At 29.8% G+C, this 144,179-nt stretch overlaps 3 protein-coding genes across 3 annotated transcripts; 1 reads left to right on the forward strand and 2 right to left on the reverse strand.

Moving 5' to 3' along the window:
* Positions 1–2,658: 2,658 nt before the first annotated feature.
* On the reverse strand, positions 2,659–22,856 carry LOC107440318 (cyclin-D1-binding protein 1 homolog). Its single transcript, XM_016053213.4, has 9 exons — positions 22,479–22,856; positions 21,465–21,524; positions 18,172–18,333; positions 16,907–16,994; positions 12,086–12,150; positions 7,707–7,783; positions 4,471–4,791; positions 2,888–2,934; positions 2,659–2,816 (listed from the first exon to the last, which is right to left on the reverse strand). The coding sequence occupies exons 1-9, from the start codon at positions 22,564–22,566 to the stop codon at positions 2,711–2,713; spliced, it is 1,014 nt and encodes a 337-aa protein (XP_015908699.3). The 5' UTR covers positions 22,567–22,856; the 3' UTR covers positions 2,659–2,710.
* Positions 22,857–22,877: 21 nt separating this feature from the next.
* Sac1 (phosphatidylinositol-3-phosphatase SAC1) lies at positions 22,878–84,077 on the forward strand. The gene is made up of 19 exons (XM_016053212.5): positions 22,878–23,066; positions 26,366–26,460; positions 27,745–27,822; positions 29,509–29,636; positions 32,120–32,269; positions 37,136–37,195; positions 40,648–40,681; positions 42,001–42,188; positions 44,917–45,000; positions 45,087–45,155; positions 48,184–48,263; positions 51,417–51,515; positions 59,024–59,162; positions 62,514–62,583; positions 63,545–63,617; positions 66,122–66,215; positions 73,665–73,766; positions 76,646–76,706; positions 83,737–84,077. Exons 1-19 carry the CDS (start codon positions 23,032–23,034, stop codon positions 83,880–83,882), a joined length of 1,785 nt encoding a protein of 594 aa, XP_015908698.3. The 5' UTR covers positions 22,878–23,031; the 3' UTR covers positions 83,883–84,077.
* Positions 84,078–91,979: 7,902 nt separating this feature from the next.
* On the reverse strand, positions 91,980–92,624 carry LOC147816886 (thioester-containing protein 1 allele S1-like). Its single transcript, XM_087152363.1, has 2 exons — positions 92,468–92,624; positions 91,980–92,305 (listed from the first exon to the last, which is right to left on the reverse strand). The coding sequence occupies exons 1-2, from the start codon at positions 92,583–92,585 to the stop codon at positions 92,106–92,108; spliced, it is 318 nt and encodes a 105-aa protein (XP_087008489.1). The 5' UTR covers positions 92,586–92,624; the 3' UTR covers positions 91,980–92,105.
* Between the last annotated feature and the right edge of the window lie 51,555 nt (positions 92,625–144,179).

The raw sequence follows: 144,179 nt of genomic DNA on the forward strand, positions 1-144,179 counted from the left end.
TGTGCGTGAAATCGGAGAAAACAGCTAATATAAGTAAAAATGCGGAAGGGTTAGCAGCTAGGACGTAGTTTGAATTTTCAGTTTATCTTTGAAAATCGTAAATAAATATAATTATTTTACTTCAATGACTGAATTTTAAAAAAAAAGCGGGATATTTATTAAAAAAACGAAACTTTTAGAGAATCGGAGTTTTTGGTAAAAAGGTTGAAATTCGAGAGACAAAAAGAATCTCATCCCTGTATGAAGATCAACCAGTTTTATCCCAAGGAAATGATTTTTAGAGAAACTTCAGAGGGTGGAATAAAGACTTCAGTAATTTCGCTCCGTGGAAAATTAAATTCCTCATAAAATATTTTAACTTGTGCAAAAAAAAAATTTCAGCGGAAATCAGCGGGAAAAATGGAAAAATCTGAAAAAAAGCGGAAATCCGCGGATCCGCGGAAGAATCTCATCCCTGCACCTCAGCTATTCATTTTTGGATAATAAGGTAAAACAATTAAATTGTTAAAGTTTGCACTTAATAATATTAGAAGTTTCTAGTAATCGATTCAAGGTAAATTACTATTAGAACAAACTTCAGAAGTGCAGTAAACAAGGCAACTATCTTCTGGTTACGGGAATGGAATGAAACAGTAATTTATCACAATTACGAGTGATAAGAAGGTTTAAGAAAGGTAAACACTTATTATTTTCCTGTTCAAATGCGAAATGTATGCAAGGATCTATAATATTGAAAACACAATTTATGTCAGTTTTGTCCAATAAATGTGAAGCAATTGTAGACATATAAAAAAGAAAATCAAAATAGACACTTGAGAAAGAGAAATATCTAAGCCATCCACCATTCGATGAAAGTGGGCTGCTCTAAACAAATGATTTACTAGTTATAATAGAACTGAAACATGTCCCTTTTCATTTGTACTTGATTTAGTCTACAAAGTATATCCTTTTTTTGTGTTCTAATGTAACCAGGGTTCGTGATTTTTTTGATTTTTTTAAAAAAAATCAAAAGAATCAGATTTTTTTGATTTAAATCAGATTTTTTTTGATTTAAATCAGATTTTTTTGATTCTTATTCATATACACTGTGAGAACTTTAATTTATGATTAAAAATATTATAAATGTTTAATCAAATTAACTTAATATTAAAACTATATTGTAACAATATTTTAGAAGCTCTAACTAAAATAATTTTTCATTATAAAACATGGCTTTGAATGCAAAGCAACCATTTTGAAACAAATGCATGATTAAAATTTAAAGACTAGATGAAATAGAGAATTTAAAGAATACTTCAGGTGTGTCTGGGTTTTTCTGAGAGGTAACTATTTTGTGAAAATAAAAAATTACATTAAAAAATCAACACAAATATAGTAAAAATATGGATTTATCATTTCTTACGAGACACAAAAATAAAATTTTAAGAAAAAGTATTTCGTGTGATTATTCTATCATTTTTCCTAAAGTTGAATTTGTAAAGGTACCGTTAACCGTAGTAAATTTGGCTTGGACAGACCCCTGTATTTTAACTATTAAAACAAAGTTTCAGTTAACAAATCACAACTTTAATTTAAAATTGCGATTTCTCTTTTTTTTCTCTTGATTTTTAAAATAACAAAATAAATGTAGCAGACTGTGTTTATAAATGTAGTCATTCATCTTTATCAAAAAATAAATAAATATTTAATCTATATATTTTTATATTAAAATATTCATTTCTAATTCTATGTCAAAATAGATAAGTTAAGCTTAAAAAAAATTGGAAAATCTATGTACTCATTGGAATTTTTTTTCACAAAATTTCTTTATAGAAAATCAGATAATGTAAAAGATACTGTAAACACATTATGAGAAAAAAATACCAGTTAATAACCCAACCCTACTGCATCAAATAGACTTTGAAAGGGAAGAATGACACTATATTAGGAAAAAAACATCTGAATTCATCTGCCCTTTTTTTTCTTTCTGTTTTTGGCATATTAGGGTAATTTTTTTTTAATAGAACCTGAAGCTTCAGAAATATGCATTTTCCACTAATAAAATATGATGTAGATTTTAATTCACGCTTTTTCATTCAAAAGGTAGAATTTTAATTAACATTATTTGTATTATTTTTTGAAAAAAATTCATGTTTATTAATTACTTTCTACAGCTATGCAAGTCTATATTAAGACAGCATTAAATGTTTACTTTAATCTGTACTCTCAATCTCAAGAATCAAAACATTTTTAAAAATGTAATTTCAAATGTGTTGGAATTTAACACACACCAAGAAAGTAATTTCGTTAACTAAAATTAATTACTGCAGCAATTTATTTAAATTAAATTTTAATACTAAGAAAAGAAAATAATAAAAGTATCAAAAATTTAAAACACTGTTTTTTGACTTCTAAAATCAATATATATAGATAAAAAAATTGATTTAAATCAATGATTTTTTTAAAAAAATCATTTGATTTAAATCATGATTTAAATCGTGATTTTAATCAAGCTGATTTAAATCAACGAACCCTGAATGTAACTAATATTTTTCTATAGGTTAAACACCTTAACAGAGTAGGGTACAAATTGTCGCACATAAAGAGGAGTTTCAAAGTTTTTTTTCTCCAAAAGAAACTTCTTTAATAGAAATGATATTAAGAATAAAAAGTGAACTCTTCCATAAATAACATTTTTAATGAATAACAAATATTTACATTAGTTTTTGGATCAATCAGCGAGAACCATATCACTGATTCTAACCCAATTATGGTCAATAGCTCTTCCCAGAAATTCAATCCACACATCATCTGCTATGGAATAAAAATGGCAACTCCTGAAAGGATTTTATGAATTAGATAAATGTATTTTAACAATACAATTTCAAAAAGTTTTCTTTTAACTTACTTGGCAAATGATAAGATTTCTTTAGAATTATCTCTAATCATTAATGCCTAAAAAATTAAAGAATATCTATAAGTAATAAATAAAACAATTTTCATTTGAGAAACTTAATAGTAAGCAGGGACACGGAAATGGGCCCCTATAACATGTCATACTGTTTAAAATCAAACTTCACATACATAAAATAAAGCATTTTTAAGATAACTTTTAACTAATTTAAGGCGACTTTCAGAATGTTTTTAGAAATTATGAAGGGATTTTTTTGAAATTCTCATTGTACATTTATATTGTTAAAAACAACTTATATACAAAATTTCAACAAAAATATTTTAAAATTTAAGAAATTAAAATCTTGACTGCCCAGGTGCGCCCATGCGTCTAAAGACGGTACTGCATTTGAGATGGCTCAGAAAATTTACAAGTGTCGTAATTGCAGACTTTAAAAAAAGCCTTACCACTCAGTTTAAAAAAAGCAAGTAGTTCTTATAATTTATGTGCAAATAAGTCTTGGCGTCAATTACAATCCAATAAAAAATTTATTATAAACCTTTTGTATTGTATTGCTTTCAAAAAAGGAAACATTTTAAAACATATGCTTGAGCTAAAAGACGAAGCTCTGCTATTTCTGAATGAACACCTACAATCTAAAAAAAAGATGTTATTTAAAAATAGATTCCATGATTTCAAGTGCTTAATAAAAGTAGCTTATTTGTGCAATATATTTGCTACAATTCAATGAGTTGAATTTAAATTAGCAAGGCTTTGATTTCAAAGTAGCGGAAAAAGTCGCTGCAATGATTTAAAAAAAAATCTGTAGAAACGACTTTCTAATAAAAATTTTAAATCTTTTGAAACATTATGTAAATTTTTTGTAACAGGGTGCGTAGCCACATTTTTCAACAAAAAATAAGAACCTTTCAAGTTCTATTTAAGCATTAAAAAAATATTTTAAGCACTAAATACATTAAAAAAATGTAGAATAATTTTCAAAGACTTTACATGATAAAACAACTAGTTTCTGACAAAGAAATCTTTTTTTGATTATACTAGCCATTATAATAAGATCGAGAGGTTTTTTGATTCGATATCAGAGGGTGGAAAATGAAGCCTGAAATTGAGAATGTCTCGCAAAATACAGCATAGTTGCACCCTATGTGAGTACAAGAATCTCATCGAACTAAGCTCTAGACCCACATGCTGACTCGTAAGTATTTCATCAGACATGTAAAATGATTGGCCCATGGATTGTGGCTGAATGAATTAAAAAAACGTTTAGCAATGTGAAAAGCACGCACTTGGATAATATGTGGCGAAAACCGACATGGTAAAGAATAAATATCTCATACTTGAAAAAGGGAAAATTAAGCACTTTTTAAAAACAGGTAATGAAAAAAGCAACTTCAAGGGCTTTTAAAAAACGAAAATCAAAAATAAACACCTTTAAGCACTTTTTAAAACCGCTACACACCATGTTTTATTACAGATGCAATGAACTGTTTATCATCAAGAAACGAAAAGTAATTGCAAAAGCAAAGAGGGGAGGAGATTCACCCTGGTGATACACATAAAGATAAAATAAGGCTTACGTGTTGCCGAACAACAGAATGATTCATTGGAGGGTAAAGAGACAAGACCAAGTCATCAGCAATTAAGCTGCTTGATTTAATAATATCGGCAACTAAATCGAGTTCATCAATACAATTTTGAGTATTTCCATTCCCCCTCTGAGATATAGCTTTTTGAACTTTCTTTATGCATGCTTTGGCAGCCTTCACGAGACCCGAACATGGAAAGAGCACATTTCTGTCAGAGTCTGTCCACGATGGATTGATTGGAACCCTCAAACCATTCAAAGGTGTCAGAAGAGTCAAATCAACACCATTATTCGATTCTTCTTCTTCTATTGCCTGCAGAAAAAAATAACATTTTAAATTTCACATTTAAAACTAAAATTTTGAAACAGATTTAGGGTATCTGCTACATTTTAGATTTTAAAATCCATGACTAATTCCAAGAATCTTTCAAAACTTAACGAAGTTACTATTTTCTCCGACAAAAACGCAAGAATAAATTTAAAAAAGCTTTATAACAACATTAATTGAAATGATAGGTATAACCAAAACAGTTATACTCTGCATCTTCATATTTATAGATTTTAAATTTAAAAAAACAGAGTAAAGAAAGAGTAGAAGCAACAAAATAGCTGAAAAAAATACAAAAGCAAATAATATTTTTTCATTTTTTTCAGCAGAATTATATTCTAAAGATTCTTTTCTTGTTCATTGGAAAAGAAAAAATACTCCTGATTTTTCTGTTCTCATTTCAGAATAAAAAGAATTCGCCAATGACTGGCTAGCTTCAGCTAGAATTTGAAATTGATAAAAAAATAAATACTAACAAAAATTCTGAAATCACAGTAGTTTAAGAGGTAATTGCTCTTAGAAATGATATTTTTTCTTTCTTTTTTTGAAAGAACACCACAATTTTAAAAGAACATGACAAAACATTTTATATTTTAATAAAATATGACTGTGAGTGGGTATTTTGCAACAAATTCAGATATTCAGAACACCAACAAATGGGAGGGGTGTGGGGATACTATTTTAAAAATTAGATTTTTCGGCAAATTAAATCCATAATTTTTTTTAAAAAATAGATAAAATCATGAAATTTCATGGCAAATTTTGTTCAATACAGAAATTCATGACTTTCCAGGACCTTGTAGATTACGAAATTAAAACAATCAACATTTTTGTTCCATTTATTTATTTTGATGTCAATCAAATCTGATTTTAAGAATACAAGCGACTGCACTATTGAACCAAACAAATAATTATGAGCAAATTTCAATGAAACTTGATTATTTATCTAGTAATGATGTTTTTCTAGGAAAAATTGTGACTATGAATGCAGTCAATCTTTGCTATAAAATATGAAATATACTATGAGTTAAATGCTTGTAACAATAATTTAATGTAAATTAATAATGCATGAAAGTTTTAATAAAATCTAATTTAAATACTATGAGTACTGCTAAACCTATTAATAACTTTACAAGCAATATATAATAATAGAACTTTTAAAATGATTTGTTGTAATGCAAACCATATGTTACACATTTTTTTTATAAAAATTCGAATCTGTGCTAAAAAATGCTGTCCTTTTATCCTATATATCATGGAAATGATCAATTGTAATTGTCCACATATTGTAAATAGAAGCGAAATTATTTATTTTACATCAGTAGAAAAAATTAAAAAATTTTATTGAAAAACTAAATACTGCTATATTTTAGATTTTCAAATTCATGATTTTCCATGAATTTTTCATGTCTTAACGATATTATTTTCTTCGACAAAAACGCAACAATAAATTTAAAAAAGCATTATAATAACATTAATTGAAATGATAGGTATAAGCAAAACTGTTATACTCTGCATCTTCATATTTATAGATTTTAAATTTAAAAAACAGGGTAAAGAAAGAGTTGAAACAATAAAATAGCTGAAAAAAATACAAAAGCAAATATTTTTTTCCTTTTTTTCGGCAGAATTATATTCTAAAGATACTTTTCTTGTTCATCAGAAAAGAAAGAAATACACCTGATTTTTCTGTTTTCATTTCGGAATAAAAAAAATTCGCCAATGCTTCAATTCGTTTGCTTCAACTAGAATTTTAAATTGATAAAATTAAAAAAGAAAAAGAATAAAATTTTTTAGATCACAGAAGTTTGAAAGATAATTCGCTCTAGAAATGATGTTATTTCTTTCAGTTTTTGAAAGAACACCATAATTTTTAAAGAACATGATAAAGTTATTTTATATTCTAATAAAATATGACTGAGTGGTGATTTTAGGAATTAAGATATTTGGAACTGGATAAAATTGGGGGGGGGGGAATTCATTTCAAAAATTAGATTTCTCGGAAACCTAAATCCATGACTTTACATGATGAAATTGGGGAGGGGGGGGGATTCATTTTAAAAATGAGATGTTTCGATCATTTTAAAAATTAGATATTTCGGAGATATTTTACTAAAATTAGAATAATCGCTTAAAAGTATTTTTTCAAAATAGGTATATCCGGCTTTTGAGATCAATTTTGACCATAAATATGCATTATATAGTATGCACAAAATTAATTGGAGTATGAGACAATTACAACAACTAATAGTCTGCATTGAAGTAATAAAATACCGATTTTTCTATACATTGAATTATTTTTTATCTCTCATAGGACCTTCTATGGGCCGAAACGAATGCTGCCCCCTAAAATTATTCCTCATATGGCATACATCCCACTAGTTTATTTCAAAATTGGCGAGTCACACTTCCCTAGTCTCCCTTGTAAGAATAATCATTGATAATGATTAATGAGAAAAATAATAACTCAGTATGGAAATTGTTTAAATCAGTATTAGTTTTATTAATAAATTTAAGCTGCTATACATTATAAATAGATTTTTTTTAAGACGGTAAAAAAAATAAAAATATTAAGAATTATTTCTCGGTAAATTGAAAGACAAATTATAGAGAATAATACCTTCAGAAGATTGTTGATTAAAAAATATAATTGATAATTTTAGATTTCTCTCTGGTAGTGTTAAAATCTTTCCAAACTGCCCAGCATGCAGGCTTTCCCCCAACATATCCTGGACTGAACAAGAGGGACATTCTAGAAAACCCACTTTTGGTGGTCATGAATTTTATGGACATTGTTTAGTCCTGCTAACTTTGGGAAGATTCCTCTCTCTCCCTATTACAGTGTAGTACTTCCAGCAAAAAGGTAAATAAATAAAAAGAAATAACTAAAGGAGATTTACATTCATGAGTTCTTGAGAAGCATCTTGAACCATATCATGCTGCTCTCTACATAATTTTATCACTGCCTCAATGTTATCTGAAAATAATAAATGTATGTCAGAATTTACACAAAAGTGTTTCTATATATCATTTATTCAAATGAATGACATAAAAAAATTATGCTAAGAGGATGGAAATTTCTCTTCAGTTACAATGTTTCATACAATAATACATTACAGTGTAAAGTCGCGTATCCGGAATCGGTGGGACTTCCAGAAGTCCGTATAATAGATTTTTCCGTATAATACACCCCCAAGGTAAACAAAGCTTAAAATGAATTAATAAACGATCTGAATCTAAGAAGCAAAAAATAAATAAACACTATTTTAAGGGGAATAATGTTTTAGCATTAAAATATCTAATCAATCAAATATAAAATATTAGAAAAAAAATATTATTGCTGAAAATATGGAAAACGAAAAAAATTTAACAGTTACGAAAATATTAATCCGCCATTTTGAACTAGAACGATTCAAGCAGGAAGGGGAAATTCTAGGAACAAAGCTTAAAATGATCTAAATCTAAGAAGCAAAAAATAAATAAACATTATTTTTAAGGGGAATAATGTTTTAGTATTAACATGAAATATTAGAAAAAAAATATTATTTCTTAAAATATAGAAAACTAAAAAAAATTGACATATGAAAATAATAATCCGCCATTTTTAACTAGAATGATTCAAGCAAGAAAGGGAAATTCCCGTAATTCATTAATGTGGGTAGATGGAGGAGAAAAATTCATTTCCTCCTTATTTGTGAAAGAAAATGAGTGTAAAGAGGAGATCATTTAAGTTGAGGGTAGGGAAGTAACAAATTATTGTTTTCTCTCCTATCATTGGCTATCAATCAAGCATAAAGGCGGGACACGCTGATCGGGTTCTCTTTATTTATTTTTTTTTATGACTGAAAGAATCTGCTAAAGAAAGAATGTTACCCCTTTTTCCCCCCGCCTCTTAATATTACATGGTATGGGTAAGAACGAATGTTTTGTTTCTCAAGGACGTGTATCCTTTTAGACCTATTCAAATTTTCCATTCGGACTCCCCCCCCACCTTAACGCTTGCCCCGTTTACCCTTTTCCACAGTATTTCTTCTTTCAATAAAAAGATTCCAGGAAATGCCTCTTTTACTAGCCACCTGCATGGGAAAGGAGGGGGGAGGGGGACTCAGTTGCGGTCTTTTGAAAACAAATCTCCCTCTTTTTCCTACATTCCAAGGGAGGAGCGTCACTAACGGTCACTCAATGGACTTGGTAGAACTTCACTTCCCCTTTCTGGTGATTTATGGGTTCGATGCATGAATCAGAGGTTCAGTGCAAGCTAGAAAAAAAGAAAATGTGTCAAAAGATTTTTTTTTTTTTTTTTTAAGGAAAGGGGAAGATGGAGAGATGTTTGTTTATTTTGATTGTTAAAAAGTGTCCGGGAAATCGACCCTTCCGGGAAAGGGACGTCCGGATATGGGACGTTACACTGTATTACTATTGACAACAGAATGACTCCTGAATTAAAAAACTGACTCTATCTGGTGAATAGGTCTGTCTATGGGCTGAGAAAATTGATTAAATCTAGGTTTCTTTCTAGAAAAACAAAGTTCTTTATCTACAAAACTCTTGTTAGGCCAGTCTTGACATACGCTTTTGAAGCTTGGACCATGACAAAACTGGAGGAAAAGTGTATCACAATATTTGAGAGAAAGAATTTGTGGAATATACTCTGTGGTGTAAATGAAAGCGGGAGAGGAGAAATAACTGGAGAGGGAGATTTAACTTTGAACTGTACAAGATTTATAAACAACTCGATATTATTAAATACATAAAAATAAATGGAATGAATTGGATGGCCCACGTGATTCGAAAGAGTGATGACAATACAATTAAGAAGAAGCTGCCTTTTAGACCCACTGGAACAAGAAAGCGGGGAATGCCGCATTCGAGATGGGCCGACTCGGCCTGATTTTTTAAAAAAATTAATGAAAAAAATTGGAGATCAAATATACATCGGAAGTTCTCATGGAGAAATCTTCGGAGGAAGGCATTGGCCCACATTGGGCTGTCTGGCCAACTATGATAATGATGATGAAAATATTTCACGAATGCTTAACTTTTAAATGCCTGCTTTTGCCCATTTGTATAAAGAAAGTATCATTAGACTGACAAATTATTGCTAAATGTTTTAAATCAGTAGGTCTTTAATGCCCTGTGGCAGAATTTTTTCTGGCTTTCTGCAACAAAACTCTCTAGCACTAATTTCTTTCAATAATAACAAAGATGTATAATACTAATTTAAAGTAACAAAAACACTGTGGTTGAGAAAAAAAGAAAGGAAAAAAAAACTATAATTTTATTATTATTAAAAAATAATATTTATTAATTATAAAATAATTATTTATAATTAAAAAAATTATAATTATTTCCGTTATCACACTTGTAAATCATTATCACATTTACAAATATTCATGAAATCCAGAGCAGTAATTACCGAAAAACAGATCGATGACAAAATTTTGTGAACCGGATCCTTTAAAAAGTTACTCAAATGCGTGCTTCGTTTCAAGATTTGATTGTTGTAATAAATAATATTAAAAAAAAATTCAGTTTATTAGATTTTAAAGACTATGTGGTGGAAATCAAAGCAATAACAGCCAAAGGAAAAAAAACCCCACAAAATCATAACCTTAAAAAATAAATACTCAAATGCGCAATCAAATTTCCCATATCGTCTGAAATGTATCTGGATATTTAAAAAGCATGTGAAAATCTATATCAATAACTGCCTAAAACAAAATTGAAACACTAAATGGATTTACGGTGCTATTGGTGTAAATTTAGAACATCAAAAAGTGACAATTTATCTGCTGGATTCACATTTTAAATGTAAATCTCTGCAGAAAATCAAAAATTTTTACTTCCAAAGAGAAAAATCTTTCTGTTTGAGCTGTGTAACGTACTGCGACAAAGATGCGAAGTCACTGCATTTCTGCTATGTGGGATTAAGGACATAAATAAAAACAAATTTTGTGTATCTCAAGCATTGGAGCAAGTGAATATTGGGAAAGAGAAGTATTTCTGTAAAAAGAACTTTCCAGCAGATAAACTATAAAATAGAATACAAATGTGTGCAGATTTACAAGCATGCACATAAAAACAAATATGTATATTTCAGTCAAGAGAAACAATATGAATTTGCTGTTTCTCAATATCTACTTCAGCTCAATCAAAAATTTTTTTACTTCTTTTACAAAGATGCATTTAATACTAACTATTGATTATTTTTATTTTTTTTAAAATGTAAGCTGTAAATAAACTCATATATATGCAAAAAAAAGGTTAGCCCGGAAAAAACTTCTTGAAAAGGCCAAGGCCCACCCTGGGCTGTCGAGCCACTGATGATGATGATGAAGTATGGCTGCATCCATATTTTCTGTTCTGTTGCCAGCATATCCTCCCCTACAAGTCAACAGGTTTGGACAATTCATAGCATACTCTGGTGGTGAATAAGCAGTTTGTTTCTTATTATATTTGAATTATCAGTCAATGGCACTGTTTTATAATTTCTGTTGTTTCAATGTTTTGGTAATATTTTCCCAAGATTTTGAAGCCACGAGGAAGGACGTATTGATTTCCTAGCTAAAAGATCACATTGAATGCTTTTTCATATTTCTCCATTCATATATTTAGACTGCCCAATCTAACCTTCATACAATAAACTACGAAAAGAAAGGTGTTGTGATATATATGTAGATCATATAGTTTCAGTTCCATTAAATTTGGTGAGTTTTGTTCCTGCCCCATAGATCAGTTCATCCTTATTTCCCGTTTAAGAGTTCAGTTTTAGTCATAAAAAAAAAAAACAATTATAAATGCACATGTATAATATAGAAATACATTCCTTCTAACATAAATTTTGTAATGAAAAATATTGATTTTCCATTAGCTGTCAATCCAGGATTGCCAGTCAAATTTGGAATTCCCTGTATATTAAGAGGGAACATCTTGTATGTGAGCTATATTGGGCTAACTGTATGTATTAATTTTGATTGCTGGAACATATTTAAATAATGCTATAGTAAATGAAATAATTTAGTATAGCTCAAATATAATCATTAAATATTACATAGATTGAGCTGCTTTGAGTGGTCAAAATTTTTTAAAAGACGAAAACAAGAAATATAATTCCCAGCATTTCTCCAGTTTGTAAAGAAAAAAAATTTTTTCTCTGTATTTTTCCTGTTATTTTATGTGATTTTTAATATCCCTGTATTTTCCAGGTTTTCCCTGTGGAGTGGCAACCCCGCATTGTTTACATTAAAGGCGTCCTCTAAAATAAATAAAGTTAGTTTACTTTTAGGAAGACTTTCAACAGCTTCACAATCAGCCCAAACATTACCAACATTTTGTAAATGACCGCTACAAAAGAAAAAAATAAATATATATATATAAAGAGCAATTAGAAAAATATGAAGAGAACAAAAACACAATAGGGTAAGTTGAATGCAATGTTTGTTTGGTTTACAGTAAGTAAATGTATAGAACAGGGTTGGCACTCAAATCTGGAAAAAAAATTCCCTGTACACAATACAATTAAGAGGAAACAGCTTGTGTGAGCTATATTGACCTAACTGCATTTATTAGTTTTAATTGCTGAAAAAACTTAGAGAAAAAAAAATGAGGAACAGCTACACATACTTAAATAATGCTATAGTAAATGAAATAGTTCAGTATAGCTCAAATATCATCCTAACATATTCCAGAGATTCCACTTTGAATGGTCACTACTTTCAAAAAACGAAAATAAGAAATATAATTCTCTGTATTTTTCCAGTTTGTAAGGAAAAACTTAAAATTCTCTGTTATTTTAGGTGATTTTTAAAGTCCCTGCGTTTACCAGGCTTTCCCCATTCTCAGTGGCAGCCCTGGTATATAATTATTTTAATATTTTTGATAGATCTTAAAATATATTTTTTGACAAAGAAAAAAAGTTCAAAACATAATGGAAATCAAAAAAGTATAGTTTTACTTTACTTTCAAAATACATATATATTCCTCTTCACTGTAAATTAATCTGAGCATAAGGTCACTATCATTTCCAACTATTAATAAATATATTATAAATAGATTTATTATAGAATAATGAGCTGGTATCATGAAAGGGAAAAATAACTTTCACTAGTATTTTATAGGTTATACAAATTTTTTAATATAAAAATTACGAACACAAAAGAAAAACTTCTTTGGCATTTATCATAATTTATTAATATTTTATAAAATAGCTATGGGGAAACTTCAAAAATTATGTTTTAATAGATTTGCTCATATGTCTCTAACAGCAATACTGAAACACTCTAAGTGGAAAGACGTTTTCATTGAAAATGTGGGGAACAGAGATTTCCCTAAAAATAAAAGAGGACATCAAAAACAGGGACAATTTTCAATTCTAAAAGATAGAGGGTCCTTCAAAACACTTAAATAAATATGGAAAAAAATATTTTAGATTAATTTAGCCTAAAAATAATTTGCAGTAGTCATGACAATTCCTGTTTCTTTCTCTTAAAATAAATAAAAGAAAATTTTTTCTGAAAGAGAAAATGGGTACAACAAATTTACAAAAAAGACAAAGAGGATGAATTCTAAAAGGGTACACAGGGTGGGCCACATTTCTAAGAAAACTGTTGTGTGGGGGTAGTAATTATCGACAACCTTCATCTATCAAACAATACCCCAAGACCGAATCCAGTTAACATGTCTTATATACTAGTAAATTGTTGTTTAAATATTCATTACACCATAATGCTCCTCCACCAGAATTTCATCAGTTATAGTATTTGATAACAATACCACTTGTTGCTATATTAGGAAAGACTGGGAGAGCTGTGTTAAGTTCAACCAGACTTTGAGCACCTGTGGGGAGAGCTGTATTAAGTTGAACGAGTTTTGAGCGTCGTGAGAGCTGCAATAAGTTCAGAGTTGTGTGTCTCTCCCGTGTTGCTATTAGCAGTCGAGTGCGTGCAGGTGAGTAAATGAGACAGAGAGTCCGAGGAGGACAAAACGCAATCACAAATAACAAGTTATCTGCTCAGTGTGGACCATTCATCAAAGTGAGCGTAACTTTCGATGAAGGTGAGTTCAAATCATGCCCACAGGTGTCACGATTGTAACGAAAGTAATTAAGGACCAACCTTCATCTACCGAGAGATTGAGTCTTATCAGGGTTGCCAGAAATACTACATATTTTTAAGCGCTGTCTACAGTAGTAATTTTGAAGTCTAAATAATATTAAAAGGATAAAATACTATTAAATGGATAATAATACTATTAAAAGGATAAAATGAAAGGATATATTACTAAGAATAAAATAATTTTAAAATAGAAAAACAATTATCTTTTCACTTTTGTGCACTTAAAACTTCAGGTAAATGCGCAATAACAAAGATTTAAATCAGCAACTTTGTCTAATAAAAATTGTGTGTATCATAAATGATTAATAATTAATAAATTTGTAGAAAATCTAACTCAAATGAAAAAGAAATCCTATACTTTATTTCATATTCTACGTAAAAAAAAAGGTAAAATCTATTTTAGCAATGCTTTGGGTGCACAAAAAGCAAGTTATATTATATTAAGGGTGCAGAACCTGTGACCTGCAGGCCATATGCAGCCGCTGACTACTGAAATGTGAACTGAATACATACATATATATATATTTACATAACGGCAGGCACTGAACTTTTTGTTCTTTGCCATAGAAGATGCCGGCATTGTTACTCATTTAGCGTTACCCAGTGGGCACCTGTGAACCAAAGTCACGGAGGCGAGCAACGTTACCCCCGCTATACTGCCACATAGGGTGGGCCACATTCACACAACAGAAGACAACACACAGAGAGAAACATTCATGCCCAGAGCGGGATTCGAACCCGCGGCCATTGGCTCCGCAGTCAGACACGTTAACCACTCGGCCAGCATACATATATATATATATACATATATATATATATATATATATATATATATATATATATATATATATATATTTATATATATATATATATCAGGGTGCATAGAAAAATCTTTCAACAAAAATAAACACCTTTTAATTAATTTTTAGCACTATATACATCAATAAAATGCAAAATAATTTTTCAAAGACTTTTTCTTTTGACAAATAACTCTTTTCTTGATTACATTAGCCATTAAAAAATGATCTGGAGATTTTTCGGTTAAATTTCAGAGGGTAGAAAAATGAAGCTTGAAATTGAGAATATCTAACAAAATGCAGCAGAGTTAGTTGCACACGGGAGTGCAATAATCTCATCAAACCCAGCTCACTATACACACATGCGGACTCGCAAGAATTTCATAAAATATGTAAAATGATGGGCGCTTTCATACGCTACCAGATCGACCGTACGCCAAAATGGATTGCTTTTGATTGAATTGTGAAAACATTGAATAGAGCAATGTGAAAAGTACGATTTTGCATAATGTGTGGTTAAAATTGTCATGGTAAAGAAAAAAAAATCTCATTTTGGAAAAGGGAAAATTAAGCACAACTAATGAAAAAAGCACCTTTAAGCGATTTTAGAAAAGGAAAATCTAAAATAAGCACCTTTAAGCACTTTTTAAAAACGTTACACACTATGTATATATATATATATAGTTTATTATAATAATTGAAAAATTCTTCATGCTCTCAGAATCAAATTTTTTTTTAAATATTCACACCAAAATCTAGAGAAAAAAAAATATATACTATCAACATTGGCATGAGTTCACCAAGTTCAGAAAAAACTTAATTGAACAATTCATCGGTGATATCAGATCAAGGTTGGCAAGTTTCTGCCTAGGTGGTTAAAACCACTAGTAGAAACCAGTTAAAACTGACATGGCTGAAACCCTTTTCTGCCACATTTGTGGCAGAAATTCAGAAAATGACATAAAAGTACTGAGATTGCCATACAATGGATAATTCATAGAGAAAACAATTAAATGTTAAGCAAAGTACAATTTGTTTACAAAATTTCAAAATCAAATATTACATTGTTTGCACTCTGCAGTAATCTATAACGAAAGACAAGTTTTGATGCAGTTTCTAAACTTAAACAATTTCTCAATTTGCTATGTACGAACGAGAAATTTGAGAAGATTCTCTCAAGTCCAGCAGAACTAGCAGGCATTGCCATCAAGGAACAAGCAAGATTTGTAAAACTTTCATCTACTGCATATTTTTTAAAACTGGACCACTATGTAGCAGCTGGGGCAGAATCAACATACAGCAAAGATTAAAACTGTTACTGTTATAATAGTAATGGGGTATAATATGAAAAAAACACAACTACTTCGATTTAGTAGGAACAACGTATGATGCAATTCTAAACGAATGGAATTTAGTTGTTGTTTATTTAGTTATTCTTATTAGTAGTTGTTGTTATTTGTCTTAGTTGTTGTGGTTTATTTAGTTGTATTTAGTTTCAATAACTTTTCTTTATAATGCAATAAAATCTGGCGAGCAGCTATTTAAATGATCGAACACTTCGTTTGTTTATTTGTGGCTTGAAGTTAGGCTCGCAGAAAATGCCGTTCATGGGTTAAATTTAGTAGGAACAACACAACCTGTGACGTAGGCTATATTATACCCAATTGGATTGTTGTCATGCAAATTATGTTTCGAAAAGAAAAAAACTATTTGAAATCAGCTCCATTCAGTTATGTTAAGAGTTAAATGATAATAATTACTGAATTTCAGAGTTTAATATAATAAACTAAAATCTAGTATTTATATTGATTATCACATTACTTTATTCTTTATTTTATATAGATATTTGATATACTGCACTCTTTATATTTAATATAAAAAAAACAATATATATTTGCAAACAATGAATTAAAAAGTTTGTTACAGTTACATGGAGTTACATTTTTCAGTTTACTTAAACAAAATGTCATTAAGCAATTACTAGAACTAACATAGACGTTTTTTTTTAGTTTCTGCCAGTTTTTACCGGTTATAACCAGTTTCTGCCAGCAAAAAGCCAACCTTGTATCAGATTCTCCAGTAACTCAACATTTAAAGTTTGTGTCATTTTTTTTAAGTCATTATAAAGTTAAGATATAAGAAGAAGAATTTACAAAAATTACATAATGGGTAAAAATGATATGACAATACCTTTGGTTAATAATTGCTGAACACAGGTTTTTCATACCATTTAAAATGCTTGAAACATGTAAATGAATTTCTTTGTGTAAAGTTTTACCTGAAAATATAATATATACAATTGAATCATTAAAAATACTTTTATCTTTTTAAATGACACACATGCATAGATAAGAACTATGAGAGAATTGTATTTAGAGACATTGATAATTTCTATGAACCTTATTGTGACAGTATTTTCATTTACACCAGTGTCTTTAACCAACCTGAGCAAAATTAAGCAATTGAAACACTGTTTGGGTGACAGAAAGAAAATGTTGTCCTTTGAAAATAAAGATTAGTTTAATATTTTTTTGATCTTTTGAATAAAATAATTCACCCGATTTTTATTCAGTTAAAGAAGAGACATTTTTATGAGTTGTTTTATTTGTTATTTATGAGAAAACAGTGATAGATGGACTTACATTTTATTAAAATCCTGTACAATATTTTAAGACATTTAATAATTTAGATATCTGTGTGTTCAAATATGTTGCAACCACTACAACCTATATTAATTTTATGTATTATTTACTAAATTGTCATTCATTATTATTTTTATTATTTACATATTGTGATTTTGAAAACTTGTAACTTTGATACAAATAATTTGGTTCAGTAAATTATTATATTTTTTTCAGCATACTAAAACAGCACTATTCTTTAATTTGATTTCTTCCAAAGAAAATTCTTCAGTTTAAATAACATTCAATGAAGTTCAAAATTTTTTAGAAACACTTATATGAAATTCAACGCTTAAATAACATCTACATTATTAATATACAATACAATATCCATCATTCTTGTTACATTAAGAGAACATATTTGCAGAATTCATTGCATTCAATGTGTTTTTATATATTTGATTTAAACTTCTATTTTTTGTATAACACATTGGCCATAGGTATTTTCGTAATTTAGCACTTTTAATATTCATATTCGTCATAAGGATGATATAAGAGGATACCATTACAAGACAAAAAACATGTAGAAAAAAATTTACTTTCAAACTCATTATTTTGAGCATCGTTGAAACCAAGACTAGGTGTTAATGCATAAAAGCTGTTAATTAATTCACAATTCAAGAGAGATTTTTAAAAAATAAAACTTTCAAAGCATTTGAGTATTTTTTCAGCACATAAGAAATAATTATGAACATTTATGAAAAATTTGCAAAAGTAAACAAGAATTCGACAAAAGAGTTGAATCCTAAATTTAGATAAACCAATGCAACAAACCTCTAGAAACCGGAAGTTTGAAGAAAACCGAAAGGAGAGCCAGACAGGCATTTTCAACTTTATTTACGAGACACTGACATTCTTCAATTGACGTAACTCCACCTGAATCAAAAGCCACACAGAATTTAGTGGCCTCGTGGGAAACCAAATTTGTTGCTGCAGCTGAAGAAATAAAAAAAACAAAATTTATAAATGATAATACATTGCATAGAAAGAGTACAACAGAAATAATCAAAATTACATAGATCAATTTTTAGCAATTAAATACATTGAAGATGAAATCAATATTTATAATTCACAAAACAAATAAATTCTTTAATTTAAAAGAAAAAGTGTAACTCATTGAAGAAACCAATGATTGCACTAAGAAACAATGGATCTTTTGAACTTCAGTGTTTCTGGATACTGTTTACAAAGAAGCTTCTTTAAAATATGAATTCTCTCAATATTCACATTATTCTATCTATCGATAGACAAAATAAATATTTGATTAATCAAAATGGAACTGTTCAAAGATCTGTATTAAGAAAAGAAAATTATGATACTTAAAATTAATTTAACTTTCTTCTTCAGCAAGTAATAAAGCAGAAAAAAAAGATTTTTTTTTGCTTTACATAAAGTTTAATCGAATTTTAAATATAGATAAAAAAAAATTATAGATTAAAATACTAATTTTTTTTTTTTTTTTTTTTTTTTTAAAGTTTAGTTTCACAATTTCTTTCATAGTTGGAGTATTACCTTTCCTAGTTTCAGGCATCGCACAATCTGGGAAAATATAAAAAATTGATAGAAATTTTTTTCTTCACAAAACTATTGAAAATTTTGTAGTTTTAATTTTTTATAGTATTATAACGTATCAGGGTTGCCACTCAAACCCGTAAAAAAAAAATCCTGTGTTTGCGCTGTACGTATTATATACAATGTATCAAGAAAGAGGAAACACAAACGCTGTGCTCTTGTGTGAGCTATATTAGGCTAACAGTACTAGTTTTAATTGATGGAAAGACTAAGAGTAGAAAAGGTTAATATATTAAGAGGAAACTAAGAGTAAATATATAAAGAGGAAACACAACAATTACTGTGTTCTTGTATTCTTATTATCATAAAGGTAGAGATTTATTATATGTGTATACCAGTTTTCAGCTAGCTAAAATACTCTTTTGACAATAAAGTATCACCTTTGCATACAGTAACAGTTATGTCTTTTACTTTATCGAAAACATTGCAGTTTATCCATTTGGTTTCCTTTTCAGTTATACAACACATCATTTCTAGTTGTTTTAATCTATATTTTCTAAACATAATTGAACCTTTCTTTAATAAATATTTTCAACCTTGTAAGCTGATTAATCGCTTTCCTTACAAATTTTTTTGGAGGGAAAAAAAAAATTTAAAAAATCAACTCATTTTTTTGTTTCATTAATAAATACAAGGAACTAAAACAAAACATAATAAACAAGTTCTAAGTTGAAATTTTTATTTTCTTATGAGCAAAAAATATTTAATTTACCAACAGTTTACTATCCCAAATTATCTCGGGCATATGAAAAAAGTTAAATATGAGTCTTTGCATATGTTCACATCGTCATCATGTGAAAAATCATCTGCATTACTTTCACTTTTGTTCGAGAACACCATTTTTTTTAACTCTTTTTACTATGTAAATTCATCCATCATTGTATATACAATTGTACAAGTTCACAAATTGCAAACCTCCCAACAAAAATTGGCAAACTTCCAATTACAGCAGATTATTATTATTTTTTGCTATAAAACACAAGTGTTTGCTCTCTTCGATTAGAAATACAATACAAAGCATCTATATCCTTTTCAATTTTACTTCATTATTTCCTTCAGAACTGTTAGAAACCTATGGATGGTATAAATGCAAACAACAACAATCTCTACCTGCTCCGGTTAGAAAGTATAAAGCTGGTTACTACAGCCTTATTCTGCAAGGCGATATTTTCAAACAGATGTTGTTTTGAATAAGAGAAAGAAATTATATAATCCCTGAGCTCAAATCTGATGTATTTCACGAGATATTAAGTTACTTGGGTGAGTTGGAAGTGAAAATTTGTTTTAGTTATTTAGAGATATATTGTTAAAAAAAGTGATATGGTTGCAAGATTTTGAAATAATTTGTTTTTTTTTTGGCAGTTCTGGTTTGGCCTCTTTTTAACCCCTTAACTGCCGCGGGCGTATATATACGTCTCAGCCAGACGATGCGTTAACTGCCGCAGGCGTATATATACGCTTTCCCGAAGTACGATGCTTTGCATTGCGCTGCTATAAATAGAACTACACCCCCTACTTCAGAATGCAGTAAAATGGCCTTGAAAGTGTTTGCTTTGCGAATGTATTACTAATTTCGGAGGAGGGGGAATGGGAAAAGGATGTTATGGAAAAGTGATATCGTATTATTTGAGTAAGAGTGTATTTATTTGAGTAAGGTCGGGTTTATTTTTTTTTTCGCTTTTGTTTTCCGTATGTATTTGGTGCTTTTTGTTCTTTCCATCAACGTCTTCAAAGAAAAATGCATCGCGAAAATGTGCTGTTTGTTCAAGAAAAAAAATTCGGCGTGATTCCCGCTATCAGTGCGATGAATTAGATGTTGGTTTATGTGTCCAACCATGTTTCAGAATTTATCATACAACATCTTTTATATTGTATTTTATTATTTAATTTAAATTTTGTATTTTCTTTCTTTCCTTTTTCTTGTCTTGTAAAATTAAACTGTTTTTAAATTGCAAAGAGTGCATCATTTTCCCCCACCAGTGCACTTGAGCTGTGCTAAGAAAGTGCACTTGAGCGAAAAACGGTGGCACTGGGGAGTGAATCACGTTAATTTTACTCGGCAGTTAAGGGGTTAATAGCTTATTACTGTTTGGCCTTTGGTGCAAGACAAGCACACCATCGTATGTTAGTATATTGTTGGAGCAGTGAAATTACGTTCATTTTGAAAATGATCATTTAGGTTTCATTTCGATATATTGTTATAGTGTTTTATAACAATTCGTTTTTTTCAAATGACAATTCTTACATCTTGAAATGACAGGTCTTCAAGTGAAGATTCTCCTAACGATTCTTTTTTAAAACACAAATAATAAATCAGTTAACAAATACAAGAAATACTACTCAAGAGATACAATGATCACATTGTGAGGCTTCAAAACACACCAAAAACAGTAACACGGAAGTATAGGCAGTCCAGAGCTTCCAGCACTCCCTAGTGTAGTAAACACCATTCATATTTAATTTAACATAATAAAAATTATAATTTTTTTATGTACCAAAGTTTGCCCAAAATGTTTCATTTTCAAAGTCAGTGCAGTCACGAACAGGGAGGTCACCTGAAATAAAAAATGATTGTTGAGAAATATATGCCATTAAAAATATCCATAATTCATTATACCTTTTTTATGAATTTCATTAGAAAAAAGTAAGAAAAGAGGTTAAAATTCACTAAATGGTGCCTTCTTTCAAAACCTCCTTCACCTGATTTTTACTGGATTTTTCTAATATAATTTTTTACTGGTAAATACTTGTTAGCTTCAATTGATGTAACCTAATAGAATAGCCTGGTTCTTCGACTTGGAATGAATTTTTAAATATACAACATAGATACACTAAGGTACTATGTCAGTAGTATTTTTGATATCCATGAAAAGACTATTCAAAATCAAAAAGAATATTTTTGCTTTTTTGGTAGCAGCAATTTTAAGGAGGCCACTCTGAAGACAAAATAGGCTCGATAATTGAATTAATTTTTAATTTAAAATTAATTTTTTTCTATTTAAACATACATGTGAAAAAAAAGAAGGCTGCATACACAAAGCCCCATATTTTAAAATTATTATTATTTTATTTTATTTAATATAGAAAACATTGTTTTCTACTCCCTTTTTTTTTAAAAAAAAGGTCACAGAGATCTCTACATTTTTAGGTAGAGCCACAAAATTAAAGCAAAGATATCCGGAAATCATTAAAAAAATTTATTTAGACATTTATAGATTATTATTTAAGCAGGGGCACAACACTTCTCTTTTCTAAGGGTGATTAAAGTTGCGTACTTAAAGTGTATCAATAGTATACCGTGCAGCAATATGAAGGGGGGAAAAATTTATTTGTTTTCAGAAAATAAATTTGAAAGAAAAATTAAAAATATTACTTTCCAGGCAATCTTTATAGAGATAACTGAATGCTACAAAATCTTTTTCAGAAATTCATCTAGAGACAATATGATAATTATGTGGTAATCATGCTAAAATAATATACGCTAGCATAAAAATTAAATTAATAAAAACCTGTTAATTGGTCACAAGCGATATTAAGAGTTCCTTGAAGATTTTGTACAATGTTTTTGACATCAGTAGATATTCCTCCATCTGCCATTACAAAGTAAATCAAGTAAGAACTAATTAATGTACAGATTTATTAAAAAAAATATTATTCAGCAATGAGAGCAAAACAAAGATTGTGTTGCAGTATTATAATTTCTTATCCTATTTAATTTTGTCACGAACCTTGTTATAAAATACATTCACAATGAAATTTCTGTAAACAAAACAAAGAACGCTTCCCACTGTCTATTTCCTTAAAATTAAGGCTTCTTTTTTTAGTGAAAGGATAAAAAAATAAAATATTTTAATGTATCAATAGAGATTTATTTCAATTTTGGTGTCTATTTTTGAGAAAAATAGGTAGTCGGAAACGTTATCAAGTAATTTTTTTCTTGTCGCCCCATAAATTCTCTGATCTCTAATTGAAATGTGCAAGCTTTACGATTAGTCTATAATAAATTTAAAGTATCGTAGTGTATTCTAAATAGTCGATTTTGTATTCATTAAAGAGAATAATATGAATCTAGGAACTGTTCATCACAATCTTATCCTGTACGTAAACATTTTTTTAATTTGTTTTCCCTATAAGTCAGATTAAAGCAAAAACTTTTAGAAAATATATTATATTTTCAAAAGAAATAGCTATTATATATTTTTTGCATTAATAGTCATCAAAAAGTTTTATGTTCGTTCCCAATAATTTTAGTTTTTACAGCAATGTGAAAAATAATTATAATCCGGAAAAATGGAAATTTTCCTCATTGCAAGTCGCCTAAGTATGTAAGGAACTTCCGTAACTTTACTTAACTTGAAATTTTTACTTTTCTAAGCAAATAAAAATTAGATAAAGTTTTTTAAGAAAATTAAATAATGGAAATTGAAAAAAAAAATCTTTTTTTTTTTTGAATTTCCTTGAAATTAAACTAATTTTTTTCTTTAAATTCTATTCCTTTCTAACATTCACATTAAATAATAAGGAAGTAAATATTTTTGTTTTGCTATTTTAATTATTTTATTAAACTGTTATTTGAAAAATGTTAAGGTATTCTATATGAGGAAAGTAAATTAAATGTTAACAATCGTGACTACATTTGTGAAAATATTTTAATATAAATATATTTTTGAAAAAAAAAGTGTAACAGTTTTAAATTAACTGGTGTTTTAAGGAGTTAAAATAGGTAAAGCTCGTGTTAATTTAAAAAATTTTTGTATTAATTTAGTATGCAGTACTAACCTTTCAGTTCCATATAGTTTCCTAAGTTAAAAGATTTTAATCTATTTGAAGACAGAAATTTTCTTCTCCTATGACTCTCGACATGACAGAAGTGTTGCCATAGGTTCTGCTGGACAACTGAGGGGTTATCAGCCATGGAAGAGGGGGAACAGGTGTGCCAACTGTATTTCGTTTCCCATATAAATTTATGTGTTGACTGACTCATGGTAGAGTAGGGAGAGGGGTAAAAAGAGATCATCAGGGTACCAACTTGTTCCAGGAGGGTGGATATGCTCTGAATGTTTTAAAATATTTTTTAAATAAAGATAGCACAAAAATATGCTCTTATGTATTGATTATTTACATGAAATGAAGTGATGTGACATAATAAATAAAATTAAACAAATTGAGATAAATTTATATTTGCTACGTGGTTTATGGCTTTATAAAAATCAACATTGATCTGTTCCATTTAGCTGAGTTGGCTTAAGTTTGAAACAGATAAAAATTAGCAAATGGCTTACCAGCTCCCCTTCAATGATGAATATATGTTAATTAGGGTGACCCGGGGTAATTCACGATCACTCTGTTACTGGGGTAAATAATGATCACCTAAGTTATATTTTTAAAAAAAAATTATTTTTTTTTAATTTGAGACATGGGCAAGAATGCTTGTACACTTTACTAAAGTATAACTACATTTACTTAATAATAGCTTTTTGTTTTAGCTAACAAAATAAGTATCTTTTAAACTGCTTTCTGTATTTTCAATTTCAAAGATGGGTTTCAAAATGTGCACATTTCTGCAAAGATCCTTCTCTTAATAATAAATATTTTGAGTTACTTTATATTTCTTTGATATAAAAATAGTGTAAACTTTTGTTTAATTGTTTCACATCTACTGTAAACATTATAATTGATTATAGAAAACTGTATCAAATGTTGCCCCCTACAGATGGGGTAATTATTGATCACTGGGGTAATTATTGATCACTGGGGTAATTCCTGATCACTGTCATTTCTTATAAATAGTATATAAAATAGCTAATTGTCTTATCTTAAATAACAGTTCATATTTATTAAGTGGAACAACTATAAAATATATTTTAACTGTCATCGCAAGATTTTCTTTTTTACGGTATACAAGACTGTATTCTGATTTGTACCATTTCTGGTTTGTCATACCTTGCTTCTATCTTAATTTTATGTGTGTACATTGTTAGAATAATTTTTAAGTTTATAAATTAGCTTAGTATAAATATGGTGAGAAATTATTAGCCTAAAAAGGATACTAAGCTTCTAGAAAGCAAAATTAGTGAATTTCTTTTAATGATTGAAAATGAAAATTTCAATGTGAGAGCTGCTGCCAGAGCTGTTGAGTTGACATACCTTACTTTACACTTTCACTTAATGAAGTTAAAAAATCCTGCAAAAGTAACCCATGTGGGAACTCTCTTATATTTCAGCAGAACATGAGAATGAGTTGGTTGATTGCCTAAAATGTATGGCGTGATGCAAAGATTTTTGGAAAATTTAAAGTGTTAATCTTTCTTCTTGCTTTTAAATAAATAGTTTTATTAGCTGCTTAAACATATCTTTTTGGTTTATTTGTTTGATCTTGATGTCTTATTTGTTAATTACCATTATATAATTATTTTTAAACAGCCTCTTTACAATAAAAACTGGTGATCAGTAATTACCTCAGAAGTGATCAAGAATTATCCCAGAAATGATCAAGAGAAGGGGTAATTCCTGATCACTAAAAATTTAAAATCTTTTAAATTCTAATTAGATTTTCAAACAAAAGGAGGCATAGGACTCATCTCATATAGCCTCAAACTTCCAGTAAATATTAAAATTCTATCTTGTACAGTTTTTTCACAAAATAGATGTTTACATTTTTTGATCAGGAATTACCCCAGGTCACCCTAAGTGTTTTTGTTCTCAAAATTCTAATTTGTTTTACTTTATCACTACTGTAAAAATTATTCATATTTTCTGTAATTTTTATCTGATTTTATATTAATAACTCTTAATTTTGATATTTGTGAAATATAAAAATGTCTTATGTTAACTGTGATAAAATAAACATGATTTTTTAAATGTAATGATAAAATTTGATTTTTTTAAAAATTAGTTTCCGAACTTTTTTATTTTGTGACTTACTTTGTTTCATCATAAATGTTTTATTTTAAAGAGAACAAATATTACAAACTAGAAATAATATTTCCAACTAGTCTATTCTTTCAGTTACTCAGTCATTTGAATCAGTTTGTAACGTCTGTTGCTTATTTTAATATTCTCTTTTTGTATATTTTGTTTGGTATAAAATTGATTTTTTTTTGTGCTGTATCATTTAGGTATTTTGTGAAATTGCTTATATATGATAGTAAAATAAACCTATGTTAATACATGGACGGGGTTAATTCAGGTTATTTTTAATTTTTGTCTTGTGTTGAAACATGTTTTATATCTTCATATTTTGATCAAATTGAATACATCTTATTTTCAAGTTTTGTTGCTAAGGCATGGTAATAGAATTGTTTTTACTGTGAAAAGATTATTCTTTACATTGATTTAAATCAAGTGCCTTTTACTGAATGCGCTGTAAAATTTTCTTTTTTTTTTTTTTTTTTAGCTATGTGACTCCTGAAAAGTTTTTTATTGAACCTGTTGGAGATTTTGATGAACTTTTGATTATTGATAGAACATCCAGAGAAATCAGTCTTCAACGTAAGATACATTCTCAAAATAATATTTTATTTTATGCTTGAAATTAATTTCATAAATTTTATTGGAATCAAAAATAATTATAAATTTACTGAGTTATGTTAAGTTTCTTTTTTTTCTATATAAAATATTTTTGTTAGATATTTTGCTTTTCTATATTCATAGTCTCTGTAAATCATAAATGGCATTACCATAATAATTATTCATTGAATGTTGCGTCATCCTCATAATGGACCAAGTGTATATTCATAGTTGTCAGCTAAGAAACATAGTCAACAACGCATTGAACCTGCATCTGATCTTACCACCAACAAATTTCTCATGGCGTTAAAGCGATTTGTAGAGGACTTCTATGCTATCCACTTTTCATGCAGCAACTGTTATGGGAAACACCTGAAACTTAACAATGGGATAATTAATAAATTCAGTAAGCGTGGGAATGCTTTTAATAGGAAATCTTAAACAATGTATGCGAAAAGTGCTTGGACAAGTACTGCTTGAGAGAGGAAAAGCCTGTCCTTTTCAAAATAGAAGCTGTACGTCAAATAAAAGTTTCCATTGTAAATGATTTATTTTAAAAGCATATTTAACTGGTAGAGAAATATAACTCACAAACAGAATGAGCAACAAAAAGAAAGAATACAAAATAATAAATCGGCATCTGGTGCGAACCGGATGCGGAATTCATATAGATCAGCCATCGCTGAGGTTCTCTCGGTTCACCTCATTGGAAGTCGAACGCTCTATCCCCTGAGCCATCACGACTCCATCTAAATTACTATATTTTAGCCTCTTAATCAAGTTTCACCTTGAAATACATGTAGTTCAGCTGAAAGGGCCGAATCTTCAAAGGTGGAAAATTATGCAGACGCATCATTACTTCTGTTTTGGACCTAATCTGTGTATTTTTTTTTCTTCGTTCTATATCATGTAAAGGGGATCTTATTGGTTGCAATACCATGATTTACAACTGTAAGCTGAATTTTATTTTATGACTTGCTTTGTCATACTTTTGACTTCATCACTATTTTATCAGAATTTCAGTTGCACATATAGTCCAGCAATTTTATTTCTCCTGCATATATATTGTAGCTTTATTAGGAGAGGATTAGCTAAAATTCCTTATTATTTGATTTTCTTATAAGAACCTTCTACTATTTTATCAACCATATTTCTGGCATTTTTTAAAAAGAAATTTTGATTTTTTTTTCCTTTCTTTTTGTAGTAAAATAAATTTATGTGCGAAATGGAATCTAACTTCATCTTATGTATTAATATTTTTTATAGGAAATCAAGGTCAAATTAATCCAAGTGCAACAAGTCAATCAATCTATGGCATTTTAGGGACCATTCATCTTATTGGAGGTAAAAAAGGATTTTCCCCTTCATATCTGTTTTAATATGTTTTATACTTCTATGATTAATTAGTCAAGAAATTAAAGTAAAGGTGAGGTTCCCAACTAACAGAAAAGTTTTTTTTGTTAATAAATATTCCTATTTTTCAAACGAAATGAGGTAATTTAATTTTTTCATGGCTTAAATTATTATTGGGAAGGAATTCAGATGTGTTAAAACAAGTATTTTTGCATTTCAGTGGCCACTAAATGTAATGTAAAACATTTTTAAACTAAAAGTTTACTGATTAAAACCTTAAGTAGTTTGAGAAGTCAAATTAAATGCAGAAATTTTATTTAAGTTAATTACACATAATGTTTTTAGTTGTTTTTTTTTTTAAACATTATTTTAATGTATTTTATATTATAATAATAGTTTATAAAATAAATGACCAGACATCAGTGTAACTCTTTCTGCAACGACAAAAAGCAGTGCAATTGTATTCAATTATCAAAATAATATAATTCTCAATAATAATATAATTATCAAATAAAATAATGTATTAAAAAATTCATAAAAGTTTAGGAAACAGTCTTCGATGGTATGAACTTTGTGCGAAAAAAAAAAGAAAGATCTCACCCTGAATAACTTTCCTTCTAATGATTGGATTTTCCTGTACTAAGTGTCAATCTTAATGGTTCGTGGCTGTGACCTCAAATATGCTAATTATTTTGTGCTAACTATTAATTGAGTTTAGAAATCAGTCACAAAAATGTACTTACTCCGAATAAACACATATACATATATGGATTCTTCACCTACAAAATAAAGGAGATAGCCGCAATCTGGGTCAATATGGTCCTCATAGTTTGGTCAGGAGAGTGATCCAAAGTTTGGACCCCTTAATGTTAATTTCACTTTTTGTGTCTCTAGTCATATTTTTAAAACTAATTGAGCATTAAAAAAGAAAAAAAACTGCGTCCACTGATAAAACTTGTTTACCTAGAATACAAAAAAATGTTTTTTAATAATTATTTAATATTTTTTATTATTTAGTTTAATTGAGGATAAAAATATTTTTAATTATGAGGTATAAAATTTTTATTTTCTATACACTATTAATAAATAAACCTTTCCGAGCAATCACAGAACATTATTTCAATTTTTTATTTTTTTTAATGATCTGAACTTTGTTGCTTAGCAATAGTAAAATTAAATATTCCTCTCTTGAATTAGAGTATGGGTCATCTTAAAATATTCATTTCTAGCAGCGACTTTACTTGGCTGCTTTATGTGACTATCGCCATATACATATAACTTATTAGCCCCTCATTTTATCCAATCTTTCAAAATCTTTGAGGGTCAGGAATTCAAATATGTTTATTGAGAGAATTACATGACTTATTATTCATATTCGAGTTTATTCACTTAGTATGTGAAAATCCAATCATTAGAACAAAAGTTATTCAGGGAGATTATTTTTTTTATTTACTATTATTTTTTGCTCATTGCACAGCTGCGAATAAAATTCCTTCCTCTAAGTTATTTATCATGCATTTCTGTATCCTCATCATTCTTAGTGTGCTTTATTATTGTCATGCTATTTTTAGCCTTCCAATTAATCTATTTTTTTCCCATGAGTAATTAATATGGTATGTGAATTTAATTAATGCATATTTTTTAATACCTCATATTAATTGAATGAAATGTAATTAGGTCCTTATTTGATTGTGATCACAAAAAAAAGTCTTGTGGGTAGTATCTATGGTCAATCTGTATGGAGACTTGAAGATGCTGAAATCATTCCCTATTCTCGAGCTCTTTTGCACCTCACTGATGAACAAGTAAGAATCCTTTAAGAAACTTTTATGAAAATAAATTTGCAAGAAGTAAGAGTATGGTAAATAGAGTGAATTTATCCTCTTAGAACAGCCTTTGCCACCTAAGTGGCTAAAAAGGGAAAAATTTAGATTAGGGCGGAAAATAACCAAAATATTAAATTGCGGTTCATTTTTAAAAATATAAATATAATTACAGGCTTAAAAAATCATTGATTACTGATTTTAAAAATTTAAATTCTTCAAACCCCTTGTGTCTTTTTTATGGAACCCTAGGGTTCTACTGGGAACTGCTAATCTAGCCAATAAGTTTCTAAAAGTTTTCAAATAATTCTTTTCAAAAATTTTATGTTTGTGTAGTGTATCTACCACTACTAGTATATAAGACATGTTAACTCAATTCTATGGTGGGGTGCCTTTTCATAGATGACGGTTGACATGGTCGATAATTACTCACTCCCCACATTGGTGATCCGGACGTGATGTGAAAGAGCCTACCTTGGCAGGAACGCCCACTACGATTTAAACACGCCTACTTCGATAGATGCTCCACAATGAAGTTAACTTGCTACTTGTGGCTGACATTATACACTTCCTCGTGCTGTTGCTGCTCAGTTTCAATCACACACACCATATTCACTCGACTGCTAATGGCAACACAGGAGCGACCACGACAGTGAACTTAATACAGCTCTCACGACCAGTATTCAAAAAGTATGGTGATCTTCATGCAGCTCTCCCGACTACCCACAAAACAGCAATGAATCGACTAGTGGTATCAGCTCATCAAATTCTATCACAGATAAAATTCTGGTGGGGGAGTACTGTAGTGTATCTACCACTACACCAATGTAATTCCAATTCACTAGTATATAAGACATGTTAACTCGATTCTATGGTGGGGTACCATTTCATAGATGACATTGTTGAATAAAACTTTCCCCACAGTCACAGATTGTTCCACGAGAATGGACGTCTAAAAAGATTCCACTGTGAAAAATAAAAGTTTTATCAGCATCTAAGTGTATGAAACACTTACCGTCATTTACAGCATGCATAAAGAAAAGTTGTAATAAACGAGCATTTCTTTTAAATCATTTGAGAATGTTTCTTGCTCTCTCTTTTTTAAACCAAAAACTCCCTCACAATTGTTAATGCTGAATTAAAAATGTAGTATTTGGACAACTAGGGCATCCCTGTGTCAGGACTATCTGCACTCTCTACCATTAATATCTTTCTACAAGATACTTTTAACTATAACAGACATATATATGTTACTCATTTAATATAACAAAAGCGCTGTGTTTACAAAAAAAAAATTAATTTTTTTAATTGGTAATATAACAATTTTTTATTCTAATGCATAGCATTTTTAAAAAGTGCTTATTTTTGATTTACGTTTTTTAAAAGCCCATAACAGTGCTTTTTTTTATTCGGGGTTTGTAAAAAGTGCTTAATTTTCTATCTATTAGGAAGATATTTTTTCTTTGCCGTGTTGATTGTTGTTCTAAATTACAAAATCAGTTTATTAGCTAGCTAATTTTTACTGTAACTAACAATTTACTTCTAAATAAAATAATCTTTCACATATTATGCAGATTCAAGGATAGCACTAAAAATGCATAAATAATTATCTCCTGTAATGAAAGCTGTTAAAAGATTCATTGTAGATTAATTATTTTGTTTTCAATTATTATATGTTTACAATATGGGGCCATTCTTGTACATTCAACCGGGGGGGTCGAATGTATAGTGAACCTTCAAGGGTCCTTCTGTTCACTATATCCGTTCCGCAAACAATTTTAACTAATGTTCCCTCCAAACTTCCCTCTTTTATTACACGTTCTCTAAATAAATGACCCATAAAATAAAATACAAAAATGACTGAAAAATAATTAATTTCGTTTTAAAAAAATTTTATTACTTCAATTTTGTATTACTCTTCATCTTGCGTACAAAAAAGAAAAAAAATTAGTAATCTTTTGCTGATGAGCAATCCACAACATCAGATATGGAAAACTCTGATAATTTTTCCTGAATTTATGTTATTCTGCTTTTTAAACCCAGCCATTCGAGCACATAAAAGTAGTTTCAGCAAATTCATCGGTTTTTACTCTAAGCATTTGTCGATATACTGGAAGATTCTTTGAATGTTGAACCAATTCCATAATGCTAGTCAATAATGAAGCAAACAAGAAAAAATGATTGTTGCTGCATTTCATGCTATAGATGGCTTTAAAAATCGGTTATATGTATTTATTTTGAAGTCGAAATTTCAGAATTATTACAAAAAAATGAAGAAAATCAGTCAAAAGCAGGAAAAAGTTCCTAATGTACAACTTCCTCTCTCTCTTTTTTTTTTGTGTACTATATTCGGGAATTCACTATAAACAGTGTTCACTATAACAAGGTTTGACTGTATTAATTTCTACTTAATTTTAATATCTGTTTATTTATTCTAATAAATTATATATTTTTTATTATTTCAGAAAAACTTCAATAAAGTTTATCTTTCAATGGTGCAGTCTGTCTTGAAGACTCCTTATTTCTATTTTTCTTATACATACGATATCAGTCACACGCTGCAACGTTTACACAATACAAGTCCAGACTTCCTATCCATGCCTTTATTCCAAAGAGTGAGTACTTTCTTCATATGATATTCATTAACTGAATGATATGAAATAAAATTGTGATTCTGAAACATGGTTTATTCTTGAAAAAGTGATTTTTTTATTACAAAAATTTCATAAACTGCTTTGTTTCGAAACTAAAAATTCACTCCGATTTTTTTAAAAGTTATGTTTTTTTTATGCAAATCACGATTAAAATTTCTCATTATTTTTTGCATGTATTTCATTGGAAAGAATTTTAGGTGAGTTTCGTGATCTCAAAATTATAAATAATGGCTTGACTTAAATGTTAAACTGTGTTCCAGCTTCATAAGTAATTTTATTTCATGAAGGCTCAACTAGTTTACTTTTTGAACTCTTTAATTTGTAATATTTTTAGCTTTTAAAGTAATTTTGTAAGAAAATGAACTACATAAAGCTCAGGGCCTGCTTTAAACATTTGCCACCTTGCCAATGCAGTAAATTCAATAAAACAAATTGTATTTCACCGAAGATATTGGTGATGGATTTTTTATCCAGAAAAATATAGATTCCCCTCGTTCCTTAAAATAACGTCAATGCAAATCTCTTTATTTCTTCTTCATTACAGTAATTTCTGTTAGATTATGCCGTATAGCTAGTAAGAATTATATTAAGTCCAGATAATCTAAGCAAGAGAGATTATTTAAGTATAAAAAACCTCGTAACACGCTCCGGATCACGAGATATGTGACAAAACTCTTTCCTACAGCTTGTGCTAATAAAGCTGATTAAGTGGTGTAGTTTATCATCTAACTATTTTTGAAGAAAGTAAAATTTATGACAATAACATAATCAAAGTAAACTTATTCAGAACTGAAATGGTTGCTAAGATAAGAAAACTTTATCTTTATAGATTACTAATTTTCAATGAGCATTCAGTTGGCAATAAGAGCGTTGGAAGTAGTATAAAAATCCATAAATCAGAATAAAATGATTCTACAGTATTTGCTTCTTCTCTTCTCCAGAGATGCTGCACCACAACAGTAAAAAATAACCGAGATACTAAAGATAATGTTTTTAAAATGCGCATAAAGGTGCTAATCTTTTATTTTATTTTTTAAAAGCCGTTACAGGTGCCTTTTTCATTGGGTGTTTTTTAAAGAGTGCTTAATTTTCTCTTTTCGAAAAATATATATTTTTTCTTTACCGTGTCAGTTTTCGTCACTTATTCTGCAAAAGCATGCTTTCACATTTTGTTCTGTTCAACGTTTTTACAATTCATTCAACCACAATCTATTTTGGCGCACCGTCGGTCCATAGCGTATGAAAGTGCCAATCATTTTACATGTTTGTGGAAATGCTCGCGGATCCGCATGTGCATCGACTGAGCTGGGTTCGGTGAGATTCGTGTGCATCTCTGCTGCATTTTGCAAGATATTCTCAATTTCAGACTTCATTCCCCCCCTCTGAAATTGAACCAAAACATCTCTCGATCTTTTTAGGGGGGCTAATATAATCAAGAAAAGAGTTCTTTGTCAGAAACTAGTTATTTTATCATGATCATGTAAAGTCTTTGAAAATAATTTTGCATTTTGTTAATGTATGTAGTGCTTAAAAATATTTTTTGAATGCTTAAAAAGTATTTTATAAAGGTGTTTATTTTTTTGCTGAAAGATTTGACTGCTCACCCTGTTATCTTTACATTGCTTCTCTAATCTGAGAAATTATCAAATATTAAATTCCAATTTATTATTATTAAACTCAAAGATTATAGAAAATCTGCATTTTTCTTCCCCATTCATTGCCCCCCCCCCAATTGACTCTTGATTTGAATTTGCATTTTATAAAATAGTTCGATTTATAGTATATTTATAGTGTGTTAATAGTTCGATTTATAGTAAATGTGGAAGTTTTCGATAAAAAATAAATTAATCATAAAAGATTTTTCAGATTTGTCTTTGGGTAATACTTTTGATATTCAGTTAATTTTCTGGCTAATAATTTAAAGTCCTAGTGCGGGTTCTGATAGCGGGTTATGATGTGTATATATATACTGTGAAACCTCCTGTTATAGACACTCCTGCAAAACCGTCACCTCTCAATTCGTAAATATTTTTAATTCCCTGTGAATCTTCTATGAATAACTCATTATGTACATTCTCCATAAAGCAGATGCTATTTTTTTTTATTTTTATTTTAATCACGGGAGGTTTATTTTTGAAGAGGTATTACAGGGTGCGTAGCGTTTGTAAAAAGTATTTAAAGGTGCTTTTTTGGGGAATTCGTTTTTAAAAGCTTTTAAAGGTGCTTTTTTCAGCTGGCGTTTTTAAAAAGTGCTTTTTTTTTCCGAATAATACTTTTCTTCCCTTCAGTGATATCTGGTGGACCCCATGCATTTCAAGAAAAATGGGGAGTTTGCTACTTAATCATTCACGCGGACTTCATGTCATACTCACGTTATGACTTGCTCATGCGCGCACACTTGAATCCGAAACCCGAGTGCTCCAATTCAGATAGAGAATATCAGATCCTTATGAAATGTTTTCCTTTTTAATTTATTTTAATTTTGTTCTTGTTTATTTTATTTTACTTCTAACACTTTTTTTGACGTAGGGGGTAAAGGTACTTTTGTTCTGAGTTCAGGGTCAAGTTGAATTCACTCGGTGATGTGGGAAAGTACCGATTGTTTCAATTTACGCCCGTTTCTTTTTGTTTTTTTTTTAATGCTAAAACTGTTTATAAAAAGTTTTTGTTTTTCAATAATATCATTGATTGAATATGAATTTTTTGAGTGCTTGAAAATTTTTTAAAAAGTGCTTATTTTTGATTCAAAGATTTGGCTATGCACCCTGTATTAACCATTTTTCCTATCAAGTGATGGGTAGAGGGCGTAAACCTAATAATGACTGAGGACTAAGGGATCCTATTTATATGACTAACTTGAATATCTGTGTTCACAGGGAAATTATATTAATTTATCTGCATCTAGAATTATGTATTTATATCAAACTTTTTCATATAATTTTATATAGGAAAAAAAATAATTTTTAAAATTTCAATAAATATCCCTGATGATAGTTATTTCTACATTATCGAAAATATTCTAAGAAATATTTATGGCGTTTGTTATTAGTGTCCCCTTCCTGCAAACAAACAATTTTTCGGTTCAGCTTAACCGAGGTTTCACTGCCTGTGTTTGTGTGTGTATATATCAGAGATGTGCAACTCATTAATTGGCTGAAACTCCTCGGGAGTTTATGAATTTGCACCTCTGATTAATTTTAATTATTTAAAAAACTATATAAAGATTTTTCAATATAAAAAGCCTTTTCTTTTTCAATCTTGGAAAAAAAGTTCAGCTCTTTTAGAAAGTTAATTACTTTTATTTTATTACTGGCCAGCTTACTCTTTTATTTACTTATTATTTTAGTGCAAGATTAAAGTATTTTGTTATTAGTTTTATTTATGTCCAGATGCTTATAGGGAAGTGTAATTACTTGCAAATTTGTATGATAAGGATTTTTCACATGTTACTTTCAGATCTAAATACACCTTACATTTTTACATACCATTACAGTTTACAATAAAATAACAAGAACTTTCCATAATGTTATAATATTTCTAAATCCTAAACATATCAGAATTTGAATCAGATTTAATTCTGCTTTTCAATAACATGTTATACTAGTGTCATAGCAAATTTATAAGTTTCTTTTTTTTAAATTAAGCATCCTAAGTACACTTTAATATGTTCACACTAAAAATACACTTTAAAATGTTTTCATAAATTTTACTTCAAAGTATTAGAAAGTTTTATCAATTTTTGTTTAAATTCTATATATTTATTTATAAATTTTTACAAGAAACATTGAAGGAAAAAACAGTTGTTTTGATTTAAGAGATGCTCTAAATTCCAATTATTATTCTTTAAATTTCCTCTTTTTTAAAAATGTGTTGAATACCTTGCATATCAACTCTTTTGGCAGAATCGCAGCAACACGGCAACATAGTCACAGAACGTTAGAGTTCTTGCAGAAAGATTTTTCTTTTGAAAGGCAAAAAATTTTTTCTTTTCATCTGAAATTTACACTTAATATTTGAATAATGCATTAAATAATAAATTTTTGACTCACTCAAATTACGCCGATAGTATCGTAAATCGATGCAATGTTTCGATTGTATTTTCGGCAGTTATTGATATTTATTTTTGCGTGGTTTTTAAATATCCCAATATATTTCAAACAATATGGAAAATTTGAATCGTGCATATGTGTATTTATTTAAGGCAATAATTTTTCGCAGTTGTTGCTTTTGATTTCTTTACAGTTTTTAAATTAGATATTATTTATTACGACAACCTAATCTCGAAACAAAACACACATTCAAGGAGTCCGATTCATATGATCACGCTATCGATCTTTTTTTCGGCAATTACTACTACGGATATCATGATTTTAAATTATTTTTTGTATTGTGATGATTATCTACAAAATGCGAAGATGGAAATAATTTGTGCATTCCCCCCCCTCTCCCAATAAAATATAAGAATATCACCCATAATATTAGAATAAAAAATTATTACACTTTCATTTAAACAAATTATAAATTGTTTCTTTTTGTCAACACAGCGCTTTTGTTATTTTAAATGAGTAACATATATGTTTGTAATAATTAAAAGAACCTTGCAGAAAGATATTAGTGCTAGAGGAAGTTTTGTCACAGATAGCTCGAAAAAATTCTGTCTCTGGGCATATTAATATTATTTAAATTAGATTGCAATTATAAACTACTTCAGTATGTCATATTTCTTATTTAGACATATTTTCTGTTCTTTTGAAAATAGTTCACTTGGGTTGGAAACCCTGATTTAAAGTCATAAAAATGTGTATTAATTATTTATAAATATTTTAGGCAGATCAACGATTCATTTGGAATGGACATATTATGAGGGATTTCCTAGCCCAACAAGAAGTAAGTAATTTCTTTAATGGTATTTTTGTAGTTTTGCTAAGAAAAATGTAGTTAAGTATTTAAGTAATTTAGCAGTATTTAATATGAAAGTTATTTGTTATTATAAGTTGGCTCTTTAATACTTCAAAATATAAAATTTGATATTTTTTGTAAACTATTCATTTTCATCAAGTTGATTTGCTAGGAACTTTGTTTTAGAAATTAATTTAAGTTGTATTCTGAAACTGCACATCAGCTTTTCTCACAAAATCTTCATTTTTGTAGTTGCTGACATACTTTATCTGTATCTCAAATAAATATGCAAGTTTTTATATGACATTGTATTAAATAAAACTCTAACTATTTCGAATTTTAGCCTTTTATAACATGCATTTTTCAAATAAAAATGCTTGAAAAATATAGTTTTTGACAACAACATTGGTAAAAAAAATCAACTGTTCCCAGGAAAGGGATTTTCCACTTTTATTTTTTAATTCCTTCCTTAAATTCATACTTATTTTAAAAAATTCTGGTTTTCCACCAAAAATTTCAAATTTACTTACAAATTCAGCAGCTTTAAATTAAATAAGTGAATTTTTTTCCTATTTTCAGAATTTTTTTCCTATTTTTTTTATAAGTGAAGATTTCAGGGGTTCAAAATACCCATAGCACTTATTCATTAAAGCTGCAATTTAACTGCCCCCTCAAAAAGAAAACCCTGCAAAGTGAATGAAAAATATTAGGCAATCACATTTATTAAAAGTTGGCAATTTAAAAAAAGAACATTGTTACTAAATTAGTTTAAAATCTAATTATCAAATTCATATAAATGTTCAAAAACGAAATAAAAAATAGCTGCTGGAAAGAGGATTGTTAATTTATGATGTCACAAATGTGTCTACAATCATTCAAGTGTTGTAAAAAAAAATGGAATTGAAAGAAAATTGGTAAATATCCCTAAAAACAATGTCGAAACTATTCGAGAGTGCTAAAATCAGTGTGATTAGAAAGACTACCTGTGAATGAGTGGGGGGCAATTATGGTTGACAGAATTCTAGAGTTTGCACCTCAAACTTTAGTCATTTCGACTTCAGTGCCATCCTAGTTTAGAACATTGAGTTTCAGAGTTGTCTAAACAAGTTGCAAACTTGATGGAAATTGTTCAAAGTGGTCAAAATTCTATTTGGTCTAGAAGTCCATCTTTTGGTTGTGGGGAGGACACTCTCATTCCAGATGTTGATACCGCTAAAGAATTTTATTTCTACCTCACCAATTTTGGAGCCTCATCAAGAAAATGCAAGTAGGTAACAAGTGGCTCTACTGAAAACTAAAATGGTGGTTTCCTAATGACTGACTGATTACTAGTTGATACAGGTGCTGATGTTAGAGTTATTCCAAAACCTAAGTTACATTGTAAGGCTGAGCCCTCACTTCAATTTGCTGGGTCGATGCTCGACCGATGCTACTTTCGTCGTCCGGATTCCGAGTTGAAAGCGAAGATTTTATTTTCAATTTAACTACCTCGTCTGCACCTTTGACGGAATATAAGAAAATTTTGGTGGAATTTTCACCATTGACAAATTCTTGAGGTAAACAGAAACAAAACACTTCATTGAGACTAACATGTGTTTGTTATATTAGCAAAAAGGAGTGCTTTTTAATACTGTATCAATATATACAAAGCAAAATCTATGTATACAATGTAAGGAGCGCTCAAAAACAATTTAATTTATTTTTCATGTTTTCTCTATATTTTTAACTGTTATATATATCGTATCTATCTATATATATATATAGAGAGAGAGAGTAATTATGCATATGCAGTCACAGTCTGACCTCTATTTAATGCAGTCGCTTAATCCAGCTAAAATGTTCGTCGTATGGAAAATTTGTTAAATAAAAAAAAAAAAGATTTTTAAAATACTTTAACAGCACAAAACAGGTTTTAAATTCATAAACACTAAACATAATTAAAATGGCAATTGAGACACCTTTATCTTGCAGTGTTTTCACTACAGCGCGAGAATCTCACATATTTCTTTCTTTTCTCGCAATAAAAAATAATTAACGCGAGAAGTTCGCGAACTCTATTAATCAATTTCAAAATGCGCGAATTTTGGAAAAAATTTCGTCTTTAGCCATTTTGAATAAATCAGGTTTCACTTTTCTTCCTTGATCTTTCATTGTTTTGAACATCGGTCCTTGTTATCTAGCTTCCCTATTTACCAGTATTGTTCAGAACTGGTGCGAAAAGCAGAACACCCCCCCCCCCCCCGAATCCCTTTCAGAACACATTTCTCTGCAACCACGTGTTCACCGTAGGTAAGGGCTAAGGTTTCTTCATGTAAAACGTTTACATTTTTTGTGCATGAATGTAAGATGGACAAATACCTTGTTAAGGCGACATCTTCAACGGACAAATGAAAATGAAACAAATATCCGTAGAAACGGTCAAAACGAAACAAATACGGATATTTTTCAGCCAAATAAATATAATAGTTGATGAAAAAGTAGATATAGAACATTTTCCATATGATGTTGCAGCAAAAATATTCAATTAGAAGATGTTAAAAATGTATTATAATTAAAGAAATAATTTTTTCCCAAGTCTTCATGTTTTTTTTAAAATTTTTAGCAATCTCACTTAACTTCTTGAATTCTCACCCTGTTTTTGAGAAAGGGTGAGAAATTCTCTCCCATTTTTTTTTGTAATGAAAACACTGTCTTGTAAACTATTTATTTTATAAATTTTTGCTATAAAAGAAATCAGTATGGAAAGTATGAATAGAGCGAAACATTGTCCATTGTTACAGTATCATGCTACATACATTTTCAACTAAAAAGCTACATTTATGCATAAAATCATAGATGTATTTATTTTAAAGTAATTTTAAACATACAATACCACATACGTTCTTAAGTTTAATTGCTACCGATAAAATCTCTTAAGTTTTTAGTTTGAATTGCAAACAAAAAAGGAAAGGGATTTTACTGCTTTTTTTTAATAATTAAAAGGCTACGAAAATGAAGTCATTTCCCCTATAATATGCGTTAACAAGTTTAAAACTGTGGGAAAGTGGATCTTAAAGAAAAGTTCTCTAAATAGAAAATTCACTTCACTGTTTGGAAGTTATTTTACGAAGTTATTTCCAAAATATTCTTGTTTCCTCGAAGAAAATCACAAAATAGAGAAATTCGCGAAATGGAAGTTCGTTAAATAGAAGTTTAACCAAGTTTTGTTTGTTACCACTTGACCAATAAAAATCAATGTAAAATGCTATTCATTGTCACATTGTATGAAAAAAAAACCATTAATACTGTTGAAGTTAATTCTTCAATGCTTCAAATAAAAATTTATTCATATAGGTAAATATATTAATGTTAGGAATGTTAATTCTTTAATAAATCAAAAGAAAATTTTTTTTCCCTCATTGATAACTCTTTAAAATTGTGTTTCTTTTTCTGTTTTTTAGTTGCAAAATTATTGGCTACCTGTTGTACATGGCTGTATCCTTTTTAAGTATTCTGTTTGTGTAACTTAGTATGCATTTTTATTCATCTGTGAGTCTGAACTAAAAGCATGAAGTTTTTAATTTATTATTAAATTTAATTTCTAATTTGAGTGATTTTGGATTGCTCAGTGAAGTGTTTCTGATAACGGAAAACATCTTACCTGGATGTAATGAAGTAGTAAATTAAAAAAAAGGTTTAGTAATCACATTTTTTTCATCAAGTTGTTGCCTACATATGCTAAATACTCATTAAATAAACTCAACTCTTCACAGTTTGGTGAAATTCTTACGCCTTCAAAACCCTGAAATGTTAAATTTAGTCAATAATCTTCAGTTTAATAAAAATTTAATCATTTTTATTATTAAGCTATATTTGTTTCACTATAATAAAGGAAACAATATTTATTTGTACTCTATGAATTGAATGAGTGAGCAACACTTGTTTCAGTTTAGTTTTTTAAACATTCACAAGCAGACATTGACCTTAGAGGTCACTATATGATGGGAGAAACTTTTCATGATAAATTCTCTTTCACCTACTTTGGTATTTTAAAGGACAGAAGTTCAGGAAGCCTGGAAGTGTAGAGTGCTGAAAAAATGTTTTTTAAAATAATGAAGTGCAAATAAATTATTGCAGAATTATTTTCCCATTTCGTAATTCTAAGTGCCATAATTTGTTTAAAAAATTTTGTTTCAGCATATGAAACATTATAGTTCGTTTGAACTTGCTTCATGGTACATAGCGTCATTGGCATGAAATATATGAATGTTCATGGCATGAAAGCGTCTATCATTTTACATGTTTGATGAAATAATTGGGAGTCCGCTCGTGCATCGACCGAGCCAGGTTCATTGGGATTCTAGCACTCTCACATGCAACTTTGCTGTATTTTGCAAGGTATTCTTAATTTCAGGCTTCATTTTCCACCCTCTGAAATCGAACCGAAAAATCTTTAGATCTTTTCATGGTGGCTAATATAATCCAGAAAAAAGTTCATTGTCAGAAACGTCAGTTATTTGTCATTGTCAGTTATTTTATCATAATCATGTAAAGTCTTAGAAAATTATTTTGCATTTTGTTAATGTATATAGTGCTTAAAAATATTTTTGAGTGCTTAAAAGGTGCTTATTTTTGTTGAAAGATTTGGCTATGCACCCTCTGTGCTTTTTATTAAATTTTAAATTATTTAAATGGAAATGAAGGTTTCCTCTTTGGTATAGAATCTGCTTAAACTGTCTGGATAATAATTTCATAGACTGTGTCTTACATTGAAAAATAAATTTAGCTTAGTTATATTCTTTATTTGAGTTTAGTCATCACAATTAAACAGTGCACAATCAATCAGAAGTCATTTTCTTGGATTCTGGTGTCACGTAGAAGCTGTTTGCGAGCTGGCTGTCGCTTGTTTATGCGTGGCCTTAATGAGGATGGTAACCCTGCAAATTTTGTAGAAACAGAGCAAATTATTGAATGTGATGGTTGTAAAAGTTCCTTTGTACAGGTAACAAGTTTGAAGCTGTTTGAAATTGTTTCTGTCGTGTGCGTGTTTTTTAATACAAAAGTAAACATAAAAAACTTATAGAAAATTTTAGAAACAATACGAAATACAAAAGTATTGTTGAAGCCGGTATGTATGTTGTACTAGTAGCGCCATCTACATTAATTAGAAAAAAAGTTATATTTTAGTTGGTTCCATTGCATCTACAGAGATAGACCAATGCACAGTATATCAATAAACATATTAATTATAAATCCGCAATTTATTATTTTAGCTGACATTTATCTAAAATCCGATCAACATTATTTTCATGAGCTCGTAATATAATACGCAAACAAAATGAAAAATATTAATATGGTGAAGTTGAGCCGCAGCGTGGCTCGTGAAGATAGTGTTGCGCATTAAATAATGATCAACGCATCCATTGGATTATTAACGCCGGTAATATATTCTAAATTTATCCCGAAGAAGGGGTAAGTAGACTTTATAGTTATTTGAACTATTTTAGACATTAAGCATGGCAAAAGAATTAGAATTCCAAGAAGTGGAAACAAAACTGTCTTCTGTAAGAAGAGCAGTAACTAGTTATTTGAAAAAGATAGAAGATAATTTATCAGTAGAAGAAATTAATTTTGATGAATTAGCAGAAAACTTAGAGCTATAAAAAATAAAAGAAACAGAGTTAAAAAAGATAAACTCTGCAGTTGAAAATCTTCTTGAAGATGAAACTGAATTGAATAACGAACTAGATAAGGCGAACGAGTATGAAGAAAAAATTATATTATGGAAATTTCGTGATGAGAAAAAACTAAAAAGTAACATTTTTTCTAATTAATGTAGGTGGCGCTACTAGTACAACATACATACAGGCTTCAACAAGTACAGAATACAAAAGTAAACATAAACAACTTTTAAAAACAAAATTATTATTAAATAGCTGATTCTTTTGTATCAAAACAAACTCAAAGCTAATAAAGGTAAACATCATATTTTATTCATTAGAATTTAATAATCTGTTTCAGTCTGATAAATTATAAGTATTTCTTTAAACAACTTAAGCCTTATATATCTATACATAATAATAAACGCGGCTGTGTGTGTGTCTGTCTGTAATCACAATATATCGCTCCAGAAGCCTCGCCCAGGCACGAAACTCAGCACATAATTGTGTTTTGATATAATGAAGAAGTATTTTTTTTCTATTTCAAAAATTTGGATTAGTTTTTTAGTTATCAGTCATTTTGTAAGAAAATCTATGCTTTTTCGTCTTCAAAGAGCCATATTCAAAAAACTATTAAAAAATGCATATACTTTTCTCCACTCTTATAAATGTATGCTAATGTGAACCTTACAATTGAAATATTAATTTTCGACAACTTGAACCAATAATATACGAAGGAATTAATAATTTAATTGTAAGGTTCGCATTAGTTTACATTTATCAAAGTGGAGAAAAGTTTAACTTTTGTATTAAAAATGTGGCAACATATTCGATACAAAAATAGAACGCTTCGCTTTGATATATTTGTCGCTGTAAACGCAGAGCTATAAGCGATAAGCTGAGAGCTCGCCGCACTTAACTATACTCAATACTATTTGTTGCTGTTCATCTGGATATGAAGACAAAATTGTTGGACAGGAACACTTTAATTTTAATTAATACTTTGTTTCAATTAAAGCAAATATTTTGACATTTAAATTTGGCTTTTTTGCCTGGCATTTTGTGGGTACAGTTTTCAATATCTGATGTTAGAAATCAAATATCTGATCAATATGTGTTTATGTAGCCATTATTATTTTTTACAGATATCACTAAACTAATAAAACATACAGTACATAGAAGCAAATATGGGAACAGAATAAATTGCAAGAATATAAGTAGATAGGATGTTTTTTTAAATAAATAATCTCCCCTTGGCAGAATCATGGTGACGTTGATTGCTACAGAATGTTATTGAGTTCTTGCAGAAAGATTTTTCCTCTAGAAAGTTAAAATTTTTGGTTTTCTTTTCTGCAGAACTTTTCGAAACATTTTATCTTTTCTTTAACAAATTTTATTCAAAAGATGCCTTTTGAATATAATTTCAAGAATTATATTCAAAAGATGCCTTTCTGGTGCAGCAGAGTGCAAAGCAAAAAAAAAAAAAAATTGTGATTTGTTCTATTCTCATTTGAGAACCGTAAGAAAACAGAGAATAATGAAAATTTGGTTTTCTTTCCTGCAGAAATTTTCGTTATTTTTTTTTCTTTGCAATTATTACTATTGATTTCCACACAGTTTTTAAAATCCCATATTTTTTATTACAACAATTGAATCTCGAAATTAATGCGCATTGAGGAAACCTTTTTTGAAGAGTCCGATTTGCGTTATTTCACCATTGATCATTTTTTTCCCCGGTAGTTACTGCTATGGATTTCACTATTTTTAATGTGTTTTTGAATTTGATGATGACTTACAAGAAAAGAAAATAACTTGTGCATTTTCCCCTTACAAAATTTGAAAATATCGCTCACAATATTCGAATTTTAAAAAAAATATTCCATATTCAATTTAAGAAATTACATTATAATTTTTTTTTGAAGTTGACGCTTCTGTTAATTTAAATTAGTAACATGTATATTTGCTATTATTGAAAGTATCTTACAAAAAGATATTAAGGGAATTATATGTGATGTCATAAGAAATTAAAACTTATTGTTTTCTAAATAAAATCTTTTCTTCGAATTCTAGACTAGAGGCTCTATTCCTTTGTTTTGGAACCAACTTCCTAATTTGAAATACAAACCAAGACCAACCTTAAACAATTCTAATCATGTAAGGGAGATATTCTTCTGTGTTTTTTCTTCTTTATGTTTAATCATTCTATATGTTTAATTCATAATGTTTAATTTTCATTTCAGTCAGATGGTTTCCAGAGGCATTTTGATAATCAAATCTTTAACTATGGTCCACAAATAGTAGTAAACTTGGTAAGTCTTCTAAAGGTTGAAAGAGTAATAAACACCCAGATAGGAAAATAAGGTTTATTTTCACTCAGCAAAAACCTTTTAATGCAAACCTCAAAAGTTTATTATGCGGTTTATGTGTAAACCTTCTAATCTTAAAACAAAATCTGTCACGATCTGATCTATTCTGTGCACATTACCCTAATCCAAAACCTTGGAAAACAACCTTCTATATAAAGACCTTAAATCGAGGTTGTCTTAGCATGAAAAAATCCTTAAATAAAACTAGTCTTAAGGTGAAAATAATCTTAAATCTAGGTAATATTAAGGTTTCTTTTCTCAACATCTTGTGCGCTCAGCTAAAATCCACTTTGTCATGAAATTTTAATGGACAATACGATTTGATCCTATCGCTAGTGTGACGTCGTCGGCTGTGGACGTAAGTGACAATACTTTTAAAAAATAATTTTTATTCCTTATAGGATGAAAGGTCTCATTAAGGCTAAGGATCGCAAATATCTTTTTGTATTTACCAATAAATAGAAACTAGTTATTTTATCTTGATGATGTAAAGTCTTTGAAAATTATTTTACATTTTGTTAATGTATATAGTGCTTAAAAATGATTTTTGAGTACTTAAATGGTGCTTATTTTTTGTTGAAAGATATGGCTACGCACCTTGTTGCAGCATCTGAACATAATAAAAAAAAACAACTATAATTGTTTTTAAAAAATCAAAAATTTTGAACTGCACATTTGAATTTTTGACACACTAAATCTAAATGAATGTAGTTTTTCTATGGCTTTTTTTTCCGGCGACTATCTTAACGAATTTCTTAAGTTTTTTAAATCATAATCTTTTTAATATGACATAATTCTAAAGATATTAATAAGACGTAATTTTGAGATAAACTTTTATGTCAATTGATGTGATTAAAAAACCATTACATTTCTCCCATCTCTATATTTTTCCCCCAATAAATTCATTTTTTGATTAGAAAAAATTTTTTTTTTTGAAAAGTGTAAGTGTGCTATTTTTCAGTTTTGAATAAATTTTAATGTTTAGGAGAATTTAATTTTATGCCAATATATATTACTAAGGTGTCTGATTAAAAGAATTTTGTCTAAAACCCTGATGTTTATATTAAAATATCATAATTGCTGTCAAGGTATCTAAATATGTGGCCCTTTATGGCTCTTGTACAAGTTGCCCTTTATTCAAAACGTTTGTGCACCTCTATAATAAATTAAATCTAAAAATTGAACATCACATAAAATTTCCCAAACTAAGAAGTTTCTTTTTTCAAAACTTCAAATACAGCTAGGAATAATGAATGGAATGCTCACAAAGGAATCTGTTGTTAAAGATTCTTTTCTCCAAGGGCACTGCTTTGATCAGTGTCACTTAAATGGCGAGTGCTGTGAACTAACGGCTCAGTTCCAAGAACAAATGCATTATCTGCTCTTATTTGATTTGGGAAAAACTTGTTTCGACGATGAAGATCACAATGGAGAGTTTAATTTTTTTCTGTCCAATAAGTTGAACCTGTTTATCTCTAATCTCACGGGAAAAGCGAAAAATTTGAGTTAAAGAGGTTTTGAGTTATGCAAGTACTTTAAAAAATTAAATTTTATTAAGAAATTCTATTAAAAGTGCTATAATTGCTGTTAGTAGAAAAATATAGGCATTTCTTTAAAATATTTATACCACATACATCTATTTACATACATTTAACACTGGAAACAATTTTTCAAACATTTGTGACATATAACTTTATTTGTTTCGATTATTCTTTTAAAGGTTAAAAAGAACGCAAATCCTTTTTACCCATCATTTTCTTGAGATACAAGAATAGTTGATAAGAATTCTACAATTTTTTCTACCTCTTTTGCATTAACTTTTGGTTCATCAATATGACCTTTAGCTTCTTCCTCTTCAACTGATATTCCTTTGACATTATCTGTAATCTCCGCATCTTTCGATGTTCCGCATGTTGCCAGGCAGTTGTCCACTTGTGAAAAATCTTCAAAATCAATGTCAACATTAAATCCAGATTTTATTTCACTCCATTCTGGCACTGCATTTTCAGTGTCAGCAGTTTCTTCTTCTTTACTGATGCCTTCACCCTTTTGTTCATAATTTTCACAGCTATTCTTAAAACCAGGTTTTTGTAACTATTTTGGATTGTTTTTAGACACATTTCTCCATGCAAAACAGTCATTCTGATAGCATCTAACATCATTATTTTTGGGATGGAACTTTTTTCATTGAAGGCATCTACAAGCTTGTGTACCAACGGTTTTCTATAATTCACTTTAAAACTCTTAATTATCCTTTCATCCATTGGTTGCAATTTTGAGGTGAAATGGAATTTCAATTCTTAGCTTTCTTATCTATGATTAAAAGCTAATCCCTGGTGGTCACTACTCATTAACCCCTCACTTACTGCCAGAATCATTATATTCCTTTCTAGTTAAGGAAGTGCAAGGATAGTGATTGAAATTCCAAGAAACACCCCCAACCTGTTCATCCCTACTTCCTGTGGGTACAAGACATTTATCTCTGTCTACGAGTTTTACTGATAAAGAAAGTTTGGACATTTGTGTTCTATTATTAGAAATTCGAGAAACGGGGGTTTTGAAGGGAAAAAAATCTGCTTAAACATGGAAAATATATTGATTTTGGACAGTAAATGTAGGGTATCTTATAAATTTTGGGATAAAGAGGTTCGAGTTAAACAAGTTCAACTGCATTTACATACTCTTAAATGGGAGAAGTTGTTTTTATGTCGTATTAAAAAATGCAATTATTATTGTTAACTAAGGTAACATGATAAAATTCTGTTTGTTAAAATTCGTGTAATGGGTCTTGACAGGATTCATGTGTATTACCCTAATTTAAGTTATAAATAGAACTGAGAAACGCAAACACTTTTTATTTATTGCAATATAGCAAATGTGGCTGGAAACTTTTAATATTATTTATCCTCTTATAGTTGTTTTTTTAAAAGTAATTCTAAAATTGCAAGTAACAAAGAAATTTCGCTTATAGATTGATCATAAAGGCAGCGAACAGAAACTTGAGAATGCTTTAGCTGATATCATCCAGTCTAGTGGAAATTCTAATATTAAGTATGTCTTTTTATGCTTTGAAATATAAAAATTTGTTCAAATTAAATTTTGAATTGTTTTCCATCTTAAAATTGTAAGTAATTGTTTTAAACTGACATTATATCAGTACTATAAACGTATTCATGCCTGTTTGGTTTTTTAATGGGTCCATTCTGTAAAAAATTGACAAAGATTGAGAGCATCGTAACTTCTCAAAAGCAAGAACATTATAATTTGGCATAGCTTTTTTTTAGTCTTTAAAATTTTATTTGCTTTTTTTAATCTTAATTATAAAAAGAGTAACTCAGATTTCACGATTCTGAAAAGTCGAAATATGGATTTAACATAAAATCAGTTAAACAAAATGTTATTTCATGCGTAATTTATCATTTAATTTTATCCAATGGTTCTTGCAAAAAAAACACCAATGTTCAAATTATCATCATCAGATTATTAAAATTTTTCATTAGATCTATTTGAGGTTTGCAGCATGTGTTTTATTGCAGGGTTGCTACTTCACAGGGAAAACCTGGAAAATACAGGAAATTTAAAAATCAGCCGAAATAACGGAATTTTGTTTCGTATTTTTGTCTTTTTAAAAATGTGAACCTCTCAAAGTCTAGTCTATGAGATATTTAAAGATGATAGTTGAGCTATATTAAATTATTTCATTTACAATAGCATTATTTGTTTTATGTTTCTCATTTCTCTAAGATTTTCCAGCAACTAAAACCCCTAATATAGTTCACAAGAGTGCAGTGAATACGTGTTTCCTCTTAATATATTGGGTATAATACGTGCGATCAGTAACAACCCCATATTGTGCAGTTGAAACTGATACTGTTGTCTCTGTGTCGGGAAGGTCTGATATTAATTCTTAAGAGTGAAATATCTCTTCAGTGACTTACCCAACGAAAGTACTGTTGCAAGCGATCGGTTCAACTACTAAACAATTTGAACCATGTCTATGAATTCCATATTTCATTCGGTTCAGTACATTATGTAGGGTTTGTCGGCACCTCAAATATAAAACTGTGAATTGTTAGGGAAAATGAAATTTGAAAAAAAGAAAATCGGGAAAAAGCATAGTTATATCTCGAAACCGGGAATCGTCAGGAAATAAGACACCTGTCAAATTATGGGTTTTCAGTCTTCCATTTTGAACCCTAATTTGCATGATGGAGGATTAAAGAAAAATAATCAGAATTTTTTTCTGGACTGACCATTGTTCTGTGTATTTTCAAGATTCTATTATCAAGCGTTTCTGGAATGTTTTCGATCGGATATCCTTGGGGGCAGACCCACATAATATGCGCAAAAGCCATTCTCAGAAAATTTTTACTGTTACTAAAAAAATCATAATAATGCACGGTTTCTACAGTCCTTGAAAGCTGCTTAATTTTTCAGTTTTTCACTATAGTTGATAGGAACAATTTTTCAGTCTTACAAAAATATTTCAAACAAAAAGTCGTTCTTTTATCACCTAGAATGTCATTAATATATTCTTCCTTTTGCCTAGAATGATACTCTATGAGGAGAGTGAAATATTGTAAAAGAATGGAGAAGGGGGGGGGTAGAGACCTAAGTAGAAGACCCACATTTACCTTCAAGAAATTCAATTTTATTGAAACTTATAGGAACCCCTAAGTATCAGAAAAATATGTTTAAACTAGAATCAGTAATTAGAACTAAGCAGATTGTAACATGAAAATTTAAATCTACTCAATTAAAATAATCCAAAACTTTTTGTTATCAATGTCTATTAGAATAAAATTCAAACTTAGATTTCAATAATCATTTTGCTCAATTAACATTGCAACTTAATATACTGTTTTTTAAAAATTTTATTCAATTTTTGTTTGCTTTAAAATTACTTCATGTTTCTCGCTAGATTGTTAAGTAATATTAGTTAAGTAAAGATAGTTCTTAATAACAGTTTTGGCTGGAAATAATTTTATGTAAAACTCATTATAAAAGTAAATATAAAATATTTGCTGTTTAGTAATAATTCTGAAATGGTTAAGTTACATATTGTTTTCAACATGTTTTTCAAAAACTTTTTCAATATTTTTTTTTTTACAAACATCACCTGATAAGGTGATATTACCGGATTACTTTATAGTAAAAGAATATCACTTTCAGTTTTAAACTGTTAATTTGGGATAAAAAGAAAATATTAAATCATGGTAATTGTTGAGAATAATATTAAGAATAATAAAGAAATATTACAAGTAAATATCTACAAATGAGGAAAAAATAAATAATTTATCAGTATTTGTTAATTAAGAAACATTACCAATTTTCTGGCCATAGCAATGTCTTGATAACTTTGAAAAATCATTTTCGACCCTTTTATTTATATATTCCACGGAGAACTAATAAAAGAAACATATTGATTTAAAAATTATAAATGTTCACGAACATAAATGTATTTTTATTCTAAAAACTTTCAAAAAAATATTTATTACAATGTATTTTAAAAAAAATTAAATTAAGCCTAAAGGAAAAAAAGATTTAAGACGATAAAGATTTTTTTAAAGGAAATGATTTAAGATGCTTAGATATTAGTAACACCTCTATTTATTTGAAATAGGAGTTCTTTTTACATGACATAGTTAAGAAAACTACTTCATGCCTAACTCTAATTAAACTTTTTAGTATTAAATCTTCTAATATTGTGGGAAGTGTTGTTATAGACAATGTCAACCTTCATCTATGAAAAGGTACCCCACCGGAGAATCGAGTTAACGTGTCTTGTATGCAAGGGAATTGGAATTGTATTTTTGTAGTGGTAGATACACTACAATATGTAACCTTATAAATGTAACATTCTATTAATAGAAAAGAAATATTGGTGTATCTGAGTATTTAGCAAGATTGTCCGCAACTGTGATGCTGTGAAATATTAAAACTTGTTCTAATAATTTTCCCAAATTTCTTTATTTACTCTTTTTTTTTAATCTTCGAATTTTTGTGTCTGTGACCACCCTTGTCAATGATCATAAATAAACCCTTTAAATGGCAACAACACATGTTTGTCCATATTATTGATGCCGAGGGTTGTGGTTCAAGTCTAATAATTTAATGTGAATTGACTTAGAACTTAAACAATACTTGAAGTGTTAAAAAAAAGGGATCAATTCCATAAATAACAACCCAAAAATCTTTTTTAAGGTATGAATCGTTTGATTTCCACCATGAGTGTCGTAAGATGAGATGGGACAGATTGTCAATCTTGATGGATCGAGTCAGGCAGGACCTCGTTGATCAAGGGTAAATGAAATTTTTCCTTTCTTATTTTTAGAGGACTGACATTTTTTAACACTAAACATACCATAATCGGTCAAATGACCGTTTAAGAACTTTTACATCAAAAATGCGCTTATCGTTTTTGCACATTTGACTTCATGACTTTTTCTAACAATTATATACAGTTTATATTCTATTATTATTATTTTATTTTTTTTGCATTTTGTTTGTTTTGAATAATACATGTTGTATACCTACTTCTACCACAACCGATCATTTGACCCGGAGAACAATTTATTGCTTTATAAAGTTATCGGATCAGAAATTACAATGTAACGTGAGTTCAATCAGAATAACTGTAAACTCAAATTTCAGGAAAGTTACTGAAATTTTAGATTGGCATTTTTGTTTAAGAGAAAGTGACAAAAACTAAATGTTTTGGTAAGTGTCTTGTATTTTATTTTGATAGCTTTACTTCAGTTCTATCTAACTGTTAGTTTTTACCCAGAAAAATGTCAAAACAATCAAGAACAGAACAAGTTCTTAGAAGAAATAATATTAATTATTAGAATAATTATAAGAATTATAATTCTTATATATTTTTATAAGAATTATAGAAATAATAATAATTAGAAGAAATATGTTTGCGGATAATGTACAAAGGAAACATCCTGTGTATGTAAAAAAATGTGTTAAAAATTCTTATTCTTTGTGTTTGCTATGCATAAAAATTTGCAATATGCAATTTTGTTTAATTATTATAACGTTTTTTTTTTTAGTTTATTTCCTGCCGAACATCGATATTTCATGCATTTAATCAAGAAACATTAAGTCCGGTCATTTGACCGGCTATGGTAGAAATAGGTATATTTAGTGTTATGTTTAGTGTTAAAAAAAGTAATTTAGTCATTGGAATCTCAGTAGCTTAATTATTGCTTTGTATAGCCTAGGTCATTGTCTTTATTGTATATAATACTTCTTAATCATACTAGGGTTTTAATATTGGAAAAATATATATATATATATTTTTTTTTTTTACTCTTTATTGTAACTACCAATATCTTTAATTTTTATTAAATAAATTTAAATTCTTGAAATAAATTTTAAACATGTTTTGGTTGAAGAAAAAAAAAAGTTTTTGTATTTGTAAAAATTTGGAATGTAGAAAGTTTACTGAAAATAATTTAAAAAACAATCATAATTTTTTTTTAAAAAATTTGAATGAGGAAATTATTCTCCAGATTATTTTTTGACAAAAAGATGAAATCTGCCCATTGACCATTAGAAGGTTGTGGGTTGCATGCCCCCTACATACTTTAATATAGTTTATAGAGTTTTGATTATAATGATTCTTCACAACTCAAATAATGTAAAACTGAATATTGCACAACTTCAGTTAATTGAATCCCAGTTATCAGAATTACTTTGTTAAGGTTAAAAAAAATTATTAGATTGTTCTAGATTGCAAGACGGAGAACGAATCAGTTTTAATTAATCAGGTCTTCTTATAACTGTAAACGAAACTGATAGAAATTAATTTGTGCTTTTAAAATATCGAGACCCCCGTGGCAGAATTGAGGCAACATTGTGGCAGAATGTTAGAGTTTTTGCAGAAAGATTTTTTAATTGGCAACGTAAAAATTTTGGTTTTCCTTGTTGCATAATTTTTCGAAAAATGTTTGATTTTCTTTTTCTGCAAAATTTTTTTTAAAGATTCATTTCTTGGGCATCAAAAAAAGAGGAAAGAAATAATCGTGGCTTTTCTATTCTCATTTTGGATTGGAAAAAAAATTTCATAATGGCTGGCTTCAGTTAGAATTTCAAATGAATAATATACAATAAAAAATTCAGAAGTTGCAAAAGTTGAAACGATAGTTCGCTCTAGAAATTATGTTCTTTCTTTCATTTTTTTCTTTAAAGAGTTCTCTTTAATTTTTATTTTTATTTGCATTCCTCTTTTTTGAAGAGTCTTATTCGTGTGATTTTGTTGTCGATCTTTATTTTGAAGTTACTGCACGGTTTTTACGATTTTTGTAAGAAAGTACGAGTTCTTGCACTGATGTACAAATATTAATTTTTGTAATGATTTACAAAATTTGAAAGAGGAAATAATTAATTCATTTTTCGAATACAAAATGCGAGAAAGCACATTCTTATATTAGACTTAGAGGTTGGGCAGCTCTGACGAGCAGGGCACATCAACTAGAAATCTATTGTACCCAAACCCTAAATCGTGATTAGCAAGAAAGACCTATAGCTGAAATTAAGTTCATCAAGTACCTTACAGGAACGTCTTGCAGTTCCCAGGTATTGACGCAATTCTGTCCTAAATGCTCAAATCTTTGAGCAGAATAGACATCGGGGTATGTGTTGTGATGTCTCATCTTCGGGATGACAACCCCGACAAAGAGAATTGGATTCTATTCCCATTATGTGTAGGTGTCTCCTGAGGATGCAGTGACCAGTAAGAAGACCTATGATCTTCTTTAAACTGTTTCTATTAAGCTTTAAGAGCTCCTTTTGACGTACACTAGGATAGTCGCAATTCAGCTCCTTAGCTTGTCTCTGACCGTCAGCAGCGCGCCATTGCTCATGGGCAATCGTGTCGTAGAGCTTAAAAATGGATGCCCTAAATGAGGTGGGAGAAATTCCCAGCACAGGTTCAGGGCCCCAGGAAATTGCATTAAAGCCTGGGTTGCTTGTTCAGCTAGCTCATTTCCACCAATACCCATATGTCCAGGTACCCAATGCAGGGATACCTTGTTATGAGCGGACAGGTCGCAGAGGACCAAGAAGCATTCCCACACTAACAAAGAGGTGAATTTACACCTTGACAGTGATAGGAGAGCAGCCTGACTGTCAGAACAGATGTGGATAGTCGTATTTTAAAATCCCTTGTCTAATCATATCTTGCAGCACAAGATAATGGCATAGACCTCAGCCTGAAAAACCATGGCATAGTTTCCCAGGGGGAAGTGAAGTTTGGTACCGTCATTGGAGCAATAAATTCCTGCTCCTGATTTGGCACCAATTTTTGAACCATCAGTGTACCATGTTAGGCATTTGCCTTTAAGCCACCGAGGAGAATTAAACCATTCATCTCTAGTTGGAAAATGGATCTTGAGAGGCTTGTGAAAAACCAGACGATTGCACCATAAGTGATGATAGGGCTAATAATCATTGAGTATATCCAGTAAACTATTTTGAGGGATAATCCCCTGGTTCTACCAATAGCATTTCTGCAAGACCAGAAAATCTTTCTGGCCCTGTTGGTACTGTATTCAAGATGATGACCCCAATTTAGTTTGGAGTCAGAATAAACCCCGAGAAACTTGACTTTCTCCGTGAGTTCCAATTTATGGTCCAGGTAGTATACATTATCTAGATCAAGATGACTTTTTCGTGGGGAGGCTACATAGCTTATCTTGGATGGATTGACAGATAAGCCTGATTCAGAGCAACTTCTAGAAGTGCATTATTCATGATATCAGAGACTGTTTTTTCATGTTTGCCTCTGACAATAATAACACCATCATCAGCGTACCCGATACAGGGAATGCCAAGATCAGTTAACCGAACTAACAAGGAGTCCATTACCATACACCATAGGATAGGGACAAAACCCCTCTCTGGGGGCATCCCGCGGTTGCATGCACTTTCATGCTTGCACCCAATAGAGAGGAACAAACATACCTAGAGGATAGATTATTCGCTATCCACTTGGTAATTATTGAGTTTATGCCTCTGTTCCTAAGTGCATTGATAATAGTCTCAAGCGGAACTTTATCAAACGTGTGATAGATTTCTCTTATCTGTGATAGATTTCTCAAGCAGGTAGGAGAGCTCGTAAAGAGCGGTGTCTGTAGACTTGCCTGGTTGATAGGCATGCTGTGTGGAGGACAGTGGCCTTCTATGAGCACAGTGTCTCTGAAGTATCTGTCAATTAGCTTTTCGATCGCTTTCAACAGACAGGAAGTGAGGCTAATTGGTCTGAATGATTAAGCCTCAAAGTAATTTTCCTTACCTGGTTTTGGTATGAAAATCACCCTGGTATTCCTCCTAGAGTGAGGTATATACCCAAATGCTATACAGAATCAAAAAAATCCTACATGGAATAGGGGCCAATATATTCACCCCCTGAATAAGCATCATTGGTATGATGTCATCCATGCCTGGTGACTTATAGGACTTAAACGACTTTATGGCCCATACAACCTTCTCATAGGAGACCACTATCTTGGCAGCCTCCCAGTCATTCTTACTACAAGTAGTTGTGGTAATAATGTGTAGATGTTCATTTTCCACGGGATGAGATCCAGGGAAGTGTGCTTCAAGTAGTTCTCCAAGAGCCTCTTCCCCTGATTCACTGTGTCCTCCGTTTGTAAGACGGATGGCAATTAAACTGCAATTAAAGTCTTCAGTAAGAATTTTTGCAATCTTTGCGGTGGCAGAAGTAGTGTTAATACCATCGCAGAAAGTCTGCTATGAGCGACGTTTAGATGCTCTGATAGCCTTGTTATAGGCAGTTAGAGCGTTTATGTAGGACTGCCATTCTTCAGATTTCTTTGCTCTGTTAAATAACTTCCTACATTTCTTACGTAATTTACTTAGCTCAGAAGACCACCAAGAAACACACGTTGGGGAGCTAGTAGACGTAATATGAAATGAAATATGATACGAATCAAGTATGATCTGTTGCACTAGGGCAACAGTCCACTCCACATCATTAACATTATTGTACTTACCAGAGAAGCTCCCAATCTTCCTCTCCAGAGCTGCTCTAAAGGAATTGGATTGCCTATTTCCTTTATTAAGGACATACAAATTAAAATATAAGATATGTTCCATAAGTACACCCCCCCCCTGGTTACAATTACTGCTACCCCACACTGTGTGGTGAGCATTTGCATCACAACCGAAGATGAATCTACAGCTTGAACTACAGTGGCCAATTAAAGCCCTAGTAATATCAGCTAATGGGGTCCTTCTCCTCATACGGGAGATAGGCTGAAACTATGATAAAGTCAGAGATAGTCTCAATGTCATAGAATTTTAGCTTTACAGCAACTAAATCCGTGTTAAGAAAGTTAACAAGATTAAGGGCATTTAGATTTGACCTAGCCACTATGCAGGTCCTGGGAAGGTCACAACGGGTATCATAAAAGATATTAAAACCTTTAACATTGAGACCCATTATTCTACCTTTTCGGTTCCAAGGCTCTTGTATAAGAGCAATATCTAGTTCTCCATCATTTAACCTTTTAGCCATAAGACTAGAGGCAGCAATGCTATGATGGAGATTAATTTGACCAACCTTAATTGTATCCACAATTGGTTAGTAGTATGAGTAAAACCAGAATGGCACCTACCTAATCTGGTTATTATTAGAAGACATATTCTTTTAACAGCTCTAATGCTTCGTCAACACCAAGCATAGAAGCTGGTGAGTCAGGTCGCAAGGTTACGTCTGACTCGAAGTCCAACCCTAGCTTTGCAAAATCAAGAGTCCCGATTGAACTTACCTTGGAGTCAGGGGAGTTAGCGTTCCAAGGTTCATCCTCCTGGTCATCAGGTTCAACAGAGAGGACATTCAATGTTGTTGAAGCCTCAACTGCTTTTTTCCTGTTAGGATCGTGGATAATCTTGAAGACACCACGATCCACTCCAGTGAGTGCACAAAAATTTGCTCTCACAATAGCTTCCGCATCTTCGGGCTCCACCTCAAAGATCCATCTAGAGGTGCCCGGTCCCGCAGCACTTTGCAGAACCCTCCACCCCATAGACTTCAACCCTGGGTTTAGTCTCTGAAGACGTCACAAAAAGGTGCCCTGATCAGAGAATCGCTCTCTGGTCTTAAAAGCTACCTTAACAGGCCTTGGTAGCTCGTCAGCACTTATGACTTTGAGCATGAGGTTGCCCAAGGCTTTGCCGTGAAAGTGGCATTTGATCCACCTTACAGTGAACTCGTTGCACTGTAATACCAATACTCCTCTTTGGAGGTGGTTACTATAGATCTCAGGCAGTCTTTCGCCACAAGGAATGGCGTCAGTCTGCACTAAGATCTCCTTAAAGATGTTATTGGAGTCTTCCAAAGATAGCTTGTCCGGAGGAAAGTCCTCCAGGACTATAGCAATCTTGGTCGACTTGGTGGCACACGCAAAAGAGACACACGATTGGACGCCCCCAGTTGGATCCCCCTCTCCAGCTCAGCTATCCCCACTAGGGAGAACCACTCCGCTGGATTGGACTATCCTCCCAGGAACAACATCCTCCCTGGGCTTCTTTTCTTTTTAGCTTGGCACATTGGGAGAGGGTGTTGCTTCAGAAGATCTAGGTCTCTTAGCTCCGCCACTCGCCGCCATGGCCCTCATTTTCCTTAACTTCTTTCTCCGGCTCTTGGACAATCCAGTGGCACCAGACACACTGTCCCCCGAGTGCCTCTAGGGTACAGAGATTCCTACAGAGGAAGGGCCTGCGCCTTTGGATGCCTCACCAGCTTTTGAAGTAGACAGCAAAGCAGCACTAGGCTTACCCGAGGGCTGACCACGTGCTACTGGAAACTGTAAAGAATTTTTCGAACATGAACCTCTGCCTAATTCCTGAACTCATCCCTTGTTACCTGGCGCGACGGATGATGCCGTAACCAAAGCTTTTCTTTTGCTCGTCATGTTGGTTGCCTGCCATTTAGTTACCCAGTGAGGGGTATCCAGGGGGCGCCACGTGGAGGCGCCAGGCATTACCCCCCTATATTAGAATAGCGATAATATTAGAATTTAAATAATATTACTTGTAAAATTAAATTTTTTTATTTGTTTTGTTCTATACTTTCTTCTGTGAACACAACATTACTTCAAATTTGTAATTGTTATAATTAAAAGTATCTTTAAAAAATATGAATGCCGGGGAAGTTTGTCGCAGAAAGCCCGAAAAAATTCTGCCACAGGGATCGAGACATTATCAATACAAGACTGAAACTGCCAATTATTAAAAGTTTTATGTATTTAGTCAAATTTCTAATTTTATGTCTTACTTTCATTTTCAAGCTAAAATCTATGTTTTGTTGTAATTGGGTATTTTATTTCATATTAAAAAAAAATAAAAAACTAATAATTAAGTAGACTACTTATTATAAAACTAATAATAAGTAGATAATAAGATAAACATTAAGACAATAATAAGATAAGCATTGTTTTTTTTCAATTATATTTAGAAATGACAATTCATAATCAAATTGATGTACAAATTTTAAAACTCCCACTTATTTATCATACGAGGAATTTATTCTATATAATAAAAAAAAAATAGTTACTCGAGACAATTAGTTTTCTATAATACTAATTGTTATCTTCTGTTAAAAATGTGTTATTGCTAAGAATGAAAAAGATTTGCAATAAATAAAAAGTTATAATTATATTCAAAATGTAGCGGAGGGTCACAGTTGCTTTATCTATAGTCTTCCTATTTTTTAAGAAACATTTATGTATTTAAAGAGAGAAAAAAAACTATTTTCCAATAATTGAATAATATTGTAGGTATTTCATGATGTTGCGTGATGGTTCTGTTCCTTGCCAACAAGACGGTGTCTTTAGGACCAATTGCGTTGACTGTTTGGACCGAACAAATGTTGTTCAGAGTCTGTTAGCTCGTGAATCACTTCAGTCACAACTTCAGGTATTGAATTCTTTACATTACAGGCTTCCCACGGTTCTTGAAAAACCTTGAATTTAGTTGGAAAAAAATCGGGGCCCTGGAAAGTCCTTGAATTCTTCCTTAGGGTACTTGAAAAGTTCTTGATTTTTTAGGATTTAAGATAGTACTAATCTTTATTACAAAAAAGCAGTATAAAAATAATAAGTAAATTCAAAGGAAGATTATATAAATTCTAATAGATGCTATTTTTAATGCTTGAAGTTTCTCTCCTCGATTTTTCACACCAGATTATTGTTCATCTCTCTGATGTTTTAAAAGCTGAAATTTCTAGTAAATTTTAGGTTTTGTAGTCATAGTTTTCAAATGATATATAGTGTTTTAACGATTTAAAAATATGTTCAGTGTGTTAACTTCATTATTACGACAGGTTAATATTGTTATCCTATTTGTTCTTTTAATTTACGTACGAAAGATAATTAATTTTTTATCATTTATAATCACATTTTTATATTTAGTTTTTACTGCTAATAAATAAAATTTAGTTCTACAGGTTTCAGTGATTATGAATAAACATTGTGATTCACAATAAGCTGATTCTTGATTTTTGGATTGGAATTCATATAAAATGTTCTACGAATTGCAATTTAAATGAAAGTGATTTACAAATTACTCATCAGGATTTGTATTAAGGTATTTTATGAATCACACATTGTGATTCACATAAAAGTGATTTATCAATCACACATGATTACAATTCATATAACGTGACTCATATAACGTGATACGTATTTAAGTAATTTCAGAATCATGCCTAACAATTCTTATTCTAGTAGTTTACAAATCACGCATTGGAATTCAGAAAAGAGAGATTCAAGAATTACCACTCTCGATTCTCATCAAAATGATTTCAGAATTACACATAGCTGTTCTATATTAAACACCTTTCGAATCACAAATTGCAATTTGCATCATAATAATCACCATTCACATTAAAAGTAATAACTAATCACACAACAGAATTCACATTAAAGTGATTTATGTATCACGGTGATTTACGTCTTCTAAGTTTGTGCTTTTTGTATAATTTGCTATTCATATTGTTCTGATTTAAGAAACATACAAAGCACACATCGTGATACGTAATATACTCAATCTTCGAGACTTACTTCACCTTTCTTATAATTTTGATTGACATATAGTATATATAGATTCATATAAATGCGATTTAAAAATTATACATATTCACGAAATATGACATATGAAATTCAAATAATCGCTTAAAATATATAATATATCGCATAATATCACATACTCACAAAATTTTTAAAATTATGCATATTATTTTATGAATATATTTTAAAGAAAATAAAGCTTGGTAAGTCTTAGTTAGTTAACTATAATAGTTTTATCATGTTCAAAACACATTTCTGATATTCTGAAGTAACAAAATAGATAATTTTTTATTAAAATTGGAACAGATATGTTAAATGGATATATTTGGATATTTTATCTAATTATATACATTTCCTGTAACCTAAAATTTGATTTAACATATTAAAAAAAAGTATTTATATTTTAGTAACCACACACTCACAAATTTTATCATTTATTTACTATGCTTGTTTAACGTAATATGCAATATTCGTTAATTTAGTTTCATTAATTCTAATTCACTTCATTAAATTTTTCATAAAGAGTTTCACTGATGCTAGTTTTTAAATGTTGGCTAGTATCGTTCATATGTCAATTAGATTTTTTCTTCTTTTTTTGTCAATTGAAATTTTTTATAAAGTGATTTGAAACAGCAATGCAACTATCAACGATTTGTATTTCTAGCTGATAAATTTAATTTAAAAAAAATTTGTTGTCAAATTAGCATTGTGCTTTAAAAATATACAATTTCTGCTTCTACATAATTGTAAAATTTAGTTGACATGTATTTTAGCATATAACTGTAATACCAAATAAGTCCTTGAAAATTTGATTTTAGGTCCTTGAAAGTCATTGAAAAGTCCTTGATTTTCTTTTTAAATATTGAGTGGGAACCCTGTTATGATGTGAACTATAAGAAAGAATTTAGTAAGTCAGAAATACAAACTAGATGTATTTCTGATGGCAGTATTTTTTTAGAATTTTTACCCATTGAATGTTTTTTGTTTTTTTCAAGATTTTCAAAAAGGGGTCAGCACTAGATTTATTTCTAAAGTTTTCTTAAGGATTTGACAATTTATATTTTATTTTGATTTGGTTATTTTAACTGTGACATGATCTTTATTTATTTTTCTTATATGTGGGCATATCATCATTAAGTCTTACTCTGTCTACTTTTAAATTGTGATTGTTCGTCATTAATTTTTTATTTCTTTTTCTTCGACTTCTATTTCTTTTTTTTCTTATTTGTTTTTCCATAATGGGGAATGAGTTTTTGGGGGGTTTCACCACTGACAACCGAAAGGCTTCCTGTGTGTTGGGAGGCAGTGTGTCTCCTGATGAAGTGCTGTCCTGCTAACACGCATATCTTAAATTTTTTTTTGTTTTATGCTATTGTATTTCTGATTTACTAAATTAAAACAAAACAAATTTGGTTTTAGCTGCTATAAGGGCTTTTCCATTTTGATTTATTGTTTTAATGTTACTTACTTTTTTTTGTCTTTCTCTGAATTTATAAATTAGTTTCATTCTTTGATTATAAGAAAAAAATGTCTGATGCTGAAAAGTGATAACTTGCATGATGGTGTGCATGGTTGCGACAGGTGACTGAAATGCAATGATAATGTTGAAAAAAAGAGTGGAAATTTGACTCATCCTTGAAGTTGAGTTGAAGATAATGTGGGGCGAGAGAGAATTTTCCTCCCCGTTTGTCCAGAGTATACTTCAATATTTCTTCCGTGACTTTGATCTTTAGATCCATAGGGGGGCAGGAAAGGGACAAATGTTTTATTTTCTCTCGTGTGTCTGAAGGAATAATTTTTTTTGATATGCTGCTCTCAATCAAACGTAAAAGATTTAGTTTTGATTTGCGGGGAGGTAATGCATTTCTTGCGCTTATCAGTGAACGGAATATGAAAAGGAAAAATATATCCCTATACTTAACTTAAAAAAAGTGAAGTGGAAATATGTAAACAATTAAAATATGGCTATTTTTTATTCTATAATAAAGTAGGAACATAGTTCAGCTGAATTTAATCATTTTTTCAGAATTGAGAATTAATTTGAGAATCAATTTAATCAGCTGAATTTAATCATTAAGTTTCATTTTTTGTGAGTAAAGTCCCCTGAGCTTTATTATTTGTTGTGATAAATTATATTGTGATTGTTTTCAAAAATTTGAATGCTTAGTAAAAATATTTTCGTAAATGTTTTTTCTCACAGAGACTGGGTGTTTTGAATAAAGATGAAAAGGTAGAAAACCAAGCACTATTTGAATACACTTATAAAAATGGTAATATCCCTTTTATTGATTTAGAAAATTATTTTGCCATTTAACATTTTAATATGTAATTATTTGATATTTTATTTTTGAAATTGAAGTCAGATTTTGATATTGAAAGTATGAGTTCATTTTACAATCAAGTAAGTTTTATATAAAATAAATGATTTTTCCGTATTATCTTTAAAAAAGTTTAACAGGACTGCTTTTTTTTTTTTTCATGACACTTTTTATTCAAATTCCTTGTTTTTATGATTTGTAAGCTGATTTTCTATCTTCTTAATTATTCATGGTCTTTGTTAATGAAGCATATTTCATATATCCTACAATCCAAACCATAGCTATTGGTGTAATTTTTAAGAATTAGTCTTTTTAAATCCCTAAACAATTACAGGCCCACAAGGAATTTAAAAATCACCTAAAATAACAGGGAATTTTGATTTTCTTTTTCTTTTCCTTATGATCTGGAAAAATGCAGGGAATTTTGTTTCTTATTTTTGTCTTTTGAATAATGTTGACGCACCAAGTGTAATCTATGGGATATTTAACCATGATATTTGAGCTATACTAAACTATTTCATTTACTATAGCATTATTTAAGTATGTTCAGCTGATTTTCCAGCAATTAAAACTAATAAATATAGTTAGCCCAATATAGCTCACACAAGAGCACAGTAATTGTTGTGTTTCCTCTCAATATATTGTGTATAATATGTACAGGGAAAACACAGGGAATATTTTTTTTTTCAGATTTGAGTGGTAACCCTGCATTTATTCATAATAAAACTGCATTAAAATCCTGCGACACTAACTGAATTTCATTTTATTAAAACACTCTTTCAGGGAGATTTTTTACAATTCTTTAGGTAGTCCAGTAATAAGATAATTCACAGTTCTGTACTTAGTACTTATATTCTTTATTGTAAATTAATTCATCAAATTTACTGCAATGAAATATTGTTTTGTATTGCAGCTTGGGCTGACAATGCTGATGTAGTTAGTATAGAATATGCAGGCACTGGTGCTTTGAAAACTGATTTTACCAGGTAAATGTGTATGCATTTCTAATTTATTTTCTGTCTTTAAGAGCAATGTGTTGAAAGGAAAAATATTTAAATTAATTTTATGTTCTATTAAATTTATTCCCTGTCAAGTTATTGCAAGTAAATTTTTTTTAATTTGATTCTTTATTAGATAGAAAGAAAATTATACACTTTCCATTTTATTGGATAATGCATGTAATAAAAAGCCAGAATACTTTTCATGCAAAACTTAAAAAATTACTGGAAGCTAGCATATAGTTAAAATCTTGTTATTTATTACACTTTTTTTATGTATAAATGTTACTCATGGTCTTAGTGTCCAAAAGATTGTTAAGATGTTTCTTTATGTTGCCTTTTTTATCACATCATTCATTTTATTTTATTTTTATAACCGTCATTGAACAGCTGACCTTATTTTTGGATTTATGACTACTAGTGCTAAACTTCATAACCTTGTCATTTTGAACCCAGTCCAGAAGACAAAGGGAAAATTTGCTTTTGTGGAGGAATTTTTGAGGAAACTAACCCGTATTTACCATTACATGGGGTGGGAAGCCACCCTCACTTGGTGGCAGGGGGACTCTAAGCCAGATGCAGAATTCGTAGCAACCAGCCATCTCTGGGATTCGAACCCTCTTCACCTCATTGGAAGGTGACGAGAGCCATCGTGGCTCAAGTCATTCGTTTGTAGATTTATTTGAATGGTTCTGCGCCATTTCATCATGGCTACAATTTGTAATGCACAATTTGCTGTGAGATAAATAATTGCAAGTGCAAATCATCACAATGGCACAACTTCTCACAAAGACAATTTGTTGGGGGGAGGGGGATTCATTGCTGTGGCAATTCTTTGCAAGCACAATGCGTAGCAGGCAAAATTCGTAACAGCAATTTATCGTGTGTTTAATTTCCTCCAGCCTCAATGAAATGCATCTTTTTATGAAAACAAAATGCTTGCACAAGTCAACAAAATAATTAATGTATGGCAATTCAAATACTAAAGAAGTACATATGGAGTTTGTGATTTGCATATTGCTAATTTTATTTCATTTCATTTTTGTGCAAGGCAATAAATGGAGCAAAAAAATTTTGAAAAATAATAAACTTGGAAAGTTTTATATTTGTAATTAAAATTAAATTTAGGGTAAGAAAAATTCTTTAGATCAAAATATATTTAGAGTATTTATTTTTAAAATGTTTAAATTTGGAGCATTTGTTGGTCTTATGCTTTAATAAGCTGCAATTGATTGTTCATTTGTTCATCATTGAAATTCTTATTTTTATTTATGATCCCTCAGTTTAGTAAGGATTTCTATTTTTTGAAATCAAAAAATAGCACTGCAAAATCTGAACATAAATGAAGGTGTAGTCTGCTGTAAAATTCTTATTTTTATTTATGATCCCTCAATTTAGTAAGGATTTCTATTTTTTGAAAACAAGAAATAGCACTGCAAAATCTGAACATAAATGAAGGTGTAGTCTGCTGTAAAATTCTTATTTTTATTTATGATCCCTCAGTTTAGTAAGGATTTCTATTTTTTGAAATCAAAAAATAGCATTGCAAAATCTGAACATAAATGAATGTGTACCACTACAAAAATATAATTCCAATTCTCTTCTATATAAGACATTTTAACTCAATTCTATGGAGGGGTACCTTCCCATAGATGAAGGTTGACATTGTCTGTAACTTCTCTCCCCATACTTATGATCTTAGGACGGGATGTAAACCCGTCTACCTTGGCAGAAACGCCCACTCCGATTTGAACACTTCTACTTCGATGGACGGTCCACATTGAACAGTTGTCTTGCTACTTGTGACTGCAACATTGTTGTATCTCAGTCTTGATCACACACAACATATACACTCGACTGCTATAGGCAACACAGGAGCGTCCACGGCCATGAACTTAATACAGCCACACAGCTTAAAAAGTATGTTGATCTTAATGCATCTCTCCCGGCATCTCACAATAACAGCAGCAATGAATCAACTAGTGGTATCCGTTCATCGAATTCTATCACAGGTATAATACTGGTGGGGGAGTACTGTAGTGTGTACAAAAGTATAATTCCAATTCACTAGTATATATAAGACACGTTAACTCGATTCTATGGTGGGGTACCTTTTCATAGATGACATTGTCGATAATTACTGTCACCACTGAAGGGAAAATAAGAAAATATCGTTTGGAAAAATGCTAATTTTTCGGAATAATGCCCTCCCAAAAATAAAAGCTAGAGGTGTCCCTGATAAAGCCCTCGTTAATAGCATTGCATTTATTTGAACATTTCACGTATGAAAAACGAGGATTATCTTCAAGCATTTTTAAATATTTAATTTACATCTTTTTTTCCACTCGTTTTTTTGCAATGCTAAACTATTTAAAACACCTTTCTAGAAGCACATAGAGAGAATAATTTCTTTCTAAATACTAACATAAACAGCATTGTATGAAGTGTCAAATGATATGTAAACATCTTTTCTATGCATATTTTTGTTACAGAACTGGAAAGCGAAGTAAACAAGGTTTGATTAGAGATGGCATCAATTCTTTGATCCGTTACTATAAGAACAACTTTTCTGATGGTTTCCGCCAGGTATGTCTTAACCAATTAAATTTATCCATAGCTTTTTACAATTTTCATTTTCCATGAAGATAGGTTGCGGCTAATCTATGCTTAACAATGTATGATCAAACGGAATATATATTAAAAATAAAGTTTTTCTCATTTCATTTGTTCTCTTATTGGTTTAAAAGTGACTTTCCTACATTAAAAAAGAGGTTACTAATTATTTATATATTTTATTAAAATCAAACCCTGACTTTAGGTTTTACGCAAACTATTGTTTAAAAACGCATTAAACAGGAAAATGTAAAATTGAGAGGAAAAAATAAAAGCGTATTTTTGAAAAATGATCACTTATGAGATGAACCAGTAAAAAAATGTCTAATATTTACTTGTTTTTCGTTTTTAGATACTATTTCAACAATATCCAAAATAATGCTTACTATTGTTTGCAAATTTGCTTTTTGGTTTACTGTAGCAAATAAATATTGTTTCAGAATTTTTATGCTTTGGAACTTTCAGTCCATTGTGAGCACATAGAGAGCAGGCATTAAACCAGATATTAAAGGAATCTCAAAGTAATGGGATGTGCGTCGACATACGGGCCATCAATTTTAAAAGATCTGCAGCCAAGCAAGTTTATTCCGAAGGGAAGGGCCGATAGTCCTTTCGGGAACTTGCTTTACCAAGCTTATTTGTAAAATGCTTTTTAGTCGAAACAGTCCAACGCTGCCGAAATCAGATTCAGAGCTTCCCAATCATTTAGTTTTGCTTTAAAAGCATCTTGAAGGTCACCAAAAAGAAAAAATTATTATCTAACCAATTTTTTAATTTGTAAATAAATGGATTCTTTTCCAAGATTGATTTAATGACTAAACTTTGATAGAAAAAATTCCACTTGAAAATTTTACAATTTATACTCCTTTAACCACCCTTCCTGTCAATCCCCTCTCAAAGATCAAACAACTATTAAATAAATCTTTTTTAAAGGAGCAAAAAGTTGTTAAGAAAGTACAATCAGTTAGAGAACCGGAATTTTTTTAAAAAAGGTAATAATTTAAAGTCAATTTTCAGGGACCCGCAGAAAATTGTACAAAAGTGCCAACCTAAAATCACTGTATAATACATTAAAATATTTTATTATAATAAACTAATTAACAATACTTATTATGTATTTACTCCTAATTATTAATAGATAAATAATTAGTATTTATTATAATTAAGACAATTAATTATTATATTTTATTTTGGAATCAAAGTGCTACCCAAGATTCTTAAAGAAATTGCTTCGTATGTTTAAGGGTTCCCTTTTGGCCAAAGGAATTCTTTCATATTAACCCACACATTGTATGTTATTCATTCATTGAAATGTGTTTAACTGAACCAAAAATTGAAGATCTCAAGTATTTTAAAAAATTATGAAAAAAAAAACATTTAAAAATGTTTAGTATTGATATTCTATAGAAAACATTTAATGGAAAAAATTAAATGTATACAAAGGAAGAAGATATCTGTGGAAGTTCTTTAGTGGTTAATTCCCATTTTGACCTTTTCCGCAGAATTATTTTTTATGAATTCTGCAAGTAGTTATTCATAATAATTTCTTTAATTTATTCAGTAAATTCTCATGTTTATTTTTTTCTTGAAAACAAATTTAAAAAGTTTCAGATAAAATTTAGTCTTTTGTGTAATTTACAGAGCTATCATAATTATGGTCGACTTAACTGTTTGAAAACTAGAACACTGACATTTTTCTATAAAGAATTTCCTCTATGTTAACAGGGTTCCCACGGTCCTTGAGAGTCCTTGAAAGTCCTTGAAATTTTTTTTGCTAAATTTAGGTCCTTGAAAGTGCTTGAAAAACGTCTTAGGTCCTTGAAAAACTTGATAGGTCATTGAATTTGTCCAATACTGCCGGCGGCTCTCTTTATAAAACACCCGCGGATCTTTCTGTTTTGTTCCCAAGCTCTCTCACGTGGTTTTTAACGTCACCGTTTCTAACCGGCCCTAGCGTCTTGGTGTCTGCCAAGCGCGTGGAGCACAGCAGACAATCAATGCGTTCGGGGCGAGACTCCACTTCATCTTCTGTCACATATGCTTAGATCTTCTTTTTTCTTATCGAAACTGGAATACTCTCGAATTTCGTTACAATATGTACCTTGTAGTTTTCAATAAATTTACCGTTTTACCATCCGCACTTGTCCTTACGTTTGCGTCATTTCAAAACTTTATTCTAAAGCGTATTCGCAAAGGCACGGCTTCGTATTTGTGTTATGTAGTTTAGACTAGTTATGCCTGGGAAGTGCTATTTTAATCCCCAATGGATGGATAATCAAGCTTATAAAGAATGGATTTTATCGATGCCCGAAAAGAAGTTCAGAGCCAAGTGCCGATTATGCATGAAGGAGATCGATATCGCGAAAATGGAAGAATCTGCTCTGAAATCACACATCAAAGAAAGGTAAAACAAAAAAGCAGTCTCATGCCCTGAGTTCTCTTTTTCCAAAGACATGAACATCTAATTCATCTGGTGTAAATACTCCTTCAGCATCGTGTGCCCCATGTGAAACAGAAACTTTAGTGGCCGAGGTAACATTGTCTTCTTATCTGGTCAAAAGGAATGTGCTTGATGCTGAAATTCTCTGGAGTCTGAAGTGCATCACTAGTAATTATTCATGTAACTCCTGTGAAGGGATTAGTAAATTGTTCTCCAAAATGTTTGCTGATAGCTGTATAGCGAGACAATTTTTTTGTAGTGCCACAAAGTGAGCCTATTTGGACTCCTTTGGATTGGCACTATACTTCAAAGGGATTCTTATAAATGAGCTGAAGAAAGTTGATTGCTACACTGTACTCTTTGATGAGGCGTTAAATCAGTCTCTACAATCTAAGCAGATGGACATTATGGTAATAAATTGATAATAAAGTTTGCACTAAGTATCTTACCTCCCAATTTATGGGTCATGGAACTGCAGAAAATAGTCCTCTTTTTACAAATGCATGGATGATGGTTAAAAGCTCTCTAAAATACTTCAATTATCCATGGATGGACCCTATGTCAATTGAAAATTCTATTAGAAGCTTCAGTGTGAATTAAAAGAGAAATATTCCCACCAGGTCATATTCATTGGCAGTTGTGGATTACACATAACGAATAATGCTTTTAAACATGGTGAAAATGGGATACGTTCCTTCTAATTTTTATTTTCAGAAAGAATTGTTGCTGCATAACATTTAGAGAAGGTTGTGTAAATTATGGATGAATAATTTCAGAAACGATGTTTAATAGAGGAGAGGAGGGGGTTATGGAATAGTCATGGAATGTGGAATACCTAAGATTTAGCTCTGTCTTTCATGCAGCCTTCACATGGAAATACACATTATTAAAGGATTTCACCATTAACACCTCATTACCAATAGTTATAGATTGTGCTGAAAATGATTTTGTGAATTAATATGTAAAACCAGTAGGGTTGTTTTTAAAAAAATATAAATTTTAGTCCATAATACATATACTCTCTTCTCTCTATATAGGCAAAGCATTTAGGTATTATATTTGAAATTAATTATTGCCATAACAAGCATTGTTGCTTCTAGTAAAATAGAAGAGAATAATTTTTAAAATTGGTCTTAGATTAAAGTCCTTGAAAATTTTGTTGAGGTCCTTGAAAAGTCCTGGAAAGTCCTTGAATTTCAATCTCATCATAGAGTGGGAACCCTGGTTAACCATACCTGGTAATATTTTTACTCTCGTTATTTACAAGTATGTACTTTTACTTGTTCTGCGGTTACTATTTCCAGTAAAAGTACAAGTATTTGGATTGAGAATGTCAAAAAAGAATAATTACCTTCTTTTTTTTTCCAAAAATTTTCTTGGAAATTGTTTTTTTTTCTTTTCTTTTTTGAATTTTTATTCTTTAGGTGAAAAATTATAAATTATTGATTTATAGTATTTTCATTGCTTACCCTTTTCACATCGTTTACCCTTCTGTAAGGAAAACTGTGTAAATATTCACTTCAAAAATTTAAATATTTTTTAAAACTAGTACATATTAGTCTAATGTTTAAGGAGTTTCTGATCATCATTGAAAATGCCAAGTTGCAAAATAACTGTTAATTTAACATTTTCCTACTATTTTGTATTGATTATTTATAGGCTAATATGAAAGCCACTCACCTGTTTATTTGCCACTGTGGGATAAAGAACACAAATGTTTTTAAATTATTGTTATACGAGTCACAGACAAAGTGCAATGGGTGAACATTATTTAGATTTTATTAATGAAAAAATAGGCTTGCTATCTCATGTCTACCAAGTCTCCTGGTTTTTTTTTTTTTAACGAAAACTGCTGTACTTTACGACTATCTCCTGTTTACCTGTATATTCTCAAATTTCTCCGTATTTATTAAAGAAATTTTTAAAAAATATTAGCAACAAAAATACTTCTTGTTATTGTCAGTACTGCAGTATATTGAGTGTTATTAGTTAAGTAATTATAAATAATGGTTTAAAAATATTTTCTTTAGAGTAAGATTTATATACATATTTTTTACTTCCCTAAATATAAGTGCTTATATTATTTCCAATTTTGAATTTCTCTTTTTGACTTACATGATTGTGCATGATGTATCAAAACTTTACTCGTTGCCTTAAAAATGTCATTAGTAAAATCTGTTATTTTATTTCTCTAATCAGCTCAATATCGCTCACGGGCTGCAAGAGCAGCATAACTCAAAAAATCAAGTTTTGAGATAAGTGGGTTTAAAGGTTTTATTGCTATAAGCAAAATGCATAAGAAATACTTTAGTTTGCTTAAATGAAGTTGAAATATGAGTTGTGCTAGTATTGCTTCGGAAAGAATGTGTATTTACATTTGTTCTTAGTCCAAAACTCAGGTTTTTTGAGTTGTGCCACTATTGTAGCCCATGAGCGATATATTTGATATATTATGAATAATATATTCAAAAGTATAAAACATTTTAAATAGACTTTCAATTTCAATCAAATTTTACAGTTTTGAATAGAAATTATTAGCTATGCAATTAGACAATAAAATTTTATTTTTTCTACTAGGTTTACTTAGGACAATTCCAAAAAAAGACATATTTTTAGTATATTTTTTTAAAGTAAAAAAATATAAATTTTTTTCATTAAGGGATCAACAAAATCATTAAGAAAATAAAATTTTGTCCATTGAGAATATACAGCGATACTAATTATTTACATTTTGGAAAAAATGTTCCCAATATAAAATAAATCCAAAAATATTGACTAGCAATATTTTTGACAACCATGGGTGCGTATTTCTAAATAATTTCAGTAATTAATTTAATGTTAGTGAAACATAAATTTCTTGCCCAAAAATAAAAATTAGTTTGCATTAAAAAAAAATTCTAGTGTTTTATTGTTTCTTTGATTTTAAATAAAAATAATTTTTTCTCCTTTTTGGAATTTTACCATATACACATTTAGCAACAAATTAACAACAAATTAAAAATGTGTCATTTGTTAATATACAAAAGTGATTTTACTTAACTTTTGTAAAAACGAAAGATAATTTTTAAGCAAAACAAGGGGTTACCTATATATATAAATGAAATTTTTTACTTATTTCTTTAAAATAATGTTATTGAATTTAATTCAATACTACAAATTCTGAAAGTAAATAAACAAAATTTCCAGAGAGTTAATAATTTTAAAATAACAACATAATTTAAAACTACGCTTTATATGTATCATCATCATTATAGTTGGAAAAACAGTCAAATGTGGGCCAATGCCTTCCTGTGAAGATTTCTCCACAATGACTATCAATTTATCGTTGATCTCCAATTCTTTTCATTAATTTAAAAAAAAAAACATGCCACTGAGTCAACCCATCTCAAATGCGGCATTCCCCGCTTTCTTGTTCCAATGGATCTAAAAAGCAATACTTTTTTATTGTATTGTCTGCACTCTTTCGAATCATGTGCGCCATCCAATTCATTCTAATTATTTTATTTATTTAATAATATCGGGTTGCTTATAAATCTTCTGCAGTTCAAAGTTAAATTTTCTTCTCCTGTTTTATTATTTCCATTTATACCATACTCTGCAAAATCTTTCTCTCAAACATTACGATACAATTTTAATCCAGTTTTGTCATTGTCCAAACTTCAAAAGCATCATTATATCAAGACTGTGTTTTATATGCAAGCATTGAATTGTGATTTCTTTTTTGTTTCTGGATATTTTCAACTTTCCCTATTGCAATGAATTTTGTATTTTCCCGCATTTTAAATTTTATACTTATAAATTAAATTATTAATATTATAATAGTAATATTAAAATTTAATTCAATTAAATTTTATTTTTTTTCTTACATTTTTTTCCCTTTTTTTCTGAAATTTAAGATTACTTTGAATTTTAAATTTTCATGCTAAAATTGTTACTTTTTTTGTTTTGTACTTGTACTTCTTGTTATTTTTTCAAATCAAAACTTTTTACGCATTACTTCTATTTAAAGCACTCAATATTTTTTACAAGTAACATTCCAATGTGTGATGGTTACACAATAATCTTGTACATGAAGGTACACCGCTATGATCCAGTACACAAAAATTTTGTATAATTAAACTTCTACTAAATGCAGGGTATCGGCACACCTGGATAGTCATAAGAAATCATGGAAAGTCATGGATTTAGGTTGCCGAAAAATCTAATTTTTAAAATGGAATTTACACCCCCCCCCCACACACACACACAAAAAAAAACTTTCATGGTGTTCCAAATATCTGAATTTGTAACAAAATCCCCACTCACAGTCATATTTTATTAAAATATAAAATATTTTTATCATGTTCTTTAAAACTTATGTTCTTTCAAAAAATGAAAGAAAAATCATCATTTCTAGAGATCTTTTAAACTTCTGTGATTTCAGATTTTTTTTTATTTATTTATTTTATTTTATCATTTTAAAATTCTAGCTGAAGCAAGCCAGTCATTGGCAAATTTTTTTTAAATTCCTACATGAGAAAAAAAAATCAGGAGTATTTCTTTCATTTCCCCGATGAACGAGAAAAGTATCATTAGAATGTAATTATGCTAAAAAAAATAATAAAATTATTGACTTTTGTTATTTTTTCAGCTATTTAATTGCTTCATCTCTTTCTTTACTCTGTTTTTTAAATTTAAAATCTATAAATATGAAGATGCAGAATATAACAGTTATACCTATCATTTCAATGAATGTTGTTATAAAGCTTTTTTAAATGTATTGTTGTGTTTATGTGGGAGACAATAATAAAGTCATGAAAAGACTTGGAATGAGTCATGCAAGGTCATGAATTTGAAAATCTTAAATGTACCAGATACACTGTAAATGATTGTTGTGTATCATTTTAAAAATTTTAATTGGATATCTATTTTAAAGTCTTCTATTCAATTTATGTTCTTCCCTTTTCAAAAGTGTGTTTCTAAATTTTATTAATTTTTTTCAGGATTCAATTGATCTTTTTCTTGGAAATTACCAAGTTGATGAAGATGAAGGCGTTTCTAAACCTTGCCCACTGAAGGATAAAAAAGACATTAAATTTTCTGCAGTTCGTATATGTTACCTTATTTTTTATCTTATTTTGTTACTTTATTAATTTATTGCTTTAGAGTATAAAATATATTTTTGTTATAATTAAACGTATCTTGCAGAAAGATATTAGTACTTGAGAGTTTTGCCGCAGATAGCTCGAAAAAATTCTGCCACAGGGCGTTATATTTCCTCCAATCATATGAAATGTAATTTTTTTTTTATTAATGTTACAATGTTCTTACAAATTACAATGTCAATATTTCTGAGCGCTACCTACAAAAAAGGGATCTGCAGCTAGTATATTTATTTCAATATATACAGTAGGGAACCGATTATCCGGAACAATCGGGACCATCGCTATTCCGGATAACTCATTTTTCCGGTTTTCTGAATCGCTACAAAAAACCGTTTTTTTTTTTATTGTTAAACCCAACAACAACAACAAAAAAAAATTTTGGAAATAATCCTAAAAAGAAGAAAAAACAATGAAGTAATACACTAATGATTATTTCCAAAATGATGGTAAGGTAAACATCTTTCAAAAAGGAAAGAAAAATCCTAAAATCTTATGAGGAAAAAAAAAGTTTTTTTAAAAAAATGGCGAGAAAATTTATCGAATTTTGTTCAGCTTTTTTGGTTTTCTGATTTCCGGATAGCGGGTTCTGTACTGTATTTTACTTATTATCTTTATTTTATTGAATTATTAGAGAAGAAACTTAAAACTTTGTTTATCTGATCATCTTCTAAATACTCATTCTAACATTAAAAGGCTATTTTTTTTTAAAGAGATGTAGTTGTTTACACGCAATGTGCATGGAAAATGTCATCTTAAGCTCAATTTTTCCATTCAATAACTCCACTATTTTTCTAGGATGCAATGTTTAAATTAAATCGTCAAAAACACTAAAGAGTTCAAAGAAAAAAATGCAATCAAATCAACATTTTTTTTCATTTTATTAATAAATACAAGGAACTAAAACAAAACATAATACGCAAGTTCTAAGTGGACATTTGAATTTTTTTTTTATGTGCAAAAAATATTTAATTTTCCATCCGTTTACTATCCCAAATGATCTCGGGGCCAATAAAAGAAGTTAAATATGAGTCTTTGTATGTGTTCACATCTTCATGATCTGCATTACTTTTTCTTTCATTCACAAATGCCATTTTTTTTTAAATTCTTTTTTTTTCCCATGTAAATCCATCCTTGTATTCTACATTACAATTGTACAAAACACGTCTCCAGTCCCACAAATAGCAGAACTCCCAAACAAAAATTGGCAAACTTCCAATCACAGCAGATATTCATTATTTTTTTGTTTTGCTTCTGGTCGAATAGAAACGTGATAGAACAAAACGTATTGACGCATTCTGCCATGCCAGAGTTTGCTCGGTATAGTAAGTATTTGCATTATATATACATACCCGAGTTAACTCTTGTTGATCAGGGAAGCGGTTGTGGTGTGGGGAGTTCCTGTAGTTTAAATTCTGAGATGTGTATGTGGCTGCACTTTTATGGCAATATTTTGAGCCCATTTCTCTTCCATTCACACATCGAGGCAGTTTGACGAAATGGGTGTTCAAAAACTGTCTTCTCAGAGCCCCGTAAAGCTTCGCCTTTAGGACGAATGCAGATGACGTAGCCACTTCAGCTGTGATGGAAGTCCTATCAAAAACGGGTGGTGTCATCAATGCAGTGAAAGGGGGAAGGACATCCTATTAAACACAGCTGTCAACTCTACTGGATTTTGCTAGTTTCTCCTGCTCTACTGGTTTCATTAAAATTCTCCTCGTTTTTTTACATTTTAGAAAATTCTCTTAAAAAAATCCCTATTGAAATAAAATTTTTTGTACAGATTATTACTTGAATAATATTACTAATCAGGGGTCTGTCCAGACATTTCCTGAAAGGTCTGTTTTTGTAAAAAAATGACTCGTAATTAGTGAATATAAAAAAAACATTAAGTCACATTCTTTCAACCAGGGTCCTGCTTTTGTAAATTTGTTCAACTAGGGTCCTGTTATTGCAAAGAAACTTTTTCAAGGAGTTTTTAAATTGTAAAGACATACAAGGTTATGCTCAACACTGTAAAATTATGATTAAAAAAAATTACATTTTAAAAAATAAACAGCAATTACTGCTACTAAATTAGAGATGCAACATTTAAATATTTGGTATTTAGCCTATACTGTTGAATGCAGAATTTTCATTTCACACGAATAAAGGAAGAAGCGCCTGCCGAAGAAAAAATTTAGTTCGTTTACATCTGTCTCCCCCCTTCCTGGGAAAGGTTTATTTGATTAACAAAACAATAATGAAGATAAACAAATTTGTGAGGGGTCCGATTAAAAGATAAATTATTTTGTGAAGGGTCCGTTTTTATGCAAAGAAAGAAAGATAGCGGACCCAAATTTCTTCTAAACAGACCCCTGCCAATACATAATGAAGCAAACCTCATTTATAGAAATAAGTTCGAAACATTTTTTGTTCTAAAATGTTCAGTTTGTTCTATTCAGAACTCTCTTTTTAAATGAATGAAAAAATTATTTTAACTATCTTTGATGAATTAAATGCCTATTACTATTTGAACTGATGGGGGAACGTTTCAAGTATGTCAATCGTAAGCAGTTATTTTGATGACTCTAAAAATCCCTATGGGTAAAATATTTAGTACACATTATGCAACATGAAATTAATATTATTTCGTAAAATCTACTGGATCCATGCTGGCATCTATGTACCACTGGGCATACTTTTTGGCCCGATGGTGTATTATATCCTCTTTTTTATTTTAATAAAGATTTTTATTTATCCAATATATTATTGTATCTTTGAGGTGTTTTACTAAAAAAGTGTGCTCTTTGAAGAAAAATCTTTCATTTATCTCCTTATAGCTTCCTCTTGTATTGCTAGTTGCTTTGGCCATGATGTTTTTGTCATTTCTTATACCATCTGGTGAGTTTATCCATCAATATCATTATTTATTAATCATTATTCTTTTTTTTTTTTTTTTTTTTTTAGTTATCTTGCATTTAAATTATTTTATATGTATTGGCTGGTTTCATTTCACTTTCTCATAGCTACCAGAAATATTAGAACTCTATCTTAATTGAGGAAAATGACTCTTTGAGTATGCAATGCTGAATGACTTGGAAAAAAGGCCGATGTCTTACATAGTTTTATTAAATATTCAAATGATTAGATTCAATGCTTTCAGTTTTAAGTTATCCTTCTGAAATAAGCATAATTCCAAAATATAGACTCAATTGTTTGAGACTTTACACTACTTATGAAGTATTTTTTGCATGGTTTAACTTTATGTTTTTCAATTAAGTATTAACAGTGTTATATTTATCATTAAGTTTGAGTTAAGTTATTCCAGAGAAGCGCTGGCCATCAGCAAAATAACTGCCAGCGCTGCTTGGAAAGTCATTATGCACATTACTGCCGGCTGGGTGAACGGAGATTGTCCGCTAAACATCCTCATTATCCATTTTTAAACATTTATTAAGCGTTGGATAAGCACTTTGCAAACAGCACTCACTGACTGCTTAGATGAGTCACTACTTATACGCTGCTCTAAATCTATTAGTATGCTATAAATATTGTGCGCAGGATAAAATCTATTAAAAATAAAATTAGAAAAAGCAGATGCAAAACCACATTCAATCACAAAACATCTTTTTATAAAACTTGACACTTTTTAAAGATTAAGATTCAAATTTCTTTACTAAGTTGCGTGTAAATTAGCAGAAGATTTAAAAAAAACAACTTAATATTACAAAAAAAAGAAAACAATACAATGAAAAATCGCTAATAAAATTTGCAATAGGCTTGCGAAACTGGTGTCCCTTATAAGTTTACTACATTTAGGCATTATTTTATTCATAGTCACCAAATTATAACATAATTTATTTGAATTTCTCTTGGCATCTTAATAAAAACAACCCAAACTTTCACAATAGAAAAATATGTAGATTAATATGGTATAAAACAATTTATGGCTCATAATTCAAAATTTCTTTCATCCACTATTAAATTAAATAATAAAATATAATAAATAATTGTTAAAATTCTTTTTTTGCTTGAAAATTTCTTTAGGTGAACAAGTCTTATGAGTGGCTGCAATTTTTTTTAAATATTGTAAAATTAGTTTTAAAGATATGACCAAAAACGCAAAAAGTGAAATTAACATTAAGAGGGGGGAAATTGCAACTGCTCTTCTGATTAAACTATTAGGACCACAATTTCCAGACAGCAACCCATAATATAAGTGTCAAAAACTCAAATCTGTAAAAAAAATGTATGTTTTCTTGGAGAAAATACGTTTTTGTAAATAAATAGAAAATTTTAGGGAAGATAACAATGAAAATAATTTGAAAATGACAACTGAAGCTGACGTCAGGGGGCGCCAGAAGTCATAAAAACGCAAAACCTTAGAGAAAATACGTTTTTGTAAATCAATAGAAAATTTTAAAGAAGATAACAATGAAAATAATATGAAAATGACAACCGAAGCTGACGTCAGGGGGCACCAGAAGTCATAAAATCCAAAACCTTTTCTATCGAAAGAGCACGACAAATGAGTAAAATTTGTTCTCTCTGTACCCCAAATGTTGTGGCCAAAGTCCAGGAGGAGAGAAAAAGATAATACATAAATCAATTAAGAAAGAAAAAACAATTTTCATAAAGCCTACTTAAAAATATTCTTTAGTTAACATAAAGGCTTGCTACATCTGAAAATCCTTAACCAAACTTAAATTCACGAAACAAACCCCATTTAATGCTCAGAAAGAAGGAAAAAACAAAAGCAAGAAAGCCATCTGTTAGTAGAAAACTTAACTGGGGCAAGTCAGTTAAGTCTCGATCTATTAAAATAAAACAAAACTAATAATTTAAACAATTTCTTGAATTTTGCCTTCAATATTGTGAAAATTGTAAGGAAAATCATTATTTGAAAAATTACTAGTAGCCGCTTGAAAATATTCCACATTTTTGCAAATTTTCTAAATTCTAGACAGTTGAGAAAAAACTAAATTTTGAAAAATATTACTGTGCAAATTAGTTTCAAAATTACAGAAAAAAATAACCCTGAAATTAAAAACCTTCCTTTTATCATAAACACTAATTTTAATTTGATTATTAGCAATATTAATTTTAAATCATAATTTTCACAATTAAATAAAATTAAAATATCAATGTATCTCAAAGCATAAAAAAAATATTACAAAAGATAAAGAATTAGCTTGTGGTATCCCTATTTTTTGTTTATAAAAATCAATGCCATTAAAAAAAAAAAAAATTCAAAAAGATTACATTTACAAATATTAATCCAATAATTTTTATTATTTAAATATTGATCATAAATGCAACTACAAATATAAAGTATTGGAGCATGAGGCATACTGGTCTAAAGATTTTCAAGCTGTGTGAATTTTCAATCAACTAGGTATTAATACTAAAAACCTCATTTTTTTTTCAATAAAATTCAAAACATCAATATTACCATTGATAATATTTTTCTCACTTTTAAATTTAAGCAAATTAATTTTAAGAATGTTAAAGAATTTTTTACTAATATTAGAATTCTCACTATTGCAACCACAAGCTATAAATCTGAATTTTACTGTATTTTTTATGAAATTTAGCAATTGGAAATAAATAAGAATAAGTAATTCTGTTCAATTTTAATTTTTTATTAATAGCAATAATCATTTTGTCAATAACTTTTTTGTCATCTTTTAATTTAAGATAAGTATTATTTTTATTATATTCCTTAATAATCAATTTTTTTAGAAAATATTTGCACGTGATACAAAGTTGTTAGAAACTTTATTAGCAACTCTAATAATTAACTTATTTTTAAGTTTTTTTTTTTAATTTTCTCAAACATAACATAATTAATAATTGTACCACTAGGATAAAAATTTTTTTTTTTTAGATTTGTTTCATTTATTTTTAATACTTTCAACAATGGGCAATGCCCTACAATGGGCAATTATATATTCTAGAAACCTTAGCAATAAAACAATCTAAATCGCTTTTAACTAATAAAATAAAATATTCATTTTTAACCTTGTTTTACATTTATATCCTCTACTAAAAATTTAAATCAAATCTTGATCGATAGGAATATCTAAATTACCGGAAACAACATGATGATAAGTTTATCGTTAAACGAAGAAAACTCACCAGTATTAAAATAACAATCAGACAATGAAATATATTTTAAATAGTTATAATAACAATTTTCTAAGGTTAGAGGGATATTTATAAGCAGCAACAAAGTTGTTTTAAAGGGAAAATACCTGAAAAATAATGAAAAACCTGTGAAATCTTAGTATTCTCAAATTTTTTATCATGAAAGTTAATAATGCAAAATACTTTCTGAACATTTAAATAATTTTTAAAAAACAATTCTGCCTTATCAACGCCAGGTTTTGATTTAACCAAATCTATTACAATAAATTTAATAAGTTCAGTATCAAAACTTAAGACTATTTCTAAATTTATAAAAGAAATTTTTTAAAACCAAATATATACTTCTGAATAATAAAAATATTATTCAGGTTAAGATAAAGACTAAAAATATTTGAAAATTCATCAAAATCAATAAATTTATTAGCTCTTCCACCACTTTGAATTAAAAGATTTAGGAAAATTAAAAACTTTAATTTCATCTTTAAATACAAATATCATCAATATTTTCTCCATTTAATTTACTGTTTAAACCATACGGGAAAAGAGTTTTAAGACTGCTAATATAAATATTCTCTAAATTGAACCTATCATCTATTTTATCTTTAAAATCTAATCTAAAAATAACTATCAAATTCACAAAATTGAAAATGTAAAATTTCATAATCTGTAGAATTATTAAAATTCTAAATAGCAGATCTGTGTGAGTTAATTTTCTTATGGAAATCCAAACAAGTTTGTCCAATATAACGTAAATTGCAACTATTACATTGAATTGAATAAATTATATTATAACATTCACAAAAAAAAATACACAAAAAATTTAGATGGCAATCAATTTGTGAATTGTCAGCTAAAGGAGATGTTTTACGTTTTTTCTTTTTGACATTTTTTAAATTTATTTAATAAAATTTGACTTAGTAGCTTTTTATCCTAAGTAATCCCCAAGTCAAGATTAACTGCAGGGCTCCTTGTTTAAGCACCATGAGCTATACATCTTTTAATCGCACTTTACATGAAATTAAATTTAACCTAAAATGCAGAAATTCAATTAGCCATAAATTTACTCAAATCCTAGACAAAAACAAAACCCTGATGACGTTAGAAAAATTTTAAACATTAAACAATAAAACTCTTATAATAGATCTTTTAAATGCACATTTTTCTAAACAGGTAAAGCACAATATGCCACTAAAACCAGAATTGAAAATTACAATAATAAAAGAGAAATAAAAAATCATGTATAAACAGGGATGAGATTCTTCCGCGGATTCGCGGATTTCCGCTTTTTTTTTTCAGATTTTTCCATTTTTCCCGCTAATTTCCGCTGAAATTTTTTTTGCCCAAGTTAAAATGTTTTATGAGGAATTTAATTTTCCGCGGAGGGAAATTGTTGAAGTCCCTTTTCCTCCCTCTGAAGTTTCTCTAAAAATCATTTCCTTGGGATAAAACTGGTTGACCTTTATACAGGGATGAGATTTTTTTTGTCTCTCGAATTTCAGTCTTTTTTATCAAAAACTCCGATTCTCTAAAAGTTTCGTTTTTTTAAATAAATATCCCGTTTTTTTAAAATTTAGTCATTGAAGTAAAATAATTATATTTATTTACGATTTTCAAAGATAAACAGAAAATTCAATCTACGCCCTAGCTGCTAACCCTTCCGCATTTTTACTTATTTTAGCTATTTTCTCCGATTTCACGCACAGAAAATAAGATTTTCCGTATTTTTTATCCGTCGGCTGGATAGCTCGTATTTTCATAATTCAGATCTCGATTTTTATTCACGCGATTTTAATATCAATCATCGATTTTCGTATTTACCTGATTTAAAAGTTGCACATTGTGATTCTTATTTACGCTATTTAAATATCGTATATTATGATTCTTATTTACGACATTTAAAAATCCAATATCGTGTTTTGTATTTATGCATTTTCATACCCTCCAACTGCTACGGAATTTCCGTAGTTTCAGAAATCTTCTTTTCTGACGGTAGCAAAATTAATGTCTTAATATTTAAAAAATAATAATTTTAGCGTAACTTGTCCACTATTACTTATAAAAGTGCAGGCCATATGGCTAGATTCTTAAGTTCTGATAAAATTTTTATGAGAGATCCATTTGCTATAAAAATTTCTACTTTGGTTCGCTACCACTAGAAAAAATTATTTTCAAAATCCTCATAAGTTGGAGGGTATGCATTTTTAAAATCTCGATTTTATTATCAAATCTCGATTTTCGTATTTACCTGATTTAAAAGTTGAACGTTGCGATTCTTATTCAGGCGATTTAAATATTGTACAGTGCGATTCTTACTTACGAGATTTAAAAAATCAATATCGCGATTTGTATTTACGAGCTTTTAAAGCCCTATGTAGCAATTCGTATTCACGTGAGCTTAAAATCCAATATCGTGATGCGTTTTTGTGGTTGTAATATCGCGCGATTTAAAAATTATGCTTCGTTATCAAAAAATTAAAAAATCATGATTTGTATTTTCGCATTTTTTAAATTCGATGTAGAGTTTCATATTCACGTGATTTAAAAGTCTCATATCGGGATTTATATTCACATGGTTTACAAGTTTAAAAATCACACTTTTTTGTCAAATTTTTGTTTATATATATATATATATATATATATATAAAAATTTTTTTCTATTTTTTTTTCTTTTTTGTTTTTTGGATTTCCTCTTTTTTACTTTCTGACTACTCTCATCCCTGTATAAAACAGTTAAAAACTGCAATTCCAAAGGAATCTCTCTTCCTGGCATTGGACGAAACTTTCGGGGTACAGAGAGAGCAAATTTTAGACAATTGGCGTGCTCCATGGGTGCAAGTCTTCCGTCTTTCGAAAATGTCCGCGGACGGAAGTAAGACGGAAACAAGACTGACTCGAAGACGGAAATCTGAATTTTTTTTTTCTGTCCTTAAAAATATTTTTCAGGTCTACGTTATTGGTCTACTTTCTTATGTCCTGTTATTTTATCAAAAGACAGATGAATAAATATTTTTTGTACAGTATTTAAACTTGATGTATTATGGTAAAGCTTTCTTAGATAGTTTGCATATGTCGAGGGGGTATTGTGTATGTTAGGTATTTCAGTCAAAAAATTTTCAGTCTTGGCCTTTTTTCCAACTTGCACCCATGGCGTGCTCTCTCGATAGAAAAGGTTTTGCATTTTTTTTTTTACTTCTGGGGCTGATATTCGGTTGTCATTTTTATGTTATTTTCATTGTTTTCTTTTTTGAAATTTTAATTTTTTTAAATTTTTATACATGATTTTTTATTTCTCTTTCATTTTTGTAACTTAATTAATAGTTATCATATTTGAGGTTATCTCTGAGAACCATTAAGAATGACAGTTTGTGAAAATCCAATCATTGAAACTAAAGTTATTCCTGGTGATATCTTTTTCTTCCTTTTTTTGTGCACTGTATTTTAAAGTTCTTTTGATAATACAACTAGCTTAAGTTTGTAGCAAAAAGTAGGATGTATCAAAAATTGTTCCTAACTATTATATTATTTTTCCAAGTAATTTTCTTGAATATCACACTTAATCTTGAAAGTTACGATTATGTTACATACTTTCTATTTTTATTATTTTTTATATTCAGTTAATGTATCCTATTTTCTTGAATTAATAATGCATGTAAATTCATTTTCTCGAACATTTTTGATTTATATCACGAAATATTTTCTAGAAGTAATAATGTATGTAAATTTTAGTTTACCTGATCATGTATTTTCTTGAAAATGATGCAAATAAATTGCTTTTATTTTTTAGTTTACAATTCTGAAACACTTTTGTTTGTTCTGTTCTGGTTTGGAATGGTGGCTGCTACGTTCTCCGTAATCATGTATTATGGTACTGAGTTTGTGGACTATCCAAAACTTCAGGATCTAAGACCTGCACGAATCAAGTCCGAATGAAACGATATATATATTGTGTAATAAATGCACACATAATGTATTATATTCAAATTATAGAAATTATATATGGTACCCTCTTAGATTTGAAACATGATTTGTATGAGCTTTCTTTAAACATACATTTTAATAGAGCACATAAAAAAGGAATTTATTCAAGTTTTTGTGGCAATAAAAATTTAAATATATTATGTTGCAGATTTGCCCATTATTATTAATTATTTATTTTACTGTATTGCAATATTTTGCTGTTTTAATTAAAATATTTTTGTTCTCAAAGTTGAATCTTATGAGTGAAATAACAACAATCATAAAAGTTTTCTATGCAGATTTTATTATAGAATCAGTCCTAAAATCTTGAAAATTTTAATGATTTTTTTTTTCACTTCTTGAATAATCTTGTATTGTTAGTTTTTAAGTTTATAGGGGAATTCATATAAGTTTTTGACAACATGTTAATTCAATTGTTTGGTAGTTAACATTTTCAATACTTGTATTACTAGGTTGTTAATTCTCGTACAATTGCAGGGTTGCTACTGTTTTTTTCCAGGTTTATTAGATATATTTTTCAAAATTCCAATCTAGTGTTGCTGTATGCATTGCCATAAATCACAAAAAAATTGATCTTTTGTCATTTATATATTATATATTTTATTTTAATTAATGTCAGTGATCTCTCCCTCTCTACAAGTCTGTTATATATACAGTCAAACTCCGCTATAGTGAATCTTCAAAGGACCGAAATTTTGGTTCACTACATTCGTTCCGCAAGCAATTTTAACTAATGGTTCCAAACTGCCCCATTTTATTATACATTATTTAAATAAATGACCCGTAAAATGAAATGCAAAAATGAATGAAAAATAATACGCAGTAACAAAAAATGTGTTCACTTTTATTTTTTATGACTCTTCGTCATACCTACAAAACAAATTAGTAATCAACATCTGATATGGAAACATTTTCCCACTCTCCGATAATTTTTTCCGAATTTATGTTATTCTGCTTTTAAAACCTGCCTAACCAGCTATTCGAGCACATAAAAGTAATCACTCAGCAAATCCATCGGCTTTGACTCGAAGCATTCATCCAGATACTAGACGATTGCAGCTTCTTTGAATGCTGAACCCATTCAATAATGAAGCAAACACGAAAAAATGCTTATTGCTGCATTTCATGCTACAGACGGTATTTTAAAAATCGGTCTGTGTATTCATTTTTAAGTAATAATTTCAAAATTATTACAGAAAATATGTCGAAAATAAGTCAGTCGAAGACAGAAAAAAGTTCATAATATCCAATTTCCACTCCTTTTTGTTTCACTATAACCACAAAAAATAACACTATACGTAAAAAAAACACATTAAATGTGTTCCTTGAATAACAACACATGCTTGCTGTTCAAACTCCTTAACTTTTACAAGTCTTCCTGATTTTCAAGATAGCGTAGCAACCATGCAATTAAATACAGCCAGATCCCGATTTAACGGATGCATTGAAACCAAAAATTTTACTTATTAAATGATGATTATATTGGAAACCAAAATAATTTTAAAAAATGCCTGCAATTACACTAACGGGCAACTTCTCCAAATTTACTTTTTAATGGTTAGTATTCTCATTTGCCAAATGGTGAGAAGAGACCTTTTATAATGCAACAGATCCAATTGTTATTTTTGTGAAAAATGAACAGATCTTCTCACCCTTCTATCATTAAATCATCTTTTTTTGCACAAAATAGATACTCAGTATAATATTTTTCTTAGCCTAACTTGAGAAGAAAAAATTTTTAAATTGCAAAATTTGATAAAAAAAAAAAAGAGAGGCACATTAAATGAGTGCCCGATGGCTTTTTGAAGCTTTTTACTTTATTTTAATAAAAACTAATTTATGAAATTGCTCATTTTAGGAAATGACACCATCGGAAAGCTGCTGGGAAACACAGGGTTGGGTTTTTACCCTGTAAATACTATTATCCCATGTTTATTTATTTACATACATAGTGGTTTGCTATTTCTAACTGATAGCAATATATTTTCCTTATTATGGCTAATATTATTATTACTTATAATTAGTCAATATTAATTTATTGGATAATGTATATTTATACCAGCAATTCCTTGACAACATTGTCGCAGAACGTCAAGAGTTCTTGCAGAAAGATTTTCTTTTAAAAAGAAAAATTACTTTTTTTTTCCTACTGAAATTTATGTGTAATATTTGAATCGTGCATTTAGATAATCACATTTTGAAGCGCTCTATTTACACCAATAGTATTGTAAATCGATGTAATGTTTCACTTGTATTATCGCAATAATTGATATTGATTTTCGGGTGGCTTTTAAATATCCAGATATATTTCAAACAATAAGGAAAATTCGAATTGTGCATTTGAGTATTTACTTTTTAAGACAATAATTCTATCAAATTTTTGGCAGTTATTGCTATTGATTTCTCCATAGTTTTTAAATCCAATATTTTTTATGCGGTATTATTTATTACAGCAACCTAATCTCAAAGCGAAGCACGTATCTGAGGAGTCAGACTCACGTGATTTTGTAGCAATCTGTTTTTCTGCAATTTTCTGCGGATTTCATGATTTTTAATTACTTTCTTATCGTGATGATTATTCACACAAATTATTCACCCATAATATAATAATAAAAAATTGTTGCATGTTCAATTAAATATATATATATATATATTTCGTAAACACAACGTTTTTGCTATTTTAAATTAGTAACATCGATGTTATTAAAAGTATCTTGTAGAAAGACATTAGTGCTAGAGAGTTTTGTCGAAGATAGCTCGAAAAAATTCTGCCACATTGTCAGCAAGTAGCAAATCATTGGACAAGTGACATGATATAAGCTGTCTCCTAAATCATAAATGTAAAACTAATTTTTCACATTAACAGATGAGGTGTATCTTCTCACTATTGAAAACTGATAAATGTACCTGATTTTCAATACAAGCCAATAACCATTAATAAGTGTTAAAATCATAGTTATAAATTATTTATCATTGTATACTATAACTTTATTACAACTGCATTTATAAGCAGAAAATACCCGAATAACCCAGAAGCTGAAATAAGCAGAATTTTGGAATTTTATTAAAAAATTTATATTAATAATTGTGTTTCTTTTTTTTATAAAAGAATAATTAGAACAGGAAAAATCTACATTAGTGATAAAGGTACTATATAATAAGGATTCATCTTTTGTCATTTATTTTCATAAAAATTATTTTACTAATTTCCAGTTTGTATGTACATTTTAAAGATCAAAATTTTTCAAAATAGTCATTTGTTCAAATGAATTCAAAAATAATTTTTTATGTATGGAGATTTTAAAGATCAGAAGAACAACAAAAATGATTATCAATGATGTATATATTAGAATAAAAATTTTATTATCAAAACAACAGTCAATACTTCTGTCAAGATCACTAACACTATCTGAAGTTCACAAATGTTTTATTTTAGTCGATTAATTTATAAATCAATGTATGATAAACATTAATATATGTATGTGTGGCAAAAACAGGCCTTTATAGGGGTTTCAACAGAAAATAAGGAGAAAATAACAAAAAAAAAAGACTCAACAATTTTTGTGTAGAATATTCTTTAAAAAATAGAGCAAGAAGAAAAGCCAACTAAGAAGCTACGATTTACTTAAATAAATATCTGTCTAAATGTTACAGTTTGCTTAGTGAAAAAAATTTTTCTCAGCTTTATCAATATTGAAGAACTAAAATTTTATTTCTAAAATTTAATAAATTTATTATTTTAAGATAGAATGACCTTATTCGATAAAGAAAAAAAACATGTGATTAATCCTATCACATTTTAATATTTAGAGTACTGAAAAACGTATATTATTTTGTGGCAACCCAACTTAAAATAATTTTTATTAAGCTTAATAAGAATTAATCCTTTAACTTAATATAAATTCAACATCTGCGTATTTGAGAATAAAAACTAAACAAACAAAAAAAAAAATCTTTAACCTTCTATTATTTTAGATCATAAGATACTCATTCAACGTAAACATTATTTAATAATAATTTTTAAGAATTAAATTGATTGCCACAAATACAAGTTTGGATGTTAAGTCATAAGCAAGTAATTTAACTAAGATTTTTTAATTGTTATTAACAAATGATATTGTTTTTCTATAATTCTGTATACTCTAGCACTCACACTTAAACCAGTATTAAAGCTCAAACAAGTTAATAACTTACAATAAATTGCTAAAAAGTTTTTGCAAATTGTGAGAAAAATATTGAATGAAGTGTTTTGATAACACTGAATAGTAAGTTGGAGCATCATTATAAATTGTGATCAGTAAAGGTGCATTATTTTGAAGTATGCAACAAATTTTCCAAAAACAGCAAAGGTATTTATAACAGTGGAAAAAAAGGCAAATTTGCACAAAAAAAAAATTTTATTAGGAAAATATAGAAAATTTTTAGGACAAAAATTTTTAGGACATTAGTTCTTAAAATGATTGTACTGCAGTACGAGACAATTTTAAATGTTTCAGTACTGCCTTTATGTACGCTTTTTAAGATGTTCGCAGAAATAGCAATGTCAATGCGAAATTTATTTACAAAACAGTTAATATGGGTAAAAAAAAAATTTTTTTTTTCACTGACGGTAATAACCATGGGAAAGCAGGTTTTACCCAAAACTGTAAAAACATTTGAACGCTTACAAAATAATGTTGCCATTCCTACAATGAGTATATTCTATATTTAAATATATCTGTATTGAAGTCTAAGTGCATTCTAATAAAATCGCGCATCTTACTAAAAAAAGTGGAAGATGTCCTATTATGTAAATGAAAAGTATTGTATTGTGGTTTCAATGTATGCACTGGAAGTAATGAACTACTTTTAGGTGGTTTGTATGAATGAGACACAATTATTTTCCCCATTTCTGTAGTTTAGCACTCTTGATGTGAATAGTTGGGGGAACAGTATATTTAGAATGACACACACTGTATTGAATGAATCTCCAGTTACTTATTTTGTTATGATAGTGGCTTCATTTTTTTTCTTCTTATTTAATGTTAAAACTAATCATTCCATTTTTTTTAAAAAACTTAATTGTTAATTCTATTATTGTACATAGATGAAAGAAACTTCATTTTTTACACTGTACAAAAAAAAGGATAATAAATTCTATTATTAAAACTGAAAGGGTTATTATTAATTATTTATGGATTTATTTTATGTTAAGAGGACACCATACCCTGGAAGAAAATGTTCGTCTCAAATTCTCTTTCACCTTTTATTACTGAATTAAAATTGAAAGTAGGTAAGTTCAGACAAACGTAGAGAAGGCCGCCATTAAAAGCTGAAAAGAAAATATACACATGAAAATAAATGATGAGATGATAATATGTTTATTCAGAAAAAGTACGTTTTTGTGTATGATTTTGAAAATTAATAGTTAGCACTCATTAATTAGCATATTTCAGGTCACTCCCTGGAATCATTAAGATTGAGACTTAGTTCGTGAAACATCCGATCATTAGAACGAAAGTTATTCAGCATGATATCTTTTTTTTTTGCCGACTGTACCCCAGCATACAATCGAGTTAACATGTCTTATATACTAGTGAATTGGAATTGTATTTAATTTTTGTCTTTTTGGGAAATTAATAAAAGTATAATTTTTGAATTATTGCCATCATACAATTTCTGAAACATCGCACCCACTTGACACTGCAATCAGGGTTGCAAATCAAATCAGGAAAAAAAATAATAATAAATTAATGTACACAATATATTAAGCACAATCACTGTGTGAGCTATATTGGTCTAACTATACTAGTTTTAATTGCTGGAAAAACTTAAGAGTAAAAATGAAACAGCTAAACATACTTAAATAATGCAATAGGTCAAATCATCCATAGATTATGCACCATTTTTTATAAGACTAAAATGAGAAACAAAATCCCCTTGTATATTTCAGGTTTTCCCAGTGGGTCAATGCGTGAGGTAGCTATTTCAAAATTCTTCAACTGACAGAGAAGTGTTCACTGAAGTGTTTGTTAAAGTCACATTTTTGAATGATTGACTCCTCTTTAGTTTGAATATCAGTTAAACATTGTTTTGAAAACAACAATAGTTAATTAAAAATATTTTAATAAGTTTTTAATATTCTTTATCATTTAATAATTATCGCATAGTTAATTTTTCAAAGTGAGTACTCGAGACCAGTTCGAGATGGGCACAACCGGGCAGAGCCCTAGGCACTCAGGGGCCCGTTGAGAATCTTACTTTTTATAAATTGTACTTAAAAAAACTAAGAATAAACGAAATTGCCTTATATATTTTTAAAAATGAATAAATTCTATCGTATAAAGTGTTGTTTTTCTTTCTACAAATAGTGATTGATTATCGTGCAAACAACTGTTTATCACCATGGAAACTAAAAAAGACAACAGAAATCTATTTTTCTACGTTCCAATGAAGTTTTTATGTGGATTAATTTTTGGGGGGAAATCAAAATGTATTTAAATTTGTTCAAATTATTCTATATGTTAAAAATGCTTTATTTTATGCATGTGAAGTTTTTTTTAGTTCAATCTTGAGCAATATGAACTATTATAAGGGCCCAAAACATTTCTGTGCCCGGGGGCCCCTGCATGCTATTAAGACGGCCCTGCTCGAGATACTAGAAATGTATTTTCCGGGCAATTAAAACATTAATGTTTCAGATCTATAATTACATTCAAGCAGCAGATGAAACAAAATACAAGTAAACTTTAAAAAACATAATGATGCTTCATATGTAACATTTTTGTATATAAAATATTATAAGTTTGAAATGCAAGTCTCTCTTTTACAGATTAAAATTTAAAAATTCTTTATAGTGTAATGGGCACAAATAAATAAATGAAACCATGTATTTCCCACTTTAAAATACCTAGTTATAAAAAGTTACAGATAGCTACCAAAAAATGTTATAAACTAGAGTTCATTGCAATACAATTTAAATTCATTAAAAATACAAATAAAAATATATATAACATAATAAAATAACTTACTTTAGGAGTGAAACAACTCTTTTAAACCAAATACAAGTAAATTATACAAAAATATTGCGCTTGCATATTTATCAACTTCATATGTGATGCAAAACATCAAAAGATTATAAATACAAATATATAATGACACATGTTAATAGATGCATTCATATTCATCTGCAAATAGCTTAAAAAGTAACAATTATACGTAATAACAATAATATAGCACCAAAATGATTGCATTACAATACAATGAAGAACCAATTTGCAAAGAGAGGCTATTTTATAGAGTCTAATGGTATTCAAAAGAAACACCTTGTAATGTTATGGCACATATGTATACTGCAAAATATCATTAACAAAAGTGAATTTTAATATAATAGATTTATTAACTTTTTTAAGAAAAAAAGATAATTTTTTAAAAATTTATTCTAATAATTGAGTCCTATTGGTAAAAACACTTTTTTTTTATTAACGAAACATTTATAAAAGCGTAATATTTAGGAAACCGGTAATGATATTCTAAATGCAAAAACTTCTAAAGTCTGTTTAAACTTTATAGTGATATTGGTAATCTAATATTTTATAAGTTTAGGTGAAACGAAATTAAGACAATTAAGTTTCAAAATCTCTTACAACAGGCAGCTTTAAAATATGTTAATTAAGCATCAAAACAATTCATTAAAATTTTTTTGATAAATGTTGCAATCATAGAACCATAAGAGAGGAATATATAAAGCATTTGAAATTTTTTTCTTCAAAATAATTAATTAAAAATTGTTAATAAAATATCAGCGCTGTTAGTATAAATAAAAGCTTTGTAAAAGATAAATTCACATTAAAAACAATTATTATAATATATTAAACAGAATTTGAAGTTGATTAAAAATTATATATATAAATATTTACTAGAGTTTCTACAATGAAATTGATACAGTTTTGTTACTTGACAAAATGCAATTAGTTTTATAGAGATGACAAAAGTAACTGATTTTGGAAAAATTGCACAAAAAATAAATAAAAAAATATTGTACAGTTTTGATATTTAAAGCAAAATTATGAAAAGTCAGAAGAGATAGTATTTTTACAAATTATAGTACAGTTGCTCTTTTTTAAATTGACCATTCCTAATAAAACAAGATTGCCTCTATCAAAGTAATCTGCACTTAAAAATTTTGAAACAGTCTCACATCATTGCTTTCAAAAAGAAAATGCTTAAAAGTGATTTAAAAATAGAATAGCTCTGCAGCAGGTATGCAGAACTTGCAAATGAAGATTCTTCACTGCTGGTCGTTGTTTTGAAGCAATTATCACCGCAGTCATCATCGTCGCAAATATCGCAAAGATCAGTCCTGTGAGGACGGTAAAACATCCTGGCACTTCTCGCTGAAAATAAGGAATCTGTCATTAGCACTCATAACAAAAAATAAACTACATTGGAGGACATTTATTAAAATTTTTCTCAATATTTCAGGTGGCTCATTTATTTTTACATATTTTGAACTTTGATATTTCATATCTGTTTTGATTATTGATGAAAGTGTTAACCTTGGATATAGAAGTCATAAACTTTGACTGGCGCCCTCCGTTGGCGTGCTACCTTATGTATACGATGTGCTGGGACAGTCACACAAGACTCTTCGGCATCCATCTGAAAATAAACCATATAAATTACTCAAATGTTTCAACAAAAAATAAGCACTTTTTAAGCACTATGTACGATAAAATAACTAGCTTCTGACAATGAACTCTTTTCTTGATTATGTTAGCCATTATAAAATGATCAAGAGATTTTCCGTTCGATATCAGAGGGTTTAAAATGAAGCCTGAAATTGAGAGCATCTTGCAAAATGCAACACATGGAAAGAGCAATAATCTCACTGAACCCAGGCACACATGCAGACTCGCAAGTATTTCATCCAACATGTAAAATGATTGCCGCTTTCATATGCTATGGACCGACGTTATGCCGAACTGGATTGTGGTTGAATGAATTGTGAAATTGTTGGATAAAACAATGTAAAAACCACACTTTTGCATAATATGTGGCAAAAATGGATATTATAAAGAAAAAATGCACCTTTAAGGGCTTTTAAAAACAAAAATAAGCACCTTTAAGCACATTTTAAAAGCGCTACGCACCATGTAATTAATCAGTTGATAGCAGAATACCTTTAGAGTTCAATGACAATTTCAGCAAAAAAATACAGTAAATAAAAAAAAAAGCTTTAAAATGAGGAAATTCGCCTTCTAAAACCCTTTAAAATTAGGAAACGCGAAGTCATTTTTCAATGTTAACTTAAAGCACGGCCACCATCGGACCTTATCAGACCTTAATATTGATCCATAATATTTTAATTGGACCACGTATTATATTACAGGGCAATAGTGTACCCTACCACATGAAATAATTGTAGACCCCATAGGGGGTGCACTATGTATATTTAAAATAGTGCATTAAAATAAGGAAATTCGAAGACACTTTTCAATGTTAACAAACGGCACGATATCTGCCCTTAAAATAAAAAAAATAAAATTTTTTGAAAATTTGTCCACCCCAGGGATTCGAACCCAGGAACACTTCCTCCAGCAGCGAACTTGCTTGTCTGGTGGCCTACCTTCCAGTCCACGGTGCTACGTGAAGCCTACCACAGTTTCGCTTCAAAAACTCTCTCCTCTCATCTTCGCAATATACCTTTAGGGGCCCACTGTAACCCCCCTAACTGGCTTATAAAAATTATCTTCGGCAGCCAGTTTTGGACCATAGACCCCTACATAGGTTCCGAGTTTGAAAATTATACATTTATATTAAAGGAAGCTAGAGGGACTCGAAATCTGAACCTTTCTCGAGCCATTTTATTTTTTCATTATTCCATTACGCTTTCTTTGCCGGATTTCAAAAACAGAAAACACCCCATGCATGCTAGAATATACAAAATGTTACAAAAGAAGTCGAAAAAGAGCAAATAAACTGATTTTCCTGGATTTTTCCAGTTTTTTTTCCATTTTCCCAATAAAAAAAAATTATTTCCTACATGCAGGATCCTCCAGAATATCGAAAAACACATTAAAAAAATAATATAATTTTAAATAAACAAAAAAAAAATATTTTTTTTTGAAGATTTGTCCGTCCTTGGGATTCGAACCCAGGACCCCTCCCTCCAGCAGCGAACTTGCTTGTGTGGTGGCCTACCTTCCAGTCCAAGGTTTGAGTGTGAAAAATATACCTTGATATTAAAGGGAGCAAGGGGGTCTCGAAATTTGAACCTTTCTCGAGCCATTTTATTTTTTTATTCTTTTTTTTATTATTCCATTACGCTTTCTTTGCTGGATTTATAGGCCAATTAAGGAGGTCACAGTAGGCTCCTAAAGGTATATTGCGAAGATGAGAGGAGAGAGCTTTTGAAGCGAAACTGCGGTAGGCTTCATGTATCACCGGGGACTGGAAGGAAGGCCACCAGACAAGCAAGTTCGCTGCTGGATGGAGGGGGTCCTGGGTTCGAATCCCAGTGACGGGCAGATTTTCAAAAAATTTAATTATTTTATTTTTTTTCTTCTTTATTTTCATTTATATTACTTCTTTTAAGTGTTTTTCGATATTCTAAAGGGTGCTGCATGTAGGAAATAATATTTTTTTATTGGGAAAATGGGAAAAAAACTGAAAAAATCCGGGAAAATCAGTCTATTTGCTCTTTTTCGACTTCTACAAACTTCTCTACCCACAACGCTAACAACCACTCCACGACTCACACGTTGCTTCCATGAATATACTGCTTAAGGAACTTCCTTCCGGTTAATGAACAAAATCTATGTTGGCGCTTTATGTGCACCATAATTAGTGTATAAAAATTCTCTTTGGTACGATTGTTTGGTATATAACACTCTAATTTCTGGCAGAGTTTGAAATTTATAAGTTAGTATTAAAGGGAGTAACGGAGTGAGTGGTGTGCGTAGCTTCGGAGTCGAAATTTATCCGTTTTTCAGCTATTAATCCCTTTTTCCCAAGGAAAAATGATTATTTTTATATATATAACGCTTTATTCACGTTGAAATATCGAAAAATAAATTTAAAAAAATTAATTAAAGTACGTAGGAAAAAGAATTAAAAATTAATCCGTCACCAGGACCGAACCCCTGACCGCCGAGTCTACTAACTTCTTTTCCCACAGCGTTAACAACCACACCACGACTCACACGTTGCTTCCACGAATATACTGCTTAAGGAACTTCCTTCCTGTTAATTAACAAAATCTATTTTGGCCCTTTATGTGCCCCCTAATTAGTGTCAAAAAATTCTGTTTGGTACGATTGTTTGGTATATAAAACTCTAATTTCTGGCAGAGTTTGAAAATTATAAGTTAATATTAAAGGGAGTTACGGAGTGAGTGGTGTGCGTAGCTTCGGAGACGAAATTTATCCGTGTTTCAGCTATTAATCCCTTTTTCCCATAGAAAAATAATTATTTTTATATATATAACACTTTATTCACGTTTAAATATCGAAAAATAAATTTAAAAAAATAAAATGAAGTAAGTAGGAAAAAAAATTAAAAAATAATCAGTGACCAGGATCGAACCCCTGACCACCGAGTATACAAACTTCTTTACCCATAGCGCTAACAACCACACCACGACTCTCACGTTGCTTCCACGAATATGCTGCTTAAAGAACTTCCTTCCGGTTAATTAACAAAATCTATTTTGGCCCTTTATGTGCCCCCTAATTAGTGTATAAAAATTCTCTTTGGTACGATTGTTTGGTATATAAAACTCTAATTTCTGGCAGAGTTTGAAAATTATAAGTTAATATTAAAGGGAGTTACGAAGCGAGTGGTGTGCGTAGCTTCGGAGTCGAAATTTATCCGTTTTTCAGCTATTAATCCCTTTTTCCCAAAGAAAAATAATTATTTTTATATATATAACACTTTATTCACGTTTAAATATCGAAAAATAAATTTAAAAAAATAAAATGAAGTAAGTAGGAAAAAAATTAAAAAATAATCCGTGACCAGGATCGAACCCCTGCCCACCGAGTATACAAACTTCTTTACCCATAGCGCTAACAACCACACCACGACTCACACGTTGCTTCCACGAATATACTGCTTAAAGAACTTCCTTCCGGTTAATTAACAAAATCTATTTTGGCCCTTTATGTGCCCCCTAATTAGCGTATAAAAATTCTCTTCGGTACGATTGTTTGGTATATAAAACTCTAATTTCTGGCAGAGTTTGAAAATTATAAGTTAATATTAAAGGGAGTTACGGAGTGTGTGGTGTGCGGAGCTTCGGAGTCGAAATTTATCCGTTTTTCAGCTATTAATCCCTTTTTCCCAAAGAAAAATAATTATTTTTATATATATAACACTTTATTCACGTTTAAATATCGAAAAATAAATTTAAAAAAATAAAATGAAGTAAGTAGGAAAAAAATTAAAAAATAATCCGTGACCAGGATCGAACCCCTGACCACCGAGTATACAAACTTCTTTACCCATAGCGCTAACAACCACACCACGACTCACACGTTGCTTCCACGAATATGCTGCTTAAAGAACTTCCTTCCGGTTAATTAACAAAATCTATTTTGGCCCTTTATGTGCCCCCTAATTAGTGTATAAAAATTCTCTTTGGTACGATTGTTTGGTATATAAAACTCTAATTTCTGGCAGAGTTTGAAAATTATAAGTTAATATTAAAGGGAGTTACGAAGCGAGTGGTGTGCGTAGCTTCGGAGTCGAAATTTATCCGTTTTTCAGCTATTAATCCCTTTTTCCCAAAGAAAAATAATTATTTTTATATATATAACACTTTATTCACGTTTAAATATCGAAAAATAAATTTAAAAAAATAAAATGAAGTAAGTAGGAAAAAAATTAAAAAATAATCCGTGACCAGGATCGAACCCCTGCCCACCGAGTATACAAACTTCTTTACCCATAGCGCTAACAACCACACCACGACTCACACGTTGCTTCCACGAATATACTGCTTAAAGAACTTCCTTCCGGTTAATTAACAAAATCTATTTTGGCCCTTTATGTGCCCCCTAATTAGCGTATAAAAATTCTCTTCGGTACGATTGTTTGGTATATAAAACTCTAATTTCTGGCAGAGTTTGAAAATTATAAGTTAATATTAAAGGGAGTTACGGAGTGTGTGGTGTGCGGAGCTTCGGAGTCGAAATTTATCCGTTTTTCAGCTATTAATCCCTTTTTCCCAAAGAAAAATAATTATTTTTATATATATAACACTTTATTCACGTTTAAATATCGAAAAATAAATTTAAAAAAATAAAATGAAGTAAGTAGGAAAAAAAATTAAAAAATAATCAGTGACCAGGATCGAACCCCTGACCACCGAGTATACAAACTTCTTTACCCATAGCGCTAACAACCACACCACGACTCTCACGTTGCTTCCACGAATATGCTGCTTAAAGAACTTCCTTCCGGTTAATTAACAAAATCTATTTTGGCCCTTTATGTGCCCCCTAATTAGTGTATAAAAATTCTCTTTGGTACGATTGTTTGGTATATAAAACTCTAATTTCTGGCAGAGTTTGAAAATTATAAGTTAATATTAAAGGGAGTTACGGAGCGAGTGGTGTGCGTAGCTTCGGAGTCGAAATTTATCCGTTTTTCAGCTATTAATCCCTTTTTCCCAAAGAAAAATAATTATTTTTATATATATAACACTTTATTCACGTTTAAATATCGAAAAATAAATTTAAAAAAATAAAATGAAGTAAGTAGGAAAAAAATTAAAAAATAATCCGTGACCAGGATCGAACCCCTGCCCACCGAGTATACAAACTTCTTTACCCATAGCGCTAACAACCACACCACGACTCACACGTTGCTTCCACGAATATACTGCTTAAAGAACTTCCTTCCGGTTAATTAACAAAATCTATTTTGGCCCTTTATGTGCCCCCTAATTAGCGTATAAAAATTCTCTTCGGTACGATTGTTTGGTATATAAAACTCTAATTTCTGGCAGAGTTTGAAAATTATAAGTTAATATTAAAGGGAGTTACGGAGTGTGTGGTGTGCGGAGCTTCGGAGTCGAAATTTATCCGTTTTTCAGCTATTAATCCCTTTTTCCCAAAGAAAAATAATTATTTTTATATATATAACACTTTATTCACGTTTAAATATCGAAAAATAAATTTAAAAAAATAAAATGAAGTAAGTAGGAAAAAAAATTAAAAAATAATCCGTGACCAGGATCGAACCCCTGACCACCGAGTATACAAACTTCTTTACCCATAGCGCTAACAACCACACCACGACTCACACGTTGCTTCCACGAATATGCTGCTTAAAGAACTTCCTTCCGGTTAATTAACAAAATCTATTTTGGCCCTTTATGTGCCCCCTAATTAGTGTATAAAAATTCTCTTTGTTACGATTGTTTGGTATATAAAACTCTAATTTCTGGCAGAGTTTGAAAATTATAAGTTAATATTAAAGGGAGTTACGGAGTGAGTGGTGTGCGTAGCTTCGGAGTCGAAATTTATCCGTTTTTCAGCTATTAATCCCTTTTTCCCATTGAAAAATAATTATTTTTATATATATAACACTTTATTCACGTTTAAATATCGAAAAATAAATTTAAAAAAATAAAATGAAGTAAGTAGGAAAAAAATTAAAAAATAATCCGTGACCAGGATAGAACCCCTGACCTCCGAGTAAACAAACTTCTTTACCCATAGCGCTTACAACCACACCACGACTCACACGTTGCTTCCACGAATATACTGCTTAAAGAACTTCCTTCCGGTTAATTAACAAAATCTATTTTGGTCTTTATGTACCCCCTAATTAGTGTATAAAAATTCTCTTTGGTACGATTGTTTGGTATATAAAACTCTAATTTCTGGCAGAGTTTGAAAATTATAAGTTAATATTAAAGGGAGTTACGGAGTCAGTGGTTTGCGTAGCTTCGGAGTCGAAATTTATCCGTTTTTCAGCTATTAATCCCTTTTTCCCATAGAAAAATACTTATTTTTATATATATAACACTTTATTCACGTTTAAATATCGAAAAATAAATTTAAAAAAATAAAATGAAGTTAAGAGGGAAAAAAATTAAAAAATAATCCGGGACCAGGATCGAACCCCTGACCACCGAGTATACAAACTTCCTTACCCATAGCGCTAACAACCACACCACGACTCACACGTTGCTTCCACGAATATACTGCTTAAAGAACTTCCTTCCGGTTAATTAACAAAATCTATTTTGGCCCTTTATGTGCCCCCTAATTAGTGTATAAAAATTCTCTTTGGTACGATTGTTTGGTATATAAAACTCTAATTTCTGGCAGAGTTTGAAAATTATAAGTTAATATTAAAGGGAGTTACGGAGTGAGTGGTGTGCGTAGCTTCGGAGTCGAAATTTATCCGTTTTTCAGCTATTAATCCCTTTTTCCCATAGAAAAATAATTATTTTTATATATATAACACTTTATTCACGTTTAAATATCGAAAAATAAATTTAAAAAAATAAAATGAAGTAAGTATAAAAAAAAATTAAAAAATAATCCGTGACCAGGATCGAACCCCTGCCCACCGAGTATACAAACTTCTTTACCCATAGCGCTAACAACCACACCACGACTCACACGTTGCTTCCACGAATATACTGCTTAAAGAACTTCCTTCCGGTTAATTAACAAAATCTATTTTGGCCCTTTATGTGCCCCCTAATTAGTGTATAAAAATTCTCTTTGGTACGATTGTTTGGTATATAAAACTCTAATTTCTGGCAGAGTTTGAAAATTATAAGTTAATATTAAAGGGAGTTAGGAAGTGTGTGGTGTGCGGAGCTTCGGAGTCGAAATTTATCCGTTTTTCAGCTATTAATCCCTTTTTCCCAAAGAAAAATAATTATTTTTATATATATAACACTTTATTCACGTTTAAATATCGAAAAATAAATTTAAAAAAGTAAAATGAAGCAAGTAGGAAAAAAATTAAAAAATAATCCGTGACCAGGATAGAACCCCTGACCACCGAGTATACAAACTTCTTTACCCATAGCGCTTACAACCACACCACGACTCACACGTTGCTTCCACGAATATACTGCTTAAAGAACTTCCTTCCGGTTAATTAACAAAATCTATTTTGGCCCTTTATGTACCCCCTAATTAGTGTATAAAAATTCTCTTTGGTACGATTATTTGGTATATAAAACTCTAATTTCTGGCAGAGTTTGAAAATTATAAGTTAATATTAAAGGGAGTTACGGAGTGAGTGGTGCGCGTAGCTTCGGAGTCGAAATTTATCCGTTTTTCAGTTATTAATCCCTTTTTCCCATAGAAATATAATTATTTTTATATATATAACACTTTATTCACGTTTAAATATCGAAAAATAAATTTAAAAAAATAAAATGAAGTAAGTAGGAAAAAAAATTAAAAAATAATCCGTGACCAGGACAGATCCCCTGACCACCGAGTATACAAACTTCTTTACCCATAGCGCTAACAATCACTCCACGACTCACACGTTGCTTCCACGAATATGCTGCTTAAAGAGCTTCCTTCCGGTTAATTAACAAAATCTATTTTGGCCCTTTATATGCCCCCTAATTAGTGTATAAAAATTCTCTTTGGTACGATTGTTTGGTATATAAAACTCTAATTTCTGGCAGAGTTTGAAAATTATAAGTTAATATTAAAGGGAGTTACGGAGTCAGTGGTTTGCGTAGCTTCGGAGTCGAAATTTATCCGTTTTTCAGCTATTAATCCCTTTTTCCCATAGAAATATAATTATTTTTATATATATAACACTTTATTCACGTTTAAATATCGAAAAATAAATTTAAAAAAATAAAATGAAGTTAAGAGGGAAAAAAATTAAAAAATAATCCGGGACCAGGATCGAACCCCTGACCACCGAGTATACAAACTTCCTTACCCATAGCGCTAACAACCACACCACGACTCACACGTTGCTTCCACGAATATACTGCTTAAAGAACTTCCTTCCGGTTAATTAACAAAATCTATTTTGGCCCTTTATGTGCCCCCTAATTAGTGTATAAAAATTCTCTTTGGTACGATTGTTTGGTATATAAAACTCTAATTTCTGGCAGAGTTTGAAAATTATAAGTTAATATTAAAGGGAGTTACGGAGTCAGTGGTTTGCGTAGCTTCGGAGTCGAAATTTATCCGTTTTTCAGCTATTAATCCCTTTTTCCCATAGAAAAATACTTATTGTTATATATATAACACTTTATTCACGTTTAAATATCGAAAAATAAATTTAAAAAAATAAAATGAAGTTAAGAGGGAAAAAAATTAAAAAATAATCCGGGACCAGGATCGAACCCCTGACCACCGAGTATACATACTTCTTAACCCATAGCGCTAACAACCACACCACGACTCACACGTTGCTTCCACGAATATACTGCTTAAAGAACTTCCTTCCGGTTAATTAACAAAATCTATTTTGGCCCTTTATGTGCCCCCTAATTAGTGTATAAAAATTCTCTTTGGTACGATTGTTTGGTATATAAAACTCTAATTTCTGGCAGAGTTTGAAAATTATAAGTTAATATTAAAGGGAGTTAGGAAGTGTGTGGTGTGCGGAGCTTCGGAGTCGAAATTTATCCGTTTTTCAGCTATTAATCCCTTTTTCCCAAAGAAAAATAATTATTTTTATATATATAACACTTTATTCACGTTTAAATATCGAAAAATAAATTTAAAAAAGTAAAATGAAGCAAGTAGGAAAAAAATTAAAAAATAATCCGTGACCAGGATAGAACCCCTGACCACCGAGTATACAAACTTCTTTACCCATAGCGCTTACAACCACACCACGACTCACACGTTGCTTCCACGAATATACTGCTTAAAGAACTTCCTTCCGGTTAATTAACAAAATCTATTTTGGCCCTTTATGTACCCCCTAATTAGTGTATAAAAATTCTCTTTGGTACGATTATTTGGTATATAAAACTCTAATTTCTGGCAGAGTTTGAAAATTATAAGTTAATATTAAAGGGAGTTACGGAGTGAGTGGTGCGCGTAGCTTCGGAGTCGAAATTTATCCGTTTTTCAGTTATTAATCCCTTTTTCCCATAGAAATATAATTATTTTTATATATATAACACTTTATTCACGTTTAAATATCGAAAAATAAATTTAAAAAAATAAAATGAAGTAAGTAGGAAAAAAAATTAAAAAATAATCCGTGACCAGGACAGATCCCCTGACCACCGAGTATACAAACTTCTTTACCCATAGCGCTAACAATCACTCCACGACTCACACGTTGCTTCCACGAATATGCTGCTTAAAGAGCTTCCTTCCGGTTAATTAACAAAATCTATTTTGGCCCTTTATATGCCCCCTAATTAGTGTATAAAAATTCTCTTTGGTACGATTGTTTGGTATATAAAACTGTAATTTCAGGCAGAGTTTGAAAATTATAAGTTAATATTAAAGGGAGTTACGGAGTGAGTGGTGTGCGTAGCTTCGGAGTCGAAATTTATCCGTTTTTCAGCTATTAATCCCTTTTTCCCATAGAAAAATAATTATTTTTATATATATAACACTTTATTCACGTTTAAATATCGAAAAATAAATTTAAAAAAATAAAATGAAGTAAGTATAAAAAAAAATTAAAAAATAATCCGTGACCAGGATCGAACCCCTGCCCACCGAGTATACAAACTTCTTTACCCATAGCGCTAACAACCACACCACGACTCACACGTTGCTTCCACGAATATACTGCTTAAAGAACTTCCTTCCGGTTACTTAACAAAATCTATTTTGGCCCTTTATGTACCCCCTAATTAGTGTATAAAAATTCTCTTTGGTACGATTGTTTGGTATATAAAACTCTAATTTCTGGCAGAGTTTGAAAATTATAAGTTAATATTAAAGGGAGTTACGGAGTCAGTGGTTTGCGTAGCTTCGGAGTCGAAATTTATCCGTTTTTCAGCTATTAATCCCTTTTTCCCATAGAAAAATACTTATTTTTATATATATAACACTTTATTCACGTTTAAATATCGAAAAATAAATTTAAAAAAATAAAATGAAGTTAAGAGGGAAAAAAATTAAAAAATAATCCGGGACCAGGATCGAACCCCTGACCACCGAGTATACAAACTTCTTTACCCATAGCGCAAACAACCACAGCACGACTCACACGTTGCTTCCACGAATATACTGCTTAAAGAACTTCCTTCCGGTTAATTAACAAAATCTATTTTGGCCCTTTATGTGCCCCCTAATTAGTGTATAAAAATTTTCTTTGGTACGATTGTTTGGTACATAAAACTCTAATTTCTGGCAGAGTTTGAAAATTATAAGTTAATATTAAAGGGAGTTACGGAGTGAGTGGTGTGCGTAGCTTCGGAGTCGAAATTTATCCGTTTTTCAGCTATTAATCCCTTTTGCCCATAGAAATATAATTATTTTTATATATATAACACTTTATTCACGTTTAAATATCGAAAAATAAATTTAAAAAAATAAAATGAAGTAAGTAGGAAAAAAAATTAAAAAATAATCCGTGACCAGGATCGAACCCTTGACCACCGAGTATACATACTTCTTAACCCATAGCGCTAACAACCACACCACGACTCACACGTTGCTTCCACGAATATACTGCTTAAAGAACTTCCTTCCGGTTAATTAACAAAATCTATTTTGGCCCTTTATGTGCCCCCTAATTAGTGTATAAAAATTCTCTTTGGTACGATTGTTTGGTATATAAAACTCTAATTTCTGGCAGAGTTTGAAAATTATAAGTTAATATTAAAGGGAGTTAGGAAGTGTGTGGTGTGCGGAGCTTCGGAGTCGAAATTTATCCGTTTTTCAGCTTTAATCCCTTTTTCCCAAAGAAAAATAATTATTTTTATATATATAACACTTTATTCACGTTTAAATATCGAAAAATAAATTTAAAAAAGTAAAATGAAGTAAGTAGGAAAAAAATTAAAAAATAATCCGTGACCAGGATAGAACCCCTGACCACCGAGTATACAAACTTCTTTACCCATAGCGCTTACAACCACACCACGACTCACACGTTGCTTCCACGAATATACTGCTTAAAGAACTTCCTTCCGGTTAATTAACAAAATCTATTTTGGCCCTTTATGTACCCCCTAATTAGTGTATAAAAATTCTCTTTGGTACGATTATTTGGTATATAAAACTCTAATTTCTGGCAGAGTTTGAAATTTATAAGTTAATATTAAAGGGAGTTACGGAGTGAGTGGTGCGCGTAGCTTCGGAGTCGAAATTTATCCGTTTTTCAGTTATTAATCCCTTTTTCCCATAGAAATATAATTATTTTTATATATATAACACTTTATTCACGTTTAAATATCGAAAAATAAATTTAAAAAAATAAAATGAAGTAAGTAGGAAAAAAAATTAAAAAATAATCCGTGACCAGGACAGATCCCCTGACCACCGAGTATACAAACTTCTTTACCCATAGCGCTAACAATCACTCCACGACTCACACGTTGCTTCCACGAATATGCTGCTTAAAGAGCTTCCTTCCGGTTAATTAACAAAATCTATTTTGGCCCTTTATATGCCCCCTAATTAGTGTATAAAAATTCTCTTTGGTACGATTGTTTGGTATATAAAACTGTAATTTCAGGCAGAGTTTGAAAATTATAAGTTAATATTAAAGGGAGTTACGGAGTGAGTGGTGTGCGTAGCTTCGGAGTCGAAATTTATCCGTTTTTCAGCTATTAATCCCTTTTTCCCATAGAAATATAATTATTTTTATATATATAAAACTTTATTCACGTTTAAATATCGAAAAATAAATTTAAAAAAATAAAATGAAGTAAGTAGGAAAAAAATTAAAAAATAATCCGTTACCAGGATCGAACCCCTGACCACCGAGTATACAAACTTCTTTACCCATAGCGCTAACAACCACACCACGACTCACACGTTGCTTCCACGAATATACTCTTTAAAGAACTTCCTTCCGGTTAATTAACAAAATCTATTTTGGCCCTTTATGTGCCCCCTAATTAGTGCATAAAAATTCTCTTTGGTACGATTGTTTGGTATATAAAACTGTAATTTCTGGCAGAGTTTGAAAATTATAAGTTAATATTAAAGGGAGTTACGGAGTGAGTGGTGTTCGTAGCTTCGGAGTCGAAATTTATCCGTTTTTCAGCTATTAATCCCTTTTTCCCATGAAAATATAATTATTTTTATATATATAACACTTTATTCACGTTTAAATATCGAAAAATAAATTTAAAAAAATAAAATGAAGTAAGTAGGAAAAAAATTAAAAAATAATCCGTTACCAGGATCGAACCCCTGACCACCGAGTATACAAACTTCTTTACCCATAGCGCTACCAACCACACCACGACTCACACGTTGCTTCCACGAATATACTTCTTAAAGAACTTCCTTCCGGTTAATTAACAAAATCTATTTTGGCCCTTTTTGTGCCCCCTAATTAGTGTATAAAAATTCTCTTTGGTACGATTGTTTGGTATATAAAACTCTAATTTCTGGCAGAGTTTGAAAATTATAAGTTAATATTAAAGGGAGTTACGGAGTGAGTGGTGTGCGTAGCTTCGGAGTCGAAATTTACCCGTTTTTCAGCTATTAATCCCTTTTTCCCAAAGAAAAATAATTATTTTTCTATATATAACACTTTATTCACGTTTAAATATCGAAAAATAAATTTAAAAAAATAAAATGAAGTAAGTAGGAAAAAAAATTAAAAAATAATCCGTGACCAGGATCGAACCCCTGCCCACCGAGCATACAAACTTCTTTACCCATAGCGCTAACAACCACACCACGACTCACACGTTGCTTCCACGAATATACTGCTTAAAGAACTTCCTTCCGGTTAATTAACAAAATCTATTTTGGCCCTTTATGTGCCCCCTAATTAGTGCATAAAAATTCTCTTTGGTACGATTGTTTGGTATATAAAACTCTAATTTCTGGCAGAGTTTAAAAATTATAAGTTAATATTAAAGGGAGTTACGGAGTGAGTGGTGTGCGTAGCTTCGGAGTCGAAATTTATCCGTTTTTCAGCTATTAATCCCTTTTTCCCATAGAAAAATAATTATTTTTATATATATAACACTTTATTCACGTTTAAATTTCGTAAACTAAATTTAGTAAATAAAATAAAGTAATTAGAAAAAAAAATTAAAAAATAACCCGTGCCCAGGATCGAACCCCTGACCACCGAGTATACAAACTTCTTTACTCATGGCGCTAACAACCACACCACGATTCACACGTTGCTTCCACGAATATACTGCTTAAAGAACTTCCTTCCGGTTAATTAACAAAATCTATTTTGGCCCTTTATGTGCCCCCTAATTAGTGTATAAAAATTCTCTTTGGTACGATTGTTTGGTATATAAAACTGTAATTTCTGGCAGAGTTTGAAAATTATAAGTTAATATTAAAGGGAGTTACGGAGTGAGTGGTGTTCGTAGCTTCGGAGTCGAAATTTATCCGTTTTTCAGCTATTAATCCCTTTTTCCCATGAAATTATAATTATTTTTATATATATAACACTTTATTCACGTTTAAATATCGAAAAATAAATTTAAAAAAATAAAATGAAGTTAAGAGGGAAAAAAATTAAAAAATAATCCGGGACCAGGATCGAACCCCTGACCACCGAGTATACAAACTTCTTTACCCATAGCGCTAACAACCACAGCACGACTCACACGTTGCTTCCACGAATATACTGCTTAAAGAACTTCCTTCCGGTTAATTAACAAAATCTATTTTGGCCCTTTATGTGCCCCCTAATTAGTGTATAAAAATTCTCTTTGGTACGATTGTTTGGTATATAAAACTCTAATTTCTGGCAGAGTTTGAAAATTATAAGTTAATATTAAAGGGAGTTACGGAGTGAGTGGTGTGCGTAGCTTCGGAGTCGAAATTTATCCGTTTTTCAGCTATTAATCCCTTTTGCCCATAGAAATATAATTATTTTTATATATATAACACTTTATTCACGTTTAAATATCGAAAAATAAATTAAAAAAAATAAAATGAAGTAAGTAGGAAAAAAAATTAAAAAATAATCCGTGACCAGGATCGAACCCTTGACCACCGAGTATACATACTTCTTAACCCATAGCGCTAACAACCACACCACGACTCACACGTTGCTTCCACGAATATACTGCTTAAAGAACTTCCTTCCGGTTAATTAACAAAATCTATTTTGGCCCTTTATGTGCCCCCTAATTAGTGTATAAAAATTCTCTTTGGTACGATTGTTTGGTATATAAAACTCTAATTTCTGGCAGAGTTTGAAAATTATAAGTTAATATTAAAGGGAGTTAGGAAGTGTGTGGTGTGCGGAGCTTCGGAGTCGAAATTTATCCGTTTTTCAGCTATTAATCCCTTTTTCCCAAAGAAAAATAATTATTTTTATATATATAACACTTTATTCACGTTTAAATATCGAAAAATAAATTTAAAAAAGTAAAATGAAGTAAGTAGGAAAAAAATTAAAAAATAATCCGTGACCAGGATAGAACCCCTGACCACCGAGTATACGAACTTCTTTACCCATAGCGCTTACAACCACACCACGACTCACACGTTGCTTCCACGAATATACTGCTTAAAGAACTTCCTTCCGGTTAATTAACAAAATCTATTTTGGCCCTTTATGTACCCCCTAATTAGTGTATAAAAATTCTCTTTGGTACGATTATTTGGTATATAAAACTCTAATTTCTGGCAGAGTTTGAAAATTATAAGTTAATATTAAAGGGAGTTACGGAGTGAGTGGTGCGCGTAGCTTCGGAGTTGAAATTTATCCGTTTTTCAGTTATTAATCCCTTTTTCCCATAGAAATATAATTATTTTTATATATATAACACTTTATTCACGTTTAAATATCGAAAAATAAATTTAAAAAAATAAAATGAAGTAAGTAGGAAAAAAAATTAAAAAATAATCCGTGACCAGGACAGATCCCCTGACCACCGAGTATACAAACTTCTTTACCCATAGCGCTAACAATCACTCCACGACTCACACGTTGCTTCCACGAATATGCTGCTTAAAGAGCTTCCTTCCGGTTAATTAACAAAATCTATTTTGGCCCTTTATATGCCCCCTAATTAGTGTATAAAAATTCTCTTTGGTACGATTGTTTGGTATATAAAACTGTAATTTCTGGCAGAGTTTGAAAATTATAAGTTAATATTAAAGGGAGTTACGGAGTGAGTGGTGTGCGTAGCTTCGGAGTCGAAATTTATCCGTTTTTCAGCTATTAATCCCTTTTTCCCGTAGAAATATAATTATTTTTATATATATAAAACTTTATTCACGTTTAAATATCGAAAAATAAATTTAAAAAAATAAAATGAAGTAAGTAGGAAAAAAAATTAAAAAATAATCCGTGACCAGGACAGATCCCCTGACCACCGAGTATACAAACTTCTTTACCCATAGCGCTAACAATCACTCCACGACTCACACGTTGCTTCCACGAATATGCTGCTTAAAGAGCTTCCTTCCGGTTAATTAACAAAATCTATTTTGGCCCTTTATATGCCCCCTAATAAGTGTATAAAAATTCTCTTTGGTACGATTGTTTGGTATATAAAACTGTAATTTCTGGCAGAGTTTGAAAATTATAAGTTAATATTAAAGGGAGTTACGGAGTGAGTGGTGCGCGTAGCTTCGGAGTTGAAATTTATCCGTTTTTCAGTTATTAATCCCTTTTTCCCATAGAAATATAATTATTTTTATATATATAACACTTTATTCACGTTTAAATATCGAAAAATAAATTTAAAAAAATAAAATGAAGTAAGTAGGAAAAAAAATTAAAAAATAATCCGTGACCAGGACAGATCCCCTGACCACCGAGTATACAAACTTCTTTACCCATAGCGCTAACAATCACTCCACGACTCACACGTTGCTTCCACGAATATGCTGCTTAAAGAGCTTCCTTCCGGTTAATTAACAAAATCTATTTTGGCCCTTTATATGCCCCCTAATTAGTGTATAAAAATTCTCTTTGGTACGATTGTTTGGTATATAAAACTGTAATTTCTGGCAGAGTTTGAAAATTATAAGTTAATATTAAAGGGAGTTACGGAGTGAGTGGTGCGCGTAGCTTCGGAGTTGAAATTTATCCGTTTTTCAGTTATTAATCCCTTTTTCCCATAGAAATATAATTATTTTTATATATATAACACTTTATTCACGTTTAAATATCGAAAAATAAATTTAAAAAAATAAAATGAAGTAAGTAGGAAAAAAAATTAAAAAATAATCCGTGACCAGGACAGATCCCCTGACCACCGAGTATACAAACTTCTTTACCCATAGCGCTAACAATCACTCCACGACTCACACGTTGCTTCCACGAATATGCTGCTTAAAGAGCTTCCTTCCGGTTAATTAACAAAATCTATTTTGGCCCTTTATATGCCCCCTAATAAGTGTATAAAAATTCTCTTTGGTACGATTGTTTGGTATATAAAACTCTAATTTCTGGCAGAGTTTGAAAATTATAAGTTAATATTAAAGGGAGTTACGGAGTGAGTGGTGCGCGTAGCTTCGGAGTTGAAATTTATCCGTTTTTCAGTTATTAATCCCTTTTTCCCATAGAAATATAATTATTTTTATATATATAACACTTTATTCACGTTTAAATATCGAAAAATAAATTTAAAAAAATAAAATGAAGTAAGTAGGAAAAAAAATTAAAAAATAATCCGTGACCAGGACAGATCCCCTGACCACCGAGTATACAAACTTCTTTACCCATAGCGCTAACAATCACTCCACGACTCACACGTTGCTTCCACGAATATGCTGCTTAAAGAGCTTCCTTCCGGTTAATTAACAAAATCTATTTTGGCCCTTTATATGCCCCCTAATTAGTGTATAAAAATTCTCTTTGGTACGATTGTTTGGTATATAAAACTGTAATTTTTGGCAGAGTTTGAAAATTATAAGTTAATATTAAAGGGAGTTACGGAGTGAGTGGTGCGCGTAGCTTCGGAGTTGAAATTTATCCGTTTTTCAGTTATTAATCCCTTTTTCCCATAGAAATATAATTATTTTTATATATATAACACTTTATTCACGTTTAAATATCGAAAAATAAATTTAAAAAAATAAAATGAAGTAAGTAGGAAAAAAAATTAAAAAATAATCCGTGACCAGGACAGATCCCCTGACCACCGAGTATACAAACTTCTTTACCCATAGCGCTAACAATCACTCCACGACTCACACGTTGCTTCCACGAATATGCTGCTTAAAGAGCTTCCTTCCGGTTAATTAACAAAATCTATTTTGGCCCTTTATATGCCCCCTAATTAGTGTATAAAAATTCTCTTTGGTACGATTGTTTGGTATATAAAACTGTAATTTCTGGCAGAGTTTGAAAATTATAAGTTAATATTAAAGGGAGTTACGGAGTGAGTGGTGTGCGTAGCTTCGGAGTCGAAATTTATCCGTTTTTCAGCTATTAATCCCTTTTTCCCATAGAAATATAATTATTTTTATATATATAAAACTTTATTCACGTTTAAATATCGAAAAATAAATTTAAAAAAATAAAATGAAGTAAGTAGGAAAAAAAATTAAAAAATAATCCGTGACCAGGACAGATCCCCTGACCACCGAGTATACAAACTTCTTTACCCATAGCGCTAACAATCACTCCACGACTCACACGTTGCTTCCACGAATATGCTGCTTAAAGAGCTTCCTTCCGGTTAATTAACAAAATCTATTTTGGCCCTTTATATGCCCCCTAATAAGTGTATAAAAATTCTCTTTGGTACGATTGTTTGGTATATAAAACTGTAATTTCTGGCAGAGTTTGAAATTTATAAGTTAATATTAAAGGGAGTTACGGAGTGAGTGGTGTGCGTAGCTTCGGAGTCGAAATTTATCCGTTTTTCAGCTATTAATCCCTTTTTCCCATAGAAATATAATTATTTTTATATATATAACACTTTATTCACGTTTAAATATCGAAAAATAAATTTAAAAAAATAAAATGAAGTAAGTAGGAAAAAAATTAAAAAATAATCCGTTACCAGGATCGATCCCCTGACCACCGAGTATACAAACTTCTTTACCCATAGCGCTAACAACCACACCACGACTCACACGTTGCTTCCACGAATATACTGCTTAAAGAACTTCCTTCCGGTTAATTAACAAAATCTATTTTGGCCCTTTATGTGCCCCCTAATTAGTGTATAAAAATTCTCCTTGGTACGATTGTTTGGTATATAAAACTCTAATTTCTGGCAGAGTTTGAAAATTATAAGTTAATATTAAAGGGAGTTACGGAGTGAGTGGTGTGCGCAGCTTCGGAGTCGAAATTTACCCGTTTTTCAGCTATTAATCCCTTTTTTCCAAAGAAAAATAATTATTTTTATGTATATAACACTTTATTCACGTTTAAATATCGTAAAATAAATTTTAAAAAATAAAATGAAGTAAGTAGAAAAAAAATTAAAAAATAATCCGTGACCAGGATCGAACCCCTGTCCACCGAGTATACAAACTTCTTTACCCATAGCGCTAACAACCACTCCACGACTCACACGCTGCTTCCACGAATATACTGCTTAAAGAACCTCCTTCCGGTTAATGAACAAAATCTATTTTGGCCCTTTATGTGCCCCCTAATTAGTGTATAAAAATTCTCTTTGGTACGATTGTTTGGTATATAAAACTCTAATTTCTGGCAGAGTTTAAAAATTATAAGTTAATATTAAAGGGAGTTACGGAGTGAGTGGTGTGCGTAGCTTCGGAGTCGAAATTTATCCGTTTTTCAGCTATTAATCCCTTTTTCCCAAAGAAAAATAATTATTTTTATATATATAACACTTTATTCACGTTTAAATATCGAAAAATAAATTTAAAAAAATAAAATGAAGTAAGTAGGAAAAAAATTAAAAAATAATCCGTGACCAGGATAGAACCCCTGACCTCCGAGTATACAACTTCTTTACCCATAGCGCTAACAACCACACCACGACTCACACGTTGCTTCCACGAATATACTGCTTAAAGAACTTCCTTCCGGTTAATTAACAAAATCTATTTTGGCCCTTTATGTGCCCCCTAATTAGTGTATAAAAATTCTCTTTGGTACGATTGTATGGTATATAAAACTCTAATTTCTGGCAGAGTTTGAAAATTATAAGTTAATATTAAAGGGAGTTACGGAGTGAGTGGTGTGCGTAGCTTCGGAGTCGAAATTTATCCGTTTTTCAGCTATTAATCCCTTTTTCCCAAAGAAAAATAATTATTTTTATATATATAACACTTTATTCACGTTTAAATATCGAAAAATAAATTTAAAAAAATAAAATGAAGTAAGTAGGAAAAAAAATTAAAAAATAATCCGTGACCAGGACAGATCCCCTGACCACCGAGTATACAAACTTCTTTACCCATAGCGCTAACAATCACTCCACGACTCGCACGTTGCTTCCACGAATATACTGCTTAAAGAACTTCCTTCCGGTTAATTAACAAAATCTATTTTGGCCCTTTATGTGCCCCCTAATTAGTGTATAAAAATTCTCCTTGGTACGATTGTTTGGTATATAAAACTCTAATTTCTGGCAGAGTTTGAAAATTATAAGTTAATATTAAAGGGAGTTACGGAGTGAGTGGTGTGCGCAGCTTCGGAGTCGAAATTTACCCGTTTTTCAGCTATTAATCCCTTTTTTCCAAAGAAAAATAATTATTTTTATGTATATAACACTTTATTCACGTTTAAATATCGTAAAATAAATTTTAAAAAATAAAATGAAGTAAGTAGAAAAAAAATTAAAAAATAATCCGTGACCAGGATCGAACCCCTGTCCACCGAGTATACAAACTTCTTTACCCATAGCGCTAACAACCACTCCACGACTCACACGCTGCTTCCACGAATATACTGCTTAAAGAACCTCCTTCCGGTTAATGAACAAAATCTATTTTGGCCCTTTATGTGCCCCCTAATTAGTGTATAAAAATTCTCTTTGGTACGATTGTTTGGTATATAAAACTCTAATTTCTGGCAGAGTTTAAAAATTATAAGTTAATATTAAAGGGAGTTACGGAGTGAGTGGTGTGCGTAGCTTCGGAGTCGAAATTTATCCGTTTTTCAGCTATTAATCCCTTTTTCCCAAAGAAAAATAATTATTTTTATATATATAACACTTTATTCACGTTTAAATATCGAAAAATAAATTTAAAAAAATAAAATGAAGTAAGTAGGAAAAAAATTAAAAAATAATCCGTGACCAGGATAGAACCCCTGACCTCCGAGTATACAAACTTCTTTACCCAGAGCGCTAACAACCACACCACGACTCACACGTTGCTTCCACGAATATACTGCTTAAAGAACTTCCTTCCGGTTAATTAACAAAATCTATTTTGGCCCTTTATGTGCCCCCTAATTAGTGTATAAAAATTCTCCTTGATACGATTGTTTGGTATATAAAACTCTAATTTCTGGCAGAGTTTGAAAATTATAAGTTAATATTAAAGGGAGTTACGGAGTGAGTGGTGTGCGCAGCTTCGGAGTCGAAATTTACCCGTTTTTCAGCTATTAATCCCTTTTTCCCAAAGAAAAATAATTATTTTTATGTATATAACACTTTATTCACGTTTAAATATCGAAAAATAAATTTTAAAAAATAAAATGAAGTAAGTAGGAAAAAAATTAAAAAATAATCCGTGACCAGGATCGAACCCCTGTCCACCGAGTATACAAACTTCTTTACCCATAGCGCTAACAACCACTCCACGACTCACACGCTGCTTCCACGAATATACTGCTTAAAGAACCTCCTTCCGGTTAATGAACAAAATCTATTTTGGCCCTTTATGTGCCCCCTAATTAGTGTATAAAAATTCTCTTTGGTACGATTGTTTGGTATATAAAACTCTAATTTCTGGCAGAGTTTAAAAATTATAAGTTAATATTAAAGGGAGTTACGGAGTGAGTGGTGTGCGTAGCTTCGGAGTCGAAATTTATCCGTTTTTCAGCTATTAATCCCTTTTTCCCATAGAAAAATAATTATTTTTATATATATAACACTTTATTCACGTTTAAATTTCGTAAACTAAATTTAGTAAATAAAATAAAGTAATTAGAAAAAAAAATTAAAAAATAACCCGTGCCCAGGATCGAACCCCTGACCACCGAGTATACAAACTTCTTTACTCATGGCGCTAACAACCACACCACGATTCACACGTTGCTTCCACGAATATACTGCTTAAAGAACTTCCTTCCGGTTAATTAACAAAATCTATTTTGGCCCTTTATGTGCCCCCTAATTAGTGTATAAAAATTCTCTTTGGTACGATTGTTTGGTATATAAAACTCTAATTTCTGGCCGAGTTTGAAAATTATAAGTTAATATTAAAGGGAGTTACGGAGTGAGTGGTGTGCGTAGCTTCGGAGTCGAAATTTACCCGTTTTTCAGCTATTAATCCCTTTTCCCCAAAGAAATATAATTATTTTTATATATATAACACTTTATTCACGTTTAAATATCGAAAAATAAATTTAAAAAAATAAAATGAAGTAAGTAGGAAAAAAAATTAAAAAATAATCCGTGACCTGGATCGAACCCCTGCCCACCGAGTATACAAACTTCTTTACCCATAGCGCTAACAACCACAGCACGACTCACACGTTGCTTCCACGAATATACTGCTTAAAGAACTTCCTTCCGGTTAATTAACAAAATCTATTTCGGCCCTTTATGTGCACCCTAATTAGTGTATAAAAATTCTCCTTGGTACGATTGTTTGGTATATAAAACTCTAATTTCTGGCAGAGTTTGAAAATTATAAGTTAATATTAAAGGGAGTTACGGAGTGAGTGGTGTGCGTAGCTTCGGAGTCGAAATTTATCCGTTTTTCAGCTATTAATCCCTTTTTCCCAAAGAAAAATAATTATTTTTATATATATAACACTTTATTCACGTTTAAATTTCGTAAACTAAATTTAGTAAATAAAATAAAGTAATTAGAAAAAAAAATTAAAAAATAATCCGTGCCCAGGATCGAACCCCTGACCACCGAGTATACAAACTTCATTACCCATAGCGCTAACAACCACTCCACGACTCACACGCTGCTTCCACGAATATACTGCTTAAAGAACCTCCTTCCGGTTAATGAACAAAATCTATTTTGGCCCTTTATGTGCCCCCTAATTAGTGTATAAAAATTCTCTTTGGTACGATTGTTTGGTATATAAAACTCTAATTTCTGGCAGAGTTTAAAAATTATAAGTTAATATTAAAGGGAGTTACGGAGTGAGTGGTGTGCGTAGCTTCGGAGTCGAAATTTATCCGTTTTTCAGCTATTAATCCCTTTTTCCCAAAGAAAAATAATTATTTTTATATATATAACACTTTATTCACGTTTAAATATCGAAAAATAAATTTAAAAAAATAAAATGAAGTAAGTAGGAAAAAAATTAAAAAATAACCCGTTACCAGGATCGAACCCCTGACCACCGAGTATACAAACTTCTTTACCCATAGCGCTACCAACCACACCACGACTCACACGTTGCTTCCACGAATATACTTCTTAAAGAACTTCCTTCCGGTTAATTAACAAAATCTATTTTGGCCCTTTTTGTGCCCCCTAATTAGTGTATAAAAATTCTCTTTGGTACGATTGTTTGGTATATAAAACTCTAATTTCTGGCCGAGTTTGAAAATTATAAGTTAATATTAAAGGGAGTTACGGAGTGAGTGGTGTGCGTAGCTTCGGAGTCGAAATTTGCCCGTTTTTCAGCTATTAATCCCTTTTTCCCAAAGAAAAATAATTATTTTTCTATATATAACACTTTATTCACGTTTAAATATCGAAAAATCAATTTAAAAAAATAAAATGAAGTAGGAAAAAAAATTAAAAAATAATCCGTGACCAGGATCGAACCCCTGACCACCGAGTCTACAAACTTCTTTACCCACCGCGCTAACCACACCACGACTCACATGTTGCTTCCACGAATATACTGCTTAAAGAACTTCCTTCCGGTTAATTAACAAAATCTGTTTTGGCCCTTTATGTGCCCCCTAATTAGTGTATAAAAATTCTCTTTGGTACGATTGTTTGCTATATAAAACTCTAATTTCTGGCAGAGTTTGAATGCAAAGGTCTATTGCATAGCTGACAATGCGAGGGCTTTTGAAGCGAAACTGTGGCAGGCTTCTCGTGGACTGGTGGGTAAGACACCGGAGAAAAAACTCACGCCTGAAGCGAGGGGGCGCAGTTTCAAATCCCTGAGGCGGTCAGTTTTTCAAAAAAATTTCTTTTTTTTCTTCTTTCGGTTATTTTACATTATATATATTTTTTAAAAGTGTTTTTCTGTATTTTGCAGGGTCCTGCATATAGGTAAAAAAATTTTTTTGTTCGGAAAATAAAGAATAATGTGTAAAAACTGGAAAAATCCAGGAAAAGTGGTTTATTCGTATTGTTTTATATTATTTTTACTATATTTTCAACGGTTTATCATGCGTAAGGTGTTCTAAGTGTGAAATCGAGCATTTTTCTTTGTTAAAGAACGCATAATGGAATAAAAATAAATAAATAAAAACATTTTTTAAAATGGCGAGATGGGGTTCGAATTTCAAAGCAGTCTAACTCCCTATAATATAAAGTTATAATTTTCAAACTCGTGTCCTGAGTAGGGGTCCGTGGTCCAAACCTGCCTGATGGATGAAATTTATGTAGGTGAATTAGGGGGGCCCGGTGGGCCCCCAAAGGCCTATTGTATAGCTGACGGTGAGAGGGCTTTGGAAGCGAAACTGTGGCAGGATTCTCGTGTTTGGGCGGTCTGGTGGTCAAGGCACCGGACTAGTAAGTCACGTCTGAAGCGAGGGGACGCAGGTTCGAATCCCGGTTACGAAAACGTTAAGCCCACATAACTCCCTTTAATATTAGGCTATAATGCTCAAACTCGGACAGAAAGTTGGGCTCCGTGGGCCGAACACCCGTGCCAAAGGTAATTTTTTTCCCGCTATTATTCGCACCTTAAAAGGAAAAAAAATTAGTTACGTTAAAATATTGCAAAATAAAAAGAAAATTCCTTTTATTAAATGTTATTTTTAAACATGGACCATAACTGGTGTTCACGCCTCGAAACTTCGGGACTGGCAATCTCTTGAATTCTATCATTTATCCCATACGGTCACCATTAGCTGTCAATCTTAAAACAAACTTTTTAAGTACTTTCAGCGATTTTTCAATGGAATCCTATTGGACCACCACCCTTAATTTATATCTGAGCCACATTTAGGGCTCCCCTCTTTGTTTATAATAATTTCCGTTAGTATTGTAATATATTATTTTATAATCTCATACTTGATCGAGTTTGAGTATTATGGGTATATTAAGGTTCCATATATATGTACAGTATATGAGCCAAATCTTTTCCATTTTCACGTTACTATATGCAATTTAAAAAAAAAAAAATGCAATTTTAAGTAAAATAATAATATATATATTTAAGTTACAATATTAAAAAAGTAATAAATAAAAAGAATTTTCTTTTTATTAAATATAGTTTTTAAATAACGACCACGCGTGGTTTCCACCCCGGGACTAGCAATATGTTACTTAACCCTTTAGGCTCCATCTTGTCGTCCGGTTTATTATAAGCTTTTTCAGTACTTTCCAGCGTTTTTTCATTAGAACCATATTGTGCCACATTTTGGGCCCCCTAAATTTTCTATTATTATTTCCTTTGATACGATAGCATTGTATGTTATAATTTAATCCCAGACCGATATTGAATATTATAGGTTGATATTAAGGGGGGATATAGAACCATATATTTGTACACTATAGGAGCAACAATTTCTTTGTTTTAACACTATTTTATGCACTTTTAAATTCATTCATAGTACATGCTAAAATATAGTGCTAAATTGTGGGCTCCCTAATTTGTTTATAAACATTTTTACGGTACTATAGCATATGACGAAAGGGTGTAATCGATTTTGTACATCTGAATTTTTTGAAATTTAATTATTCAGAAACTACCGATGTTGCACAATCAGAAAACCGATTTTGCACAATTTTGTATTTTGCCATGTAAAATTATGTTCTTCAAAATGATGCAAATGATTGCATACCTTTCAATTCAAAATTTTTATGACTAAAAATAAAATAGTAAATATTACTAAATGTTTACCAAAGTTATTTTTTCCATGAAATAATCTTTGACTAACCAAATTTTATGATTACCTGCAAAAATTTTTCAATTCGCTGAAAAGGTTATTGAGATATAACGAAATAAGCAAAAAGTAAAATTACATTTAGGGGTCCACACTTTGGAGCACACTTTGGGTCCACAATTTCCTGACCATACTACTGGGACCATATTTCCCAGATTGCGACTACCCTCTATATTTTTAGGTTCAGAAATTCGAATCTGTCAAACAATGGCATGTTTATTCAGCGGAAGTATGTTTTTGTAACTTATTTTGTAGCTTAGAATGTTGTCTGCACTAATTAATCATCATATTTAAAAACATCCTTTCGAATAATTAAGATTGAGTCCTGGAACGAGAAGATCCGATCATTAGATCAAAAGTTATTCAGGGTAATCCGTTTTTGTTGTTGTTGTTGCGCTCGCAATGTACAAAGGTTACTGTGAAGAACTTCTTTTCAGAAAATAATTATTCTTATTCCGTTTCACAATTTAAACACAGTGAATACTTAATAAGTTTCACCCTAAAGTTTCTTAGTTTTTAAATATTCAAAATCACTCAAAAGTTAGAAAATTCATTAAAAAAAGTAATCGATTGAATTGTTCTTTTTTATCTGTAAGGATTTTGTTGCGAAAAAAAATCGTTTGAAGTTCAAAAAAAGGCAGTTTAATTGTATTATTTATCGTCTGCGTTAAATTTGCTTATCATTTCGGGCAGTTTCAACAATCGTTTGCATTTTATCTATCTAATACTTGAGTATGCAATACTTGAATACTTGAAACAGCAAGGACTCGTACTTACATCTATCCCTTCAGCAAGCATTCGTACAATTTTAAGTAAGTGCCGAATGCTTAAGCTTAAAAAAAAAAAAGGTTTCTGAATTCGATTCACGATAAGCTTGATTTAAAGAATGCTAAATAGCGATGTGGAAATAATTGGAATTTGTATTGTCGTTTGAGCATTTTAGTAGTCGGAAACTGAACGAAATTTTTATTGACGATCAAGGATCGGAACAAGGGGTTACAGGACCTGGAGCTAATAGGTAAATTAGGACCTTATTTATTTAAAAATTTTTAATTGTACTTTCAAAATTAACGAAGAAATAATTTCACCTGGACCAATATTTAATTAAATTTTAAACTAGTTAAACTTATAAAAATCTTCATCATCACACAAAATAAATGAAGAATATAAAGCAATTAATGAACAGTTATACGATTCTAATGTAATGTTAAACCGGAGAGCAACGTTGTTTTGATATTTGTTTGTTATTTATTTACTCTATCTATCATGTCCAAGCATGGCAAAGATAGTCTAAGTAATTTATTTACTCTAAATTATTAACTCCTATTAATATTATTAATAAGAAAACTGAATGAACTTTTCAGGAGCAGAAATACAACATTAAATACCAAATCCAGTTTTCTATAGTCAAATCCGATAATCATTTTTCTTCAAGCATCGAATTTAATTATTTTGCAAAATGTGATATACATTTTGCCCCGTAACAAAATTAAAGTAGAGGGTCAATTTATTACAATTTCTTAATCCTTATTTTACAATTATTTTCACTATAATTCTCGACAAATCTGCTGAATTATCATTTTTAGTGAAATGAAAGTCGAAGACAAATGCTGAGAATCGTTACCACAGACAATGAATTTCTTTTGAATTCGGTTATTTCAGTTTAAACTGAAAGGTTTGATGTGAAATACCAATGCAATTTTTTATAAATGCTTTTGCATTTTCGTTTTTATTAACCATTCTATATAATATTCTTTTTTAATTTCATAAAAACAAAATAGATAATTAGTAAATAATGAATAATTGATGGGATATAAAGAGAATACATAATTGATTTCATAAATTATAACTAGTTGAAAAATTCTTAATTCTCAGAATCCCTGTGGCTTTTCAACGGAACCTTGGGGAAGCGGGGGTGCCATCCCCTCCGCAGAGGATCAAAATTGTGATGGCATGTCTTCGGATCATCCTCCGGGATGTTTCCCAGACCGTCGCCAATAGCCCATTGTGCAGCTCTAGTGTGACGTAAATTAACAACAACAACAAAGGAACCTTGGAGTTCTGCAAAACACCTTTTAGTTACACGTGTATTCGAGAATATATCAAATAAATAGTCTTCAAACAAATTTGCAGACGATTTTTTCTGTTGTAAGAGAATTCTGGATAAAATCATTCTAGTAAACTGTTTTGGACCTCTCATCAACAGATTTCCGAATGCAATTAAAATTTAATGGATTAATAAAATTAATAATGGATTAATAAAAATAATAAAATTAAAATTGGATTTATTATGCTTCATACAAAAACAAGGTTTTAAAAATTGACAATATATAGTAGTATCTATTTAGAAAATCGTGATGTATGTAAAAGCATCTGTTATAATAAAATGCATTAATTTTTTTCATCAATGCGATTAAAATGAGTAATTAAGTATTTCGTTCTCGAATCTAGTTAATCAAATTCATGTCAAATAAAGCATTTCACAACTTTGTTTTTAACATACTTCATGAAAATTTATAGTTAGAAACTCCAAGTAAAATTTAGTTGAAACTTTTTTAATCAGCGAATTTTGAATTGGCGACGTACTAGGAAGCCAACTAGGAAGAAGCAATATCAGATTACAGCAACCTTTGAAAACCCAACTAGTATTCTCTTTCTTCGAGCGGAGTAATAACGAATTTTAAATTGTTTCTTGTTCTAACTCAATATATTGTTTGTTATATCCGTGTTAATTTTAATAAGACTGAAAATAGAGTTGCGATCTATCAAGTAAGTTTCTATTTTCTTTCCCACATTTATTGCAGATTTATATATGTATTTATAATGTCTTTATTTTATAGCTGTTTAAGTTAATAATTGCGATTGAATTAACTTTTATTTATTTATATTAACTTATTGTTGAAGTTAAATTATTGAATGCTATAGTGTTATCAAGTTTTTGTAAGTATATTTAAGGAAATATAGATCGTTAAACATATATGTTTAAATTTCATAAACGCATCATAAACTCAAATCATAAATGCTGTGAGCAAAATTGTTTTGTGTTTCAAATACAGGATCATAAAAATGCAATAGGGGCTAGTTCTAATTTTGCCTAAATAATAATTCCGAGTAATCAATTTAGACTTGTTTTTTTAATGAAATCAGTCGGATTTCTATTTAACGAACTTCCATTTTGCGAATTTTTTCGGGCAACCAAGAACATTTTGGAGATTTCTTCGTAAAATAGCTTCCAAATAGCGAATCGAATTTTCTATTTAACGAACTTTTCTTTGAAATCCACTTTCCCTATTTCCCAAATTATTTCAGAACATTTTAGATTTGTTAACGCATTTTATGGGGGAAATAACTGAGAATTGATTTTCGAAGCCACTTAATTTTTAGAGAAAGCAGTAAAATCCCTTTCCTTTTTTTGTTTGCATTTCAAACGAAGAACTCAGACAAAATGAATGGATTTTATCAGTAGAAATTAAACTTCAGAACGCATGTGGTAATGTATGTTTAAAATTACTTTTATAATAAATGCAGCTATAATTTTATGCATAAATTTAGCTTTCGTCAGCTCAAAATATATGTAGCATTATAGTGTAACACTGGATAATGTTTTGCTTTTCACGCAAATTTCTTTTATGGTTAAGATTTAAAAAATAAATAGTAGATACTACTTTGCAAGATAAAGGTGTATCAATTGATATTTTAATTGTGTCTAGTGTTCATGAATTTAAAACTTGCTTGTGTTAAGTATTTCAAAAGGCTATTTTCTTTTTAACGAATTTTCCATATAACGAAGTTATTATCGGGATTTAGAGACTTCGTTAACTAGAGGTCCGACTTCTTTCAGTGTATATTAATTTTTAACTTAATACCTTTAATTCTTTATTGAATAGCAAATTTTTGGTCAAATCTATTAATATTGTACATAGCAATATAGAATTAAGTTGCCTTAAAATTGCACTATTTTGAATTTTGTGAACGTTTACAGTATAGTGTATACATTTTATTGTCATTGTTGTTATTTAACTGTGGTTATCGATAGCTAGCTCGGAAAGTTGGTACCGCTGCTTACGTAAGAATTTTTCAGGGGTTTTGTTTAGTATTCAAATTCTAGGATTAAATTCAAATACAAGATTGAACTTTGTTAAAAACGAAATATAGTTTAATTCATTTTTTAAAATTTTGAGTTTAATATTTCTTTGGAATTTGTTGTGTATTTCTTTTGTGATCATTCTTCTTGAAACTGAACTTTACGCAGAAATTCTTTTCCAATTTTGTTCTCCACCCAAATTCAAATTTAATACCAAATTTGAAATTTTTCCATACGTAATTTTTTGTTAGTTTTTATTTTGCTTTTCAAATTTTTTTTAAAGTAGCAGAATTTTAACGCATGAAATATTTATTAAAAACAAATTATAACGAATTTCTTTACACAGATGTTTTACTATAAAATTAATTTACCGATGATTTTAATTTCAAAATTCATAGCCTTCGGTATGTGAAGAGCAATTTGGTGATTAAGCTGTTGCTTCGCTGTGTTGCTATGGCGATCACTGATGTTTTTCTCTTCATTTTCACTAGCAGGCATTTTTAATGTATTTACATAATAATAATTTAGAGTATTTTTATATTCTTTTTATTATTAAAGTATAATTAATGACTTGACTGTGATTTCAATATAAATATGAATGGTGAAGAAGGAAAAATATTTTGTGACATCTTGAAACACGTACATAGGCAGGATTTGAAAACCAATTCGAAGACAAACATCAATTGAGACAGTTTTTGCAACCCATGATTTGAAATGTTGTGGCGTTTAACGGAGTCAATCCAGAAAGAAAAAGCATTTAATAACTATTTTTTTTTTAATTTTTCTTACCGCTCATATTTAAAACATGTTCAGATTGTATGCTACGCAAAGAAATGCTTTTTTAATATCCTTATTCTACAAGAACTGCTTCCATATTTGAAACTAAATTCGAAATATTTTCCGTAAATTTTTTGATTTCCTTCTTTCATGAAACAAAGAAATTGAAAATTAGTCTTCAACTTGTAAAATCCAGCTTGAATGGTAGCTTTGCGTACTAAGCTATAAAACGAATAAAAAGAACTAGAACGAATTAAAAAAATATCGCAACCAAATGCAAAAATTTTAACATTTTTTTATCCAGTTTAACTGTGATTTAAAATCTAAATATACTTTATACATTTTTTTCGAATAGTCTCTGATTTCGTGTGTCGAAATCAAATTGCTATTAAATTGTTATTAAATTATTATTAACTGTTATTAATTTTATTAAATTATTTTGATCACTATTAATGAAGTAAATGAATTAAGCATTAATTTAGTGTAATTTATCTTTTCGTTAAAAGAAAAATTTTTAATATACTAAAAATCGATTTTGTTACAGCAATTGACTACCCAGCTATTGCAATTAGTTAATCGATAGCATTAACTAGGCTAACAGTACTTTATTTTTTATTAAAAAATGTTACCCTGATTTCTGTAGACACATCTAAGTATCTCTTAAAAAAAGTTATTTGATTCAACAACAAAAGATAGTTTAAGAATGTTATGGAAGAAATATAAAACTGCTGTTTTATAAATTTGCTTGATTTGAAAACTAATGGAGGACTTTTTGCTTTTGCATATTAAACTATAAAACTAATAAAAAAATAGAAAAAGTTAAAAAAATATTATTACCGATTAAAACATTAATTTACATCTAAATTTAATTTAATGCAAAAAATTTAATTTTTTTCCACTCTAGTTTAGTTTAACTATGATTGAAAATCAAAATACAATTCATAAATGTTTTTAGAGTAGTATGTGATTTTGAGTGCCGAAATCTGAATTTTAAGTAAGTTGATTCCAGAAAAATGCATGAACTTTTTATTTTATTTCTCAAGTTCTGACTGTATTGTGGATTTTTTCATTTAAAATTCTTTACCGAAACATTTTTATTATTTTGATTACTATTACTGAAATACATAAATTAAACATTAACTTATTTGATAAAAATTGCCTTTTTGTAAAAAATCTAATTTTTTTAAACAATTGATTACCTAGCTATTGGTTAATCGATGGCAATAACTAGGGTAACATTATTATTTTTTTTAATGAGAAAATGTTATTTAGACTTGTCAACAGAAATAGCGTATCTATTAAAAGTTTGATTTAATTCAACAACAAAAAGAAGTTTAAGAATGTTATGAACGGAATACAAAACTGTGGTTTTATAAATTTGCTTGATTTGAAAACTAATATAACTTTTCAATCACATAAAAAACCCTATTTTGGGATTAAATTATTTTTGAATTTGCAAATTTCGAAATGTTTGAAGTATGATTGTTTTAGTAACTTATATCAAAACGTTAATTTAAAATTGACTTTTTTTTTATCATTGTTATAGAGATTAATCTTGTTAAAAATCAACGGAAAAATCCTGAAATTAAGTTGAAAACACTCAAATGTTACAACACATAGTTTACATAGAAGTAGCGACCCGCTAATTAGAAGAAAAAAGTTCTAGTTTTATTTTTCATTTCAAATGTTCCGTTGAAGATCGGCAAATTTATGCACGTGAGTTTATTTCTCGGTTCATCGGAAAACTCAAAACGGCGTTTGTGAATTTTCCTCTTTCTTTTTTTCTTTCTTCATAGCTATTTTGTTTATTTGCTTTTTTACTTCAATACGAATTTAAAGTTTTAAATTAAGTATGTTATTTATTTCTGATGTTGTATGTTTTTTTTTTAAATAAATTACGTAAGATACCAATTTGATTTTTCATTACCGTCAGTTTCACGCTGTATTTCATTATTTTAAATTTATCCATTTAATTTAACAGTAAATGTTTTGTCAAGTTTCTTACATAATTATAAAACATTGGAAATAATTCCTGAATACAATAAATGTTTTCATACGAGCTGAAGTAATTATGTTCCATCGATAGCTTGATTTGGAAAGAAATTAAAAAATGTTCAGTCTAGTACAAATTATTAGACGCATTATAAGATTTTATGTAAAATCGTAATTATCAGGTTGATATCATACAGCTTTATTGTTTTTTAACGTGACTGAAACTAGTTTGCGCTTGTTAACATTCGTGTATCAGTTGGTTAACATTGTAATGAAATACGCTAAAAATAAATACAAATAGGAAGTATATAAAAAATCTTCTGAATAAAACCAATTACATGTATGTTTAAGTATAAAAGTATTGCAAACTCCTTGTGTAAAAAAGTATTACGTACAAACATATCGGGTCTAATTATTATAATATACTAATATAATACCTGATATAATGAATATTCTATATTTATATAATATATCGTCTAATTTATCCAATCGCCGAATATCTTATATATTTTTTAACTTAACCAATTCATACACAAAGGAAAAGGAGTGCAAACCGGTTTCAGTCACGTAAAGACAATAAAACTGCGCCCTGATAATTAAGATTTCACATTGAATTTTATAGTGCGTTTAATAATTCGGCCAGGGAGTGTATTAACAATCACTTTATTTTTCAGTTATGATTAATACATGACAAATACAATTTGTTAGTCATAGATGTACTAGAAGAATATGCAGATTCTTATAACTTCAATGGACGATTAAGATATGCTAAATATATTATTTTTTTAACAAAATAGTTTGTAATTTTTAATTGATGCCGTTTTAATTTAAAACTGAAACTAATTTCAGATTGCAATTTTAGCTAATTAAATTCAATCTAAGCTTTTTTAACTTAAATATTTAAGGAAATATGGACATTTTTATAAGAAAATTTTTTTTTTTATTTATCTTATGATTTTTCGTTGTAACGTTGAAAATATTCAGTAAAATTAAGCAAATCATTGGAGCGACTTAAAATTGCAAAATTATTGTTCCAAAATTTGAAGAGAAAGTTCTGGAAAATGTGCAGTATTTAAAGCAGATCTTTTATACTGCACATGCGTGGAAAAAAATTAAAGTTATTGTTTCATAATTTAGTAACCATAATTCATAATTTAGTAATTTAGAACCATACATGGCAACTAATGGAAAAAATATTGATTTAAATATCTTACAATTGTAAAAAGTTTCAAGCCATTTTCTAAAGAGTTTTTGTATTTTTTAAGAGAAATCTCAAAACAGTAAGGGTTTTTTTCACATGTTAAATTTGGTTCATGTTGTCCAGTAATTCCAATGTAGTGTAATGTGCAATACTACGTACATTATGAAATTTTTAGAAACCCTCTGATCATTTAGAGCTTTCTTTTAAAAAGTACAAAAGAAGCTTAGAAAATTGTTTAAAACGTTTTAAGTATTTAAGAGAGTTAAATCAGATTGTTCCATTAGTTTTCAAATATGATTCACTACAAAATTATGAAAAAATATTTTTAAATTTTTCCACGCATGCGCAGTTTAAAAAAACTACTTTTAATACTTATATCTTGCGCAATTTCTTTTCTAACTATGAAACAGTACTTTTGTAATTAATTTTAAATCGCTTCAAAAGCTTTGTTTAATTTCGCAGATTTCAAAGTTAAAGCAAAAGAGAAAAAAAAAAACATAAGACGAGACAAAAAAAAAAAAGAATTTTTTATAAAAACGTTCTTATTTTCTTAAATATATAAGCTAGATTTACTAAATGTTATGCAGTTATTACAAACCAGAACCAAAGTAATATATATATATACGCTACAAGTTACTTGCTTGATTTTCTGCTTTAGGGCGTTCAAAAATACTTATTTTCTTTCGTCAAGCATTGTCAGTCTGTCAAATTTCTAAAAGATTTAAAATGTACTTCAAAGTATGAATCACAGTACTGACGTAAAATAACCTTAGTGGTAGACAGAACATGGGTTAATTCCCTTGCAGTTAGGCTAATCATGGGAGACTTTCGTGGTTTTCCTCTCCATGTAACTCAAATGCGGGTTAGTTGTCTCCCAAAGTGCTCCACGAAGACAAAATTTTTCCAGGCAAAAATTCTTCCACGAACACATTGAAATTTGAACACTCTAGCTAGATGAAAAGTGGTCGCAATTTTGTTTGGTAATAAATTTTTTTGGCAATATAATTGTAGTGATATTTATTTATCGCTTTCAGGAAGCTATTTAAAACACGTATTATAATTTTTTTGCACAAAACTCAAGTTGAGATTTGTGTGTTCTGGCTAGTCGGAAAGTTTGTCTAAATTTCGATGGACGATAAATGCTGCTTTTAGCGATCAGAAAAAATGATAGAAACTTTGTCATTCCACCAACAGTTCCTAATGAGCTGTGATGGCTCAAGGGATAGAGCTTTTGCCTTTAAAGGATTTGAACCTGGTTCGAATCCCAGGGAGGGCTGGTCGATACAAATTCCGCATCTGGCTTGCACCGACCACCTTGCTGACGTAAAATATCCTCAGAGGTAGAGGGATCATGGGTTAAAGTCCCCTTGCTGTTAGGCTAACCGTGGGAGGTTTTCGTTGTTTTACTCTCTACGTAACGCAAATGTAGATTACTTCCATCACAAAGTCAAATTTCTTCCGATACTTGATCCAGGAGTTCCCTTGTCCACTGGATTGGGCTCAAAATTGCAAGGCTATGGAGTTGAACATTGGTTGTCGTGTGCTGTTCAGCGACAATTAGAAAAAAATCAATAAAGAAAAATCGCATGAGCACTTCTAAAGTTTCAAAGTAATCCTGTAAGTATTTCTTGAGAAATTAAAAAAGAAATATCAAAAACTGAAAGTGTCATTTTCCTTACTGTAGGATATTTTGAGTTTGGCTTAATCAAATATTAAATAATCACTGATATCTTATGTTTCAATTGTGAAAACGTTTTGATATTTTTGTAGGAATTAAAAGCCTTTGCTGCAACTAGCTGTGTGCCTTGACGGAACTTGGTGTAGCGTCCTATAGAACTCGCCATGGCGCTTTATGTAACTAGCCATGCCGTCGGATGGAGCTTGGCATGCCGTCTAATGGAACTTGTCAAGCCATCGGATGGAATTTGTCATACCGTCGGATTGAACTTGTCATGTCACTTGGTAAAACCGAACTTTGGCACTAGATTGAACTTGCTACGGAGTATGCTGGGCACTGCATGTAAGTACTCGTATTGATTTATTAATTATAATTGTTGCCCTTTTTAATTAAAAATATTGGTAGATAGGTTTTAAATCTAAGTGTAAAAATGGCATTATTATTATATATTGTGATTTTTATTACTTTTTGATGAATGTGAGTAAGAAAATAAACGAAAAAAAATTCATTATAATTAAACAAAATTGTATATTGCCAATTTTTATGCATTACGAACACAAAGAATAAGAATTTTTAATTCTGGATTTTCACGAATTAAGTGTCAATCTTAATGGTTTCTGGGGGTGACCTCAAATATGCTAATTAATTAGTGCTAACTATTAATTTAGTTACGAAAAAGGTCACAAAAACGTACTTTCTCTGAAAAAATATATATTACATATTTGGAATCCTAACCCTTAAAATAGGGGGCAAAATTTCGAAAAATTTGGATCGTAAATTGGGTCGCAATAAAGATTTATATGTTTGGCGATAGTCCCTGAAAACAGCCAAGTAAAGTCGCCTCCGCAAATGAATATTTTAATATAACCCATGATGCAAGAGTGGAACACTTAATTTTACTCGGTTGCTAAGCAACCAATTTTAATGTTTTGTGATGAAATAATATTCTGTGATTGCTCTGAGAGGTTTAATTAATTATAGTTAATAGAAAACATCTCGACGCTTCTAGGCAATAGAAAATTTTTAAGCTGATTTGTGTCTAAAAAGCAAAGATTTATTTCCTTTTTTATCACCTTTGAAAAGAAAATTTGAATAGATGTATAAATTATTTATGATTTTTTAAGTTTTAGAATTTGAATGCATGAATTTTTTATCTGACGTTATTTGGGTTTTTTATGTTGTTCTTACTTTATTTATACTAGGATTTCTCACCAATATCAAGTTTACATAAGTTATTATAACTAAATACAAAATTTTTAGGATAATTATTTTTACTGTTTTAATCGAGTCTTATAGGCAAGAAAGTTTGACGAAACAAAAAAAATTGCCTGAAAAATAAAATGTAGATTGTGTAGTCATTCTAATGCAGAATCACAAAGTTTTATATATTTTACGATATTTCTTTTTTCTATAACTGAAGGAATTGTTGAATGTTAATTGGTATTTTAAAAACAGTGAAATATGCTATGTTTAAGAATAACATATTGAAATACTATGGAGAAGGAATTATTTCCAGTGTGGTTGGACTAGTTGAAGAATATTGACAAATTGAAGATTGTGATGAAAACAGATGAAAATAACACTTGAAAATGAAAACCGGATCATATTAAGCTTTTATTTAATATAGTTGCAGAGCTCGAGATACAAAATATTATCCATAAGGCTTTGAATTGTATAAATTTTGCATAGTAATATTAATAAGGACAGGCCATGGAAGACCCCACGACCTGCCAAATTGAAAGCCAAATTAAAAAGTACGGGTTCCCAAAGGACACTGAAGCATGGATCCAAAATTGGCGAATTATCAAAATATAACAAACAAAGCCAACCAGCATATCAATATTGGGTTTAAACCTTGGCGATCACGAGTCGACAAGAAATTTATGAGAATTATTACAACCATGCAGCATTTTTGCGGTTAGAATATAGAATGAAAAGTTATAAATATATTTTTGTTTTAGATTAGGCGGACAAAAGATTAATAAGTCTGCATTAGTAATGAAATAAAAAGTATCAGTTATATTGATCTATACAAGAAGAAATAAATATTTTATGTTCGTTTTAAAAGATCAAGTCTTTGATTTATTTTAAATGAAATTCTATCAATAAAAAAAGCTTAAGTAATGAAAGATATTTTAAAAGATAGGAAATAAATATGTAATGCCAATTGTGGCATCACATATATCCCCGCTGGACACAGAAAAAAAAATGTGTAATATTTTTTTATTATTTTTTTTTACTGAAGTAATGGATCTCCCCCATGTTACAAAATAATGTTATGCACTGAAACATAATATATCCATGGAACGTATAATATACACCTATGTATAGTTAAATATCAAAGTAAAACTATTAGAAAAAAATTTATGACATACAGTTATACTTCAAAAATATATTTTCAATACTCATGTTATTAAATCTTTTGTTGATGTAAAATTAGCTGAGCATTGTCATCACCTGGACAGGATATTCTAATTTCTCTCGAATTTGAGAAAACTTTATCAGCAACAAACAACATAATTTGCAAAATCATTTCATTTACCAAATATTTTTCTTATTGTCATTAATATTCTTCCACATTGATATACCTATACAATCTAAAATATTTAAACATATAAGTGCAATTCATCATATCATATTCTATATTTCTTATTATAAGTTAATAAAATGTTTATTACTATCAAATAATTATAAGTGTCAATAAAATCCTTTAGTTTATTATTAAAAACATACTGAGCATTTAAAAAAATATGAGCTTTTACTTTAGCTCTAAGTAAACAGTTGATCAGACTGTTATTTTATTTACCTAGGTTTAGTCATCCTTTTTTTTCTATAAGGGGCAAAATTATCATCTCTTATATTTCAAGAGGTAAAATCATCTCTTTTATTTCAAAGGCAAAATTATCTAAAAATGCATTTTTTTTTTTAATTTAACTTTTTCCACCAGCGAAATATGTTGTAGAAAACATGTGATCAGGATTCTAACCAGAACTTTTGTGTGACACAATGTATTAACAATTATACTATCACAGCTATCTAGTATTAAATTCAAGATAAAGTCATTTTATATATATATTTTTTTTAACCCTATCAGCATCTGAATTAATGTTATAGCAAGCCCATGATCAGGATTCTAACCTGAATTTTTGCATACATGATACATTGTATTAACGTTTATACTATCATGGCAGTATATTATATTCAAGAAGATAAAAGTTATTATTTTTTTTTTACTGCATCTGTAAAAATTCACTTCATTTTAATGAAGGAAAATATTATTGTCATATTATATATGAATGCTCAATTATTCTTATTTTGAATTTCATGAATTTATTTTTAGTTCAGTTGGACACTTATTTAATAAAAATTAGAATACTTTAAAATATTCGACAATTGCATTGTTGAAATCAATGGATTTTTTTTTCTTTTAAATAAAATTTCTGATTTTATTTATGTTTTGTTAAAACAAAACATTCATGAGTAACTATTTGGATTCACCCTATTGCATTGAATAAAATAGCTCACTTTAAGAGAAAAACTATTTGTGCTCAATATAATAGCTATTGTAAAATTAAAAAAATATATTAGATGAATTTATTTATTACTATGCTCATTTTATTATAAAAATATCTCTATGTCACTTAATGAATTTTTAATTACCTGGACCCTAGTAAAGAAAATTACCATAAATCATTCCGCACAGATGCCTCCATGCAAAACAACAGCAACAATGAGACAGTTAATGAAATTTTTAATTAAAGAAAAAATATATATATAGGTTGAAATCTTTAATTTTCAAATTTTGCAAACACTCATACCAACCTAACTTCTATTCTGGAATATCAGACTAACATGGTTTCATAAGATAGAAAAAGTGTGTAATTGTGTGTTTATTATTTTACTTCTTAAAAAAATCTGGGTGAAATTATGTTACACTACTATAAGTACTGATTAAGAATCACTTGGGGATAGCTTAATCCTCACAATACATTTTAATAACATGTTATTCCCTGTTGTGTTTTTGTGTAAATGTCAATATTCCATATTTAAGAATTGTTATCTTATTTGAAATTTGCAACATTTAAAAAAAATAGCGACTTAATTATTGATGTTTATGAGTACTTCAAAGTAACTTAATTAGCTTGAAAGATAAAATATTCAATTTCTTTTACTCAAAATATCTGATCTCAAAATTTTAATTTTGAAGTTAAAGATAACTTTTATAGTTACAATATGGATGCTACGGTTAATCTTACATTTTTAGAGACCACCTGAATACTGTTAAAATATTAAAATGCATAAAATCCTTATCAAAATAATGATCAAGACCCAAATTTAAAACAGTATAATTGATGAAAGAAAAACTTCACTAGTTTTAAAATATATGGAGAGGGAAATAAAAGTTGACATGTTTCAAGAGTTCAAATATAAGCACCCATTCTCAAGACTCGTCGGGTGTGAATAACTTGTGACTTTAGTTATTGGACTCTCAAAACATGTCTACTTTTATTATCATCAATTAATTTTTATATCAATTAAGTTTTTATCTTTTCGATTCAGTTTCTTGGGATTATTAATTTAGTAACACAGTATATTAAATTACTTCACTCGATATTAAAGCGTTTTATGTAAATAGGCCTTGGTTCTTAGATTAAAAAAATAATAATTGGTCACCAATTTCTAAAAAAATCAATGGCGTATTTTTTATTTATTTTTGAAATTGTTTAAAAAGCTATTTTTTTATTTATCGAGTCCAAAGTTTATTCTACATATATTTTAGGATAGACTTTAGGGGTATTTCGTACGAGTTTATTTTCACACCCTTATTTTGCTTAAAAGCATTAAATAATTTGTCTAAAATAAATTATTCAAGCTATATGATTTAATGCATTTATAGTAAACTTTCATCGCATATCCTTCACCACTATCATTAAATGAATGGAATAAGCTTAGATAAATAATAATAATTAAAAAATTTACTCGTTTTAATTTTCAAGGAATAATATGCTTTATCCAATCAGATTTTGGAATTTCAACTCTGGAAAAAATGAAATTTATTGAGTAGGTTTCTTGGGGCAATGTTACTCTTATTCTCTTATGACAAAATATATAGGAAAAAAAATTGGTTTTCACAGTTTCTGTAAAAAGTATACTAACCTTCTCTCCGCGTATTTGTTATTATTTTTTTTAATCAAAATAAGTTTGGAAATCGCGTATTTCTTATTGCATTTCTTAAAAAAAATCAGATGAGGATTCTAAAATTGCCATGCTTTCAGAATCTTTTTACAAATTTCAATATTTAATATTCGCTGTTTAACAAAATAAGGCATTTTCCTAGTAACAAATTATGCTATAATAATATCTTGGAAATCGTGCTAAAGTTGAAAAATAATTTCAACAGAAGTAAATATTTTTCAACATATTTTTTTAAAAGAGCAACTTTCTTAAAATTACCTGCTTAATATATAAGTTTAAACGTCAAAAAAAAATTGCAGTCCAAATTTGTTTGCTTAAAAAACAAAGCAAACAGTAGTGGTTTTCGGAGTTGCACTATTTATACTTTTTACAAACCAAACAAATAAGAAACAATAAAGTAAATAATTTGTTTGTTCAATCTTAAAGAAAGGTGTGCACTTCTTTACAACGATCAGTCAGACATTTTGCACTGACTAATTTTAACATAGAAATTGTTTTTAAAATCTTATCAGCTAACTGGCTACAGTTCTGATATAAAAACACTTAGCAATTACTTGGAACGAGTAATAATTTAAAGAAAACCTTTAAGTAGTAATAAAAATTAAACAAAATAGCTTAGTATATTATCAGGGAAAATACAGGGTGTTTATAAATTCCCGGACCCATTTTGATTATGTTATTAATTTTAATCTATCTTTATTATTGTATGAGTTATTAAAAATCAAAATGGGTCCGGGACTTTATAAACACCCTGTATTTGTGCGGTAGCATATTATCAAGGAAAATATATACGTGGTAGCATAAAGAAAAAGTAAAAGGTATAAGGAAAAAGAAATAATTAGTTGGATAGTTCTGTGAATCACACGCGGCTGGGAAATTAAGAACTTAATTTCACAATTAAGATGTTAGTACTATATTTAAGATACTGAGATATTTTAACGCGCTTAAAAATTTTGGCTACATATTCGACAACTTTTTTTGTTCGGTATATTTATACCATTTGTAGTGACTTATAAAACATCAGAACTATTTTAGATAATCTATGTTGAAGTCACCAGAAAAAAAAAATCAACAATTTATCTTTATTTTTCGAAAAAATAGTATACTTAGTAAATGGTCAGCTGTTTTGCATCAAACAAATTTAAACGGCAGAATGTTTTTAATCTCTTAACAAGATTTTATTCTTAACTAGCAGGCAAGTTTTCTTTGAATCTAAACTTGACAATAATTTAAAAAGGAACTTTAATTTTAATGAAAACCTAAATTAAAGTATTAAAAAAATTTATTAGTATATTAATGAAAAATTAATATGCGTGGTAAAGAATATGATTTTTTAAAATGTTAAAATTTAATTAAATAGTTGGTAAAACAGTTATACGAAACATGCAAAGGTGATTAAAAAATTTATTTTAAGACTAAGACGATATATAAGATATTGAGAAATTTTAAGATGCTTAAAAACGTGTACTGCGTATTCGTATTAATAATTATAAAATGTATATTGAAGAAATTGATAAATACTAGAAGGCTGCGCCGCCTGCTCGCTGTCGCTCGCCAACCCCGAAAATTGCTACGCAATCTTATATGCTTCGCTCGCTACTAACTTAGGTACATTGCAAATGCACAAAATTCTAAGAATTCAAAACAATCATTCAAATCCATATAAAAACTTTTTTTTAAAAAAAAATTACATCTTTTTAGTAAATACTAAGCCATTAAAATAAATTTGAATTCAAATAAATGACATGTAATTCGTTTAACCTATTAGAAATGTGCTATAGTATAAGTCGTGATATTAATCAAAAATCATCCAATAAATTCGTAATATATAAATTCGTGAAAAAGAGCGCTTTCGACAAAATACTAAAATAGAGATCTATCGACAAAGACTACTCACTTCTGCCTAGCTTAATAGTATGAGATTGCCGCAGCTGATGCTCTCTGGTTATTTCAGTTTCCGTTTTTAAAAGCTCTATATAGTGAGCCACCTCATCTAGATTTGGCATGTGACATTTTTAGCGGCAATCATTGGTCGATTCGCCGTGTGAGAGAAATAGTAACGTAAACAAAACAAAGCAAACGTAACCACCGGTGGAAAAGAAATACAGCCAAAGTATCAATTATTGAAAAAAGAGGCTAAAAGATGAAATATAATCACATAAAAATATAAGCGCAATCTGATGTATAATCATATTCTATCAGAAGCATGCTTTTATAAAACTAGTCATTCGTTGAATAAAATGTTTTATTCAAATTTCTTTACTAAATTGCGAATAAAATTTTAGACGACTAATAAAGAAACATCGTATTTTAGAATTAAAAAATAAATAAAAAAAGATCAGCAATCGGTTACTAGCGAAAAAAATATGAATGAAATTTCACCCTACCCGCGTGTAAGTCAAGTTCCTCATAAGATAACCACATTTTAGTATTAATCGCCCCATTTAAATATATCTTCATTGTCGCCAAATTAATTTCTTAAAAATAATAAATTTTAATTTTCTCAGCTTCTACTGAATATAAAATAGTTGAATCTTAACATGTTGAATCTCAAGATGTTAAGAAAGTTGAATCTCAATAGAAAAAGATGTAGATTAATATGGCATTACAAAATCCACACCTCATAATTCAAAATGTTTTCATCTCCAATTAAATTAAATGATAAAAAATGATAATTATTAAAAATTATTTTTTATATGAAATTATCTTTGGGTAAAAGAGTTTTATAAGTGGGTGGAATTTTTTTTGAATTGCTTAATTAGTTTTGAAAATATGACTTAAAACACAAAAAGTGAAATCAACATTAAGGGGTCCGAACTTTGGATCGCTCTTCTCACCAAACTATGGGGACCATGTTTCCCAGATTGCGGCTACCCCCTATATTTTGAAGGTTAAAAATCCAAGTATGTAAAAAAAAATATATGTTTATTCAGAGAAAGTACGTTTTTGCGTCTGATTTCGTAACTTAATTAATAGTTACCACTAATATAAATTAGCATATTTGAGGTCACCCCCAGGAACCATTAAGATTGACTTTAGTTCGTGAAAATTCGATCATTAGAACGAAAGTTATTCAGGGTGATTCTTTTTTTTTTTAGGACTGTACATTGTGTTTCAATTTAACATTTTCCGCAAACATATTTCGTCTAATTATTATTATTTCTATAATTCTTATGATTATTCCTATAATTATAAGCATATATAAGAATTATAAGTATTATAATTCTCATAATTATCCTTATAATTAATATTGTTTCTTCAAAGAACGTGTGTTGTCTTGATTGTTTCGACATTTTTCTGGGTAAGAACTATCAGTTAGTTAGAAATGAAGTAAAGCTATCAAAATCAAATAGAAGCTACTTATCAAAACATTTAGCTTTTGTCGCTTTTTTTTTACATAAAAATGCCAATCTGAAATTTTAGGTGTTTACTTGATATTTTAATTCACAGTTATTCTGATTGAACTAACCACGCAACAGTTTTGCAAAAATGTGCAACTAATCGAATGCAATACGTTGAACACGCATTACATAGTAATTTCTGATCCGATCACATTATAAAGCAATAAATTGTTCTTCCTGTCAAATTATCGGCTGTTTAACGACGATTATAAAATAATATAAGAATACGTAATTAAACTTCAGTTTTAAAATATTTTTGCTTTCAGTTTCTTTTTTTTTTTGAAGTATGAATTTTAATGTTTGTTCTACATTAATAGTACCAACTGTTACATAAGTTTAAAATTAAGGCAATCTTAGCTATAAGTTTTTTTATTGAATACTATAAAATTAATATTACGATCTAGCAATTTATTTTATATAACGTAAGTATTGTATTTTCTTTTATTAGAATTTTTCACTTTGTAAGTAAACGTAGAAAAGAAAAAAAAATATGGAAAACAATAAAGAACATGATTCAAACTTTCCTTTAAAATAAATTATAGCCAGGAGTATTTCAATTTTATGAAACAATGATGAAATTACTTTTTCCTTTGAAAGCTGTTAGATTCAAAAGTGCATTCTCAGGTTGATGTGCCATGTTTTGCTATTTTTACTCGTGATTCAGCTCTTTTTTTCCTTTAAAAAAATTCACGGAATTCAGGCAATTTAAATCACGATTTTCTTAACAAAATTTTAATGACAAAAATTTCTAAGTAAAAAAGTAGAAGTTTCTTTTATCACTTATTACTTTTTGCATTCAAATCAATCAAAAACTATAGCTTCGCATAACTGAGATTTTATTTACCTTCCATGTATTTAACTTAACTCCAAATAGATATATTTAGAATTCTTTTTTTCATTTTAATTTTTTTGCTACGCATTAAGTTGTTGAGTTTATCTTTGAGGTGTGTGGAACCAGAGAGATTCCATGAACTATTTCTTGAGTTGTGAATAAAAGGGAATTTCATCATTTGAACGATGTTTTCGTTTTGTATTGTTTTAATTAAGGATCAGAAACTGTTTAATCTGTTTAAAAACTATTTTTTTCAATTAATATCCAAGGGTTATGAAATTTTGTTGTACTCAAGTAATCTACGATATTTTTTTTACTCTTTAAACAATTCGGAAAACAATTAATGAAAAAAGATTTCACAGAAAGAAGAAATAAAATAAGCAAAGAAGAAAGTTTTTTTATAAGTTATATTTTGAGTTGGGTTAGAATCCAAGCTTTGCTTGAAATTAAAGATGTCAAAATTTTTATGAACTTGAAAAAAAATTGTTTTCTCCTATACAATCTTATCTTTATGTTCATGAGAAATACATGTCAGTTATTCTATATAGTTCTTATACGTTTGCGTTGACTTCAAAAAATACTTTATACTTATAAAAGAAAGGTATGCTGATTAGACAACTGTTTAACTTTAAGTACTGTTTGCTACATCTATTTGGCATACACGCTTTTGTATGTATCTGGCTGGAATCATGAAAACTTTCAAACCTATCTTTGACGATCTAGGGGACTAAAATTTTAGCTGGAACTGTTTTACAACAGTCGTTGAACAGCCAACCCATTTTTTGGGTTTACGACTCATAATATTCAACTCCGTACTCTTGTAATTGTGAACCATATCCAGAAGACAAGGGAACTCCTGGATCAAGTATTGGGAGAAATTTTGCTTTCGCGGAGGACTTTTTGATGGAACTATAACTGGCATTAGCGTTACATGGATAGGAAGACTTCGAAAACTATCCACGATTACCCTGACGGCAAGGAGACTCTAACCCATGATACGTCTACCACTGGGGTTATTTTACGTCAGTACTGTGGTCGGTGCAAGCCAGACGCGGAATTCGTATCGACCAGCCCTCCCTGGGATTCGAACCAGGTTCGAATCATTTAAAGAAAAAAGCTCTATCCCTTGAGCCATCACCGCTCATTAGGAATTGTTGGTGGAATGACAAAGTTTCTATCATTTTTTCTGATCTCTAAAAGCAGCATTTATCGTCAATCGAAATATCCACAAATTACCGACTAGCCAGAGCATTCAAATCTCAACTTGAGCTTTCTGCAAAAAAAAAGACATTACATGTGTTAATAGCTTCTTAAAAGCGATAAGTAAATATCATTACACTTATATTGCCAAACGAATTTCATTACCAAAAAAATTGAGACCTCTTTTCGTCTAGCTAGAGTGTTCAAATTTCAAATGGTGCTTTGACCTTGGCTACAACAAGTTACTATTGTTTTTGTAAAAGTTCTAAGCAAAATTTGTTTCCATTTTTAATTCCAATCGAAAATCAGACAGCTTTCTGGCTTAAACTTAGACAATAACAAAAAGGAAAATAACAAAATGAAGTAACATTTTTTAAAAGCTTTTTTAATTCGATAAAAAGGAGAAAATAATCCTATCTGTAATAGCTCATAATACTGACCATCTTTCAAACGTATTTATCGTATACCGTTTACCTTACCTTTATCATTTTTTATGACAAAAAAAAATTGTCTACTTTACTGTTTACTTCTACTTAAAAAACGTGGTATTTAAAATTTTAATTTATGTTAAATTCATTTTCTATGTGTCCAAGCATAGTACATTTGTCTAAAAATGCTGCTATATATTTTTAAATATTGTTCCTATTGTAGTACTCAAATTTAAAACATAAATTCTTTACTTTTCCTATCTGCTTAATTTATGTTTTTTTCTCTTCTGACGCATAGAAAATTTCCTTTTGGTAATACATTGTTTTGTGAAATTTAGTTTTTTTTAAATATATATAGCATAATAGATAAATACAAAAGGACAAAAAGAAAACGAAGAAAATTAAGAAAAGCAAGATAGATAGATTGATAGATAGATAGATAGATAGATAAATAGATATAAAAATAGATATAAAAATAAAAGCGTGGAACATTCCACTCATTTCTTGCAGAAAAAATAACTTCTAAGTTTTCATATCCTTTTGTTGTGATTTTCGTTGTTGTGATTTTCGATGTTCTTTAGTTCTGATTTTCGCAATCTGTACGCTGCGTGACGTCATGAGGCGTGAATTCGTAGGCCTTATTCTGCCAGAACTGTTTCCAAATTCAAAACTTAATCTGAAATATGTTCTGTAAAGTTTTTGATTTAGATTTCTTTTTTTTTATGAAACAAAGAAAGTGGTGAATCTGCTTCCAACATGTGAAATCTAGCTTGAAAGTTAGTGGCAAGAGGAAGTGTATGAAAGATTTTTTTATTTTTGCGTATTTAACTATAAAACTAATATCTAAAAATAGAACGAATTAAAAAATATAAAACATTAATTTACATCGAAATTTAATGCAAAAAATAATTTTTTTTCACTCTAGTTTAACTATGATTGAAAATCAAAATATAATTTGTATATTCTTTAGAGTAGCATGTGATTTTGAATGCCGAAATTAAAATTTTAAATAAGTTGATTCCAGAACAATACCTGAACTTTTTAATAATTAAGTTTTTTTCGACATTATGGATTTTTTCACTTGAAATTCTTTGCCGAAGCATTTTTATTATTTTGATTCCTATAACTGATATATATAAATTGAACATAAACTTATTTGATGAAAATTATCTTTTTGTTAAAAATCGATTTTGTTATAACAATCGATTACCTAGCTATCGGTTAATCGATGGCAATAACTAGCCTAACATTATTTTATTTTTTATAAGAAGATGTTATATAGATTAGTCGACAAAAATCAGCTAATCTCTTAAAAAAATAATTTGATTCAGCAACAAAAAATAGTTTAAGACTGTTATAGACGGAATACAAGACTGTGATTTTATAAATTTGCCTGATTTAATTACTTAATGAAATCTTTAATTACATAAATAATCTTTTTTTATGATTAATTTATTTTTAGTTTTGTAAATTTTGAAATGTTTGAAATATGATTATTTTAAGTTAACTTATACCAAAACGTAAATGTAAAATCCATTTTTTTTATCATTGTTATAAATATTAAGCTTCTTAAATAAATATCAGCTGAAAAATCCAGAAATTAAGAACACACATAGAGATTACAATGCTTAGTTCACACAGATATAGCAATCCGCTAATTCGAAGAGTTGAAGAAAAATTTTAGTTTTATTTTTCATTTCAAATGCTCAGTTGAAGAACGGGTAATTGTTCCAGGTGAATTTTTTTCGTCACATCGGAAAACTCAAAACTGCTTTTGTGAATTTTCCTCTTTTTTGTTTTTTTTTCATGATAAACATGTAGCTATTTTGTATATTTGTTTCTTTACTTAAATGCCAATTTAAAGTTTTAAATTAACTATGTTACTTATTTCTAATGTTCTTTTTCAGCTGATGTTTTTGTTATTTTTAATAATAAGTTACGTATATATTTTCTGTAACACCACAAGATACCAACTTAATTTTTCATTACAGTCAATTTCACGCTCTTATTTACTTTTTTCCCTTTTAGTTTTACAGTAAATATTTGTTGAATGTCTTACATTATTATAAAACATTTGAAAAGATTTTCTGAATTTAAGGAATGTTTTCGTTTAAGTAATTACGTTCTATTGACAACTAAATTCAGAAATAAACTAAAAATCTTGAGTCCAATATTACAATTAGTTTATTTTTCAGAAATGATTAATACATGAATTTGTTAGCTATAGATGTACTTTACAAATAGGCAGATTAATATTCTTATAATACCAATGACGATTAAGATGTGCTAAACATGTTATTTTTTTAACAGTAGAGTTTGTAATTTTTAATTGCTGCCGTTATAATTTAAAACTAAAACTAATTTTTAATACTCCCTCTTCTTTGAGTACTCTTTGATTATCATGTCGACCATTTTCGCCAAACCCGATAGTATCACCAAAAGGTAGCTTCTGCGCCAATAAACTCTAATTTTATCTTTTTTACTGTCTAATCCTTGACTACGTTAGTTTTCTTTAGCTGGGGAAAAATAGAGGTTTTTATGTTGTTCTTTTTATTATACTTTTTTCTTACGTATTTTTGCACTAAGTTTTTGTTATTATTTTATCATTTGATAAATTTAATGTGTTTTGAATGTTTGGAAATTGCTTTTCATTATGATGGCGCCAAGGGACTTTACGCATTTCTGTTGACAGGTAGACGATTTATTCCCAAAGTATATTTTTAATTCGCAATTTAATCTAATTAAATTCAATATAAGCTTTATAAATTTAAATTTGATATTTAGCTCATTATCGATAAAAGCGATCAAAGTTTTACTTAAATTTTTCTCCATTAGTTTAGATCTAAAATAAGATTGTGTGTCTGATACTATAAATATCTTTTTTGTTTCCTGTAACAAATAGCAAAATAAAATTGTACTCAACCATGTTCAGGTGACACACCTAGATTTATGATACAAAAAGCTTCATTTTGACCTTTTAATATTTCCAAAGAAAAAGACATTTTTAAAAGATCTATTCAAAGTCTCAACAAATCAAGATCGAGAATTGAAAAAAAAATTGCTTTATTACAACTTCATATTTGTTACTACTGAATTATTTAAATTAAATGAACATAAAACGATTGAAATTGAGCTCTTTATCTTGCAATCAATTTAAAAAAAACTTACAACTTCAATTTGAATTTTGTTCACTTCAAGTGGAAAAACGTGGTTTTTGTGTTTGAAATTAGACTGTGTGAACTTTGTCTTTATTGATGTTTTTTCAAGAATGATTTTATAACTGTTTCCGGATTACAGGGATGTAGCAGATTATGTCTATTTATGTTTTTACAAATATAACGACAGCCCAGAGTGGGTCAACGCCTATAGTTGAGGATTTTGCCCGGGAAACTTATTCTTTGACCCTGGACTGCCAATCACTCTAAAATATGATTCCACAGAATCAAGCCACCGTTGTTTTAGGTCTTCTTATATATTTCCATATATGTAGTTTATTTAGAAACCCTTCGCTCATTAAATGACTTGTATATTCCCTTATATTTTGAGTTAGTTTTATCACGGATTACGTAATCACTGATATCTTACGTTTCAATTGTAACGATGCTTAATTTTTATATTTATTTATTATTATTTTTTTAGAAATTAGCGCCTTTGTTGGAACTTGGTGTGGGGCCTGATGGAACTAGCAGAGGCTCCTCTCAAAAGGGGCCATTAAACCCTGATTGAACTATCAATGATACCTGGGATTAGTTCACTGGGCACTGTAAGTACTCGTATTGATTTATTAATCGTTATTGTGGTCTTTTTTTAATTTTATTTTTATTTGATCTCATTTTTTAAATTTTGCTTTGTCTCACCCAATTTTTGGGTTAACGATTACTAATGTTTAACTCCGGAGACTTGTAATTTTGTACCCAATGCAGATGACAAGAGAACTCCTGGATCAAATATTGGGAGAAATTTTCCTTTGTGGAGGAGTTTCTGATAGAACTAAGTCGCATTTGCCTTTCAAGGAGTGGAAAACTACGAAAAACTCCAACAGTAGGCCTGACGGCAAGGGGACTCTAACCCATGATCCGTCTACCACTGAGGATATTTTACATCAGCTCTGTGATAGGTGTGGTTGTTCTATCCCCTGAACCATCACTGCTCGGTCTTTTCTAATTAAAAATATTCCTATATAGATTTTTTAATCTAAGTCTAAATATTGTAATTTTTTTTACCCTATTTGTCAAATTTGCCTTTTTACAGCCCATTTTTTCTAAAAAAAGTAATATTTCAAAATAAAAGTTAAAAAATGAAAAGTATCTTGCGTTTTAAGAATGTTCCAGTACCATATTTTTTTTTCTCTCTCTAACTTTATAACCCTTAATTACTATTACTAACTCGCTTAATCTTGTGTTTTTTAGTCCCGAAGTGGACTGATTGTAAAGACACGGTTTGCAATAGAACACCGAAGTCAAGCCCTACTGGTCGTGGGTGGGTGACCATTTTGATCAACCAGCGTAGGGACCGAGAGTGCACGGTATCGGTTCTCGTTAAGCTGTTCTATCATAAAATGCTCGACTTCACGCGCAGGTCATCGGGCTACCAAAGCGAAGGAGCCTCTGCAGAAGTTTCAAATTAGGATGGCAAATCTTAGGATGCTCTTCAGGGATGTTTCCCAGACCGTTATCTGTTGCCCGTTGTGTAGAGCTCTAATGTGAAGTAAATAAAGTACCTTGTGTTTTTCAATACTTTTTTCTCATAAACTTTAATTTCATGTTAGTTTAAAAGAATGAAAAAAAAGGCATACGTTTTTATTTATATAAGTGGAAAATAGCTTTCATTTGAGCTATCCTAGCTAAAAATGAACTGCAGTTTTCTTACAGAACTAAAGTAATTTTGTCGTTTTTCTAGAGTTAACTGCAGATTTTCTGTAGTACAATCTTAGCTCTAAAAACACTACAGCTATTTTGCAGCTAATGGGAAGTAATTTATCAGTAATTTATTTCGAAAAAACTTTTAGCTATTGTCAACAAAATTACTGTAGTTTAAGTGAGGTCACTTTAAAATCATAAATTTAGGAAAAACTGAAACTTTAAATCCGTGGTTATTCTGCAGTAAATTTGAAGTAATTATGCAGTCATTGTTTCAGAAGTATACTTCTGAATCTGCAGAAAAACTGCAGTTACTTTGTATTGATGTAAAATTGAA

The sequence above is a fragment of the Parasteatoda tepidariorum genome, chromosome 1, assembly GCF_982258835.1.
Source record: "Parasteatoda tepidariorum strain Cologne lab strain chromosome 1, Ptep-v5.0, whole genome shotgun sequence".
NCBI classification, from domain to species: Eukaryota; Metazoa; Arthropoda; class Arachnida; order Araneae; family Theridiidae; genus Parasteatoda; species Parasteatoda tepidariorum.

What these genes read in the sequence shown, in the direction of transcription:
- LOC107440318 (XM_016053213.4), bottom strand. Translation starts at nt 22,566, where the DNA reads ATGGCAGATGGAGGAATATCTACTGATGTCAAAAACATTGTACAAAAT. An exon ending in CGCTTGTGACCAATTAACAG is followed by an intron (nt 21,525 to 22,478) that starts GTTTTTATTAAT and finishes TTTTTATTTCAG; the next exon opens with GTGACCTCCCTGTTCGTGAC. An exon ending in ATTCTGTTGTTCGGCAACAC is followed by an intron (nt 2,935 to 4,470) that starts GTAAGCCTTATT and finishes TTAATTTTTTAG; the next exon opens with GCATTAATGATTAGAGATAA.
- LOC147816886 (XM_087152363.1), bottom strand. Translation starts at nt 92,585, where the DNA reads ATGGTTTATTTTCAGATGGATGCCGAAGAGTCTTGTGTGACTGTCCCA. An exon ending in TTATGACTTCTATATCCAAG is followed by an intron (nt 92,306 to 92,467) that starts GTTAACACTTTC and finishes CCTTATTTTCAG; the next exon opens with CGAGAAGTGCCAGGATGTTT.
- Sac1 (XM_016053212.5), top strand. Translation starts at nt 23,032, where the DNA reads ATGAATCTAGGAACTGTTCATCACAATCTTATCCT. An exon ending in CACAAATAGTAGTAAACTTG is followed by an intron (nt 45,156 to 48,183) that starts GTAAGTCTTCTA and finishes TTTCGCTTATAG; the next exon opens with ATTGATCATAAAGGCAGCGA. An exon ending in CACTTCAGTCACAACTTCAG is followed by an intron (nt 59,163 to 62,513) that starts GTATTGAATTCT and finishes TTTTTCTCACAG; the next exon opens with AGACTGGGTGTTTTGAATAA.